Here is a 125999-nt window from a genome sequence, read left to right on the forward strand (position 1 = left end):
AGTAGGCAGGGTGAACGGGGTCAGAGTATGCGCTCTAACCGGTCACCTGCAATTTGTCTTAGTGTCTGTCCTCTTGATTGGGGCCAGAAAACACTATCAGCATCTCCAAGGTAACTGCCTGACATTCAGATGAAACAATTGCCCCTGTGGTGGAGGGCAGAGGGTAGGAGGGGGCAGGGGTGTTGCCACAGTCCTTGGTTTTGCCATAGTACAAAACATTGAGGCAACACAGCTCTGTGGTCAGGGTCTGGATTGCTTCCTCTTTTGTATTTTTGCAAAACATTCAACGGAGCCAGTTTCCCAGGGCTGAAGGTAAACACCCTTCGATTTTCACCATTTCTTCCTTCCTTCCTTTCTTTATTTCTTCTTTTTCTTTCTTTCTTTCTTTCTTTCTTTCTTTCTTTCTTTCTTTCTTTCTTTCTTTCTCTTCCTTCCTTCCTTCCTTCCTTCCTTCCTTCCTTCCTTCCTTCCTTCCTTCCTTCCTTTCTTTCTTTCTTTCTTTCTTTCGTTCTTTCTTTCTTTCTTTCTTTTTCTTTCTCTTTCTTTCTTTCTTTCTTTCTTTCTTTCTTTCTTTCTTTTCTTCTTCCTTCCTTCCTTCCTTCCTTCCTTCCTTCCTTCCTTCCTTCCTTCCTTCCTTCCTTCCTTCCTTCTTTCCTTCCTTCCATTCTTTTTGGAACAATAGGGGCCAGGAAGACCATAGGACACTAAAAACTTGAAAGGGACCAAAACATTAATTTGCTTCTTGCTACTGTTTTTTAAATAGCAGTTTAAAATAAGAAAGCGTATCAGGGCCAGTGATTTGGAACAGGGCCAGGAGGTGTAAATTCGACCTGACACTATTACCAGAGCGATTGGGGTGTAGACAATTCTCGGATGCTCCTTTCCTCACAGGTAAATGGGAATTTTAAATCTACTTCACAGAGTTGTTTTGAGGATTACGTTACATAGAACAAGCCTTACATTTCTGGTAAATTATAATTGATATGCAAATATCAAATGGCTCCCTACACTCCTTTCTCCAAATATTTAGTCATTGTCATCTCTGAGGGTTGTCCCAATTTCTCTCTTTCCTGATTCCATGAAAACACATGTTTTCTAAGCACTGACTTTGTGGCAAGCCTTTATTTCCTCCTGAGGATTACAGAGATGAATAAGACACTGTCCTTGTTGCCAAGAATGTAACTTTTATTAAGACTTTATTATAGGGTTCTCACTGGATAATCAGCTTCTCTAGATCCTCCTCCTCTGCCCCACCTGTCATTTCTCAGTGTCTCTCTCCTTCTCCCTCTCCCTCTCCTCCTCTCTCTTTCAAAAAACATTCTCACGCAATTCAAATACGAACCCTAAGCAAACAGTAAGAATATATCTGGACCATTTTTGAGAGAGAAGAATTCCGCCAGCTGCAAGAAATACTGTATAAATCCTAAAAAGACACACGAGCAACAAAAACAAAAGAGTTTGAGATTATCAATGAGAACAAAATCAAATCTAAAGGCAAATAATAAAAGGACTGCGATAAATCTGTGTGGAAATTGCAGATACTAAAAATCAAAAGGAAACTGTTAGAGATTTCGTTCTTCTGTCACCATCTGAATGTTATTGTGACATTACAACTCCATTATTGTTACAAGGGAAGTAAAGTGAGCCAGTTTCAATAAATCCCTACCTATCCGGGCTTGCCATTTTTCTGATTTATTTGTCTTTTCTTAGTATACCACTTAAACTTATCCAAATATTTATATATATATATATATATATATATATATATATATATATATATATATATATATATATATATATATATTTATCCCTACCTTCCCATTACCTACAGGCCAAGTAACCCCCAATGTCATTCTGATCTTACAATCTTGTCACAACTCATATCGCCAACACAATGTACTTGTCATAAAACCAAACAGTTTGAAAGTTGTTCCAAGACTGTGCCCATGAATTACTCTTATGAAACATGACAAATACCCAAGAAGTGGGTAGGCAAGGTACCAGAGAGATAGGTATATTTCAAAGAAAATGTAGGTATGAATATTGGCACACAGAGCTGATTGGAACCAAATAGATAAAAAGTTGTTGACTATTTTTGTACAGCCAGAGACATGCCATCTTGGTATCAAAGAAATTATGACAATTTGAGGCTTCAAAGGACCTCTCCACTTACCTAATTCAGTGAACTGAAGGTAAACTGAACCTTGTGGGCAGCGGCAGAGAAGTGGGTCTTGAAGAAGTCAGAAGGAGTTTCCCCTCCTTCTCTAGAAGACAGTAGCCAAGGCGGGAAGGAGAAGGATGAGAAATAAAAGAGTGGGAGGAACAGAAAGAGGAAGAGAAGGAGGAGAGCTATGAATTACAAGAAAGAGGATCCCAGGCTCCCAGAACAGCTGTAAGGTGGGATGGCTATCTGGTAAACCTAGGTAGATGTGACTAGACACAGTCTTGAAGAAATGTATTCTAATGATGGCACGAAAGCAGCAGAGACACACTGACCAAGTAGCCCAGAATAATAGATGGCTCAGAAGGTCACCTTTGTTAGGACTACATGTTATTAGTTATCTATTTTTGTATAAAAATTCCCCCAAAACCTGGTATCTTAAAGCACCATTTATGATCACCCAGTGTCAGTGCGTCAGGAATCTGGGCCATGCTAAATGGGCTCACTGTTTGTGGGTGTTGCACAGGCTGCGATCCAAGGGTTAGCTGGGGCTGCAGACATGTCAAGGCTCAGCTGGAGGAAGATCCGCTTCCAGACCCACTCACATGGCTGATGGCTATAATGCTGAGGGCCTCTGTTCCTCACAGGCATTTGACACAACCATCAGATCCTTGCCACGTGGGCTTCTCCGACATGGAAGCCTGCCTCATCAAACTGAGCAAAATAAGAAGGTAATGGAGGGCCCGGCAAGACAGAAGCCACAGCCTTTTGTAGCCTGATCATGGTAGGTTACAACCCACCGCTTTTGTCTTAGTCTGTATATTAAGAAGAAGCCAGTTTCAGCCTACCCTCAAAGGGAGGGGATTATGTAAGAATCCTTGAGGGCCAGCTTTGAAAGCTGCCTACCACGGACTCGACAGGCTCTCCTAAGAGCTTCTGCTGTCTGGGGTGGGTTCTAGAGATGATCCCGCCTGCAGCATCACCTTAAGGGGAAAGGGAGCCCCAAGAAAAAATGGGACTAACTTTTCTGCCAACCTCACCAACAGAGGCCTCTGAAGTTGGTTTATAGAAAAAGAAATAAATAAGAAACACATCTTGCCCATCTGAGCTGAGGACTCACTTATTTCTCACTTTTTTCTCTCATTTCATTCTCCAAACCCTCCTTTGAAATATATTAATATACCATTAATTTGGTATTGCGAAAACTGCAGCTCTAACAGGTTAGGTCAGAAATCTGTCCACATACTGCTAGAATGGAGGACAGCGTTTGAATCTCAGTTTGTGTGACTTCAAAACCCACCTCTTAAAAAATAACTAGGACTTCCAGCCAAGATGGAGCCATAGACAACAGACATGTTGCATCTCCCCCCACAACTAAGACAGAACACAACTACCTCAAAACTAGAGACAACCAGAAGTTCCAGAAAATCGAGCTGCATGGAAGTCCAACAAAAATGATATAAAGAAGAAATACTCATCCAGATGAGTAGGCGGGGCAGAGCCGGGGCAGAGAGGATGCAGTGTGGTGGCAGCAGCAGTGGCAGTGGCAGGCCGGCGGAAAGTGCAGTCACATGTTTTAAAAAGTCAGGAGGGACACCAGGGGAGCGTTCCCAGCTCCTCACCAGACCACACAGCTCACGGTCCCAGCGCTGGGGAAAATCAAGCCTCATTGCTTCTGACTGTGCAGACCAGTGGGGGTTGGGGTGGAGGCAGAAACTGCCGGTCTCTCAGCAGAGTCCGCTTGTTTAAAGGGCCCCCACGGTCCTAGAACATCCGCAGACCCACCCACTCTGGGAACAACAGCCAGGGCAGCGGCTAGAGAGGCGCCAGTCCCATACGGAAGTGGAAGAAGTGCCTGGAAAAGGGGCGAGTGCTGAGCAAGTGGCATTGTTTCCTCTCAGGCCCCTCCCACACATATGGCACCACAATGTGGTGAAACAGGTCACCTGTACTGATGAATCCCTAAGGCTCCACCCCTTACAACGTAACAGGTGTGACAGCTTTACCTAAGACACAGAGGTAAACAGACACAGGAGGACTTCCAGCCAAGATGGAGGCCTAGACTGACATGCTCCATCTCCCTCCACAACTAAGAAGGAACACAACTACCGCAAAACCATAAATAACCAGAAGTTCCAGAAAATAAATGGAAGTCCAATGTATGAAGTTATAGAGAAGCGGTGCTCATCTGGACAGGCTACTCAGCAACCTTGTGAAGCAGAAACTCTATGCAACGGAGATGCAGTGACAACTAATTACTGTGGATTTCACTCGCCTGGTGAAGATGTGCTGCCAAGCAGAGAACCTTGAAACGTGCTTCCAAGAAGAGGAGTCCAAACTGATCGGAAAGTGCCAGTCTCCCTTGGGAGGCTAAATGATTCCAGAAAATGCCTATGGAGATCTTCCTGAGGTCTACATTTTATTTTACATGCATAAAGAATCCCATGTCTAATATTCAAAATAACACAAGAATCAACAGTTATTCTTCGGTTATGCACGACGTTACTCAAGAACACTAGCCTGTCTGTACCAAGTCTCCCCTTTCATACTAAGCAGAGGAGTCTACCTATGGTAATCCCTATAACCCTACTGTATTCTTCCTTCTCCCCATAAGCTCTCTACTTCTTAGAAGCAGCAACAGAAATATGAAACCAAGGAGCCTTTGAAAAGCCTCGAGCTGATGTTATGGGCTGCCACATCCACTAGACACCGGCAGCTGTGTGTACAGAGTAAAAAAGACCCCAAATACAACTGGAGTTCCCACGTATGCCACCTCTATAAATGGTTATTGAAGAACTGAATGAAATGTGCTTTACAATAAAGTTACCTTCATAATCTTTTTGCCTTCCATGTTTACCCTATACGCATGATGCTGACATTAGAACCAAAGGGTCCTAACATATTTAATTAAGCTTTCAGTGATAATTTATAATAGCCTTTTCCCTGGATCCTGGCAGAAATGACACAAAAAACTTACGAGCTCTTTACTTTTCCAGATTTTCTTTTCTGTGATAAAAAATAAACTAGTGTTTTAGTGAGAAAAAAAACCCCACCTCTTTCTGTGACTATGCACCTCAGTGCTGCTTGTACAGATATTTCTTTGATCACTTACAACAGCAGAGACCTCTAGGGACCCACCCAGATCGAGTTCCTTGAGCTCCACTAAAATATAAATATAAAATGTCAACTGCCACCCATAGAGAGTTTCCTGTAAAGCCCAACCTTGGGTGGGTCACCATGGTTCCAGAGCAGACATTTCACGAGATCAAGCTCCTGGTATTCAATGGCATTCTGAATTGCATGGCATCAGTGCATTGTCACTGATTTGGACAAAGCACTCCTCTGCACTGTTTGTACTGGAAATGGCCGGGAGATGATCAGGGGGCAATGGGGCTTCTCGAACTTTCTCTCACACTCTCTCAGTGAGGGGTGCTGCGTGAGCTCAGAAAAGCATCTCTCTGGTGACCTTGGCATCGCCAGCTGGCCTGACTCACGGGGCCCCACATTCCCCACTGCTGGTCCAGGAGACGATCGTGAGTCCTCGCCACACTCCTCAGGGTGACTGTCACTGATGCGAGCCCCACAGGAAGTGTGACCTCATTCTGCCGCCCAGCCTCTGGTTTCGCAGGCTGTTTTTGAAAGAAAACAAGAGCGTTTTGAAAGCTGACTTTCCCAAGAACTTCGTGCTCTGCTATTCTAGGAAACAACCAGAAGAACAAGCGGCAGCTGAGGACAAAGCTTCTCTGCAAACGCCCGCACACGGCGGTGTGTGCGGGCATCTCTCAGAAGGCTGGAAATATGGGATTTCCCTTCATTCGGAGACGTCTGCACCTGTTGACATTCTGACATTATTTTCAGCTGAAGAACTGCTAAGTCCTGGATTTCTGCACTGACTGTCAGACTCAAGAAGCTTCGCCTTTCAGTAACTATTTTATTATCTATCAGTTGGAAGGAAGACTGGGAACTCCCTTTGGAAAGAACATGTATGGGCAAATTATTTTTCAAAACAGATTTGTTGCTTAGAGAAGATCTGTTTCTTAAAAAGTTTTAGAGCTGTAACTGAAGCCTTTTTTAGTGTAACTAATACTCATTTAGCTGCTACTGTGTTGCCTGTAGCTTGCTACATGTACTTGTAAGACACAGCCATAAGACCTTGCTTTCTGCCTCAGGACTTGTTAGCTTCATACTAAACTTAATGCTTGGGGAAAACTAACACAGGGTAATTTGGACTGGACATATTCATATTATAATGATCAAAAATCAAAAGGACAAATGACACTATTACATTGCAGTGAAAAAAAATTATTTTGTATTCCAAACAAAGGAAATCTATGAATATGTGCTTTGATTTAGGGATCATCCAGAAATTCCAGAAAGTTCTCCTCACTTATCTAGAGGTATATGTAAGTCAGGATCAGTGTTTGCAAACAGGTTGTGTATATAATTTATTGGAACAATCAATCTAGAGCTATGGAATTATCCTGGTTTAATTTCATGTATCACAGCTTCCAAAAACAATGCATTACTAGTTATCACATTTAAGAAATGGGGATAGAGGTGGTGAAGCAGAAAGGCCTCTAGTCCTGCCTTATAAAGCTGTTAAGATAGTGGTCGCTACAAAGTTTAATAGCTAACAGAAGGTAGACCTCTGCGATGAGCGGTAAATGATCATCGTTTACATAATTTACGCACTCGGATGTGTGTTTAATTTGTCACTGAGAGTGTAACTAATATGTTCGTGAGAAGTCAGTTTTGCAATCTGCCCAGTGGTGTACCATTTTTCGTGCCATGGTGCTTAGGCAGCTCAGGAATGGCCAGGCTGATAGCAAGTATTGTACAGAAGGCCACTGGCCCGCTCTCTGACTACCTGTCAAGGGTTCAGGGTGTTGGACGAGAGACAGGCACCCATCCCAAGCATGATTTGAAACTTGATAATGAGGTGGATGTGCTTTGAATGATGAAAATACAAATGAGTTTATTTAGAGGGCTCTAGATCAGATGTTTTTTCAGATTTCTCAATCAACTAACTCATTTTTATTATTTTATTTTGATGGCAAGTCAACCTTTGCAAGCCTAGCTTTCCCAGCGAAAGTGTTGGTCTTCTTTACAGTAAACATTTGTTTGGCTGCCCTGAGCAAGACAACGGAGGAGGTCATAGGAAACCGCAGAGGCAGGCCCAGCCTCAGTGCCCCTTTAATCTGGTCTCCCTCCTTCCATCCCATATCTCTGTATTATTTCAGTACCCAGATCTGACTCGTACAATCAGTAGATGCCATCTGTTTTGGCATCACTTTTCTATTTTTAATATGTAATCCACCTTTTTTTTTTTTTTTTAACATCTTTTGCAGAAAATCTGTGAAGTTTGAACAAGCAGCCTTCCCAAAATGTACCGAATATCTCAACTGATGTCAACACCAGTGGCAAGTAAATGTGGGCAAATTGCTCGGCGCAATTATCTTCTGAATGATTAGACTTCTTTTAGCAATTTCCTCGCTTTGATTTTGCTGATACTCATACCATTAACCATCTGTCAGTAGCTTGTGCTTCTTAAATGCCAATGTTCACTTTGGCAATGATTTTGACTTCATTTCTTTCCTTGAGGGAAATGTGATATTTTTCCTTTTAGTAGAAAAAAAAGAAATCACCATTTTTTTTAGATGCCCGTGCATAAATGTGAAAGGAGATTGTTTATCAGCTACTATTAAGATGCAAAACTGTTTGTCTATAAAAAAAATAATAATAACTACTTCCAGCAAATAAGGGCATAACTTGTTAAAACGGTAGTGGTTTCAAGTTTCTTCCTTCCTCTTCTCATTTTCTCCCCCAATCCTGCTTCTAACCGCCCTCCACCCCTACTATTTTCTCCGTTTAAATCAGCCAGCCCAAGCTGAACGTCTAAATTCCTTTCTTTGCTTCGATATTAATTGTCAGTAATGGAGTCCGGTGTCACTGAACCTGTCTAATAGAAGTATCCACACCATTTCTCTATAATGTAAAATTCTGCTTCAGAGTTCAGAATATTAATCACAACTGTCCGCAACTGAAATCTATTGCCACACTTTGGGTTAAATTGCAATGAATGGATGGATGCACCCCCCCTTAATTAAGAATACTCACAGGCTTCATACATTAGAAAATCACTTATGTAAAACAAACCTTTATTTTTTTCCTCCACTAATGCCTTTTACTCGTTACTTTACAATAGAAGTGTCTTAAAATGCGCTAATGAGAGAGACTGAGTAGATGATTGAATTTCTCAAAATACTGAGTAAGCTAAAATAACCAGGGCAATTGACTTTGGTTTTCTATAGGTGTTTTTTCCCTCCTTGTCATGAGTCAGTTTGATGCTAATGACTTTTTATTGCCTCATCCTGCACTAAGGGACCTCGAAAGGAGTGTTGAGCAGGGAAAGAAACGGAAGACAGAAGCCCCTAGAATATTCCTGACTTCCCGTGGCGGCCTGGTGACAAGTTGTGTTAGTACTGACTCGCTGGGCGGTTGCACCAGCTGGAGTCTCTGCTGGGGCTGAGCAGGAGCTCTCCACACCTTCCTTACAGCCCCCTGTTTGCATCATGCGTGGGGGGGGGAGGGGTGATACATGTCTAGTTCTCTCTCATCTGCTTATGCAGGTTCTTCCGAGTCCGAAAGAAAACATGCTGGAGAGCTGTCTCCCACGCGCGTTTTCCCAAGGTACTCACTCCATGGGGCTTTTCACAAGCAAGATCAATCAAAGTCTCTTCCTATATGCATTATTTTGTTGTATTCCTGGTTTAAAAACGTTAATTTTCAGTATCATCCAGTGGGGTATGGGTATATAATTTCAGTCTCATGCACATACAAAACGAAGACTTGCCTAACCTAATAATGGATTTTGGGGGGGGGGGTGTAAATTTATAGGCAAATGTGAATTGTTGGTTGGTTTAGTGAGTGGAGAAACTACTGAATACTGATGTCTGGTTTCTTTTTCGCAAATTTGCATTCTCTAAAATATGCTTTTTCTCTCTCATTCTACAAGAGCAACAAGATTCTCTACCAGTGCATAAGCTGGCCAAATTTCATGTTCCACCAAAACATGTGGAGTCTACCATTTCATTCAATTTCTGCGATGAAGCCTCTTTTCCTCCCCCGCCACCCCCACTCCCATTTCTGTCTGTCTTTTATTCCCTGGGCAGGCACCAGCTGGATCATGCATTGGTGTCAGACCATGCCCTCCTACTTCTATCAGTGAATCAGCCAAGGACAGACAAGCAGGCCATGCGGAAAGAGCACATGCTTTAGAGTCAGAGAGACCAGGGTTGAAATCCTAGCTCTGCCACTTACTAGCTATGTAAAACCTCAAAGTCATTTGCTCTTCTGCATATCACTTTTTTTTTTCCTGCTGCACAATGAAACTAGCAATACTTAGCTTTTAGGGAGGGTTAGCTAAGCTAGATAAAGAATGAAATAGGGCCAGACCCGTAGTAATTTTTCAATACTAAATGATATCCATTTAAAATAGTATTCCTAAATTTAATGCATGTGTTAATTATGAAGAGGCTTTTAAATTTAAAAACGGATCAGGAATTCAGTGGAGCATGAGGCTGCCTTCCAATCATACAAATGTGTGATTGTTTTTCAAACCTAAGACACGTGTAGATTTACGTAGCTAAACAGGAGGCTTGCCTGGTACTGAACCAGGAAAGGTAACTGCACAAACACTTGTGTGGCTGACCTAGAGGGGAACTGGCAGAGGCTAAGGCTAAAAAGATCTCGTTGGCTGCATGCTCACCCTATAATTCATGTGTCGGGGGCTGTGGAGTTACAATTCATCTATTACTATGAACTCCCAACTCCCCAGAGAGGCTGTTTTGCAATTTTCCATAAAAAATGGATCAATGTCAAGGGTGTAGGTGCAGCGCATGGTGAAGAAACTGTGTTTAAAACAGAAAGAAGCACTAAATGTTCTGAAGTTCATGCTCTCCCAGGTGAGGAGATGAAGCCCAGAGGATTACGAGTGACATTCTTAGGGGCACAGAAGTAACGGGGAGCCATGAATGCAAAGAGGGGTATTCCTTCACGGTGACTAGAAATGTGGAGTTTGTGTGACTGAGTGCTCTGAACAGAGAATTGAAGGACCTTATCCTTAATCCCAGCACCTTTTCACCTAGCCCTCCAATCCCCTCCCCTCTGGCAGCCATCAGTCTGAACTCTGTACCTACAAGTCTGTTTCTCTTTTGTTTGGCCATTTACTTTGTTCTCTAAATTCCACACGTAAACAAAACCATGGTGCTTGTCTTCCTCTGACTGATTTGTTCCACTTAGCACAGTACCTTCTAGGTTCATCCGTGCTATTGCAAACGGTAAGGTTTCCTTCTTTCCACGACCAAGTAATATTCCATTATATATATCTTCCTTCCTTCTCCAGTTTTGCCTGTGATTTTCTGGATGGTGACAGTTCCTTTGACTGCTGCTCCATAGATCCCCTGACGGGCTCCTACCTCCCCTGTCGCCGAAGCCCCAGACTCCTCACCAATGGCTACTACATCTGGACGGAAGACAGTTTCCTCTGTGACAGAGATGGCAACATAACTCTGAGCCCATCCCAGACCAGTGTGATGTACAAGGAGAACTCAGTTAGGTACCTAGAAAATATCACGTAGAAAAATCAAAAGTCCAATCCACCCACCAATGCCGTCATTCATTCATTCATTAGTTCATTCAACATTCTTCTATAAGAAGCCCATTGCTCCTCCAGACGGTGGAAACATGAAGGCTAATAAGGGGCAGGGAGAGCCCATGTGGAAACAGACAGAAGTGATGGAGTGACGCAGGCACTAGGGGACAAGTCTGAAGAGGGGGACGTGAGAGGCAAAGGAAGAAGGCCGAGTTTACCTGGGAGAACAGGTCAAAGCAAGCTTCCTAGAGATGATGATGATTGACGTGGGTCTTGAGAGAAGTAGGACATTAGTTACAATAGAAGTGGGAGAGGGGACTTCGAAGAGAGTTCTCAGTGACCCTGATACAATTTGGGGAATGGCAAGTAGTTAGGTAGAAATATAACGTAGGATGAAAAAGGACAGTCACCAAAAGACAGGGCACAGAAACAGGGGCTAGGTGGAGAGGGTTACATTCCAGGCTCAGGAGTCTGGGGTTTATTTGTAGATAAAGAGGAACCATTGACCAAGGGACAGATTTCTCCTTAGCAAGATAACACTGGTTACAATGTGAAGGGTGCATTTTGGGGACTGTGGGTGTGTGAGTAGTCAAAATCTTTCAGAAATTCAAGCAGTCACGTCGCTCCCGCCCCATCCCCTTGATATACATCAGTGATCTCCCTTTGCTCAAACCTTAATTGCCAACTTCCTCATGTAACATTCAAGGTTCTTCCTTGTCAGCCTTCTTTGACATTTCTGGCCTCATTTCCTGGCATGGTCCGATGTGGGACCTCCTTGTACCTGCATAGCTCAGATCATCCTATGCAGCCCAGAGCTCTGCCTCCCTTGACTCATGACTAGCAATACCCTTCCTGTGCTCTTACATCTGGTGTTCTTAACTAGCAGCCCCCAGGTAATTCTGGGAGAGCTCACATCACCTCCACGGTGCAATAATAGAGCAGAGACCCTGGAGCCCGGCTGCCTGGGTTTGCATCTCCGCTGTGACCTCACACAAATTACTCAACCTCTTTGTGCCTCAGTTTCTTGATTTGAAAAATGGAGTGACAATGGTACCAACCTCACAGGGCCATTCTGAGGATAATGTGAGTTACTCCATGTAAATCACTAAGAAAGACACCCGGCACAGAATAAGCACTATGAAAGCATTAGCTCTATCTGCATCGTTTTTGCCTTTCTCCCAGACTGAACTGTTTGTACCCAAGGTTTTGTCTTTTATCTTGGCGTCCTTGACCTTGATCCAAGGAACTGGCATGCACAGAAACTTAAGACACTTCTGTGGAATTAATAGAGGGAACAAATAACATGAGCTTTGTGAACCTGAACTGTAGGGATGTGTTCTGTTCACCCAGTCACGTTCACCAGATTTTCTGGTTTGAACCTGAGGTCAGGGCGATTCATTACCCACCATGCCACTTTGTTTCTCTCCAGAATATTTAGAAAGAAGAAGAGAATTCGCCGTTCTTTCTCTTCTCTCTTCAACCTCAGAGCCTCTACATCCTGGCTGCATGGAAATATCTTTGGGGATGTCGACTCTTCCCCAGGTGAGGACATCTGGTTGGAGGGAGTCAGCCAGCTGGACACACGTCATTGCAACGAGAAAGGTGAGTTTGCATCTGCTTTTCCACAGTGACGTATTTCCAAGGGGCAGTAGCATCATTTGGCTGTGGACCAGCGTAAAATCCAGAGATGACAGTCATTTTGAGGGAGAAGATGGACCACATTTTAAACATTTATCTAAAGTTCTCTCCACAGCAGTTGTATGATCTGACCACATATGTGTCCATGTCCTGCAACATAGCCTAAAATTTAAATGTGTGTATTATTAAGTTTATAAAACCTGGAAAATATTTGCACATCTGCAAGGTAGCTTTTCTGTACAAGATATGGGTAGGGAAAGGATATTGGAGTCAGAATTTAAGTTCTAGTCTGGGCACACTGTGGTAGTTATTTAACTTGGCTAAATCTCAACTTCTTCATTTTTCAAACAAGATATATATGCATAGTGTATATATGATATATTTATAAGTTATATCGGTGTATATGATGCTACTATATGAAATATTCCTGTTAAAATATATGCTGTGTGTATATATTAGTTATCTCATATATGTGTGTTATGTAATACATATTATATGACATTATTATATATAAATGTTTTTATATATATACAATATGTTGGTATATAAACATAGCAATGAAAACTAAAGCATATTTTAATATTATATGGGACAGTAAACATCAGGGATAGTTCACGGCTTGATCCTCAGTAAGTTGTAATTATAATTTCTTTTTACTAGGCAGGAAATAGTGAATACTTACTGTGCACCTACCATCTGTCAGGCACTGCACTAGGTCTTGGGGTACAGGGTGAAGAGAAACAACAGAACCCTTTTTTCTAGGTTACTGGGTCAGGGGCTGGGGTTCAGGCCTTTGTTAAATAATTGTGCAGACAAACACAGAACAATAACGGTGGTCAGTGCCGTGAGGAAACGGTATATATGTGGCTTAGCCTGGGTCGGACTCTCCTGCCCCTTGAAGCTGCGTCTTCCTTTCGTGGGTGGTGCTGCTGCAGAGGTGGCTGCCTGCGCTGACCTATCTCATGCCTGTGAAAGCTCGCACTCTTGGTTCTAGGCTGGCTTCCTGCCGCACAAAGGGCGAGCTTCTTCTCCGTTCTACAGCAGTATTTTCTGGAGCGTGGGGTGGGGTGGCTGGTAATGACCCCAGCAGTAGGAGCACAATCTCACAGGGAGAGAGCAGGGTGACTCCACCTCCAATCCTCCCACGAAGCTGCCAAACCTAAAGAGAAGAGCTCAGCTTGGCGCCTCTGTAGCTATAAGACTCTTGCACTCTGTCTTTTGTTTTAACAAAGTTAGCAAAGGACAAGCTCAGAGCGTTCTGCTGAAACAGTACTTAGTGCAAATTAAATAAGGTCTCATTTTCATTGTGCCTATTTTTGCATTTATTTTCTCTTGAGGCATGTAAACGATTGATATAAAGTTTTCTTTAAAGTAAAAGACTAACATGGGACAATGAGCGGAAAACAGTCAACAGCCAAGGGTAAGCAGGCACCGGGATACGGCAAAAATCAGGAAAATGAGCTTGGATGACTGAAGTTTGGGGTTTTCTGTTCTAAAGGCAGTGTTTCACCAAGATGGAAATCCACGTCTCATTTCCCCATAGTTATGTCTTCAAAATAAATATGTCCAAACAATTTTAAAGCAATTGGACCACAGCAGAGCTGCACATGTGTGAGGTATCTTGTTAAAATTCTCACAGTTTCCAAATATCTTCTAAATAGAACAAATCAACGTCCCCCCCCCCAAAATCAGTCATTAGTCAACCCCGCTTGCACAAGGGGCTTTGAAACCTCTCGTCTTGCCTGTCAGCTGTAATCAAATCTTCCCCAGGCTTCTTCTTTTCTGGATTTATCCAAGGCCCCATGACTTTGATCAACAATTTATTTTCCTCTGGAAATGTTGCCTCGTTAGAAGACTCCAGAACTCAAAATTGTTTCTGCTGTTTTCTCTCTGGGCAATGGATGCAATCAAAACTTACTTCCCCTGATTTTCTCTTCGTTTTTCAGCCTCAAAAGAATGTTTTGGTTGCTGCCTGTTTTGTTTATCCTTAGTTCACCCCTTTCGCAGCTGTGTGGAGACGCCGTCCCTCATTAGCAGCAATTCATTCTTTAGCTGGCCCCCAAGACCCCAGTACTGCCGTTGGGGGTGCACTCCCACAGCCCGCCAGGCACGCAGAAAATGGACAGAGGACTCACGCGGGGAAGACCGGGTGGGACTTTCCGCTTTATTTCTCACAGGCCTGAAAAAGAAAGGCAAGATGGCCCGAGGTTATGTCCCCATCAGCCTGAAAAAGAAAGGCAAGGTGGCCCACGGCGTGTCCCCCCAGCCTGGGGTCTGCGATCTTCTCTAGAGCTAAGGAATGCCTCTCCCGTGAATATCTCTGATGGAAACCTCTGTCTGTGGCTTGGCGTTTCCTTCCATAGCCAACAGCGATGCCCGCTTTCCATGCCAGGATATGAAAATGTGCTTGCAAAACATAGATTCATCTTTCTCCAACAGAAGTAAACTACGATTGCTCAAGCAGGAGAAACAGGATGAGATTCATAACTTCAAATCTAAGACCAAAGAGCTAATTGCTGAAATGTTTTGTGCGTTATGATCCTTTTATTTATTATCAAGGCTGGAGAAAAAAAATATTAAACGTCAGTTAGGAAAAGCGTAAATTGGGGGCAAAACATGTCTTTTCAGAGATGAAAAATCCTTCATCCTTTTTTTTCGTCATCGGCAGCCGTCCGTCTCGAGAGACGATGGTGTAGCTTCTTAAGAGTCTATCTGCACCGCCGAGAATGGCTGTGCAGTCCGACTCGGGAGTGACACGGTATCTGTCTCCTCCCGTGTTGAATCGACATCTTGCGATGATGCTGGAGTGTCCTCTCCAGTGAAGCTGAAGCTACAGAGCCTGGGCAGGGTGATATGGAGGGTCTGCTGTTGCCCATGCAGCAGACCCTCCTTTTTTTTAATGTGAAGATTTTTTTGTAATTTCCCTCTCTAATGCCATCTCTTCTTTCAGAAAATCCTGTGTAGTAGTTCCAGTATTCCACCTAGGATAGTTTTTTATTTTTTTATCCACTCTCAGTGACAAAGCTATGCGTTCAGCAGGGCAGCCTCGGGCAGCAGCGCAGGGCTATTTGAATTGTCATCACAGCCTCATGCAGACCTCTCCAGATTGTATTATAATTAAGGGCCTTCCATGGGTATATAACCAGCTGGGGAAGGTCCCAGTTCTTTCTCACTTCCAAGGTAACCTCACCAGATAGCCTCTCCTTTTTTTTTAAAACACCTTAATGGGGTACGAGTGATACATGAAGAACTGTACATATTTAATATGCATAGTCGCAATTGGATGAGTTCAGACAGATACAAACACCCATAGTACCATCACCATGATCAGGTAATAGACATCCAGCACCTCCCAAGTTTCTTGTGCCCCTGGTTTGCTTGCTTTGGTTTCTTGGGGTTTTTTGTAGTGAAAACATTTAAACCTAATAAGATCTACCTTGCTGACAGATTTTGAAGTGTATAGAACACCGTATCATTAACTATAGGCATCACGTGTTCTGCAGGTTTCTGGAACTCACTCACCTAACATAACTGAAACTCTGTACCCCTTCCATCAGCCCCCACCTGTGGCAACGCCATCCTCTTCTCTGCCTCTATGAGTATCATGGTTTCAGACACCTCAAGTAGTATCCGTCCTTCTATGACTGGCTTATGTCACTTAGCATGATGTCCTTCAGGTCCATCCATAGTGTCACAAAGGACGGAATGGTCTTGACTTATTCACCCACTGATGAACCCCGGGGTGTCTCCGTATCTTGGCTATTGTAAATAGTGCTGCAGTGGCCAAGACCCAGGCCCGCCTCTGCTGTGCTGTGTGGTCATTCCTGCGTGGCCTGCATGGTTCCCTTTCTGCTGCTTTTTTCTCTATGGCAACCAGCAGGGATGCTTCTCCAGGCAGGTGGCCCCAAGCCGGGAGGGAACCTGCAGGATTGGCAGGAATTCCTGTGTCCCAAAGTACCAGCTCACGGGCTCGGTATCCAGGCTGAGTAGGGGGGCTGTGCCGCATGTCGAGTCAGCCCACCAGCCTGGGCAGGAGGCCATTCTATGAGCTCCGGTCAGCTTTATCCTCCCCGGAGGTGAGAACTGGCCCACTCTCTCCGTGGTGACTGTAGCCCTGGGTGCAGGCCCAGGCTGGATGGGGGGGTGTAGAAACCTCGACTGGCTCACCCTCCCCCCACCAGAAGCCTGCAGTTATTAACATATTCTATTGAGTGCTAACTCTAAGCTAGGAGTTATTTGCTGGCATGTGGGACAGATGAAGTGACTTTTTCTGCATGGAGCTTTTTGTCTAGTGAGAAAGGCAGACTTTAAATAAAAATCACACAAATTACGTATTATATAGTATGTGCTGACATAGTCATTACAAGACCACAAATTACAATCTACCCTCCAAAGGCCGAGAGTGGGGGGCTCTGAAGAGACTAAGGGGCATCAGGAAGACACAGAAAATGCGGGAGGGGACGGTGGTGGTCCCCTTAGGCTGCCGGAAGAGCCACACCAGGGAAGGCCCCTGGCACGGTGAGGTCTGCTCTCTCCGCAGCAGGGTTTTCCAGCCTCAGCCTTCCTGGCATTTGGGGCGCGACAATCCCCAGTTGTGAGACCGTCCTGTGCATTGCAGGCTGTGCGGCAAGCTCCCGGGGCTGTACTTACTACGTGCCAGTACCACCCGCCCCCACCCCAAGCTGTCACAACCAAACGCGTGCGTCTCCAGACATTGCTGCGTGTCCCCCGAGGGGAGAAGTGACCCTGCTAGGAAGCCCTGTTATGGGAGGACCCCAAGTCCCTCTTGGAGTTTCTAGTCACACCCAGCCCCTGGAAAGGCGCCGGGGCCTCTCAGGGGGCTCACTGCGGAGAGAGCGTTTCAACACACGCAGCTCCTCCTGTTCCACTCATGCTCCACGTGGCCCACAGGACACATCCCAGCTCCCCTGAGGCCCTTTAGGACTTGACCCCAGCTTAGCAGTCGGGCCAGAGTCATCTCCCAGGACTGATGATGCTCACATGGAAGAACTCGCACTTCTGGGCAGCCACCATGTTCTCTGACAGAGCTATATCTTTCCTCCCTCGCCTCCTCCTCTTCTTCTCCACCCCTTCTCCCTGCTTCTCCCTTTTCCCTGGCCCCTTCCTGCTGTCCCTCTGGAGGAACTCCTACTCATCTTTCAAGGCCACCTCTGTGAAGCCTCCCTGGATTCCCCAGACAGACAGACTCAGACCCTCTTGCCCGGAGGCGCACTGCATACCTTCTGCTCTTCACTCGCGCGGTTACCTCGCTGCGTCCTAACTGAGGGCTCGTGTGCCTGTCCCTCTCTGTGCTGAGCAGGGCACAGCAGTGTCTCCTTGACACCTCACTCCCGGCCCCTTACAAGGCAGCGTGTGCTGTTACACAGTAATTCTGCATCGAATGAAGGAACAGATGTGCCCGCCCGCCCCATGCTCCAGCTTCCAGTCCCCTCTGGCTTGGGGTCTCCTCTGTCACTCGTGGGCAGCCTCAGTCTTTTCATTGTTATTTCCTGAATCCCTTGGCCATGTCCCATGACAACCATCAAAGTAGAGAAAGCCTTTCTGACTTTTCATGGTTTTCTTTCAGAAGCACCTGGGTTTTAATCACATATCAAAACCACATGATTTACATAGAAATGCACAGACGTTTGCAGAGGGTGCCATGCTCACTCGACAGTCCGTCCCTTCACTGCCTGAGGCAGACATTCCAGACTCCTCAGCCAGAAGTGCGTGCCTTCTGTGACCTGCCCGCAGCCCAGCTGTCCCGCTTCATGGTCCACCAGGCTCCCCTTTGTCCCTCCGTCTCTTGGTTGAAACGTCACCAGCACTGGCTTCCTGCACCAAACCCTCATATCTCTGGCCTTTGCAGGTCTCTGAACCAAAGGTCCTTTTCCTCTCCAACCTTCAAGGACAGTGACAGATGGGAATGCCACTTCATCTAGAGATCCATGTCCCGTCCTGCCCCAATGGCACTGCTATTGCTACAATCACTAGCTGCAGTGTATGCATGCACATGCATGCACACACATGTACACTGACCCCTTCTGCTTTTCCAGGAGGGGATTGTGACTGTTCTCTGACCGATGACTGGGAGTCAGAGAAGCCTCTGGAAGCCTCCTCTCCAGGCCACGTCACGCCTGAGACTCCCAGCAAAAACTCCCACTACTCGTCCCTGCAGTCCCCGCTGGTGGCTTTGGAACATCTCAGAGGGAACGCAGTGGATCATTCAAGTGAGTTTTTAGTGAAATCTTTGCCACACCTACACAATTCTTCCTTCCAGCACCCGAGAAGGACGCAGAGATGACTAATGTACATTTGGGAACAGGCATCAACCTGTGTCAGGAAGGTCGGGCTCGGGTGACGCGTTCACAGTGGGGGTCACTGCCTCTGGGATGTCACCTTAGAGGCCTCAGAAGGACCAGGTTTGCAGTGTGTTATTTGTTTTTGAAAAACTCAGAAGACATTTGGCAAAACGTTAAGCTTTGCTAAATCTGGGCGGTGTGTACACAGGGGTCTGTTATTTATCTTCATACTTAGCTGAGAAGTTGACATTGTCCACACGACGAAAAGAAAAGAAGAAAAAGATCCCTTAATGCTGTGTCCCTGGCAAGGAAAAGTCAAAACACTTAAAGTTATTGAGATTTCCTGTCAGGTGTCCATCTGAACTGGATCCAGCAAGCAGGTCCCTTAACCTCCGGATGGATCACAGAGGATTTGTCGTGTTTCCACACAGTGGTACATTGAGTCTCTGCCGTCACTTGCCCAGGTTCTGACCCAGCTCCCCCTCTGTCAGCTGTGCCTCAGAAACAGTTCACCGAACCCTCTAAAACTTAACCTTTTCCTCCGTAAAAGGACATGATCAGAGTTCCTGCCTTATAGTGACGAAAATAACTCAGGTAAAGCACTTAGCACCATGTGTCATGTATAGTAAATACTCAAAAAATGTAAAGTTATGATTATATAAGATTGAGGTTAAACGGAAAAATACCTTCACTTTATTTGCACTTACGAAATCATGAATAGTCACTTCACTCATCACTTCTTCTCACAAAGACAAATATGCCCTGCTTTGTATTATTCTCAGGGCAGCTATCAAAAATCAATGTTAAAAAGGAGTTTCTAGTTTCCTTTCCAGGTGCTGGGATGACAGGGAGCAGCTTTTACCATTTGAGACTGTTTCCAGGTGATCAACACCTACTAAGGGCCTATAGCCACCTCCTCCAGGGAGCCCACCCTTTGCTTCTGGGGAGGGCATGTTAAGTGACCCCTCTTTGTGCTCCTCTGCTCCCAGGCCCCCCCACTCCACTGCTGTTGCACATTTACTTCTGTGCCTCGCCCACTGGGCTCTGAGCTCCTGGAGGAGGGGCACTGTGTCCTAATCATCTTGGGTTCCACACTGCCCACCTGGAGCATGACCGTCCTGGGCCCATCAAGTGTGCCATCTCTGTTTTAACGATAAAAAGACTCACGTTCGGACAGGTCAAGTGGGCCTGTGCACACGTACTTTGCTGTGTCTGAATGTGTCTCCCATGTGCTGCAGCTGAGGCCCCAACCCCTTCTTTAAGGTTTAACTCAAACGAGACCACCTCTGTGGGGCCTTCCCTGGCCCTGCTGGCTGGCGGAGGCAGATCTCGGCTTCCCTGGGACTCCTTGGCACTTTGCATCTCTGTCGGAACTAGTTCCTCTTCCTCACCTGCCTAGGGAGCCTTGGGTAGTCAGATCTCCTTCTGACTCCGTTTTACCTCCTTCACGTGTGGGTTTTGAGTGTGCATTCTGTTCCAGGTGACACCCCACCAGCTAAGGGTATAGGCACACATGACATTGCGTTTATCAGTCATGGAGTTTTGAGTTCCACTTGGTGGAAACCCAACTCAAAATGCATTATCAGTAACAGAATTTATCGACTCATATTAATGACAATTCCAGGCATAATTTCAGGTTTCTGTCAGTCTCTGCTCTTGCTGTCTCTTCTCTTCGGTGTCAGCTTTACTCTTTAAAAGGCTGTTGGTCTGTGGTGGCACTCAGTGGCTCTGTGCCTACAACTTCCCAGGCTCCAGTCCCACAGAAAAAGATGATGATAGCCTTCTGGAGTTATGTCACGAGGCCCAGCTCCATTGGTTCTGGAGGGATCACATTTACGTGACAAAACCAATCACTCTCCATAAGCATGTGATGCTCCAAATGCCTTGGAGGGGACTACATGCTGGTAGAGGACTCAGTCTCTCGCCTGAGCCACGAACAGGTGAGGAGAGGTGATTCCCAAAGGAATTGTGGGTGTTGCCACCAGAGAACAGCAAATAGGAGACAACTATTCTTAGTGAGCTTGCAGTCCGGTAGGGAAATACAGAGAAATAAAACAATGACTTCAACTCACTGTGAAAAGAGCACAGGTGGGGACATGCATGAGCTATGTATCTCAGCTAAGGGCCAAGGGGGAGTTGAAGAAATCAAGGAAGGCTTCCTGAAGGAGGTCACACTTCAGCTAAGCCAAAACAGGTACTAAGTAAATGGCTACTGATGGAATGAGTCAATGAACATCTTGTGCAAAACACATAACCCATATCTTTGTAGAATTTGAACTTAAACTCAATCATCTGTTAATATTCAAGTCTAGTGATCTTTGCAGCTTTTCAAGCTAGATGTGTTTCCGTGAGAAAACGTTTTTCAAATTCCGTATGACATTGGAGGAGGCTAAGAATAGAAAAGCACTTCAGAAAGACAATTGAGTGTTCAGTTGAACCCACAATAACCTATGAAACGCACAGTGTCCATGACATAGTGTGCATTTGCCATAAAATCACTCATGGCTGCTCTAATTTGCACTGTCAGTCTTCAGTGTTCCATCCACATGATGGACTGAGTGTGTCCTATGTGCTGACTCAGTCTGCCTTCATAGCATCAATAACAAAAATAAATACATTCATAGCACAAAGTCATTCCAAGTTTTAAACAACCATGGAAAAAATGGGGCTTTTGAAGCATTTGGCGAAAATAAGTTGGGGTCAGTTTATACTTTCCTTTAAGTCTTTATGTGGTTATCCTCACCCCAGCTCTCATTTCTTTTTGGCGATTAGACTAATATTCAGGGTTCCAGTTGGTTTCAGTCCTGCTTGTCACTGCTGGAGAATTTGAAGTCATTTCCACTGTGGCTCAACAGTGATCCTTTACTGAGAGCCAGGGGTTTGCAAGGCCAAACAGCTCCTGATAGACGTTCCTCTTGGGCCCTTTAGAGACTCCCAGCATGCAGAGTTGCAATTCTCGTTCCCTACCCCGTTTCGGGCAAAACGTGATGTTCTGGCTGGATGGGCTTTTTAAATCTTCACCCTGGCACCACATAGCTGTGTGACCTTGGACAAACGTCATCATTCCTCTCAGTCTTGATCTTCTCACTTTCAGAACTTGTGCTAACGGTGCCTACCTCCTAGGTGTGTTGTGCTGATTAAATGAGCCGATGTTTGAAAGCTCATGAATTATAAGGCACTTGACACACTCAGCAGCAGCAGCAGCGTCGTCACCATCATCGTTAGGTTTCTGATAGGAGCATACATTCTTCAAACTCTGTCCCCAACGTTAAAGCAGAAGGCCAGCTCCAAATTGTTGATTTGGCATATTCATTGACTTTTCTAAATGACAGAAAAAAAATCTATTTGCAGAACTTTTCTAACACCTGATCATTTTATCTTGTTACTTCTGACAAGTTGTTTGGGATGACATACATCTGAAAACTTTCTTTATGGTACGTAGATGAGGGGTTTTAGTATGATTTTGCAGTTCTAACTTTATTTAATCATTATTTAATTCATTGATTTCTACTTTTCATATCAGAAACCAGTTTGGTGGGAGAGATCGCTTTTCAAACAATTCTGCTCATTGCATGCTTGATCATTTCTGCATGGACAAGGTAATTCAGATTTTATTTTCCCGAAGTAGTGTTTCATAATTAATGAAGCTGTAATTGATTGCTGATTTCCTTGCCTTATTCCACAAAACATTTTTAGGTAGCTCCGTGGTTACAATGTGCTCATTTGTGTCCACAGTAAGTGCTCCTTTGTCTGTCACCTCCCTCCTCTCAGCACTTCACAAAGCACACCCAAGCCAGAGCATCGTGCTAGAAATTGGAGTTTTCTCTGTATCATTTTTTGTTTAAATCCTCAGTGACTGTCTGTTACAGATATAGACTAAGTACCTCTGCCTGGAGTTCAAGGGCACTTAAAGATCCCTCTAGGGCACTTGGAGTCCTGCTAGAACTCCGCGTATCCATTATGTTTTTATATCCTCAAATAAAGCATCTGCTCCAGGGATGCCTGCTCAGCAGCTCGGAGCACATAATGCTCTTCCCCGACTGCAGGCATGTTTGTTCTACCCTCTGTCAAGCACATCCCTCCGATCCTTTTCTCACCCCAGTCCCCAGGCCAGCGATCACGTCCCTACTGTGCTAAGTGCACTGGTGCCTCAGTGCCTTTGCACCTGCTGTTTGCTCTGCTGCCTAGTACAGTCTTCTCCAGAAAGCCTTGTAATGTATGCCCTTCTTTCTTCTGGGGACTCTGTTCCAAGGTCACATCATCAGAGAGCCCTCCCTTGGTAACCCTGTATAACAGCATACCCCTTCACTTACTTTTCTTCAGAACACTTATTATATGTTCACTGGTATAAATGTTAATGATCTATTTCTCCCTATAAGAATGCGAATTTCCCGAGAGGGGAGACACTAAATGTCTCCTTCGCTGCTGTGTCCCCAGTGCCAGGGCTTCTCAGTGAAACAGGGAGGGTTGGTACAGTCCTGGGGTTTTCGCAGGTGCTACTTGCTCTCAAATCCTGCCTCTTGAGGGTCAAATACCTCACCTCTTTTAGGGAGTTGTGTTCTCAAATACCAACTCCCGGATCCCATCCCCTGAGATATGAACGTAGATCTAATGAGAATCATCGGTATTTTAAAATGAGCTTCCCAAATAATTACGAGGTTCGAGAAATATTTTTAGATCATGATGGGGCCAAAGAACAAAAATGGGGTGATCATGTGGCTAACGTTCTGCGTTCTGTTTTACGTTGCAGGATCACGTGTGCTTTAGCATGACAGGGCCACAGTGAAATAAAGTGGGGAGGAAATGCGTTCAGCTTTATTTAACTTGGCATTTGCTACACTTTGTTGATGATGGAACCCTTTCCTTTATCTCATGGGACTGTTAATGTAATGCTCCTCTTAGGTTAATTTCTGTAGATATTCCCCGTGTAAGAGGGGAGCTTAACTCCCCCTCCCTTGAGTATGAGCTGCATTTAGAAACTCACTTCCAAAGGGTAGAATATGGAAAGGGGTCGGGGGAAGCAGCTTCACAGCTGAGAAATTTAACAAACACAGACTCAGATGATCAAGGTGAAAACCAACAGGGGTAAGTGTTGCTGACCGCATGTGCTCTTGATACGACGAGACAGGAACGTCACTTCACTTCTGTGGTCCAAAGCCTGGTCTAAGCTTGAGAGAAACCCCAACGGAGGGTGTTCTATGTGTGATCTGGCCAGTAACCCTCAGAACTGGCAAGGCCATCAAAGCCAAGGAGTGTCTGAGAAACTGTCACCGCCCAGAGGACCTAAGGAGACAGCATTGGGTGGCCTTCATGGTATTATATAAGTGAAATGTGGCAGGCACAGGAGTCTGCATGATTGCATCTACATATAAACTTTAAGAGAAAGCAAAATCGGTCCGTTATTGTAGATGTAAGAATGGCGATTAATTTGGGTGGACAGAGTGGGATGGGACAGCAAAGGAAACCTTACAGGCTGCTGGAAATATTCTGTATCTTGATTTGCGTAGCAGTTACAAGGGCTTAAGTGAAATAACAAAAACAAAAATAAAAACAAAAACCAAGCCAACATGTGTACTTTATATACTTTAGTGGACCTTCCTTAAATCTCAGTTTCAACACATAATTTAAAATTAAATAGAATAACTTAAAATGAAAATGCTCAATTTAAAAATGCATGTAAAGAGGTATCTAAATGGATACTCATCAGACTGGCATAATGACTGTTTCAAGGTGGTAGGGTTTTTGATATGTTCCTTTCCCCTCTGCATTTATTTGTAATCTATTTTAATAATTCATAGTTTGAACACAAAAACAATAAAAGCATTGCTCTTTAAAAATAAGTTCACCCTGTGATACAGTTGCTTGGCTGATGGGCAAAACCTCAAATGCTTAACACACTTTTGGGCTGGTAGGCACCCAGATTTTCCCCTTTGTTTTTTTCTAGAAGTTTTATACTTTTATAGTTTATAGTTCAGTCTGTGACTCATTTTGAGTCAAATTATGTGTTAAGGAGTAATGTACATGTATGTGCTGGTTTGTTCTTCGCATGTGAACATACAAGTTTTTCAATACCATTTGTCGATAAGACTTTCCTTTCTCCACTGAATTGCTTTTGCTGTGGAGTGAGAGCCACCTGCGAACCAAAAGGTCTCCGGTTCCAACCCCAGTCAGGGCACATGCCTGGGCTGGGGGCATGTTCTCACATGCCGATCAATGCATCTCTTGCACATGGATATTTCTTTCCCTCTCTTTCTCCCTCCCTTCCCCCTCTATAAAAATAAATAAATAAAATCTTGTAAAAAATTTTTTAAAAAAACATTTCACTGTCTCGATATGGATCTTTTTCTGGGCTGTCTCTCCTCTTCCACTGATCTATATTTTTATCCTTTCATCAAGACCACACTATCCTTATTACTGTAGTTTTATACAATAGTATTGATAAACCTTAACATCGTACGTCTACAGTCAATGTAAAAGAATGTCTCCTGTGCGGGCAATGCAGCCTCAGCCTCCTGACCCTGAGCTGTCTTGCTGTTTCAGATGGTTTCTGGGAGGAATGTTAGCCAGCGCCCTCACCTGCTCCTTGATGGTAACTATTGCTTGTAAGTAACCATTTCTCAGATGGACGCTCCGATTCCTGTGTGCCATTCCAGTTTTGGTCATTTTAATATATTTACTCTTTCTCATTCAAGATGTCATCAAGTTACTGCTGCTCAGCCTTGCCAGCTTCTTCAAAGCCACCCCCAGTGCCAGGTGAGTGTCACCTGTGTTATCATTGTATGGACAAAGATGGCCGTAAGCTGAAGTCTGAGGACACTTTGTGCTGAGTCATGATAGCAATGACTCCATACAAGAACAGCCCTGATCCGTTTGTCCTGAAGAAGACTTTCTGTTACCACTGAAATCTAATGGTGTTATCATCCTGTGTCCAAGTTCTGACATCAAATTAGATAGAATTTATTTTTAAGGCCTTAAGAATCATGTGAATTTCAAAAAGTTTCAATAGTTTTAAAGGGCTTTTAAAAATTCGTAGCCATGCATTTTAACCATTCCTCATAGCAAGAGGACCTTTTCCTACAGTTTCCCAAATAACTGGCGAACTGCCCAGGACATGATCTCGGTTCCGAACCGTGATGTTCCATTATCTGTCAGGCACTGAGCCACCACCTGTGGGCTGACTGCCACGGCTCAGCGTATTTCAGAGGGCGACTGGGGCATGGGGGAGAGGCTCACCGAATTTCAGGCAGCGGACAGAGCACCCCCACTGCCAGATGGACTGTGTTATCCACCTCGGCTTTAACAAGGCAGCCAGAGGCCGGCTCCCACAGCTTGGAAACCGAGGTCTGCTGTTCACACTAGGCTACAGGCCTTTGCCCTTGCCCTGTACTGCCCTATTTATGAATGCTTTGTTAATCCCGAAACCACAGTGACGCGGAGGGAAGAGTCAGTTTGTTTAGGGCTCCCGCTGACGTTGATTTACTGACACCTCTGAGGGATGCTCCTCTGCGTTTCCTAGCATTGCAGGGTTCTGGGCGCAGGCATTACTCTGGCTAAGTTTTGTTGAATCTGATAGTTAGGCAATTGGGTCCTGAGGCCACCTGAGAGAGAAATCCTTCTTCTTTGGTCCTTGTAAACGAATGATGTGTGTTGAAAGCTCCTCTAAGACAGGCAGCCCCTCCGTCCGGCTGCAGCCCGCTCTCTTCCACACTGGCTGTTACCTATACAGGTCTGTGCATGTGCTCGGCTTTACGGGCGGAGATGTTGCCCTGGTCGGACGGGCCTTACTGATGGTGTCTGAACAAGAGAGTCTCACCCAAAGAGTCATTTTGTAACCCAGCTTTCGGCTATGGAAACGTTATTGTTTGTCAGATGGTGTGAATAGTATACATCCATTCTCTGTGGGTTTTAAGATGAACACGTGCAATTAATCTGAAAAACAGGTATCATGTCGTTCGGAAGCTCTGTAATGGAGCAGAGCTTCCCAAAGCGTGGCGTGGCAGCAACCTCTCTAGAATCAACCGAGGAGCTTGTTTCAAGGGCAGATCTGAGTAACCTGATCCCAGACCCTCTGAGTCCAAACTTCTGAGGGGGTCTCCGTTTTCAATAGCCTGTCCGGGTACTTCTCTGTACATTAACTATGAAAATCTTGGCAAGATGGTTTGTAAAGCCCTAACGTGGCCTCACTTAACCTACAAAATCTTTACTGAGGACCTATGTGTTCTCTGCGGTACTGGGTGCCCAGTTCTGCTCAGCAGACATTTATGGTCTCTACCAAGGGTGAGACTCTGTCGCTAAGGGACAAGGTTGCATGCCAAGGCCTTAAGAATTCAGAGTCTAATTACAGAGACATGGAAAGGGCACAGTGAAGCTGCCTTTCAATATGGAATAAGGGAAGAGCAAGTATAGGGTTAGCACAGAGGCTGTGGGGATACCAGGAGGGAGACTTTTTTCAGACCAGGAGTGGGGCGAGTATGGGCAGGCAAGGCTTCTTGAAGGAGCCACTACCCAACCTGCTGCTTTACGGACACCTCTGGCTATTCTGAGCTCCTTAGTGGTCCCCCCCTAGAAGCAATCGTATCTGGACTGGGATGCCATTTCCTCCAGAACCACTCCCACCTACAGCCTCCTTTCTGGAATAAGAGCGTTCCTTTGATCATTTGGGTCCCTGTATTAACTTGTTCTCTTGTTCCTTCTCCCTTTTTACCTATTCCCTGCCCATCGTGTGTACACACACTCTTGCATTTAAGACCTATGGGACCAAGGACTTCTGGCTTCATTTTTGTATCTATCTCGATGCCTTGACAGTAGTATATATGCCATAAATATTCATTAAATTGAATGTATTCCCTGCATCATTTCTTATTATAGCCTAGGGCTCTGTGCCTATATCATATAGATTTTGCAATGCTCTCCCTCACTTATAAACATATCCAGAGACTAATGAGCCAAAGACATGGTTTGACCATCAAGAATCAGGAATGACTCATAAGTCTGTTTCAATAATCAAAGAGGAGGATCTGATGTGGTGGCGAGCAGGCTCTGAATCCGGTCCCACGAACTCTGATGGAGGAGCCCTGCCACACTGCCCTGCGCTCCGTGTACGTCAGATTAGGTGCCGACCCTTTAGCACTTCCCGCTTCTCAAGTCACAGCCCTTTTCCCATAATGCAATCCTCATTCAACCGCCTTCTTCGTTCAAGTCCGGGAGTTTGGGACTGTCTACGTTGCTCACCATTGGCCAGAGTGTCCCTTTCCAAAGAAGGTCATCACAGCTCTCCCACTTGCCAATGACGTGTTAGCATCAGCAGTCCTGCGTTTTGTAAACTTATGGGTTTAGGGTAACAAAATGGGTAACATCTGTTCTCTCTACACTTACATGCAGGAAGGTGTGTTTACAGAGTTGGGGAATGAATGAATGAATGAATGAATGAATGCTAGGGAGTAGAAATATGGGGAAAACCCGCTTGTTACCCTATAGACATTCCCGTTGTCTAGGAGGTGGAGGAGAAAACAGTAAGAAAGGGTACTGAATTGAGTACCGAGCTGGGACCAGGGACACAAACCTCTGTAGCTTGTCTTTGGAGAGAGAGAGAACCGAGAACCGCTAAGGCAAGAAAGAAAAGAAACATTGCTCGAAGCTGAAGCTCTACTTTCCTAGTTACGATCGTTCGAGCTAGTTCGTCGGCATGGGCACCTGTGCGTGTATGCGCAGTGCTTGGCCCAGACACCACGCTTCCTGTGCGTGGAGATGAATCATGCATGTCCTTTCTCCTTTCTCTGACCTAGGTTGGCCAAAACTTGACAGCCATTCAGGAGTGCCTCTGATGAATGTCTCCAGTCTGAATATTCAGAAGTTGTCTGATTTGCACTCTGCTTGGCATCACCTGCTTTATTGGAAGGGAGTGAGCGACTTGCCATTTTAATTTGATTATGTGATTTTTTTTTTTAAATCCCAGTTTTCCCCTCATAATATGTTCATGAAGATAATATGAATCTATCTTTCCCTTGCAAACACCAGCAGTGGAGAGGGAAATGGGATACGGGACATACCATCTGGGAAAACATTGTCCTATTATTCCCTGAGGCCGTGGCGCTGAAACATTAATTTTCGTTAGCGATGTCTAGGGGAAGCCGGTGACCATGCGGATTCCTGGGCCTGCCCACGTGGACTATCCTTCGCTCAGTTACGTTAGTTGAATAAGAAAAGCAAGTTTGTATAACCAGTACCAACTTGAAAGTAAACAAATGCCGTTTACACTTAAAACACAGCATAAAAAAGTGATGAGTTTTCCCGAAGGAGTGGCCTGGTATTCGTGGTGGCGGTGAAGGACAGTTGACAGAACGTGGGCAGGGTGGACTCATGTTTTGGAAGGTGCATCCTTCTCTTGGACCATTTTCCTTACCAGGCTTTCAGCCTTTGCGAGGCTCCCGGGTACCTGTCACTAAAGCTGCAGTCAAGATTTTACACACAAAAATCCCTTGGGGGAAAATACAGGCAAAACACCAGCGTGCTTTGAAAGACATAAACCCACGGTGCTGTGGGTTTGTAGCTGACGCTCCCCTTCCATCCCCCTTGCTTGGGACATGTCCCCAATGCGTGTAGCAATTCAAACTCGTTCTATTTGATATTCTCTGAGTGGGAAGCTGTGTGGAGAAATTTGTCTTTGCTTAAAACGGTCATGTCAAAATATCACTTTTTATGTCGTTTCTGTGTAGTGCATTTTTGGTTGAGAGAAGTATTATGCTACTAATAAATGGATTTATCAACAAGTTATATATACCTGTTGTCACGTGAGCGATCATGGAGGAAGGTTGTTCATTGAGCACCGGGTTAGTTTCTTATATCTGCTCCACCGGATGACCACAAACCAGGGACTTAAGCCACACAAATGATTGTTGTTACATTTCTGGAGGTCAGAAGCTAAGACCAAGGCATTCGCAGCCCTGTTTTCTCTCTGGGGGCTTCGGGAAAACAGACTCTTCCTGCCACACTCTCCTGCCATCCTGACTTTGGTCCTGCTATTCCCCTGACTGGATTGTCCTCCCCTGCCTGTCCCTCTTGGAAACCTGTCATCCTGCTAGAACCCCCTCAACTACCACCGCCACTTGTGAGGCTTTCCTTGAATCCCCAGGTTGATTTAGAGATTTCCTCTCCGCTGCTGTGCCCTTGACCCAGCTCCTTTAGGACGTGTCTAAGCGACTGTAATTCTTGTTCATTTCTCCAGACGGTAATCTCCTCATGGCCCCCAACTGTACCCAGGGCTAACTACTGAAGAGGTCTTTTTAAAAAAAAATTTTTTTTAAGTTATTTATATTTAGAGATGGGGGGAGAGGGGAGAAAGAGACAGAGAAAAACATCAATGTGTGCGAGAGATACATTGATCGGCTGCCTCTTGCCTGCCCCCAACCAGGGACCTGGCCCGCAACCCAGGCATGTGCCCTGCCCGGGAATCAAACCGGGAAACTTTTGGTTTGCAGGGCGGCACTCAATCCACTGAGCCCCACCAGCCAGTGCAAAGAGGTCTTCAAAAATAGTTGTTGAGTGCGTCGAAAGACAATGTGGTCACTGCTGCCGCAGGCGCGTCCAGGTCTCCACGGCCTCTGCTCTTCCGTTCCTACCGGGCACCTAGGATCGCTGACCACGTGTTTCCCAGAGTGGCCATGCGGTCAGGCTGGAGCTGTTGCTCTGGAGGGTGAAGTTCAGGGAAAAACGACCGGGCGGCTGCTGGCGAGCCGGCAAGGGCTGTGCTGTGGCCCCAGCAGAGCTCGGACAGGCTGCACGTCCGCGTCTCAGCTCTCCTGATGTCCCCAAGAGGCTCGGGTTTGGTCACCTGCTGATTTTGCCGGCTCACGTCGCTTTGTTACGTTTTAGGGCGGAACATCCATCAGCCGAGTTTGACTGCTGGGTCTCCACAGAACATTCCTAACCTTTAAACGCCTAGGGTTGTTCTTGTTCCTCGCTCAGGCTGCCTGGACTCCCAGTCCAGGAAACTCGCGGCACCTTGTCTCCCTGGGAAACAGCCGACTTTGGAAGAACACACGCAGCTGCCCCCTCCCTGCTGGTGGAGAGACCATCCACCGTGGGGCAGCCCATGGCCTTGGCCTCCCAACAGCCACCAAAATCAGTCCGGGTCAGCTGCCGTGTGATGTATGGTCACATGGGCACCCTGGTTCCCTTCTCTCCTCTGCTGGCCACCTTCTAGGAGGCCTGCGCTGTGTTTGTCGCCCGGTCAGGGCGGGCCCCTGTCCCCTCCAACAGCATAGCTGCCTTAGCGTACAAGAGGCGGGGTTGGCTGGGGAGGAGAGCTGGAGATGGACAGTTTCTACTCTGGGGTTTAAAGTTGACACATGGGCAGAGCCATGGTGATGTTTAAGCTTCATTTAAAGCCTTGGGAAGAGGTGAAAAGAGCATGGGCTTTGGAGGGAACCCAGAGCTGAAACGGAATCCTGCTCACCAATTATTTGGTGAGCTTCCTCCATATCTTTGAGTCTCGGGTGCTTTATGTATAAAATACGGATCATGATTCCTACTTTTTAGGGTGGCTCTGGCGATTACTGGTAACCCGTTCCGTGAGGGGAATGGCTTCACTCCCGTCCCCGCAAGGTCTGCATTAGTCATCCGTTTCTGAGTAACGGTGTCAGCCCACACGTAGCAGCTGCAAGCAGCACCCACGTGTGATGCCCCGGCTTCTGGGGGTCAGAGACTGACCCGGCTTCCTGGGGCTCCTGCAAGGCTGCCATCGGGTGCCAGCCGGGACTGGGGAAGATTCTGCTTCCAAGCTCAGGTGGCTGTGAGCACAGTTCTGTTCCTGTGACCCAGTGGCGAAGGCCGTCCCGGCTGAGCCTTTAGGGGAGAGCCCAAGCCGGACACGTCTTGTCTGCAGCCTGGCCAAGCACCCAGTGAGGTTGTTTCCAGATGCCTGACCCACAGGAACTGTGGGCTAAGAAAGGTGTGTTCTAAGCTGCTAGGCTTGTGTTCATGTGTTTACGCAGCAACAGAGAGAGCGAGATCCAGGAATTCTCCACCAAGTCAGTATATGAAGATGTAATGCAGGTAAAAGCCACGTGTCGCTCTGCAAAATGACTTCAGGACCGGCCCCCTGGCAGCTTTCCGGAGCGAGATCACGGCCCCCGGGCCCCACCGCCAAGAGCAGCTACTCCAACCTTAAACTCCTGCAGCTTCAGCTGTGGCAGCGGGGCAGAGACTCTGACTGGGTGTCAGGGAGACTTACCATCAAGGGATGCCAGCCGGACTCCTCCGGGGAGCCCACAGTCAGTGCGGCCCCAGCAGCCGGCAGTGTGGTCACAGAGAGTGAGGCCTGTCGCGTACAGCACATGTTCCACTCCCTGGGAACGCCTGGCCTTGCCAACGTTTATAAGAGTTGTCGGAACGGCACCTTAGGTGTGTATTTGATCCCTTAGCCTCGTTTACTCATTCATCTTCAGTCCCTGCCATGTGCCAAAAGCCAGTCTAGCTCCTGGGGACATATCAACGAAGAAGACAGATAGGGTTTCTGCCCTCAACAGCTTGGATGTTTATGTAGCTTCCTTTCATTCTAAGAAAGAGGCAAAATAGCCATTTAAATTTTTCTAATAGTTAATACAACACAGTACAGAAAACAGTGTAAAACAAATATGTCACTGAATCAATTAGTATAAGGCAAATGCCTCTGTAAGAACCAAACGTGAAAAAAGAGAGAGGATAATGTTAGTGCCTACACCGGGAACCCTCCCCTCCCCTTGGGGTACCACCTGGTTGGCATGGTAATCGCTTCAGTATCCGTTTCTGGAGTTTTAGCCCCAGTGTTCATTCCTCAACATCATTGTATAACTCTGCCTGTTTTTGAAATATGTCTTTTGGGTCTTTTGTAAGGTAAAGCTTTGCCCGCCAACTATCTCCCTGCCATGGAAGTTCGCCTCTTGTGGAAATTGGATCCTCTGTCCCGCAGCGTTCCCACAACAGGAATGGTGCTGAGCGCATTGCTGTGGCCGAGGTCAGCGCTGTGCTCAGGCTTCTGTAGTTCCCGCCGAAGGGCAGCTGATTACAGGGGCTTCATAAGTTGCCCATTTAAATTTTGGGGGGTGAGGTGGTACAGCTGCTTCACAAGTTTGTCATATTTCTCATCAAGAGGCACATGCTACTTTCTGCTGTCAGCAGCCATTTCTGCTCGATGCTTAGGAAATTGATGATACCCCCATTGATCATTTCTTCCTTGATCCGCTGGGCTGTGTCTTTACACAAAATATCTGCCATCTAATTATCCAGGAGTCCAGCGTGAGTTTTTCCCTTTATTTATAATTTTCAAAACAAAGAGTTTGGTCTTTAGCATCTTTCAAAAATGTTGACCAGCATACCATTTTTTAAAAAATTTTTGCATTTTTAAAGGCTTTATTTTTCAGAGCAGTTTTAGGCTTAAAATAAATTGAGAGTAAGGTACAAAGATTTCCCATATGCTCCTGTCTCCACACATGCATAGCTGTCCCCTTTATCAATGTCAAGAACCCAAATGGTACATTTGCTTTTTTTTAAACCAAAAATGAATCTAAATTTGTTACAGTAGGTAGTTACTAAAAAAGGAGGGGAGCAAATGGAATCACACATTAAGCCCCATTGCCCCACTAGGGGGATTAATATCCCCCTGTCCCCCTGAGTAGAGAGGAAGAAGCAGCTTTCCAATCTCCCTGGGAACAACCGGCCTGTTAGTCAGGATTACGGCGAAGGCTGGGGATGGGAGTGGATAAAATAGGAAGTGGAAAATCTCTGCCGGGCGCGTGTGCAGTGGAAGCGAAGATGGTGCAGTGGGAGGTAAGCATACGCCGAATAGAAGCCCAATGATTGAGCAGAACTTGGAGGCATGTGCAATAGGAGCCGGAATGGTGACATAAGGGGGAGGAGTCTAGCCTGGGAAAATCTGGGCAAAAGACCAGATAGGATAAGGTCCCAAAATGCTGGAAGATCCAGGAAAGGGGTTGGAGATGGGGAGGCACTAGCACAAGCCCACAAGGAAGAATTGGTTAGTTTGAAAGAAAGCTCACCCCTTCCCAAACCCGAAGAGATGTAACCCAAGCTTAACGGGACTCATTCACTTGAGTGCTGTCCCTGTGTGGCAGCCATGGTGGCTGGCCAGCTGTGCAGACCACAGCGTGGGCCCCAGCTCAGCACGGGTCAGGGCCCAGATGCCACTGGGCCTTGGCGCAGATGTACAGGTGGGGAAACAGGACGCAGAGGAGCTCTGCCTTCCTGGGTCTCGGCCCTCCTGGGCCTGACAGGTGTGGTTCTGAGGCCCCAGCGGCTGGACTTCTTCCGCAGGCAGGTGGAGCTGAGCTATTTAGTTGTGGGTGAGACATCAAGCACCCGGGGTCAGTCCTTTGTTTCCGATTCAATACATGTTGCCATCATTGCCCACATCCTCCTATGCGTGAGTTCCCGAAATGCTTTTCTCTGGGACTCCGTGGAAGAATCCTCTTTCCACCAGCAACAAACTGACACCTGACACATCGTATTCACCCAGAGTCCACAATTTACCTTAGCGTTCCTTCTTGGTGTTGCCCATTCTACGGGCTTGGACAAACTGATTCTAGTATTCAGTTAAGAGGCCTATTTTAATAATAAATAAAAGTGAGAACTTAAAAAGGTCTGTGTTAAAGGGGACCCGCACAGCCCAAACTCACCCTGTTCCGGGTCAACTGTATGTTGTATCCGTGGCTGGGAAGCCACGCATGTGGAGGGCCAGCGAAAGTGGCGGGCCTATCTTCTACTCCTCGGGCGATCAGCACCCCAAACATTGTTCAAGGGTCCACTGTGTAGCTGTATATATCCTGTCAGTTCTGTTTCTCTGGAGAACCCTAATACGGCAGGTACTATCATCAGTACCTTATAGATAACCTTTGAGAGGTCTGATGACTCCCAAGACGCAGAGTGGAAGCGGGAGGTGCACGCCCAAGCCCTGTGACCCGCAGCCCTGGTCGCCCACTATTGCTGCTGCTGAGAGGGTAACGGGAGGTTACGAGGGGGTGGTGGCTGGAATATCAGTGATTGTCCGAGTCACTCTCTACGGAAATACTAACTCAGGACAATGTTTTCCGGGGGCAAGAGATTAAATGAAAAGAGCCTTTTTTTTTCTTTCAGGGTCAGCTATGCCCTTTAAGCTTTTTCTTTATATTTCAAGTTTCTCAAATCTAGATCCAGAGATTTATGTGAATGAGATGCATTATAAGAGAGAAATCACCAAACACCATCTGGTCCACTTCGGGACCCCTGCTTATGGAGGCTTCTATGGCAGTAACTGGCTCATAGAAAGAGCTGCCATTATGATGAAGCACCTACTATGTGCTAGATGCTTCGCCTGCTGTATCTATAATTCACACCACAGCCCTGTTAGTGATTACTTCCTGTCCTAGCTGCCGCAGCAGGCAAAACCAGGTAACACACGATGTGGGACAGGCAGTCCCCCTTCAGCTTAAAGCAATGCCATTCGCCTATAGGGTCCCCAAGCCCATCTGCTTAACGGCCTCCAATGGGGAGAGAGTTAGCCCTGCCCTTAGCGGCCAGGAGTGAGGTTTAGTCACGTGACCCCACCTACACATGGGGGGCTGGGAAGTGCAGGGAAGCCAGCCGATCTGTGGTGAGCTCTAGCAGGTTCTGCCACACCCTCATTTTAAAGGTGAAGAAGGCACATCTCAGAGAGAATGCATGGCTGGCACCCCCCCGCCAGGTCACTGAGGCTCCTGTGCCATTTCCCTCGCCCTCACCCGCCCTGCAATGCTTCCCCAAGTAAAATCCACTGTAGTTACTTCAAAACAACTCAGACACAGAAGAATCTGCCTGTGCTGCAGGGATGCCTAACGGGCCCTCCCTCCCCACCAAGAGGAATCCCACTATGGCTCATACAATACAGCAGAGCAGACACCTGCTAACTTGGCATACTTTGCATCAATGCCATAAATCTCTACCAGGCCTTGATGAAAGTCTGATCATGTATTTTTAAAAAACCTACCCCACTGTGATGGCTGTATCCCCTCCATCTGTCTCACGCTGGGTAGAACCAGCTACAGCTGCACGCTACACCTGCTAGGGAGCCAGACGGGTACCTTGGGGGTGGGGGCGGCTTAGCAGGTGGTTGCTAAAATCTGGCAACACACTTGAAAAATTTTCTGATCTTTGTGGAGCCTTAACAAAAATAGAAACAAAAAAAGTGACATGCAGAGGTGCGGTGGCTATTTTTCAATGCAAAATGCCATTCTGTATTTGCGCTGTGGAAAGAGAGGCTGACCACCCTCCAGCCCAACCCAAACTGAAACAGCGGACTTTTGTGTGGGAGAGACTCCAGTTCAGGCTGCAAGTGATCTGCTGTGGGGGAGAGAGCTGAAGCTCAGTGCCAACAGCTCCATTTATCCCCCCTCCCATCTTTTTAGGAAAAGGAAAAATCTAGGACCACATTCCAGAGCCCTCTACCTTCCTCACCTTCCTGATTCCTCCCCAGCTGGCCACATTCTTTGAACTCCAGCACAACAATAGTGTGATATTCCTGCTCTGGAGTCAGATGAGACCTGGTGCTGGGCTCTGACCTCGCTCCTTAACGACTGTGTCACTTCAGACAAGGTCTTTCACTTCTGTGAGCTTTCATTTCCCCATCCGTAAGAGGGGATACAGATGCCACATAAATCACAGCCTTGTTGTGAGTATCAAATGAGTCCCTGCAGCAAAATACTTAAAGCTTAACACAGTGCTAGATACAGGGTAAGCTCTTCTAAAGCAGGAGCTGCCATTATTACAGGAAGAAGAAGGAGGAGGAGGAGGAGGAGGGGAGGAGGAGGAGGAGGAGAAGTAACAGTAGTAGTAGTCAAATAGTTTTTCTGACTTCTGGGACCATGTGAAGTTTTCAGTTTCAAGATGAAAAGGTAGAAGGAAGGAAGAGACAGCAGTGGGCTGAAGCCCAAACTGTGCCAATCTAGCTGAACAAACAATTCTCCCATTATTTCACATGAGGCGGGGCGGTATAAAGACAACACAGGGTTTGAAGTCAGACAGACGTAGGTCTGACTCGGCTGCTCTGCCATGCAGAGCTTTGTGAGCCTGCCACTCAGCTCCTTTGAAGCTCGGAAGTTCCTCTCTGAGGTGGAGCATCACTTTATTGTCATGGACAAGACCAAACAAGAGAGAGCAAGAGAGAGTGAGATGACAGAGTGGCATGAGAAATGATTCACTTTAAAAATAAATAACTTGATTTTCTGGATTTTGAATGTGATTCACTATTTTTTGTTTTTTTTTTTCTTAAATAAAAGTAAGAAAATGCACATAAGCAAAAAAAATGTTACCCATAATCCCTCAACTCGGAGACAGCCTTGCCAACACCTTGGTGTTTATCCAAGAAAACTGTGCTGGTTGCAAGGTTGATGGGATAGGAAAACAGGCCACCCAGTGAGAAGGACTTTGGGCATGGAAGCGGCCACCATCTGGGGTCAATCGAGTGGCCATTGCCCTGTTGGAAGCAGAGGGCCCCAGCAGATGACAGGCCCAGCCCCCTGCTATGATTTGTTGTAAGGGCAGCGCTATCAGCTGTCACCCCGGAGGAGAGTCATCTCCCTGCCCACTCCCAATGTGGGGTCAATGAGCACACAGTTCATTTCAAAGACCCTTTATCAAAAGGGAGGCAGAACATGAACTCAAATCTAGGGTGTCCCTCCCTCGCTCCCTCCCTGCCTGCCTTCCTTTGTTCAGCTCTTGCCCCCTGTGCCAGTTCTGAGCTCCATGCAGCTCAGGGCTCACAAACTAATAAACAAGGTTGACAAAGGGGCAGTGACATCAATGTGATGAGGAATAAGACAGAGGTATTATTTTCATTTTATAGTTGAGGGTCCCAGATGGTAATGTGGCTGACTGAGGTCTCCTGTTAATCCCTGCAGGAGTCAAAACTAGGGACCCATGTCCTGCTCCAAGTCAAGGACCTTCCTCACTAGTACCTCCCTCCCTTCCTCCCACCATGCTGTTGTGATGATTGATTATAAATTATAAGCACATGCATTCAGTGTTCTTGTATCACTGGACCTGGAAGTAGGGTAGGCGTCTTCCTTGCTTCCCGTGGCTACTTCTGGATCATTGCCCCTCCTTCTTCCCCCAAGCTAGTTTTGGGGCTCATGCCATCAGATGGACACTTGGGTTGTTTCCACTCTTTGGCTATGGTGAATAGGGCTGCTATGAAATTCACATACAAGTCTTTGTAGGGATACATGTCTTCATTTCTACTGGGTGGTGACCTAGGAATGGAATTAATTGCTGGGTCATATGGCAAATTGATATTTAACATTTTAATACACTATTTCTTTTCGTCTAAAGTAGCTTCACCATTTTATATTCCCACCACCAACACTTGGCAATGTCTGTCTTTTTTTATTAGAGCCGTGACCTCAGGGAATGAAGCGGTACCCACTGCTGTCTGGATCTGCACTTCCCTGGCAGCTAATGGTGTTGAGCGCCTTTAATGGGCTTCTTGCCTGGCCCTCACTTTCTGTCTGGTCCCGGTGCCTGTGACCCTGTCAGCCACACGCGTGCACAGTCAAACCCTGGACCTTGTCATTCCCTCCATTATAATCCCCATTATGCACACTTTGCTCTTAACCAGCACCATCTTTCCAGGTCATGGAGAGATCAAGAGTTTCAGAATGTTCTTCGCATCAGATTGGATTGGTCTCGACACCTCGTCACTGTCTCTCCGGCCTCCATCACGTCTTTGTCTCTGTTCTTCACCATGGACTCCATGGCCTGTCTTCTAAGTCACTGCCCTGTACCTCCCTCTGTTCACTGTGTTTCCCTGGTAAAACCACAGCTCTGCTTACACCCAATGCTACATCTATCAGGCAACCTTACCCACACATTGAACATGGCTTGAGAAAAAAAACACACACACATACACAATCAGGCCTTTCTTTAAATTCATGACCACAAACCTCAGGGTGGCTGTGGGGAGGAGGGTGCCCTGTCTTCGCCTTAGCCCAGCCTGTGTGCTCACTCTCCCATCCCCCCAGGCAACTGTTTCAGACCTCGTCCTTACTCCTCAAACCCTCAGGGTATCCCTCCCGAGTCTCATTCTTAGCTGATGTCCTTGCTTCCCACTTGGCTGAGAAACAGTGATAAAGACACAGCTAGCCCTGGCAGCCCACCTACACACCCACGGGCATCTGTTCCTCCTCTCATGCCTCCCTGCTCTATGGTTGGAGAGGCCTTGCTGCTATCCACAGCCAGCTCACTCCTCATGACTGCAACCCGCCCCCCCTTATCTATTCCTGGACATCACCCCCGGAATCGTCCCCTCTCCCACAGCAGCGTGCCCACACGCTCTGATAACACCTGTCTTCATTAAGCCCTCTTTTGACTCCACACCCCTTATAGCCACTCTCTGCCCCAAGCAGCAGCAAAACATCTTGAGAGATTCGCCTTCGGTACCTCTCTTGTCCTCCAGGCTTGTCCTTTCAGTCTTTGTTAAACCCCCTCCAATCAGATGTCACCCTTCCTTCCAACACAGCAGCCCCTGTCAGTGTAGCTAAATCCGGTGGTTCATTCTGAGGTCTCAGATGGCTTGACCTACAGCAGCGTTACTTGGCTTTTCCTGTTACGTGACTGATTCTGTCTCCTTTGCTGATTCTCCCACATTTCACCACCTCTTACATTTTGGAGTGTCCTCAGGCTTCATCCGTGGGCCTCCTCTCTCTTGAAACTCAGTGGTCTCACCCACGGGCACAAGTTTAGACACCTCTGCAAAGCGCTCCTGCTACACTCCTAGCCGGAACCTCTGCTCCATTCATAGGCCCAGGTGCTCTCTCAGAGTTTCCAGGTGTCTAGAATATCTCTCAAATTTCACATGTCCAAGACAGAGCTTCTAATTCCAAATATGCCCCTCACTGTAGGTTGCTTTTCATCACATTGAATACTGCTTGCCAGTCCCTTCTTGCCTGCAAAGTGTCTTTTGAGAAATCAGCTGATAGTCCTATAGGCACCCCCTTGTAGGTAACTCTCCACTTCTCTCTTGCTGCTTTTAGGATTCTCTCTTTATCTTGAACCTTTGGCATTTTAATTATGATGTGTCTTGGTGTGGTCCCCTCTGGGTCCAGCTCGCTTGGACTCTCTGTGCTTCCTTCACTTGTATGTCTATTTCCTTGGCAAAATTTGGGAAGTTTTCCTCTATTATTTTTCCACATAAGTTTCCAATTTCTTGCTCTTCCTCTTCTCCTTCTGGCACCCCCATGATTTGAATGTTGGCACGTTTAAAGTTGTCCCAGAGGTTCCCAAGTCTCTCCTCATTTTTTTCCATTCTTGTTTCCTCATTCTGCACTGGTTGACAGTTTTTTTCTTCCTTGTGTTCCAAATCATTGATTTGAATCCCAGTTTCCTTCCCTTCACCATTGGTTTTGTGTGGATTTTCCTTTGTTTCACTTACCATAGCCTTCACTTCTTCTCTTACACATTTGCCATACTTAAGCATATCTGTCAAGCCTGTGGGCATCTTTATCACCAGTGTTTGGAATTCTGCATCTGTTAGGTTGGCTATCTCCTTGTCACTTAGTTCTCCCACTGGAACCTTGATCCGTTTCCCCTTTTGGGCCATACTTCTCTGTCTCCTCATCTTGACAGGCTCCTGTGTTTGTTTGCCTCTGTGTCTCATTTAGAGCTCTCGCTCCTGTTACATTGTAAGGGGTGGAGCCTTAGGGATTCGTCAGTAACGGGCGACCCGTTTCACCATGTTGTGGCGCTGTGTGTGGGGGAGGGCTCTGAGAGGGAACAATGCTGCTTGCTCAGCACTCGCCCCTTTTCCAGACATTTCTCCCACTTCCATACAGGACTGGCACCTCTCTAGCTGTTGCCCTGGCCATCGTTCCCAGAGTGGGTGGGTCTGCAGACATTCTAGGACTGTGAGGGCCCTTTAAACAAGCGGACTCTGATGAGAGACCGGCAATTTCTGCCTCTGCCCCAACCCCCACTGGTCTGCACAGTCAGAAGCAATGAGGCTTGATTTTCCTGGTGCTGGGACCGTGAGCTGTGCAGTCTGGTGAGGAGCTGGGAACGCTCCCCAGGTGTCCCTCCTGACTTTTTAAAATATATGACTGTGCTTTCTGCTGGCCTGCCATTGCTGCCACTGCTGCCACCACCACATCACGACCTCTCCACGCCGGCTCTGCCCCTCCTACCTGTGTGGATGAGTATTTCTTCTTTATATCTTTGTTTGCTGAACTTCCAGGCAGTTTGATTTTCTGGAACTTCTGGTCGTCTCTAGTTTTGAGGTAGTTGTATTGTTACAGAGGGAACCAGGTTACAGTTTCCATTAGTCCCATCTGGGGTCGCCAAAACTGTTACAGAGAAAAAGGAGGTTCTTTCATGTGGCGCCTTGGTGTAAAACCCAACAACTAGTGTTGAGGAAAACAGGTCTTTATTTATAGTATTCCAACCTGGGGAGGGCAGTGAGCACTTCAGCTCAGAGCCCTGTTCTCCCACGGGATCAAGCATTTCACTTGTTCCCCAAAAGGCTGGAAGCCAAAACCATGCCCAGAAGTTCCCCATGCCTTATCTGTTAGCTGTCTCCTTCAGGATCTGGGGTACGATGTCATCAGCCTCCATATAACAGTCCAGGAAAACATGTGCTTTGCCCTTTCAAAGCCACATAGTATTCTCCCTTTCCAAGCTGCATGGAGTTCTCTCCTTCCTGCAAACTGTGTGGGTCTCCTCTCCTCCTCTCTAAAATGGTTGCCGCCTATTTTTAAATCCCTGACTGCGTCCTGTGACGCAGTGGGTGTGGTACCCAGTTCTGACCATTCACAGAACCTTGCACAGGCTCTGTATGCTCTTTCTGCACTATTCCATGGTCAAATTCCCTCCTATCTCCTTGGGGCCTTGGAAGAACCAAAGTCTTTTGCATAACCAAGACACTAGCCACTAGCCATAGTCATGCAAAGGCATCTTAAAAGCTGTTCCCTTTTCCCCATCCCCCAACCCGCAGGCTCTGGGGATTTTTGGAGACTCCCACTCTGTAACAGTAGTCCCTCTTAGCTGTGGAGGGAGATGCAGTGTGTCTGTCTACACCTCCATCTTGGCCGGAAGTCTCTAGCTGACTTGTTCTGTTCCTTTCACCCAGGCCCGGTGCTCCCTAGTCTGAGAGCCTTTGCTTTCTTTCTCCCTGGAAAAAATCTTCCCTTAGCTCTCCTCTGACTGGCTGCTTCTCGTGCTCAGGTCTCATCTTAAACAGGACCTACTCTGACTACGCAAGGGAGCCCTCCTCCTAAACTAATCTATCAACGCATTTTCTTTCACAGCACAGATCATCAGCAATCACCTTGTGTAGTATTTGTTTACTTGTTTACTGTCTGTCTCCCCTGTGAGTTTATAAGTTCCGGATGATCAAAACCTTATCAGTCTTGGTCACTAGTCTATCCCCAACCCTGGGGGCTCAATACATGTTTGTGGGGGAACTATGAATAAATGGGTTAATGAGACCCTCTAATACCCACCAGATTAGGGATCTTTACACCAACTACGTCATGTGCTCGGAACAATTATTTGGACACACACACACACGATCAGGTAGCTGAAAGGAGACAGACAGTTTGAAGATTAGATTAAAAACTGAGTCTGGAATACATGTCAGTCTTCTTTGTTCATGTAACCACAGCCTAGAAAATACTACTTTTCTCTAAGCTGAAACAGGAAGTCATGGTTTCTAGACGATTTTGTGGGGAAGGCCTCTCTCTGCCTTTGGACAAATGGTGCCCAGCCGAGCTGTGTGACAAGGAAGGTGAAGTCACTCCCAGCAGCTGCCACCAAACTCGAAAAGGGTGGATTGATATGACAAAGTCTTTCACAAAGAACATAAATCAAAGGAGATGATTGACAGCGAAGTAAACAGTTTAGAACTAGAGTAATTAGGAATATATTAGCAATTAAAATAAACTTATTATCATTAGCAGAATTGGCAGTTACTTGCAATTTCCCAGGGGCCTCATTTCAAGTTTATCCTCGTAGATTATATTAAGGCAGGATTAATGTTTTTGGAGACACAGTTTTAATTTGTCTCAATTATTCTTCAGAGTGCTTGGTGTATGGAAGGCACTTGATAAATGTTTGCTGACAGAAGGATGGATGGAAGGAAGGAAAGAAGGAAGGAAGGAAGGGAGGGAGAGAGGAGGAAAACAAAGGAGGAACTGGAATTCTAGAGGTGCTGGTAAACATGGGAGCTTGTTTACCTGCCATTAAGTTGCAATAAGAAAACTCTTTTGAAGAAAAGTTAATAGAAGTACAATAGAATTATAACTACAGTATTAGTTACTCATCATAAAATGCTAAATTATATATAGTAATGAAGATAATAAGAACCAAATAGCTTTCTAGGTCAATGTCCCTGGAATTTGTCCAGCACGAAAGAAGTAGAAAGACTGTTTTGTTGTTACTGGAATTTCAAAACACTCTCTTGAAGATTTACTTCTCCCACTTATATGCACAAAAACGTGGTTAGCAGTTTCCTCAGGAAGCGCTACGCATCTTGTATATTTCCAGGAGCCAAAGGAATGAGTCTATTTTGAATAGCAATTTGCATAAACAGATACACACCATGATTCTTTAAACAGTCTCATTCAGTTTGAGTGAAGTGAACTTAACTTTGTTTGGAGCTGCCACATTGTGTGATTGATTTCCCAATTTCCCTTCCTGTCAGTGGCCTGTAGCAATCATAGTTCATCTGTACACCTGTCCTTCACGCCCCAAGGGTGCGCTCTTTCTGAGAAACACAGTGACTGTGATGTTGGTTTGAGGAAGGACACAGCATGATAGCCCAGCCTGGCCCATGACAAATTATTAAGTAAGATTTCTGGTGACCCTGATTTATTACCCAAGGCTCTTCTCTGTTTCACCAGAGTGGTGACAATCTGTCAAAGACCCTCCTCCCGGGAGGAGCTCTTATCCTAGATTTTGGTGAAAAGATCCCCAAACCAAGGAAGTGTCTCCTGACCAGAAGGAGGGAGCACTTTTTAGGTTAGCCTGCTAGATCTCCTTAAACAATGAATACCTTTGTGATGATGCTACTGAAGTCATGAGCCCCTTCATCTAGGACAGCCACGCTCTTGGGGAGACTGGCTCACCAACTCGCTCATTCAGTCACTCAACAAACAGTTACTGGACACACGATGAGTTGGGCTGAGAGCTACGATTCGGGAATGAAAAACAAACTCCCTCCATGTTCTCAAGTAGCTCTCAGTCCCGAAAATGATGCAGCATAGAATGCAGTTTGGGGCCCCAAAGCCTGAATCCACGATCCTAGTCACATAATCTCAATGGGCCCCTGTTTCCTTACCTGTAATATGCAGAGGATAACATTGTTTACCTCCAAGGGTTGCTGTGAGAATTAACTGACACCTCAAAGCACCTGGACAGCGCTGAGCACACAGGTAGAATCACAGTTCCATTGTTCAGCTTGTGTGTGAGCCAATCAAAGACCCCAGCTTCACAGACATTAAGTTTCTCAGGAGAAATTCAGGGCCCCTTTGACCACCAGAGAGTTTAAGAGAGAGGTTGAGGTTCAAGAGTGTTTTTCTGAAGGTGAGGGTAGAAGCTCAGAGTCAACATATCAGACGTCTGGGTGGCAATTGCTCTCGAGAACTTTCTAGAGTCCTGGGCTGTCTCCCTCTTTTGACCTAGACACTGAGATCCTTTATACTGGACTTGGCTTCATGCCTCCGTCATTATAGAAATTATCTTTCTATCTGGAATGCCCCCTAGTACCAGCTTCCTGCCAGAAACTAGATCCTTTGTAGCCCTGATGAACCCTTTGCTGTCAGAATGCCCAAGTTCACGCACAGGCATATTTGATAAACCGCCCTACTCTCATGGCACGTTGCCTCCTCCAGGAGTGATCAGACACCAGCACACACACCTGTCAGTGGCACACCGTACACGACTGTGCGAATTGTTACCTTGGTGTGGCGACGGATGAGTTTCAGCTGTGGAAGGTGGAGGCACCAGTGTGATGCCACATAATAATAAACCTGTGGGTTTGACCCAGACCTCCAAAGCAGAGCTCATATTCTTTTTTCTTTTTTAAAAGGTTTTATTTATTTACTTATGGAGAGAGGGGAAGGGAGGGGGAAAGAGAGGGAGAGAAACATCAATGTGTGGTTGCCTCTCACATGTCCTCAACCGGGACCTGGCACGCAACCCTGGCATGTGCCCTGGCTGGGGATCGAACCAGTGACCCCTCGGTTTGCAGGCTGGCACTTAACCCACTGAGCCACACCAGCCAGGGCCAGTGGTCATATTCTTCACCCCGCACTATCCCACTTCCAAAAAACAGTGAAATGGTGAGAACCAGACTTCTGGGTAGAAGTAGTGGATATTACCTAAATGTATAGTTTGAGTGCGTTTGGGCATCTCCTTAGAGCTCCAAATATTTCTCCCACGGTGGGAATGCAGTGCCTGAAATCGCACCATTCCAGTTCCCTTCCTCTCTCTTGGCACCTGGGGTCTCCATGACGCGGATCTAATTTCTCAGGCAGCTGTCTCCCTGCCACACTGAGTGGTCCCTACCTCGCTCGACCCGGTTTGGCTCTCCCCCCCGCCCCCCGCCTCAGCCCACGCTCTCGCCTCCATCCTGCACACCCTAGTCACTGCCCACAGGACACAATGAGCAGGAGGCTGCTCAGAGAAGACATTTCTCTGCACTCAGCCTTGCTCTGTGAATCTCCGAAAATGCAAACATGATACACATATCAAGATAAGACTACGTATGACTGGGATGGGAGGAGGTGTTGTTTTAGTTTTTGTTGTTGTTGCTTAATCTTTTACATATTGCCTTTGTTTTTTTTTTTTTGCAAATGGGGTAGAGGATAATAATTTTCTAATAATAAAACTTAAAAATAAAACAACGCTTGGGAGTTATAAGCCATTAAAGCGTTAGCGCCGGAGCACCTGAGAAGGAGTGAGCTTACAGATGTCCTTCGGAGCCCAGAATTGGGGGGCAGTGTAGGGGCACTTTTGCAGAGGCCTGGGTTACTGTGAGCGGAGCAGTGAGGCCTTGGAGCTAGACTCCCTACACCCTCCGTTAAGGCTGCTGCTTAGGGAAACTTGAAGGAGGGGATGGAGGATGGCGGGTGGTGTTTTCAGAAAACGTTTTAGCAGGAAACTGACTGGTGCTGGGCGGTGACTTTAAAGAGATGACGACTAACCTTTACCCTGAGCCGCTGTTTTTAAAGGTGTTTCTCATTCACTCGGATTTTCTCATTAAGGGTTCACAGTGATCCTGCAGGTTATTACTACTACTCATCCTACAGAGGGAGAGACAGGCTCAGGAAGCGTAAGGTCACACCGCTAGTAAACGGAGTGGGGGACAAACCCAGATCACCTGATTCTGGAAGGCGTTCAATAAAATTAAAAAAAAAAAAAAAAGGGCAGAGGGCTGGCCCAGAGACACGCCCAGGAGGCGCAGGAAGCGGATCCCATTAGGAAATAAGAGCCCGTGCGGTTCTCAGTTGAGTCTGGCCAGTTAGTATGGAGAAGGGATGCAGTCTGCCGAAGGCCAGGGTCGGGTGGGGACATCCTCGTCTCCCCCACGCGAGCCCCCCCTCTCCCCCCGCGGGGTCTCATGCGACTCAGAAAACGCAGCGCCACCTGGTCCCGCGCGGCCTCCGTAGAGTCCCCGTTGCCATGGTTCCCAAGCGCCGGTGTAGACGCGCAGAGACGTGGCTCGGAAGCTTTAAAGGGAGTCCTGGGGGCTCTGGGGCAGGTTCCCGGGACCCCCGAACCGCAGAGACGCCATGGGCCGGAGTAAGCGCCCCCTCCCACCTTCCGCTCTCGCTCCTTCCCCTCCAGGCATCGTCCGGGGTCCACTCGGACCCTCGGCGCCAGCCCGGGACCCGACCCCCGCGCGGCGCAGCCCGGCTGGCCCAGGTCCTTCTCAGCCCTGCCTGGCAGCCTGGCCTCCGAGAGGCTCGGGGTCCTCCCCAGTGAAATGGGGTGCGCGGAGAGGGGGTGTCAGGGGGCAGTGGAAGCGTAGGGGTCAGACACACTGGGTGCGGGCCCGCGCGGGCCCTTGCTTGCTGCGTGGTCGCGGGCTAGTCGCTGTCACGGAGCCGCAGCTTCAGACCCACCCGGGAGGCAGTGTGCCCCGTGGTCCAGGGAGCCGCGTGCGGCCGCCCCGCTTCGCCTGCTCCCTAGGGGCCAATGACTCCACCCCTTTGGGCCTAAGCCTCCTCATCCCCGAAACAATAATAAGGCAATAACACCGTGGTTTAACGCACGTAGTGCTGTGAAGGTGCTCCTTTAAAGAAACCAAGAGAACCGTGCAAAGTGATGGGATTAGCAGGGATTCATGGTAGGTTGACCCATTGTGTTAGGTGGAACCATTCTGATACCAGCCCTGTGTTTGTCCACCCCCCCCCCAGCCCCCCGCAGGGGGATTTGCTATGGTCCTGCCTAATTGATCACTTATTGTGAAAAGTGTTATAACTAATACTTTAGAGTCCAGAGACTGTGCTAGATGACAGGATTCCTGCTCTGGAAGAGCTGACATCCTGGCAGCAGAGGAGGCGGGTGATTCGTAAATGTGACCTCCCGTTCGTAAACCAGTTACTGATATTTCCTCTCAACTGCTCTCATAAAACAATAGGAAAAAATTAGACAAACAATCATAAAACATTAAATGAAAATGTTGTTTCTATCCTGTGACCCACTCGTTTTATTCCCGGCTATTACCGATGAAAAATGAAAACCTTTGTCCGCACAAAGACTTGTGCATATCTCTTCATGGCAACTGTTTTCCTCGTAGCTAAAAAACAAACAAGGAAACAACCCAAATATTCTCCCACGTTTATTAATGGATTCACAGACTGTGGGCTCTCACGGTATGCGGCACATGGGTGTGGCTCCATTTATTACCTGGCCCCCATGTGCCCCCACTCTAATAAGAATACCTGGACGATGCTTCGTGTTTGCAGGCGTTCATGTCAGCTCAAACCCCCTTTCCCAGTATATTATTATTCAAGTAATAGCCATCAGCTTTCTGTTTTATTTTTTAAAGGATTGGAGGTATCATTGCTGTGTATTCTTGTTAGGCTGTTGCAGAGACCTTCCCTTTGGGGACCCGGCCTCTCTGTTAGTCAACAGGTTGTCAGATGAAATACAGGACAAGCAGTGTGTGTACGTGTATGTATGTGTATGTAATTTTCCCCCCTAAATCTGGCAACCCTAGTTTCAGGTCCAAAAATGGGCAACGGCCTGGAAACTGGGCAAGAATTTGTGAATTTTTATTGAGGTCGTGTCCGTATCCGTCAAGCCACCAACCCTTGTATTTCGATTGCCCAGACTGAGTAGTATTGTGGTTGGCTGCCCATCTATTTAGTCCTGGGGGATGTCATGTTTTGTTAGCCATCTCTCTGTGGGTAAAACCCCTGCTGGCTGTCCCTTCGGCCTTGCCCCTCATTGTAACATCTGTCCAGCGGTTGTGATCTGTGTCCTCATGGCCACACAGGCGGCAGGGGATCTGACTTTAAAGTCCCATCTTAGCATCTGCTCTTGGTTCCACTTCCGGTGTTCACCCTTTCAGGGTGGGATCCCAGGAAGCAGACTTTTAGATGGAGATTAGCGTGCAGGAGTGTTCGGGAGTGGCCCGGGAAGGAAGCGAGGCTGAGTGGAGAGGGAAGTTGGGCTGGAATGCATCTTCACAAAGGCTTCAGCTAACCAACCTGGACACTTGGAAGGAACCCTAAACTTGGAATAAGGGAACATCCCAAATTGGGGTGAGAGGACTGGGCCTTTGTATCCCCATGGCAACCAGTCATTGGAGGTGGGCTTTGCTGGGAAGGGGCATGACCTTGGTTGAGGAGCCTTCATCTGAAGGGACTTCTGAAGAAGGTGGGCAGTGGAGGGCTGTCTGCTGGCAGAACGCCCAGCAGGAGGAGTTACTCTTTCAGAACTGCAGGGGGTGGGGGTGGGGGTGCACAGCATAGCAGCCAGGACAGTCTCAGCTGCCCTGTCCCCACTTGTTTGTCTGGCAAACCTCTCCCAAATTCAAGATCAGCTCAGGCCTCGCCTGGATGCCTCTTTTGACCTCCCTCTTGTCACTCAATAGCACTGATCCCTCCCTCCTGTGTACTCATTGTACTGTGTACTTTTGTCATTGTCCAGATGCACTCGATTAATGGCTTTTAACAGCACACTCTGGGTGAGTAACCTCTAATGGTCTCCCCGGACCAGGGCACAGTAAGCTCATTAGGATAACACAGTAAGAAAAGGCAGGTCAGATGAGTAATTCTGTTTTTAAAAGTTTCTCTTAAAAAAAGCAACAGAAAAACAAAAGTTATTAGATACTTCAAGGGGCAACCACCTATTCATAACCCTTTAATTTCTATTAAATCTCTATTGCATATACAGGGTGGAGCAAAAGCAGGTGTACAGTTGTGAGGACACAAAACACAGTTTATTCTTGTATTATTGTTTATTAGTTTGGTGTCATTTTCCATATGAACAACTATAAACCTACTTTTGTCCACCCCTGTATGTATCTGCTAGGTCTTCCAAGATGTTTTAAAATTCTGCAAGATCTGCCACGAACATATGTTATTGATTTTATTCTAATCCAGTGAGAAGCAGAGGGCCGTTTACAAAACATGAGCTAAAGCCTGAGGGAATGAACCCTACACTGTTGGCTTGGGGAGTTTCTAAAATGTTGCTCAATACACCAAAAAGCTCTGTAGAAATAAGCACAGCCTGACAACCTCCAATATCCCAGAAACCTCTGCTCTTTGCTCCCCCACCCCGCAAGTCCTTGTAGTGACACTCCCTCAGGTTATCAAGAATCCAATCATAGCAAGGAGTTGAAAGGAAGCCTAGTCTAGCTGGCCAATGTTGGTCAGACCTTCAGATTCCTCAGCAGAATTCTTTTAATGAGATTAGTAGGAATCAGGGGGTGAAACCGTCAGTACATTCCATCAGCCACTCATTCCTCCAGCCATGCAAACATCGGTTTGGACCTTCTATGGCTGAGACATTTCTCAGAGGCCATCTGAGTCCCTTATTTTGCTATTTTAATTTTTCCAAAATAAGGCAGTGAAAGCAATATGTTGCATGCAGTACCTTGGCATGTCCTCTGGCTGGGCACATCCTTCTGGCCCCCTTGATTCCAGGTCTGATGATAAGAAGGTCTCAGAAAATTCACCCTCCCTCATCCATAGATATGTGTGGCTTGCTTGGACAGTGGAAACGCAATCTCTCGACCTCTACATTTCCCTTGTCTTTCTTCCAAAGCACTGGTATTACAAGCCACCCCAAGCTGTTATCACTAGAAGCAGCAGAGGGTTCAGCTAACCACACAAATGATTGGATTCATACATGGTTCACCTTTGTAAATAAAGGCAAACTCCAAGGATGTGGCATGGCTGTGGAGCAGCCGGAGGTGCTGTGGAGGGCTTTGGCTCAGCCAGAGGAGCCTGCACGTTTAGGACCTAAGACATCTCGAGAGGCTCTTAAAAAAAATATGTTTAAAGTATATGTTATTGATTATGTTGTTACAGTTGTTGCAATTTTCCCCCTTTGTCCCCCTCTGTCCAGTATCCCCCTTCCCTCTACTACTCCCACCCACTTAGTTCATGTCCATGGGTCATGCATGTAAGTTCTTTGGCTTCTCCAATTCCTTTATTATTCTTAACACCCCCCCTGTCTATTTTGTATCTTCCAATTATGCTTCTTAGTCCCTGCACCATTTCCCTATTTCTCCCCCTCCCCACTCCCAGCTGATAACCCTCCAAATGATCCCCATACCTATGATTCTGTTCCTATTCTGGTTTGCTTAGTTGGATTTCGTTTTTATTTTTTAGATTCAGTTGTTGATAGTTGTCAGTTTATTGTCATTTTAGTGTTCATAGTTTTGATCTTCTTTTTCTTAAGTAAGTCCCTTTGACATTTCATATAATAATGGCTTGGTGATGATGAACTCCTTTAGTTTTATCTTGTCTGGGAAGCACTTTATCTGTCCTTCCATCTACATGGTAGCTTTGCTGGATAGAGTAATCTTGGTTGTAGGTCCTTGTTTTTCATCACTTTGAAAAGCTCCTTCTCTTGCTGCTTTTAAATTCTCTTTATCTTGAACTTTTGGCATTTTAAGTATGATGTGTCTCGGTGTGGTCCTCTTTGGGTCAAGCTTGTTTGGGATTCTGTGCTTCCTGGACTTGTATGTCTATTTCTTTTGCCAAATTAGGGAAGTTTTCCTTCATCATTTTTTACATAAGTTTTCAATTTCTTGATCTTCCTCTTCTGCTTCTGACATCCCTATGAGTCAGATGTTGGCACATTTGGAGATGTCCCAGAGTCTCCTTATACTATCCTCATTTTTTTGAATTCTTGTTTCTTTTTTCCTTATGTTCCAAATCACTGGTTTGAATTCTGACTTCCTTCCCTTCACTGTTGGTTCCCTGTAGATTTTTTTTTACTTCACTTAGTGTAACCTTCATTTCTTCATTTTATTTTTGCCATACTCAATGAATTATCTGAGCATCCTGATCACCAGTGTTTTGAACTTTGTATCTGATAGGCTGGCTGTTGCCATTTCATTAGTTCTTTTTCTGGGGTTTTGTTCTGTTCTTTCATTTGGGCCGTATTTCTTTGTCTCCTCAATTTGGCAGCCTCCCTGTGTTTGTTTCTGAGTATTAGGTAGAGCTGTTTTGATTCCTGTAGAAGGCACCCATCTGGATGAATGTGGCTTCTTTAAATCCTTGGTTGTTGGACTTCCATACGGTTCAGTCTTCTGACAGTTCTGGGTGTTATTTGTTTGGAGATTTAGTTGTAATTCCTTTTTGTGATTGTGCAAGGAGGCGAAGCATGTCTACCTACGCTTCCATCTTGACCGGAAGTTTGAGAGGTTCTTTTTAGTGTATGTTAGGGACAGAGAGTGTAGCATAGTAGTTCAGAGTACCAGGTGGGCGCCAGACTCTTGCATTTAAGATGTGGCTCTAGCACTTCTGACCAAGACCTTAGGCGAGTTTACAAACTGTGCCTTCACTTTTCATCTGACAAATATAAGTAGATATTGTATCTACTCATGTTAGTACACACAAAGCATTTAGGATGGTGTCCAGCAGCTAGTAAATGGGCAATCAGTGAACCTTTATTATCTCTGGGGTGGACATGCAATATTTTCCCATTTCTCAAGTGTAACAGTTCAAACGGATGAATAGTTTTTATAGCACTGGAACTACAGGGTTTGTTCATTGTCACTGCCTCCTGGACTTCAGTGTCTCTTATGCAGATGACTTTATGTCTTGCCCTTGGCTCGAACCATGGACCCCAGGGCATTGTCTCCAGGCCCATGGTGCCAGCATCAGGCCAGCCTGGTGCTGCATACCCATCGCTGGGGAGGAGACTATTCCATTCCTCACCAAAAAATACCCAGTGCCGGTTGCTTTATAAGACTGCAATGCAAAGTCTGGGGGTTCCCTCTCTTTTCTCTTCAACTCTAGTTGAATGAATGCTTACCAGCCGAAGGAATGAACGGATGAGCCTTTCCTTGTTGCGTGGTGGGAGATGCTTCTCTATTCCCGGCCCCTGCCAGCCCCACTGTCCCGTGCCTCTTGGTAGCAAGTCTCTCTGTCCTGGTTTACTCCATGGGTCTCACCCAGCCTGATACGGCATGACGACGAGATTCCATGTCAACCCCCTTGTAGTCGTAACGCATCAACCCCGTCTCCATGCACACTGCAACGCATGGGCAGACCCCGCACAGGAGACAACACCAGGGCCTCGCGACCCTTCCCTCTGACCCATCCTGGTGCCACGGAACCTCCAGTAGGACCAGCATTTCTCTGAGCTCTTTCCTTTTGATAGTCACTCGGGCCTGGAGCATTGCGCAGGGAAAGACCCGCGTGTTGATAAGGTACTGACACGGTGATGAACACGAGGACAGATGTGTGACATGTCACAAATGTTCTTCCAGTCACAGAAGATCTCATCAGGCGGAACGCCGGGCACAATGACTGTGTGATCTTCTCCCTGGAGGAGCTCTCCTTGCATCAGCAGGAAATAGAGAGGCTGGAACACCTCGACAGATGGTGCCGGGATTTAAAAATCCTCTACCTTCAGAACAATCTCATCGGGAAGATCGGTAAGCTTTCAGACCTTGGCTCTCATGGTTTCCGGAACCCCTGGAGGGGGAGAGCTTCGGAAAGGCAGTGGTGTTCTCAGAGAAAGGCGGGAGCTAAGAGAGCCTGACACGGAGGGGAGAGACACAGCCGTCCCTCAGTGTCTGCATTTGGAAAGTTCCAGAACCTGTCGGTGGGTGGTCCATCTCCCTGCCCCTAGGGATCTCCGTCGTGGAGGTGGGGGAACGTTAAAGGCCGGGGCGCAGTAGTTGACCTGCTCATATGTAGCTGGGTTTCTGAAAAGTTTGCAGGGGAGGAGGGGGCACAACCCAGGCCTCTGTCCTGGTCTTACATCACTCTGTGGGATGGGAAGGGTTTTGTAGGAGGCCAGTAAGTCCTCCCCAGGCGACCGCAGCCTGCAATAGCTCGTCCTGCCCAGCGGGTTGTGAGTGTTTATTCGCAAGAAGCCCTTGTGGTCAGAGTTGGGCGCTGAGGGGCTCCGATGATTGCGCCTTTGTTTGCTGCCCCAGTTTGGAAAGGAAAGAAAGGGAAATGCGGGGGTCAGGTGGATGAAGGGCCTGCTATCGGCGTTATCAGGGACCAGACTCTTTAGAACGTATGGTGGAGACCGGCAGACCGGCAGCCACCCAGTGGGCTTCCGCCGAATCACATGCAGGGGGAGACGATCACAGGCTCTCCTACCCGCGTGGGCCCCTCGGTTTGTGGCAGCAGCCGGAGGAGACGCTATACCTGCTGCTGCAGGGAGATCCCAGAAGCCAGGAGAGAGGGCGGGCCAGGGCGCGTGCATTCCCGTCTCTCAAGTTATCCACGGGGTCAGTCAGTCCTCCCCCCAGTCCCCAACCCCAGCCAATAAAGAGCTAACCGGCACAGAGGAGAGAGGCCTGTGGAGTCATTCCAACAGGGGTCCGGCCACATGGGAACAGGAGGAGCGCCCCCCAACACTCAGAAGGACACCAGTGTCATTTAGGGGTCAGAGCCGGCGCAGGCCCTGACGTCAGGCAGACCTGGGTTTGAGCCCCGCCTCTGCCCCTTAGAAACTGTCTGAAATGAGGCAAGATGGGGAAGTTGTCTGAGTCTTAGTCCTGCCATCTGTAAAATGAGATAATGAGACCTAACCGACAGAAGTGGTCTAAGGACTCCATGAAATGGTGGAGAAGCATCATGCTCGCTCGGTAGACGACACCTGCTGCCATTGTTAATACTGCTATTGCCCCGCGGGGCCCCAGGCTGGCCCAAGGACGGTCAGCGCAGAAGGGAGACCTCAGTGGGCAGAGTCGGAGGAGAAGGGCTGGGGTCGGGGTTGAGGGGGCCGAGTGAGAGTGACCCCATGGGTTCTGGCACTGGAACCCAGAGGTCAGCTTCTGAGGTTGTGGCTTAACTTTTCACTGTGATGTGCAGGGGTCCTCAACGGGGGCATTTGGCCATGTGTGGGGACATTTTGGTCATCAGAGTGGGCCTGTGTGTTGACTGGGGTGGGGGGTGCTGCCACGTCAGGTGGTGTGTGGAGGCCAGGAACTCTGCTCTTGCTCGCCACCCCAGGGCAGCACACACAGGAAGGAGCCATCGGCCTCAAACGTCAGTGTGGCTGAGGTGGAGCCCCCCGGCTGACGGGATCGCCTTTAGTCTGGTGGATGATTCCAAGTGCTGGAAGGTTCCAAAAAACCCGGCATTTGCCTCCTTTTGTGGTGGTGGTGGTGGGGGGGAGAGTTATAAGAGTTCTTTATATTTCTTCAGAAAGTTATTTTCGGCATCTTCGACTTCTCCAGAAATTTGAAACTCCAGCACATTGTTCAATTAAAGGACTGCTACAGACAACCACCAGCTTTCAGGCTCGGGGGTACCGGGGGGCTGTCCTCCTCGCGCGGTTGTAAAAGAGTTCCCGGAATTTTAATCCGCACAGCTGGGGCCACACAATTACTAATTAGTAGCATAGTATTTCAGTCCTTTCCGGAGCTCTGAGGCTTACATTTTTGCTTCCAGAGTATTCTTAAATTAAACACCCTTTTAAATTGTAATAATGGGATTTCTCAGTGCTGCTCCGCCCCTGGACACTTAGGGACTCGTTTAGCTAGTAACGCTGTTTCTCCTGGATTCAGACTAGCTCTCGTGCCCTGGAGGGGGATGTCTGTAAAAAGACAGTTAGTTGTCTTTCCTGAAGCTCTGAACCTCACTGGGAGGGGCCTGGGGGGGAGGGCTTAGCGTTGGTTCAGGAGTGACCTGAGGACCCTTCCGGGTCCCGCTCCGGGGGAGCGCGGGCCCCACCCCGGACCTACTGGCTCAGCATCTGTCAGCCTGGGCTCCGCGTCTGCATCTGCGATGACTTTCCAGTGAGCTGCAGGCCCGGGCAAAGCCCAGAGCCGCAGAGCTGCCTCACCTAGGGAGGGATCGGGCTGGTTGTGGCCCTCGGTAATAACTGCTTCCAGGATGGCTTGGGGCAGAACTCTCAGACTCCCTTCCTGCCCCGCCCAAGAGGCTCTAAGCATCTTTCCTTATGAAGCGTTTTCTTTCCTGACCCCTTTGGCCCATTGTCCTTCAGTTAAGTGAGGACATCCTCCCCGAACCAATCTCACCTTTGGTTTTCTACCGCATGACTCTTTACAGGGTTATACAGATAACCAGAGTGGGCAAGGAAGAGGTATTCTATTGCGGGCTGACGTTTTAGCAATGTTCACTGCGGGTATTTTTGTCCAGGATGTGGACTAGACATTCTTGTGTGTCAGAATCCTTGGCACTCGGAGCCCTGCAAGTCTGTTGACTATCAAACGCTCATTGTTGCCTGGAGAACCTTTACGACACATCAGTATTACTTAGGATAATCTAAGTGCTGAGAGACACTTTCGTAATTTTTTCTAAAATTACCATTTTGAAAAAATGAGTAAACTGAGACATAAAGAGGAAAACTGTTATTCTTGGGTCTATGGCAACATATATAATATTTTGTAAATTTTAAATGGAGTGGGATGATCAGGGTGATCATTATAAGTAGTCATGTTGGCTCTTTAAAATATCCCTGAAAAATGGGCAGAGGAGCCATTCTTCGAGTGGGGCTGGCCAAACGCACATCGCTTAGCAGGGTTTTTACCTTCATGTCACCTTGGAAAGGACTGTTCTTCCCGGGGGTCGTGTAGGAGTTACTGCCAAGCTCCGGAGTCACACTTTCTAGCTCTGCCACTGAACCTTGAACAAATGGATTCATTCTTCACACACAAGTGTTCACATTTGTAAGGGGGAGAGAAGAATACAGTTTTTACCTTATAGGGTTATTATGAGGATTAAGGGCATAATATGTGCAAAATGCTTAGGAAGTTACATGGAACATAACTAGCACTCAGCCATGTTAGCTGTTTTTAAAAGGCCCCATCCTGCATTGATTTCTTGACTTACATCTGGTGGTTGTTTTGCCTCTATAGGTTTTCCTATTTCTTAAAAATGATAATCCTGTATCAGCATGACTTGGGCTCCAAGTCCAGGAAAACTCAGTCCAGTGTGGTTTTCCAGTAAGAAAATCTGGTATCTTACCTGAGGATTAGTCCAGAGACAGGGCAGGCCCCACCTCTCAGTGGTCTGATTCCCTCTCTCTGCTCTACCAGCCACAGTGGGCTTTGCCCTAGAGCTGGCCCCTCCTGATTGCAAGATGCCTGTGAGTATCAACAGGGATCACACTTCCTTCTTTTTATGACATTCAACCAAAAAAAGAGAAAGGAAGCTCCCATGCATGAAATGGAGATGTTCCCCATTCATCCGGTTGGGAGCACTTGGCGTGCATGCCCTCTCCTGCGTCCCGCGGTTGCCAGGAGGTTGCCATGGGTGTATTGCCTCAAGCCAGAGACCCTGAGCCATCCCCAGCAAGGGATGTGGGATTGCCATGTGCTGGCCCAGTTTAGCTGAGCTTAAGCCCTGGAGGTGGGGCTGCGTAGCCACGTGAACAGAACTGGCTGCCCTTAGCAAGGGCAGAGGAGACATGGGTGTTGCAGAGCCAACCAGCAACACCTGGAGTCCAGGCATAGATTGGAAAACCCAGTGTGGTTTCGATAACCATAATCATTCTTAGATTCTCTTTATTGTCTTCACAATGGATTATGTAAAAATGTCTTTTATCTTGAAGGTTAATTACATTATTTCTGTGTTTCAGAAAATGTTAGCAAACTCAAGAAACTTGAATATTTGAATTTAGCTTTAAACAACATTGAAAAAATTGAAAATCTGGAAGGTAAGAATTTTCTTCTTCTTTTGCGAGTGAAAATTGAGATTCAAATTTTGACATAAAGAGCATTGCTTAAACAATGTATTCTCCCATGTTGTGGGTTTTCTTGTCGACTTTCTTGATGGTGTCCTTGGGAGCACGATTATGGCTTTATTGAGGTATAACTGACATACAAAAGCCTGCACATACTTAATGCCTACGACCCGATGAGTTTGGACACAGGCACACGCACGTGAAACCGTCACCGCCGTCAGAGGTTACAGACACGCCCGTCGCCTCTGTTTTGTCTGCTCTCCCCTCAAAATTCTTTTAAATATGTTTCAGCCGCACTGGGCCAACCCCCGACCACTTCTAACTCGCCTTCTCTGTTCTCCATCCTGGAAGGTTTCCTGCGTTGCTCTGCAGGCTTCTCTTCCGTGCCGGCGTTTTTCCTCTGTGCCCGGTAACACCTGGTGCCTGCTCATCGTGGCGCAGGACTCTGGTGCTTGGGTGGCGGGTGTGGGCTGGGGCTTCCCCAGCCCCCCTGCCCCCCCCCCGGGGGGGCTGGGCGCATGCGGTGGGCGGCGTGCGGAGCCGGCAGAGTGTGGGGGCCCGAGCGCAGCGGGCGAGCCGCTCTGCCCACCCCGCTCCCCACCGCCAAGACCTGAAATGGGAAGGATTTTCTTTAGGTTACGGTAGATTGTAGCCGATTCGCCTCCTAGTGGACACATCGATATTTCAGCGATTGTCAAAGTTAAGCATCCACAAAGCCGTAAGTCCTCATCATGCATTTTGAATCTTCACCGGCAAAGCCCAGTGAGTGTATCATCCCCGTCAAAGCCCCCAAGCCCACGTCAGTGCGGGAGTTGGGATGATTTTTCCGTGTTAGAAACGGAGTCCTTGCTCCCTCCCAGCTACGTCCCTACAGCCCATTACCCTGGCCTCACACGCACGCATGGCGTGACAACACGTACTCAGTATCCGTGTTTCGTGACAGTAAAATACCAGCCTAAGATGTCAGAGGAACCATGGAAACTCCCACTCTCAGCTGGCATGCCCACCACGGCCCGTTATTTTTAAGAAAGGGTCTGAGAGGACAGGGAAAAGTCTGTGTTTGCCGTGTGTTTTGGTCATCGACCACGAGAGGGCAGCATCGCCACTATTGTCTTTGGGCTTTGGGAGCCCAGGCCCAGCTCGGGTCGGTTTCCTGGGTGGTGCTTCCTTGTGGGGCTCCACCTGCTCTGATGAGGCTTCACTGGTTGGAGTGTACGACGGTGGGATGGGTGTCTTAGCTGCCGGCAAGAGCAGGGAGTGGGTACACACTCAGCCCACCTACTTGAGTAAATCGCAACAGACTTTTCAACGTCAGTTGTATTTTTGTTTAGCTGGATGGCAAAAAATAGCTAGTTCCCTTTTTTCTTGTTCCCTGTTGTGCAATCCGGGGGGGGGGGGGGATCAAGTACCTTCTTTTTCCTGCCCTCCTGCTCGCCCACCCTAACCTAGGAGAGCTGGGCTCCTCCTAGTGTGAGCCCCCCCTGCCCCCCGCCCCTTGGGAAGGCAGTGCTGCTGATTTCAATGACCTTCAGACCCCATGGGTCACTGAGCCGGACTTGCACAGGCGGGGAGTGGGGTCCATTTGGAGCGGGGAGTGCCTAGCTCCGAAGAGGAGGCTTTCTCAAGCCTGGCCAGTTCAGCAAGAGTTGTTCTTTACGGTGGCAAATGCGGTTTAATTTCTAATGTGCAGGCTGAGTCGCAGAAATCTTAAGAATTCATCACTCTGAAAAACAGGAACATTTGGAGGGTCCTGCATCTACAGCATTACAGCAAAATCCAAAAATATATGCATTTTTGAACTTGTTGGAGTCTTTCAAATGTCAGGCTTTTCTTATATGAAAGAAGAACATAGTTGAAATGGCTCCCAGAATCTGTCAAAGCAAAACTAGGAAATACCCGGTAACCTGAATCTTAAGTTAGATCACCCCAAATATATCTTTCACGTTTTATAAAATCCATCTCACATTTTTTCCAACATAAAACTCTGTTTCCAGACATAGAAACATAAACTTAATTATATTTATATACACACGTAGTTTCATATTCATTCTTTATATAGTGGTTGAGTCCACGTTTTTATAATTTAGCCACTGAATTACCAAGTATATTGATGCGTTTTTAATACTTTTTATTGTTCGGTGCTTGAAGTGTTTTTAATTATGTTTGCTATTGTGAACAGAACTGTTCCCAACAGCTTTGTACAAATGATCTGTTCTCAGTTAATACATCCAAACGAACTTCTGGATCCATGGGAAAGACATTTAAAAGCCCATTTTATGTAGTCAGATGGAATGCTGAAAAGTGTAATTGTTGTCTTGTAGACTTAACAGTATTTTTAAAAAATTTGTCTCCCTTGTTGCCAGTTTAACATGTTGCGTTCGGATGGCGAGAATTCTCGTCATTTGATCGCATAATTTTAAACAATTAAATAAGGTTATTTAGACATTCAGCAGTAATTTTTCATTTGCTTTTTTAAATTAATTAAGGATAATAGTAGCTTAATTGTTAATTTTGTGAAGTCATTTCATTAATATTAGCCATAGAACCATATTTAAATCTTAAAAACCTGCTGGAACAGAGGATTCAAAAGAATTTAAATACCCCGGTCCACAGCGTGTTAATAGAAATAACAGTTTTATTGTCCTTTTTCGTAGAAATGATTGTTTCTGAACATGTGAAGTGAGGCATTTCCTTCACCCGTGTAGTAGAATCTAGAATATATGTGTTTATTTGTCCTTGCACATTTTGGATATTCATCTCTTTAATGATTCATATGTCTACTACAGTAATGCAGCACATGGTTTAGAAAGCCAAAGTGCGCTCTGTGCTTTTAGTTTGCCCTCGTACCCCCAAGTCCTGCTCCCAGAGGCGGCCCCTTCAGCTCCCCCCCGTTGGGCGACATGTTTGCACAGTGTGCTTGTGAGGGCTTTGTCTGCTCTGCCCCCAGAGCCGCATTGTGGGCACCGTCCGCTGTCCTCCAGTGTGTGAGGTGCAGACTTTGATTCCCCCACCCAACCCCCAAGGCTCTCTGTCCCCTTCTACCGCCCTGCTTGTGTTTCTGTATCACACAACGGGGTCTCCTAACAAGATAGGAGATGCGGACCCATGAACGGTGACTGGTGTTCCGCATGAGCAGTGTGTTGGGCGGAGGGCTGAGCCACAGCTGGCCACGGGGGGCCTGTCTTCCCCCTGCACCTCCCTCCATGCAGCCTGGCTCTCCCGGGCCTTGCTGTGAATCGCAGACAAGCCTGTGCCGGGCCCACCTGTCCGATGGGTGTGACTACAACGGCCGGTACCTACAGAGCCCACATTGTATCCCTTGTGGGTGCACCTGCAGGGGTGCCTTTCTCAAGCCTTTAGCTGGAGAATTTTAAAGTGATGATCGTGGTGACAATGATATGTTGGTAATAAGCAGCTCCCATGGGCAAAGAGACCTCCCAGGGTACCGGTTCGAAGAGTCTTTTCTGCTGGGCAGACTGGATTCCATGCCCGGTTCCCCCTCTTGGAGCTGTGTGGGCTTTGTTACGTTCTTAGCTCTTTGCCTTGCAGTTCCAGTTGTCTGTTGCGGTGAAAAAAGCTGACCCCAAGCTTTCAGCCTTAAAGGAACTGCCCTTCACCTCCACCACCTCCGCTGGGGTTTTGGGGGTCAGGCATTCAGGAGGTGTTTGGTTGGGAGACTCCTCTCTGGTCTTACTATCAGCTGGGGGGCAGCTGTTGTTAGAGGGTCTATTCCAAGATGGCTTATTAACCACTCTGAGCCGGGACACCCCTTCTGGGTAGGCCCCCAGTGACTGTGCTCTTACCCTGCTCAGCCTCTGGCGCCCTGCATGAGGCTGTCCCCCCATGCAGGTGCCTTCTTCACCTCGTTTACACTCCTACTTCCCGCGCCAGGCAGCTTCCTGTGTGGATGGCCCCGCGTGGCTCAAGCTCGGACACCTCGCTTTTGGTGATCGCCCCGCGTGGATTCCCTCCTTCCCTGCTCGGTCTTGAGCAGTGGCGAGCGGGAGAAATTATGGAGAGTTCAGTCCTGGACATGTTGAATGCGATGTGTCTCACAGGCGCTTGAAAATAGTACAATACTCAGTCGGAAGGTCAGATGTTGGGGTTATCGCTTGGGAGGGCGCTGAGTATTTTACACAAGTCCTGTTATCTTCACGACCCCCCTGCACCGGGCACCAATGCTGCTCTAACTCTGCAGAAGAGAAAGTCGAGGCCTGTAACTTTTCCAAGTTCGCACAGCAGGGACGTGACAGAGACAGGACTTGGCAAGCTGTGCAGCCGGTCAGTGGACTTCAAATACGGCAGCGGCTACTTCCGTGATGTGCTGTCGCGCGCATGTCATCACCCATGCGATTCTTCCCTGGCTTGCCTTTCTCCCCGCAGGATGTGAGGGGCTGACGAAACTTGACCTGACTGTGAATTTCGTGGGCCAGCTGAGCAGCGTCAGGAGCCTGCAGCATAATATCCACCTGAAGGAGCTCTTCCTGGTGGGCAACCCCTGTGCAGACTTTGACGGCTACAGGCCGTTCGTGGTGGCCACCCTGCAACAATTGAAGGTATGTTTGTGTCGACGATGCCGGGATCTCAGAAAAAAGGAAAACCGGCACCGACAGGAATTCCTGCTGTAGTCACAGCGTGTTGCTCCAGAGAATGAAATATTGCAGAAACTAAAGAGACCAATTCTTTGACTTATCGACCTTGATAAAATTGTCTTCATTGCTTTCATAAATCTCTGAAAAAGTAAATTGTGTGCTTTTCTCCCGCATGCAGAACACACAGAGCTTAATTTAGCTACTCTTTGATAAGTTCAAATAGTTGTTAGGAAGAGCATTCATCTTCGCTACTAGCTTGGGGGCTTTAAGGGGGCTCCAGTGACGGAAACTCCTGCGTTCTTATAACTTGTATCGTTCTTATTTGATTATCGCTTTCTGTTAAGTGGTTCCCGATGTTGGCGGTTCTCAATCAGCTGTAGGAATTGGAAGGCTTGGATGGTGTTAGCTGCGCCCCCAGAGCTTCTGATGCGTTGGTCTATTCCACACCTGAGAGCGCGTTTCTAGCGGCGCTCAGGTGACGCTGACCTGGCTGACCCAGCGACCTTGTTGGAGAGCCGGTACTCTCTGTGTTCCTCCCCTACGCTCCATCTCCCCTGATCTGCTGTTCTGGAACTAGGAAAAAGCATACGATTTCTAGAGAAATCATACACCCGAGCGTGTGGAAGAAGTAATGCTGCTTTTCGGGCAAGGCAGGAGTCCCCGCCCCGGCGTGGCCCCGCGTGGCTGCACAGGGAGGGCTCTGGCCCACCGGCTCTCTGGGGGGGGCATGTCCTTCCGTTCTCCGAGGACGGTTGGTGTTAGATGGCTGTGTTCTGTGTGCCCGAGGCTTCTGGGTTAATGGGACACATTTCTTCTCACGTGACATTTCTTTGATTAAGAGCACGAGGGACTCAGGTCATGGAATCCAGAATGTAGGTTTAGAATAAATGAGAAATGGGGCGAAACAGAATCCGGTTGATCGTCATTGTACGATGACTTCCTGAAAGACGAACTGACGAGGACCGGAATGTCACGGGCACGGGTCCGGTGGCGCCGCTCTGTGAGCCATTTCCGGGGAAGGTGCGGGCCGCCCGGCCAAGCCCGCGTCGCTGCTGCGCGCTCCGGCTGGAGGTCTGTGCGCGCCATCAGCCGGGCGGCTGGAGCGCAGGCCAGGCTGTCCCGGGCGCTTTGGGCACAACCTCCCTGCCCCCCCCCGGGACCCCAGCAGGGAGATGGCCAGGGCATTCGGAGAGGAGGAGGGCAGAGCTTGGCGCGCTGGCAGCCCGTGTTTAAGCCACACACCTGGCAGGTGGCTCAGGTGGGATTCGAACCTAAAAGGGCACTGTTCACACTACATCCATTCTCACTGCTTTCCTTTGGGTTGATGCACAGGCTTCAGAGCACGTCATTCCTCTCACAAAGCCTGCTCTGACTCACCTGCTACGCCAGGCAATGGCCTCTCGTGGGAAAACAACACTCATAAATGTATTTACTAGTGTTTAAAAGTAGGCCGATCGACTTTAGAATCTTAATCGCCATTTATTTCATTGAAAGCTGTGATGTACTTGAAAGGAATCGTCTAAGCAGATGTATTATTTTCCTAGGGCTTCTGTAACAAAGTACCAGAGACTGGGTGGCTCACACACCAGAAATCTATTGTCTCCTAGTTCTGGGGGCTACAAGTTCAAGTTCAGCATGCCAGCAGGGTTGGTCCCCCCTGAGGGCTGTGAGGGACCATCAGCCCCACGCCTCTCTCCTAACTGCTGGGCGGTTGCAGGCAACCTTTGGCACTCCTTGGCTGGCAGAAGGAGCGCCTCCATCTCCACGTGGCGGTCTCCTTGGGTCTCTGTGTTTTCCCACGCATCCTTGTTATAAGGACACTAGTCATATTGGTTTAGCGGCCCACCCCGCTCCAGGATAACCTCATCTTAACTAACGCATCTGCATTGACTTTATTTCCAGACAAGGCCACATTCTGAAGTATTGGGGTTAGGACTTCAACTCTCTTCGGGGGAGACACAATTTAACTCATAACAACAAAGTGGTTATTTAGACGGACACACGGAAGAGGTGTGAGGAGATTCAGCCTTTTCTAAGTCTCCTCTTCCGAGTGGCTGAGCCAGTCCAGGCAGCAAGTAGACACAGTAACGTAGTCGGAGAAGTCTGGTAGCAGGCAGAGCCGGGCCTGGCTCGTGTCTCCACTGACTATGAGTGGCATACCTCATTTTTCTAACCTGCAATGGAATGATCATTCCTACTTTAAGAGTTCTGGGAGGTTGTTTTTTTCTTAATTAATTAATTTTTATAACAATAAAAAATAATAAATCCTCCCTCTCAGACTTAAGACCCTTTATAATCTTATAAAGGACAGTGGGCAAAGGTCTCGAGCTCCTCTAGCTGCTTCAAGCTGGACATGATCGTCATCCTACCCACCCTTGGGTCCAGAAATCCCTAATAAGAGTGGGGGTGCAGAGGGGAGGGTGGCCTTCCCACATGGGGAAGGATTGTGCAGACTCCAGGTCAGTTGGCTGTCCCCGGACAATGGCGTGCTCAGTTTAACAGGCTGGCATCCTTGTTGTATTCCAGCCACTTGGTTCAGCCACACCGTTGAGTCTCAGCAGGCAGCGCTGCAGACAGGATTAAGTGAGGCCTAGACGTACAGACAGTCACTCAGGTAATGAGATCCTAGGCTTATGCCCTCTGGTTCTATTTTGCTTGTTCGTTTGTATTGTTCATTAGTCTCCTGTATTAGGTGATATCTTATGGTATTTTTCTTTTGTTGCCTGGCTTGTTTCGCTAAGCATAATTCTCTCTAGTTCCATCCATATTGTTGCAAATGGCAGGAGTTCCTTCTTTCTTTCTGCTACATAGTACTTCATTGTGTAAAAGTACCACAGTTTTTTGATCCACTCATCTACAGATGGGCACTTAGGCTGTTTCTAGCACTTAGCTATTGTAAACAGGGCTGCTATGAACATAGGGGTGCATAGGTTCTTTTGAATTGGTGTTTCAGGATTCTTAGGGTATAATCCCAGCAATGGAATCACTGGGTCAAAAGGCAGCTCCATTTTTAGTTTTTTGAGGAAATTCCATACTGTTTTCCACAGTGGCTGCACCAGTCTGCACTCCCACTGACAGTGCAGTAGGGTTCCCGTTTCTCCACATCCTCGCCAGCACTTGTTTGTTGATTTGTTGATGATGGCCATTCTGACTGGTGTGAGGTGGTATCTCATTGTGGTTTTAATTTGCATCTCTCTGATGGCTAGTGATGTTGAGCATTCTTTCATATGCCTTTGGGCCCTCTGTATGTCCTCTTTGAGAAGTGTCTGTTCAGGTCCTTTCCCCATTTTTTAATTGGGTCATTTGTCTTCTTGATGTTGAGTCGTATAAGTTCTTTATATGTTTTGGAGATCAGTCCCTTGTCTGAGTTGTCATTGGCAAATATATTTTCCCATACAGTTGGGTCCCTTTTCATCTTGCTGACATTTTCTTTTGCTGAGCAGAAACTATTTAGTTGGATGTAGTCCCATTTGTTTATTTTTTCTTCTATTTCCCTTGCCTTAGGAGATGTATCAGTGAAAATATTGTTACGTGGGATATCTGAAATTTTCCTGCCTGTGTTTTCCTCTAGGACTTTTATGGCATCACTACTTACATTTAAGTCTTTGATCCATCTTGAGTTTATTCTCGTGTGTGGTGTAAGTTGGTGGTCTAGTTTCATTTTTTTGCACGTCCCTGTTCAGTTCTCCCAACACCATTTGTTGAAGAGGCTCTTCTCACTCCATTTTATGTTCCTTCCGCCTTTGTCAGATATTAGTTGACCATATAGACCTGGGTTTATTTCTGGGAGGCTTTTGATTAATCTTAATTTCTTTTTCTCTTTGCCACAGCACGTGTTCAGTGATTATCAGTAAGCACGGACACTCTACCTCTGTGTTTTGAGAATCCTAAATGAAGACCAAGAAATGCGTATTAAAATGTACAGCTTAAAACTTAATCTCTCGGTTCATTAGGCTGTCTAGACTCAGGCGTGATTTTGGCTTGAAGGAAACTTGGGCCAGTTTCAAAGACTGCCTAACAGAAGTCGTCCAATAAATTGAGATCCAGTAAGAAGACCCCTAGGACAGGTGCTGACAGACATGTGGCACAGTTCCAAATTTGTTACTAGTTTCTAATATGAGCTGTTCTGTTTCCTGTCTGTAGAGTGATGGGGGTTCATTTATCACAATCTTTTAGAAATAAGAGGTCTAAATTAAATCAATATTTACTTAACCCAAAGTATAAGGAAAAACACACACACACACACACACACACACATATTTTAAGAAGTAAATCCTTAAATCCTTGTGTTCCAAATACAGGTGAGAAAATAGCACCTTGCTTCCCAATATTTGTCAAAATTCCAATGGAAGAAATTATATATATTCAGAATTTTCCAAACTGTTTAGATCTTAACTCGTGGTTAAATTAGGTTAGTTAAAGAAAACTGGGGGGCGGGGGGTGAGCGGCTGAGCGCTTGGGCCATAATTACCCCTTTAGGAGTAGGTTTAGACATCTGGACTTGGCCATTACGGCCTCGTCTCTCCCCGAAGGATGCTGGGAGAGGCGGCTCTATGAAGCCCACTACCCTGTGGACAATGCACGGGATCTCTCCACATCGCCACGATGAAGCTCTACTTCAGAAATGTATTTTAGAAGTGAATACTAAGGGAAAGCTGGAAACGAGTATGTTTTCTCCTGAAAGACAACAAAAGTCACGTGTAACTGATCACGTCCCATTTTGCTTTGGCCACCAGGAAGCTCAGAGCCAAATCTGCAGCCCACCTACAGCATCTCTATTAGCCCTGTGACCAGAAGCATAGTTTAAATTATTTGTCCCCCATCTCAACATTATAAATTTGACTTACAATGTAACTGATCCTGATAATGTTTTAAGTTTATATATTTTTCAATCTGTGTGTGCTTTTTCCTTTTGTATTAATTTTGTATTGCTGGGGTAAAGAAGTATAACAAACGTCGTGGCTTCAAACAACTCAGATTTATACTCTCACAGTTCTAGGTGGCAGAAGCCTAAAACAGAGGCGCTGGCAGGGTTGCGTTCTTCTGCAGGCTGCGGGGGAAATTGTTTCACTGCATATGTCAGCTTCTGCAGGGGGCCTGCATTTTTGAGATCGCAGACCCTTCCTTCTTCTTCAAGGCCAGCAGGGTAGCACCTTCAGATCTCTCCCTAACTCTGACCTTGGCACTTCAGCCTTCTTCCTTCACCCAGAGGACCCTGGGGATCACACGGGGCCCACCCAGATAATCTGGATAATCTCCCCATCTCAGAACTCTTAATTTAATCACATCTGCAAAGGCCCTTTTGACATGTAAAGTAATAGTTATGAGATAGAACCTGTCTGTTTTGGGGGAGGATAGGGCACTTTTCAGCCTGCCACACCGTTCTGAGTGCCTCCCCTCTTTCTGTACCATGAGACTGATTAAATAAATAGGTATCTTTAAATTGGTAGCTTTGAAACCGCAGATTTTAGGTTGACGTTTTATTTGAATATTTCAACTTGGAAAATCACTATAAAAATACCAGTGTAAACAGTGACCATATTAATTAATAGTACACCCTGTGTCTCTCGGAAGAGGTAGAATATGAGCTCACATGCATTAGAGCTCAGTTTTGTGTAACAGACAATACAAGGCCCTTTCTTGTCGAGAGCATTTGGGAAGGCTCATTGTCATATGTTAGAGCTATGGTTTGACTTGGGGGCATTGAAATCCCTGATATAGTGAATAGCTGCATAATTAATACACTGGTATTCTGAGAGCTTCTCATTGATAATCGGTTTCAACACAGAAGACCTACTTATTGCTACCAGTAGAGAGTTTATAAATCGTGTTGATTGTATAGAATAACCACCGACTTAGATCAGAGTTTCTAGTGCTTCCCCATATCACCATGGGACACTATTTGTTATTTCTAAGTTTAAAATATCGCGCTCAAAGTCAACTGGGGATGGAGTCAAGCTGCAGCTCTTGAGTAATAACCCCGTACTGGTTTGTTTTCTGCCCCAGTGGTTGGACGGGAAAGAAATAGAGCGTTCTGAACGGATTCAGGCGTTACAGAACTTCCCGGTCATTGAACAACAAATCAGAGAGCAGGAGAGAGATTATTGCCTCAGACGAGCCAAAGACAAGGAAGAGGCTCAGAGGAAACTTCGAGAAGGACCTGAACTCGAAGAGGAGGCACAGCGCCCGGGCCCTGGCGGACGCCGGCACGCAGACATCAGCGCCCCCCTGTATGTAAATGATGAGTGTTCACTTATTTTAAAAGCAGCCAACCACATTCTCTCCCGAGGTGTTCACAGTGTACTTACATTGCAGATGATTACTGTGAAGAACATGATGGGAAGTCGGGGTGAAGGCTAGAAGCATCCCATTGTTAATGACAATCCCATGAGACTTCCTTCCCTTCGAAAATAGAGCCTTTCCAAACTAACAATTTAAATTTGCATCTAAACTTCTCCTCAGACAGAATCTGTCTAAAAGATGCACAATGGAGATAAATTAACAGGTGTGTTAGGCTTTGTTTTCTAGAGTAAGGATGTTTCAGATAAGTTAACTGCGAATCATATTATAGATTGCATACCTATGATTGCATCATAAAATGTTCTGTTTTGTGAATTACATAATGAATACATTTCTAATGAGATTAATAAGCCTTCAATCAGTCTTTTTTACAAACATGAATTATTTGTTCTTGTTCAAGTGATTTGCAACTATCGTCAGTTGATTTGATCCCATACAGTAAAAGCTTTAAATATTTTGATAACAGACTCTCTTAAACTTGAGAGAATAATGATTATAAAATTTTCAGACATACAGAAATGTTTTAAAAAAATAGGCAGCTATAGTTCCACTATCCAGACTTAATAAATGTCAATGGTTGGCCTGTTTGATTTGGGTCTCTTTTAAAATAAATAATATCACTGACGGAGCAGAAGCCCATGGAGTGTTCCTCCCGTCCACTGTTATGTCTGCCCCCTGCAGTTAGTACACACTTCATGTATGTTGTTCCCACCCCTGTTCTTAATGTATTTACTGTGTAATTATGCCTCCTTACGCAAGAGTAGTTTGGTGTGTGTTTTCTTAGCATGAGTCATTGGCTTTCCATTCAACATTGTGTTTTTGGGGTTTATGCATGTGAAGACGCGGAAGACTAGTTCATTCGTTCCAACTGTGGAATGACATCCCACTGGGTGAATAAGTCACGGTGCACCCCAAAGGGGTATGGAGGGCACCTAACAGCTGGTGGCACACCAGCCCGACACTCGGAGGTTGCACCGGGTCCGACAATGTGCGCGGTCCAACCCGTGGTCGCCTGCTGAAGACCAGCCCGGGCACGGCCGTCCTTCTTCGGTGGCCCTTAGGTCGTCCTCCCTCTGTCATTTCTCCAGGCAGTGCTGCAAACTTCTCCTTGCACAGGCGTGAAGGTTCCTCTAGGGACTTCGGTGGTGACATTGCCACATCGTCAAGGATGAGCATGGTCCATGGTCCATGAGACGGCTCCATGGGACCTCCTTCACAGGGTCTTAATTCCCATACCTTTATGCTCAATCTTGGTGTTTGGGGAGGAGATATTCTAATTCTGAATTCTTCTTACATTTTTCCTCTTCTCTAGAAGTTTAGGATCTGCTATTCAAATTCCCCCAAATCCCAGTGTAATTTTGATTGAAATGACATTTAATTTATACTTTAATTAGGGGAAAGTCAACATCTTTGTGGCATTGGTTCTTTTAGTGCTGAACTTTTTAGAATAGCTCTCTGTCTATTTAGACCTTTTGGGTCCTTCAGTGAAGTTTTATGATTTTCTCTATGAAGGTCTCACACCATATTTTATTAGATTTATTTCTAAGTATCTTGTATAATGGAATTTATAAAGTAAAATTGTAATTGGTTCTTGCTGGTGTATAAAGAGACAAGTGATTTTTGTATGCTGATATTGTGTTAATCCTGCTGAACTTTTTAAAAAGGTGCAGTGGTTTGTAGATCATATGGTCTTGTCTCGGTAGAGAAACTTTTTTTTTTTTTTTTTTAAAGCAACTTAAATTTTTTTCTAATCTTTCTCTCTCTCTGCTCTCTATATATTTTAAAGATTTTAATTTATTTTTAGAGAGAACAGAAGGGAGGGAGAAAGAGAGGGAGAGAAAAACATCAATGTGCAAGAGAAATGTTGATCATTTGCCTCTCACAAGTCCCCAACCAGGGATCTGGCCTGCAATTTAGGTGTGCGCCCTGACTGGGAATTGAACCAGTGACCTTTCAGTTCTCAGGCTGGTGATCAATCCACTGAGCTGCCCCAGCCAGGGCTGCTCTATATTTTCTTTATGGCGCTCATTAAGCTTTCAGAATGGGGTGGAATAGTAGCAGTAAGAGGGGTGTCAGTACCTGTTTTTTGATCTTAAGAATGCTTCCAAAGTTTATCATTAAATATGATGTTTGCTGTGGGGTTTTGGCAGAGTTAGGTAAGTTTCCTTTTATTCCAAACTGATGAAGAGCTTGTATTATTGCAGAGTCTGGGTTTTATTAAGTGCCTTTTTCTGCATCTATTGAGATAACCATGTCTTTCTGTTAATGTTTTGAATCATATTAATAGGTTTTCCAATATTAAACCATCCTTGAATTTCTAAAATAAACTCACCGTGTCCCTGATATATTTCTAATGCACTGCAGCATTCATTTTGCTAATGTTTCCAATACTATGTTCACGAGTGTGATTATGCTATACTATCCCTTTTTCATTGGATTTTCCCTGCTGTTCTGCATCGAAGTTGTCATAGGCACATACATTGTGTTGGGTAGGACTGCTTTCTCTTCTTGGTTTATAAAAGTTTACAGAAGCGTAAAGTGATTCCCTCTGTACATGTTAGTAGCAGCATCCGGTTGGGTTGCTTCCAGGCGCCTGCTTGCTTCCCGCACGGGACTGGCACAAGGGCTTACTCTTTGCCATACATGGTGCTAAAGGGTTCCTGTGGGTTTTTTCAGTGGCCGTCATCGGGCAACAGAGCATATATTCTAGGGCAAGGAGAGGGGAGAGGGGCTGCTCCCATGTTCCCTCTTGTGATGCTGCCATTTTCCCTCGGCTGGAACACAAACTCCTAAAAGTAGTGTCTCCATCTGTCTCAAATGGGGTGGCATCTCTGGTTCCTGACACACAGAAGATGCGCCATAAATATTTCGTGAGTCCGTGTTGAATAGACATTGAATATCTCATGAAATACCCATCTGATGCCACGTAGAGACGTCGTTTAATTTGCTGACAATCCACACACATGAAGAAAAAGGAAAACACAGCGCTCTTGCCCTATAAAGCTACAAACCCGAGTTAGCCATGAAAAATAGAGGAGTAGGCAGAGGGGATGCCACGGAGGATCTCACATGCCCCACTCGGGAATTTTGCAGCTGGAGAACCTGAAAATAATATGACCTAATTTTTTCTGTTAGAAAGATGCTCCGGGAGCAGCGTGGAGGGCAGGATGGAGGGGTGCAACATCAGAGAGGGGGTGATCGCTAAGGCTCAGGAGCCCCTTGGTTTGTCTGACTGTCAGAGCCTCTGGCAAAAGTATTGTAAAGCACAGATTCCTGGGCCTCACCCCCACTCTACTGAATCGGGCTCTTTTGTGGGAGCCCAGGAATTGGTACTTGTTATAAAGCTCCCCATGACTCCCATCAGCCTGGGATGTGAGCCCCGTGCCAGATGCGGGGGGCCACCCGGGGTAAGCCCCAGTGTAGACACATTCGGTTGGGGCAAGAGGGTAATGCAGGGGAAGTGTATGAGATGTTTAAGGGGCGGCACGAAGGACAGAGCTCACACGCCCGTCTCACGCGCGCGATGCCTTTTGGTTCGTTCCCAGCCCGCCGGCAGCAGAGAGCGGAGCCCAGGCCCCTGAGGCACAGCAAGGGGGGCGTGACAAAGAGAAGTCCGAGGACAGCGAAGATGACCTGCAATTCTGGACTAAACCCTCGTTGTTTACCCCTGAGTCTCGATTGGAAACCCTTAGACACATGGAAAAACAACGAAAAGACCAAGAAAAGTTAAGGTATTGTGTTTTTTTCCCGTCATTGAGGGTAAGCGAACACTTTTATGGACCGTATTTTTATGGCTGCACATTATGTTACTCATGATCTGTGTTTGGCCTTTGTCAGCCATCCTATGTAAGCTTTGCTTTGTATTTATTTTTTATTTTGGGGGGAGGGGTGGGGGGAGGGGAAGGGGGAAGGGGTGGAGGCTCTCGGTCACCCAGAAGGGTTCATGGGATTTGCCTCCTCTAAGCTTTGGGTTTTTTTAAAGTTCAGCTTTTTGTTGAACTGTATCCACTAACATTGATTAATATCAAATGACCATTAGAATATCACAAATGAGTGGCATTTCAGGTAAGGTTTTGTCGATATGTCTTTAGTTTTGTGACCGCTCCAAACGTGTCAAGTAATAGCAGGGCCTGGGTTACAGATGCTAGTTACGGTGGCACCAGGAAAAAGACCGCTTTGTGGGGTGAAGGAGTTCCTTTCAATTTGCGAAATCAGTAATTCGAAGTTAGTTTCATTAGGCGCTGTGGTTTTTCTCCTTGTACAGCACTCTTGGACATTGAGCAGTAGGCTTTCACAGTCAGATTATTGAGATATCATTTGTTAGCGGCCACGATGCTTAAGCTATTATTTTCTGAGCCGCGCTACTAAAGACGGGCTCCGCATCATTCCATTTCATGTTGCTGCTGAAGTCTGCAGTGTGAAATGTGTCACTTAGGGGAGCACTTAAAGTTCATGAGCCCGGGAATGCGGTCAGTTAGCTCGGAAACACAGCGAGAAACCAAAGAGGTGGCAAAGCGGTTAGAAATCTCCGCTGCTTCCATAAACGTCTTCTTCATTAATTAGAGACAGGGAAGTGCAAAGAGGAGAATCGAACTCGGTCTAAAATACTTGTTTATAAAATCTGGTGATTTGCACACTGAGAGGACACTCAGTGCTTTGCGAAGAACACTCGATCATGTCAGAGGATGAGGGTTCCCGTCGCGACCTGGCCCCTTCCTCCGTGGGACATTGGCACGTGCCTCGCCGCGCCTCTCCTGTTCCCTCATCCGTTAACCAGGGACTCGCGCACCTGCCTGACCTAACCCTCTATTGTTAAGAGCATCAGAGGGGCCAATAAACCTAAAAGTGCTTTGTGGGCTCAAGAACCATTTGAAGTGGAAACTCTACGTGGTTATTTAATAAGTCCTGTATTTCTGACGTATATGCATCAACATGTATAAGACGACAGATATGAATTACGTTTCAGCGCGCCTGAAAGCAGAACTTTTTCTTTCCCTGACCGCCTGCAGAAAACGTGGCTGACGTGAACGAAAGCCCAGTCGCTCTGTGCAGGGCGCGCTATTCCACCCGAAGCAGCGGGTTCCCAAGATGTTGGCCCTTCGGGGTGCCTCTTCATTGCCCTGGCCCGCGGAGAATAATGTAGTTCATGGGAACATCACCGTATTGGACCTGCGGGCCCAGTTTAAGAGGCAGAAAAGTTTGAATAAATCTATATTTTAAAATAAACTTAACTGACATAAAATCAATACCCAAAGAACAACAGAGAATATAGTCAATAATATTATAATAGCCATGTATAGTGCCAGGTGGGTACTACAAATATTGGGGGGGAACACTTTGTAAAACATATGACTGCCTAACTCCTATCCCGTGTACCCGAATCTAATATAAAATAACTTTGGAATATAAACTATAGTTGAAAACTAAAATTTAGAAAAAGAATAACAGAAATCCAAGGCAAAGATTGGCTTACACTTTCATCATCTAAACAAATTTATCCATCTGATCTTCTAAATACATGCCTATTTTAGTTTTTATATATTTTTAGTAATGTTTTAAATGCATAGAATGTACGTTGTACATTTTTTCATGTTATCGTGAATCTTTTCCTCTTTGCTCCATTTCTTCCCCTCCTGTCCTTACTCCTTCAACACAATGAGTGCTACAGGCTTGGGTCAGTCCCACCAGAACTTTCTCTGGCCTCTATTGTATGAATTATTTCTGCAAGTGTAAGATTTCAGGCTCTTTCTTAAAAAATACAAATGGATTTCTATTTTATACATCTGTTCTCCCTGACTATATCATTAGGTCTTTCCTATTGCCTTTTAGATCAGTAGGTTAACAGCAAGCATATTTTTAGTCGCTGCAAAACACCTCATAGCAGGACTGTCCCACAACTGACCGAGTCTGTCCTCTCCTGGTGGGCATCTGGGACAGTGCCTGGGTTTTGCCACTACAGATAGTGCTGGGATTAGACATCCTTTTACATTGGCCCTTATAGACTGGTCTTTTTATTTCTATGAAATGGGTTCTACTTGGGATTTTAAAAATTGTAATTTTAGCTAAAGTAGAAGCTGTATACACAATTGGAGAATTGACAGTGATCCGGGTAAATCGCGCATAAAATAGACTTATTTAAATATTAATAGATATTTCATGAAAAGAGCCCCCCATTAAATTGTCTTGGTCACATTTCTGCTTTACAGACACAGATACAACCATACAGACTCCTGGCTTCACTGTCAACTTCCAGCATAGAATGGACTTCATGAGAGTAAATTGTTGACATTTTCACAAATATCTGATTCAGGTTTTATAAACTGTTTCTCAAAAAAGATCATTTACTCGTTTGTTGATGTTGTTCTTTAGTTTCCTATATTAGGTGATATCATATGGTATTTTTCTTTCTTTGCCTGGCTTATTTCACTCAGCCTAAATGGGACAACTGTAATTGAAAAACCAAAAAATAAAATTAAAAAATATATATATCATTTACTTTTCTATTATTTTTGTTTGTTTTTCCCTCTGCCTTCTGTTCTTTGTTCCCACCGACCCCCAATCTTCAGTGAGAAAAAGAAGAAAGTGAAAGCGCCCAGGACTTTGATCACGGAAGACGGGAGAGCCCTGAACGTGAATGAACCCAAGTAGGTGTGGCTGCAGAGACTCGAAGCAGCTGAGTCTGTGATCTTGGTCATTACGACTACAGGTTTGCTCTGCAGAGGACATTCCTGACCTCCTGACCTCTCCTCACAAGCTCCAGGACTAATACAAATGATGTTTGTGCACATTTGAAAGCAAAACATTCGTTATGTTTTCACATGCATAATGTCATACTTCATTTTCTTGGCACCCAGAAAACGATCTTGACATACAGACATCCTCATTATTCATGCATGCCCTGAAACTTTGAACCATCTACAACTCCATGCCTGAACATCGCCAGTGCACTATTGTTGTGTGTATTAATTTTTAAAACCCTGCCATGAACAAACTGGCTGAGAATATTGACACATCTCCTTTCCTTCTACTTTATACCCTGAAACACATCCTCAGAGCATTCGAGAGCTAAGGAAAAAATAGATATAAATATCTCCATGAAGTTAATGAGAGAGGAACAAGTATTCAAATTGGAAATTCTCAAGTATCATAATATATGATCTACCCTATCTGGCTGTCTTAAAATTCAAAACAAGAAACCTGGCTATTAAGGCCTTCTGTTACCAAAATACAGACCAAAAGCCTGTGGTCCAAATCTTGTTCACTTCATGTCATTGCTCCAAACCTATTTGCTTTCATCATTGGTTTGCTGGCCATTACCATGATAAAGGTGCCACCCTGAGCAATTGCCAGGCATTACTCCTTTCTTCTTTATAGCAGTCGTGTGCGACAGGTTGTGTTTCTTCCCATGGATCCCAAACCTGAGCCTGAGAGAGGTGAAAACTTGCCCAAGGTCACATAGCTCACAGGTGGTCTGTCTGACTTGCTCATGCTAACCCAATTCTAGTGATGTCCGTGATTAAGGTTATAGCCCCGCCCCCCAACACACACACACACACACACACACACACACACACACACACACACTTCCTTCATCCAGCAGGCATGAATGTGGCACAAGGCATGACACCGGGCACTGGCGATGCAGCAGTGAACATGACAGGTTTCTTCCTTCATGGAGATTAAAGGTCAACTCTAATGGGGCGTAGGAGACCCCCGGAGCTCTCTGTGCCCCTCCCGAGACCACCATTTGTCCCACCACACTGACCACTTTACCTGCCCCTACAACTAATACTATTTAGGGGGATTCTATGAAGCCCCGATTACCTATCACTTCTACCACCTCCTTCTGTCATGCTGTGGTTATCCTTCCCAACCCTCCTGGGTCATCTGTCATCGTCCCAAATCTTATTCCCACATGACTCTTACACCTTCTAATCCAACTCATTCTCTTTTCCCTCCCAGACCCCCATCCACTGTGCCCTCCGGAACTGATGCTTTGTCAACAAAACTTGGACAATTACAATAGCTTATTAAGTCAGTTCTGTGGTTCCTCTCTGGGCCACCTATAATCTCTTCTACTCAGTTGAATAAAGGAGGAAGGGAGGGAAGGACACACATCAACTCTATTTAGGAAAATTCCTGGAAAGTGCCACATAACACTTCCATCCACATAACTAAATCACATGACCTCATCTAGCTGCAAGGGAGGCTGAAAAATGTAATCTTCATTCTGCAGAGCCATGTTCCTCGTTAATATCAGAGGTCCTAGTCCTAGTGAGAAAAGGGGGCAGATAGTGGGGAATGACAGCAATCTCCGGAATAGAAAACATCTCTGAAATTACCATTCAAGTGATGTATGAAGGGAGAGTTTATGTTCACTGGCTGGAGAATTGGGGAGTAGCAATCAAGGCAAGGGGCCAGCACATAGAACATCTCCTGAGATGAGATAGAAAAACGCATTTTGAGCACCGGACATCCTGCACAGCCAGACCATTAGAATCCAGGAGAGGGACTGCCACAGCAGACAGGCTGCCGAAAGCCAGATCTGTGGCTAGCACGACCTTTCCCTAAATGACTTACCTTATATTCTTGAATGTTGTTGGGTTATGCATTTTACAGAATAATGTGATAAGTGAAGTGCTCAAAATAAAATTGACCATAAGTATTTCTGAAATCATAATTCTGAACCGTATGGGGGTTACGTTTCAGAATCAGCCTCAGTTAGTTGAAAGACCTAGGCCTTTAAAATCCCGCCTCTCCAGACTCCTGTGGCCTTTTCCCAGCCACAGCAGCTCCTCGGAGCCTCTGTTTCTTCACTTATAAAATGCAGATGAGAAACAGTGGGCAGTGTTTCAGCATTTCCCAAGGTGATGGGAAGGTCAGCAAGGAAAGGAGCAGAGAAAAGACGGCAAGGAGAAAGGAGGTGGGACCATTTAAAACTTAAGGAATAGAATGTTGGACAAAGGGAGAGAAATACAGCATTTAATTCTCCATACGTATTTGCAGGGTTTTACTTTGCTCCCAGCGACTCCAATAAAATGGAAAAGAAAACGTTAACCACCAGATGTCTCTGTCTCTGCACCAATGCTAGTTTTTTTTTTTTTTTTTTTTTTTGTATGGAATTTACCTTAGGATTCTCACAGTTAAGCAACGTAAACAAATAATTTAGGGACAGGTTATAGATTTCTGTTGAACTTTTTAAATTAACATAGACATTTCATTATTATTCAGCTACCAAAATGTTTGTTTTTGGAAATTATTCTATAATTATTATTACATTTACTTTTGATGACGGGATGAAGCTGTCTATAAAATATTGTTAAAGACAAAACCTTTTTCTTTGTGTGTTTGTTTTGTTTTGTTGTCCCCAAATGGATTATTCCTTAGACTTGACTTCTCTTTGAAAGATGACGAAAAACGTAACCAGATCATCCTGGACCTGGCTGTGTATAGGTAAAGACATTTTATTATGCATTTATGTAATGGCGCGGCTGTCTGTTTTTATTCTCAGTTGCAATCCCTTGAGTTGTGAAACGTTTTGAAATGAGATGTTGGTTTGATATAAAACACTGCCTGCACCTCTCCCGGCACTTCTTCCTACTCCTCTCCCTCTCCCCAGTGCTTTTTCATTTCTGCCTGAAAAGCTGTACATTTCCTTGTATTTTTAAAAGTTGTGGTCAAGGCAAGAACTTTGTTTTGCTCGTTCATTCCTCCCTCCTTGTATCTTCAGCACCTCAAACAGTGCCTGGCCCCTGGAAGGCACTCAGTAAGTACAGGGAGGGATGGACGGACGGATGGACGGGTGGATCCTGATGTTAGGAGTCAAGGAACATTTATGTGGATGAGTAATAACAAGGGCTGTTTCACTTGCTCTATTTTATTTACTCCTTCATAACCCAGTGAAGCAGGAGGGATTACTGCCCTGGAATTACCCGGGCGGGGGGGGGGGGTGTAAACTTCCAGAAGAGGAGTCTTGTCAAAGTAAACACAGTAATTAGAGAAGCGAGCACAGGAATCCCCAGGCCTAGTTCCAACTTTGTTTTTCTTTAACCGTGGTAAAACACATACATTAAAATTGACCATTTCAAGTGTATAACTCAGTGACATATAATACATTTACAATGTTGTGCTGCCACTACTACTATCTACTTCCGGGAAGTTTCCATCACCCCGAAAGGAAGCCCCATGCCCATTAAGCAGTCACTCCCCATCCCCCCTTTCCATGACAACCCCTAATCTGCTTTCTGTCTCTACAGCTTTGCCTATTCCAGATATTTCATATGCTCTGAACCACATGTGACCTTTCTGTCTGACTTCTTTCACTTAGTGTTATGTCTTTTGAATTCATTTAGGTTGTAGTGTCTGTCAGAATTCCCTCCCTTTTCATGGCTGAATAATATTCCACTGCGTGGATATACCACTTTCAGCCACTCACTCACCGATTGATGGGCATTTGGGTGATTTCCACCCCTGGCTGTTGTGAATAGAGGCTAGCTCTTAGCATGGTCCCTTCCTTCGCACCCCAGCTGCCTCTCCCACATGTCTGTCAAGTCTTCTGTCCATCCCCCAACCCTGTGCTGCCCACACCAGCTCTTCTCCACTGGATCCCTGTCCTCTGTTCCTCCAGCTCCCCAAGCTGCTCTCTTGGTTGTTTTTCCAGTTAAACAATCTCTGTTACATCTTTTTTGGACCTTTCCATTTTTAGGGCTTATTCCTGGAGTTTACTGAATGTGTGGTCTTTTCTCCTTTTAGCTCTGTTGACTGCTTCACCTTTGGTCTTTGAAGGAAAACTCTCCTCATCCCCGTGCATGTACGTTTTTAAGAAGCAGTGATATTTCTCTTTTCTAGGTAGTCCAGTCCTTCCATTCCCATGATTCTGTCTAAGCTAATTACACTAAAATTCTTTGTTTTCTTCATTGGCACGTGGCTGTACATGTGAAGCTCATTCATTCGTTCATGTATGCTTCCTGCCTTTATTCAACAAGTACCTATAGAATACCTACTGTGTTCCAGACCTGATCTAAATATGGTCACTGCTCTCCTGTAACTTGAGGTCCAGCAGGGCAGACAGACAGCAGGCAGGCAAACAATAAGTCATCACAAAGAAAGAAGAACGCCCGCAGAAGAGGGATGGCGATCAGGGACAGAGAAGGATGGTGTGCGTAATGTGGCAGCTGGGGTATAGTCAGGGAAAGTCAGTGAGATGAGCCCTGAAAATATAAGGATGAGAAGCAGCGAGGTCTGCACAGAACTGGCAGGGGGTCGGTTTCAGGCAGAGCAAAGCAGCACATGCAAAGATCTTGTTGCAGGTAGGGACCGGTGAACACCGTGGGGGGCCCTAAGCAGGAAAAAGAACCTGTCATCCATTTATGTGACAGATATCACACATGAAGTTTCAGGAGACCTTGACTCTTTATTATCATAAATTTAAAAAAGATTTTATTTATGTATTTTTAGAGGGGAAGGGAGGGAGAAAGAGAGGGAGAGAAACGTCGATGTGACAGAGAAACATTGATTGGTTGCCTCTCACACCGACCCTGACTGGGACTCGAACCTACAACCCGGGCACGTGCCCTGAACGAGAATTGAACTGGCAACCCTTCACTTTGTGGGACAACCCCCAACAGACTGAGCCGCACCAGGCAGGGCTGTTATCATACTTTTATTAAATAAAACAGAATGGTGCTTTATAAACACTGACTATGTAGCAGGCACCATGTGTGTGTCTTCATAGCATCCTTAGGGAATAGGCACTATTCATATGCTCATTTCACAAATGAAGAAACTGAGGCTTGGAGAGGTGAAGGAGCCTGGTGCCAGGCAATGAAGCAGGACGGTGTGGAGTCCTCCCTCACAGGACCGTGTGACGGAAGCCTGAGCCTTTAACCCCAGAGTCACCTGCCCGCTGCGATGTTTCTGATTTTTGAATCATTACTGCATTTCCTAATGCTCACAATCACTGTTTTAAAATGTATCGACATAGTTATTTGGCTGAAGGAGGGAAGAAGGTCAAAGAGAGTCATTGCCACTTGATCCTGGGGACACTGCCATAGTCACAGACGGATGCTGAGCACACTCAGCAGGATGTGCCTTCGCAGACAGAAGCAGGCAGAGCCAGCGGGGGGACTGGCACCAGGGCAGCAGCGGAACAGCTTCAGGGGATGGGGCGCCCCTAGGGAAGCAGGGCTGGGGGTGCCGGCCCCGAGCAGTGCGCAGCCAGCGGTCCTGGCTATTGAAGCCAGTCTTAGGGGCTTAAAATAAAACAGTCACGAGAGCACATGGCAGGCTGTTTTTCTGCAAATCTGTGATGTTTCAGGCCTCCGGTATTTTTGGGTTAGGGGCAGTCAATGCCAAGGGTACTTGTGGGTCCAAAACTGAAACCGCTCATAATATTGACTTTCCTTTGGTCTGAGGACAGAACTCAAGGCTAATTTTTTAAGACCTGTTTAGTGTGGAAATTTTAAACTCTGTGCATTGAAAATGGTTGGTCCTGTTAGTGTGGGCTTGTGTTTGTGAACTAATAGGCAAACTTAATGTGTTTGAAAAATCACGGGATTTAGCATGTTTAATGTTGCGTTTTCAAGGTACATGGATACCTCTTTAATCAACGTTGATGTGCAGCCGACTCACGTGCGCGTAATGGTCAAAGGAAAGGTAAGTGCGAGCCTGTGGACCATAGGGTTTCAGAAGCCACGCCTTGGACCGAGCGAGGTGGCCTGCACAGTTTCCAAGGTGATATTAAAATAGAAAAGGAGAAACGCACTCAGAGAGCTGTTTTTTAGGCGCGCAATTAAGGCGCCATGGGAGCAGGATTCAGCAGGAATGGCTGCCGACCGTTGGGCAGCTCGATACAATGAGTATTTTTAACCCGTGTCTATTGCGTTGGTACTTTTTCCAAAGCTATTATACATGTCGTAGCCTATGCCTGAAATCACATTGAAATAATATGCCAATTTAATTTAATTTATTGTATTTTTTCCCATGACCATGCAGTCCCCTTATACGCCCTCCCCACCCCCATAATCCCCACACTGTTGTCCACGTTCCATGCGTCCTTTTTCCTTTCTGCTCCATCCCTGCACCCCCTGCCCTCTTTTCTATTTAAATTGTCAATGCTCTCACTCATAGTCTCTGTCATTCCATCGTTTTTGAAATAGTAGTTTTTGCTAATTCTAAGCATTTGTGTGCGGCAGCTGGAAGACTTTAAAATGGAAATATGTTGATGTTTTATGACAGGAATATTTATCTACAAATTCTTTATCAGCCACGTTAGCAGGAATGGATCAATGAGTGTTTCACTGTTTGTGACTGATGACTGTTCTTTAGACTGTCCGTTAAAGTAGGTAAAATAGTTCATGCATATCAAGCGTGACCCATACATTATTTTCTTCTAGTAAGTCTAAGCGCATTTTAGAAAAGCGAATGATGAGTTTTAAGCTTGCAATGAAAATACCTCTTGAAGTCACTGCTCTCTCACGTAAGATGCGCTTACTCTCCGTGACGCCCCTATTCATTTTCAGCCCTTTCAGCTGGTCCTTCCGGCAGAAGTCAGACCTGACAGCAGCTTTGCCAAAAGATCGCAGACCACGGGGCACCTGGTAGTCTGCATGCCCAAGGTGGGTAATGTCCTTGGGTCAGTTTCAAGGCTGAATATGTTGGTTCCTGCAGGTACTTGACCTGTCAGGGCTAATGGACTACTAATCACAGATTTTCTTGTTGTTGTTGAGAAAGTCCAGAAATCTACTCACACCAGCTCAGGCAGGAGAACAAAGACCTATGAGGACAGAGAGCCAAGACTAGGCCATGGCCGGGGCCTGAGGTGACTCATTCCGCCAGGAGTTCTTGTCTCTGCAGCCTGCCCTTCCTCTGCAGACCAGAGTGTGGGCAGGAGTTGGTTTGTGTAAACCACGTGGTTCTTAGAGCATGTCTACCACATGGTGATCAGTACTTTCCTTCCCCCTGACTCTGAGAGGACATGCGGTCGGCCTTGGCTGTCTAAGGATGTGTTTGGATTCCAAATATTGAGCTTACCAGTTGTGTGGCCTTGGACAAATTATGAATCTTTCTAGGCTTCTCTGTCCTAATTAACACTTGAGAGAGATAATACACATAAAATTGATAGTACAGTGAGAGCACTCAATAAATATTGCTAGTATTGTCTTCATATTATTCTTATGATATGGACACGATATTATTTTAGCTAAAACTCTTTATTGTCTATTTTTGGGGAGAGGGGTGGTATAGATATACTTTTGATATGAACCAGATAGACAAAGAGATCTCTCCAATCACCATGGAAAGAAAGTTCCTCTGGATTGATTAAGCCAGTTTAGTTGACAAGCCCAAGTCTTTAGCTAAACCCGGGACAACTGAACCAGTCTCTGGCCAAAGAGATGGTAGCACTTTGTTTAGTTCCTGTTATTTTATATTTGGTTACTATTCTCTCATGCCATGAGCTAGGGGTGGGGTCAGCTTTGTCCAGGTCACTCAGGTTTCAGGTTTCAAAGGGGAAGAATAGAAAAGGCAGTTAAACTGGAGTTCTGCTTCTGAAGAAGAAAAGGCGACTGGGTCAGGCATCTCAACCACGAAGAGTATAAACTTGATTCATCAATAAGGTTTCGATAATGATTTGATAATCCTTCATTTTCCTATAGCCGGTTTTGCAACAGATTGATTACGTGTAATCAATTTTTACTCTGAGGTAATAAAATAGCAAATATAATTTGTTGTCAAGCAAAAAAAGTAAACACAAACTGTAAGAATTTCATTGTCCTTGGTGACTGCAACAAATTAAGAAACGTATGCTAATTAGAATGCCCTATAGGGAAATCAAAGAGATAACTTAATTGCCTCAGTACTTTGATGTAGGCATTTGTATAACCTATGATCAGCAGGTTTTTTAAGAAGAAATTTTGTTCTAACTGAAAAGCCAAAGACGAAATGGTAGCTGCAGCTTCCTAAAAGGAAATCAAGACATGATTTGCGTACCTGTTACAGGGGCCGGGCAACCGATCAGAAAGCCTTTGCTTCACTACTCATGGGTCTTGGAAACAAATACAGCATTCTGTTTCCATTATCCTTTTTGTTTTTATACCTGCCAACTTTTCATGTGAAATATACCAGAAAAGTATGAAAATTATATATCCAATTGTGTATCCTTTTCCATTTATTACTCTTATTTTATGTCCCTTAGAAGTCTTCCCTTTTTTTTTTTTTTGTAGTTTTTATTTTTCTATAGCTGCCACATACTTTCTCAAGTTTACTTACAGTTACCATACGTATAGTTTTAGTTCCCATTTTTAGTGGGAATATTCTCCCATCACATTTTCTTGGAGTTTATGTGTGGCCTTCCGTATGTTTTCTGAAGTGTGAGGTCAGACCGAGTTCTGTGTCCATGAACAATCTTACCATCAGCAGCCTGGGAATGGGCGCCTGACCTCCTCGCAGGCCAAGTTAACAAGGCTTCACTGAGGTTTGGCACCCACTGCAAAGCTCGCCTCAAGTCATTAAGTTAAACTCCCATCTAGATTCTCAATTGACAAGTTGCAGGAACACTCCAAGAATATACTTCATGATTTCCTTTGGGTGTTCTTTCAGAATAATTAACTGAGATTACGGAAGTTGCCATGTGAACAGAACAGCAAACTGTATTTACAGCTTTCCGTTGGTGAACATATTGCTGGATTCTGCTGTACTGAGCACAGAGGTGAAGGTCCTGTTAAGGTCAATGTTATCGACCATGATTCTAAAACACACAGTCTCAAACGCTCTTCTCCTTTTTAGTTGGACATCCGTTTCTCAGTACTTTCTGCTCAGCTATACTTGTCATGTGCCCGTCATAAACTCACTTTTAGTCTCTGATTGTTAATTCCGAGTGGGTCTGTAGTGAGGGCTGCTAGGCTGTTCTGTTCTATTAATACTTTTACTCTTTTTTAGTACATTATTTCTCCTTCATAAAACTTGCAGAAGCATCAAAAGTTCATTTCCACATGCTTCAACCATCATATCTTCCCTTGCCTGGCATTCCTTCCTGACACTGTGAATAAACTGCCTGCGATCTATAAACTCTCCGGATGTGTGTTGGGTCCTATTTCCACTTGTCTTGGAAAGACCATTGTCCCCTTCTGACAGTTCCCTGTTCTCTCTGCTGCTTCACAGAATTTCCCCTGTCTGCATTTTACATTAGAAAGAATGCTGAATCATCCGCCTTCCTAAAAACAGAACAAAATAAAAACACCCTCTTCTATTACTGCTCTGATCTGCTTTATGGCAAAACTTGTAAAACAGACATTTATATCTGCTTGCCAGTTGGTTCTCCTGTCGAGGCCTCTGAAGGTCGGCGTGCCTAGTCATTGAGCTCTGGGACTGCCTTCTCTTCTCTATTTATAGCCATTCCCTGCGTAATCTCATCTAGTCTAATGACTTGAAAGGGCATCTCTAGATCTCCATCATCTGCTAATTGCCAAGTAGGTCATTAGGAATAGCAAACACAGTGAGGAAAATTTAGGGAGATAGAGTATGTGTTCTTAAAACATCTTAGTAATATTAATACCTATTAAGACTGGAATTTCTGTCTACTGCTTCAGAAGCAATGGCTAAGAGGATAAACCATGTTTCTAATGCCTGCACAGAGGTGAGAAGAAGAGTCAGGGTTCAGAGGCAGCCGTGGATGGGGGTATATAACCCTCCCCCACTTTGCCACATGACCAAAGGATCATGACCTAAGAGGGAGGTGAATGAGAAGCCAGACGATTCTCAGGTCTTGCAGCCTGTCTGAGCGGCTCCAAACTGGGCCTTGAGTTGAACGAAGGGTGTCTTAGATGAATACCATCCCCACACGCCTCACAAGGCCCAGTGAGAATCTTCTGGAAGAAGTAAACATCTTCGTAGATTCAAATAACAGATAGTTTGGTTTGTTTAGCTAGGCACTCAGAGAGACGTGGGTGGGACCCGGTAGAAACCCAGTCAGTGTTTGGGAGTCCGGTTATACCAGGTTGTTCTCTTCCTCCTGAGAGTCCCACGGTTACTGCAGATACTAAACTGTGAGACACAGACGGTAAAACCCTTGTAATCTGAGGTCTCCCAGAAGCGGAGCCGAATGGGGCCCTGAGCGCAGCAGAGGGCCGGGAAGGAGGGGAGGGAAGGCGGCCGACAGACAGGGTTCTGCTGAGCCGGCTCCCCCAGAGGGAGAGCTCCAGGGCACAGTGCAAAACACACACCTTGGGGTACCTCTGCCTAAGGGCTGACGGGGCCGGGATGGCGGCACGCCAGCCCTGAGACTCTGCAGGTGATGGCGGCTCCCTGCTGTGGGGGTACAGGGTGCGGGTGAGGGTGGGGTCTGAACTGTTGCCGGCAAAGACCAAGCAAGATACCCACGTGAATGGAGGATATTTTCAACTGAGACTGTCTCTAGCGAGGCTGTAAGAGAACACTTTCTTTTCTTTTTAAACGTCATCATCATCCTTGATGTTTGTCCCAACTTAAGGAAATATTTCCAGTTTTAGGCTGCGTTGTCTAGATGATCCTTAATGGAGAACTGTCAAGTAAGATTGCACTTTACAAGTGTAAAAGCATTTTGAAGGAACCATTGTTAAGTTACATTTGTTCTACTTTTATTTCAAAGTCTTGTAACTGTCAATATTGATTTCACACGTAAATATCAGTAATTGCACCTTTTAAAAATGTCCTCAGACAACGTGGGTAGTTTTGGAATCAAAGCTAGTATTTTTATGCTTCTTATTTTTTTGATCAGTTTTCACAATTTAAATTTTCTTTGCTTCCACGTATGCATCTATTTGAGATAGAATATACTTCAAAACTGTTTGACTTATATAGGTATTTTTATCTGTTCAAAGATTTTATATATAAACATAGTCTAATAAAAATATTGTATTGATTCTAAAGTTTTGTGTTAATTATATTCCTTTACGGGAATCTGAACTTTGTATGCTCAAATGTTCAATACCAGAGTTATGGATAATTCACTCATCAATATAAACACCAGACATATGTCAGAAGGTGTACAATTTACAAGTGACCCAATTCCTCTGACCTTGCTCTTGGGATTGTCGGAAAGTAGCCATCTGTTGCAGCTGCAGGGCCGGGCCTCACTGCTGGGGGCTGTGCACCCGGTCGCTGGCTCCTCTCCCTTGTCCTCCAGGTCAGAGCCAGGCAGGCTGGTAGCCAGCAGACTTAGCAGGGAGGACCGTTACGAAGAACACCATGTGGAGACCTTTTTAGAAATTACTTCTGAGTGAAGATCCTAAATGCGCACTCGTAAGCAAAATGATGATGCGGCCGTACATAAATTATGTGGACGTTATTAATACCCGATGAGGGAAGTAGGTGTTAGAACTCAGAAACACAAAGATTTCTGCAAAGTTATGGAAAACTTCAGACAATTAATGAATTACTAGTTAATCAATGAAGATATTCATTCAATTCATCAAAGATTTATTAAGAACTTGGCTTGAATAAAGCGCTGTGGGAATTACTGGGGAAGAGAAAAATAAGTGCTATGGTTCCCTTTGGTCCTTCCTTCTGTCTTTTCCGTGTTGCCTCCACTGACCCTCAGCCGGGTCTGCCCTTACCCAGTGCGGTAAGTCCCAGTTGCAGACAGGCTCGGACTCTTGTTGAGTAGCTGTTCTTCCCCTCTGCTTAAACTTGAAATTATGTTACTGGCTCAGAGACCAGTGTCATAGTTGTAACCGCTGGGATCTTCTATGGCAGCGGTTCTCAACCTTCCTCATGCCGCGACCCTTTAGTACAGCTCCTCGTGTTGTGGGGACCCCCAACCATAAAATTATTTTCATTGCTACTTCATAACTGTCATTTTGCTACTGTTATGAATGGTAATGTAAATCTCTGATAGGCAGGGTGTATTTTCATTGTTACAAATTGAACATCATTAAAGCATACTGATGAATCACAAAAACAATATGTAATTATATATGTGTTTTCCAACGGTCTTAGGCGACCCCTGTGAAAGGGTCGTTCGACCCCCAAAGGGGTCACGACCCACAGGTTAAAAACTGCTCTTCTATGAAGCCCTTAGAAGCTCCCCAACTCCATGTCCCCCTAATTAGATCCAGCACCAACGGGGCGCTGCCTGCATGAAGCTGCGGCCTGTGGAACGCCCGCCTCTTCCCCATTTGTAGCCATAGTAGGCAGGAATAGGCACCCCGAGGAGGTCTTCATAGTTCTCATCTGTCGGCATTCATTCATTCATTCAGATACAGTGCTACCTCGGGGCTCATCATTCATTCGTTCCGGCAAGTGGCGAGCAAGCAACAATTAATGAAGCATTTTTTCTCATCAAAAATGTGACAAGTACCAAGTCTGACGAGTTCTGAAGCTTATGAGCACCGAGGTATGACTGTAATTCTATGCGTTTTAACAAGTACCTACTGTACGCTAGGCATCTGTGCAAAGTTCTTGGAAATGTAAAGAAAAAGGGAGACTGTCACGGAATTAGACACTCCAGGGATGTCTCTTTGCAGAGGTAGGACAGAGCCTGTGATGCCTTCCTGAGGTGCTGCCTTAAAGGGAGTATCTAATGAGGGCTCCTCAGCTCCCCGTCCTCGTTATGTCCCACCCCCGTTAGCCCTCTGCTGCGAGACACTGTTGGCTTTCTAAAGCATTTCAACACTCTTATGGCAATAGTTGTAATTGTGTTGAATAAGATTTCAAAAGATTCAAACGTTATTTTCTTTGGAAGAGTAGTGAAGGCGATAGAAAACGAAAATTGTGTGATTCACAAAACTTAGATTAAAACATGAAAATAGAAAACTAGAGAGTGGGGAGAACAACCGTGTGAATACTTTGTTTCACAACCCCAAATATATACTTCAAATTTTATTTTCATTGATATTTAATATAAGATTTCCAGGGAAAATGACTAGAATTAGATAAAAATGTGTATATTACCAAGAAGTACAGAGAATAAATGCAAACAAAAGTGAATACAGTTACACAGAATAGAAAAATATAAAGAGCAGAAAATCTCTAAGAAAGAGATCTAAAATCAATTATGCTATCCCGCTTACAAGAACACACCTGAGTGTAAAAGTCACATAAATATATAAAGGAAAAAATAGGTAAAGCTATATTAAGTGATTTCAAGCAAAATTAGAGTAGTTATGGCAAAATTACTATCAGACATGATAAAATTTAAAGCAAAAACCATATTAACTGGAATGAGGATTATTCTATAGTAACCAAAAATAACATAAAATAAAGACCCAATTACCTTTTATCCCCTAGATTGTGCATTATTTCAGTGTCTAAAGTATAAGGTCTTATGAACATAAGGAAAAATCAATACAATCAGTTCTAGAAGACTTATGACCAATTTCCATCTTTGATAGATATGATCAACAAAAAGTAAGACAGTTTATTATTTGCCTAATATAATTGAGACAGTTTAAAATTTTGTCATAGACAAAACCCTATAAAAATCTTATTTTCATTTCCAAAAGAAAAAAATTATAGAAATTGTATTTAATTATAAGTTAATGAAAATATAGTCGAGTAAAAAATGTAAACCAACAAATAACATTGGGAAATTCAAAATACTGTCCTAACATCCTATTAAAACCCAGCAAAAATTTAAAAATATATATTATTGAGAGAACAGAAAATGTAAATTTAGCAAGCTGCACAGGCTTTAGGATCGAGGACGCTTTAAATGCCCACTGGGAAGCCAGTTGAGTGCGTAATAGGCACGACTCCCTTAAAACGGCCAGAGGAACTTGCCTCTTCCCCTCACGGACCGCATGTCGACTCCATCACCTGACTGTATCCCATGTCAGTCACTTACGGCCGCCTCCCCACCTCGGACCCGGCAGACCCCGCGTCCGCTCCCGCCAGGACCTCACACAGCCCTGTCACGGAGCGCCCTGCTTTATCCTCAGCGCCTTGTGGCTTTGTCTCTACAGAAGCCACAGTGGCCTTTTGGAAACATAAATCAGCTCATTAGTCTTCTGCTTAAAACCTGCCGATGGCTGTCTTTAGCACTTGGGACGATATTCAGATGTCCTGGGTTTGGCCCCGCAGGCTCTGCAGGGGCGAGCTCTGGTCTGTGCTTCGGGCATCTTCTTCCACCGTCTTCCTCTCGTTGTACATATTCCAGACCCGGCTGTCTTCTCTCTTCACAGTAGCCCCATTTCCCCCACAAGACTTTGTCCTTGCTATTTTTTTTTCTCTGCTAAGGGTACTCTGCCCCCTTTTCTTTCCTTTTGTGTCTCCTTTGTGGGGTGCAGGTCTTCACTCCACGTGACCTTCCATGGGCCCTTTTCCTGTTATCACAGCTAACGTGGCCAGGCACATGCCCCCAGCCATCTTTCCCAGCCACGTGACCCGGCCCATCGTTGCTGCCTTCTTTGTCACAAGAAGTAATGTCCTTGGTTGTCCACTTTGGTATGGGGTGCCTTTCCCTGGCTAAGGGTAAGGTTCATGACAGTAGACGCCTTGATTCATTCAACATCTGGAGTAGCACCGTCTTCTAGTAAGTACCAAATAAATATTAGCTGGAGAGCAAACCCCAAAGCTGCTTATTTATACCTTATCGTGACTTACGTTTTTGGACTCTTCTCCCAGCTAGTCACTTGGGTATTACTTTTTATTGGATAACAAGACAAAGTTTTTAGCTTTGATTAATTCTGCTGTGAATTGTTTTATTCCTGCTTGGGTTGTTGCTTTTTATTTCCTGTTCATGAAATCTTTAGCTTCAGACATATTCTCCTATATTTTATTCCAGAAGCTCTATCATGTTACCTTTTACCTTTTGGTCTGTGTTCCATTAAAAAAAATTTTTAATATAAGATATAAAGTGAACAACAATAAAAGAAAGATAGGAAGCAATTGTCAAGGTTGATTCTTTTCCCATATGAATATGCAGTTCTGGCACCAAAAAATTTGCTTTCCCCATCAAATTGCTTTCTCACCTTTGTCAAAAATCAATTGCCATTATAACGGTCTCTTTACAGCCTTTGTATTTTGTTCCATCGATCTATCTGTTTATCATTATGCCTATGCCACATTGTGTTGATTACTCCGACTTTATAATGAAGCTTGAAGAGTATAACTTCTACAGCTTCATTCTTCTACGTGGTCATTTTGGCTGTTCTGGGTCCTTTGCATTTTTAATATAAATTTAAGAATCAGCTTGTCAGTTTCCACACAAAGTCCTTGTTGGTGTGGAGCTAGATGACACGGGCAACTGGGTGACTAGGTCTGCAGGCTTCCACCTTCCCGTGCTAGGGAGATCGGAGCAAAATCAGGCAAGAAGTGGGTGTGATGGCCAACAGGCTCGCTACCTGTGCTGTGACTTAGAATGCCACGCATACCCTCTTAAGTACCACACAGGCCTGGACTGAAGGGTATCAGAGCCAGTCACTAATATTAAATTCTTTTTAAGGACAATATCCATTTAACTTTCTTGTTCGCCTTCATGTTCTTCCCTGGGGGAATTGTGGATAACGGATTGTACTTCACGCAAATGACCCCCTTTAAGAGGATGGATAAGTACTAGGTGTTCTTGAAGGCAGAGTCCAAAGCCTATCTCACGGGAGACAGCGGGAAGCTAGAAAAAGGGGTACATATTTGTCATCTCAGCTGAATCCCAAAAGAACAGCATTATCTAGTCAAGCTGTGAGTGTTCTCACAAGCAATTGCATGGCCTTTACACACATTTAGGCAGTTTTTCAACAGGATTATATATATTTTTTCAGAGTGGAGTTGGGGTGGGATAAAAACTTGACTATAATAGTCTAAAAAGAAAGGAAAGTATATTTTGCTCTAGTGAGGAAAGAGACTTTTTTCAAAAAGTCATTACTGCAATGGATGCGGTATTTTTGTTAACATCACACACGTCAGCTGATGAAAAAAAAAAGTGCATTTAGAACATAGCTCTTTCCACTGAGATGAATAGCTATATCACTGAGGGGGAGAAAACACTGCAAAGGGTCCCATCCCTCCTGTGCAAAGTCCAAGTCCCTTAAAATGAAGCCTCCCAAGATCTGACCTCTGCCTAGTTCTTCAGGCTTATTTCCAGCTATTATTGGCCTAATACTTTGTGCTACTGTATGTGGTTATCTGCCTTCCCATCCTTGTTCAAGCTTTTTTCTCTCCCTGGATGTTCTCCATCCCCCATACAACTTCTATCTTCTGACAAATTTCCACCTGTTCTTTAAAACTCATATCAAACCTTGCGCCCTGCAGTGAGCTTCTCTGATCCCTGCTCCGCGTAGCACCCTTGGGCTTCCCTAATAGTCTATGCATTTATCTATCGATTGCACTTTGTCAGTGTATTTTAATTGCTCATGAGACTCTATCCCAGGCGAGATAGTCAGGGATGATTTTTTAAATCTATCATTCCATATCTACCACTTATTCCTATGCTTGGCACAGAATAGGTGCTCAGTAAATATTTCTCTGAGTAGAATTAATTAATGCAAGTAATAGTTGCAACTATAACACAAAGAGAAAGAAATTTACATCTGATTTTCATGAATATTGTTGTTTAAGAAGCCAGGATACATTTGCAGGAGAAAGTTTTAAGAGGTTGATTGTTTTATATTTTCTTTGTCAGCCAATACTTTCAATCATCCTCCATTTTCTTTGTCCAGTCCCTCTTTTAATGTATGCTAGTGAGTCTTCATCTGAAATGGAGTGATGCTTGCCCATTCTTATTTAACATCATAAATAACCCCTTAAGTTGAAATCACGGCTTTGTGGGTCAAAAAATAGTCATCAGATATTGATCATTTCTATGGTACAGCCTAAATGCAAGGACTGAAAGTTACGTCTCTCTCCCTTGCACTGTCTTCTTACGCAGCTCACATAGCCTGGGTTTCCTGTGTTAGTAACTTTTACAGTTGGAAAAGCAACCACACGCATTTTGTTAAAGTAATTAGAGATTGTCTCTGTGCAGTGTGCGGCCTCGGGAGGTCATGGGTCTCCGTCCCAGGGTACTGTGAAGGCCAAGGCCGGAAAGGCACCTGTCTAGAAAGCCCTGGAAGGGACATGCGCCTTCCGCGGGAGGATGGACCCGATCACCACCTCCACGTCCACTCCAGTCCACCTTATGACTCCGGAGGAGTTGAAGGAACATTTGGCATCATTAAAACATTACTGTGTACCTTTGTGTCTCGCCCACAGTCGGATTTTCAAGTAGTTGCTTGCATTTCTCTCTGTGGGTTCAGGAGACCATTCATCCCACGGTATCTAATTTACTAAACGTATTTTGGCCCTTACAGCTATTCCATTAGTCACTCCTACACATGCTCAGCACCAATGAATAAGATGCTTGATGATAAGGAGCATGCCCTCCTAGAAAAGGAGCTGCCCTATGACTGCAGGTGCAGGAGGAAGGCCAAGGTCAGGATTCCGGGGCCATGGAGCTCTGAACCTCGGGTCCTCTGCTTGGGAAAATGAGACCTCTTATCAGAAGAGTTTTACCTGCTGTTTTTATGAACGTTGGTGCTAACATTTTCCGTATTGCTGCTTTCTTAATCCCTTCTAACTTTTAAGCTTAAAAGGACCTTTGAAACTAACTGAGCTAGCTGAAACTATGTTTTAAAAATAAGAGACATATTTAGATTCTGGTGCACAGCAAATTCTCTGTGAGGAGGAGTTCCAAATTTGTGATTCTACTTGCGTTCCCATAAACACAGAGAGTCTTCGTCTGAACTTACAATGTGACAAGTAACAGTGTTAGAAATGGGTGCTCTAAGACTCTAATTGTGCATTGGCGCCTGCTCTTGTTAGTGCGTTTGCGGCACGAAACGACACAAAACGTGTGCTTGGGACTCCAAGAGCTTTTTTCCTGGAAGATATTTTAATGAATTTTCACTAATATTGGCCTCATTAATGTAATTAAAATATTAAAACAGAAAAAGAAACGTGCTAAGGCGCCTCCCTGGGAAGCAGATCCCGAGGTGCAGACAGGCATGTGAGGCGTCTGTTAGGTGGCGGCCTCGGGATCAGGGCCCGTGGGAGAGCGGGAGCGAGCCAGAAGCAGACCGTCACAGGTCACCCTCCAGACCTCAGCCCTCGCCTCCGGGAGCTCTGGGCAGGCACGGCCCTTTGGGGTTGTCCCCAGCCGGGCTAAGGGAGCAGAGAGGCTGGAGCATGTGGGCTCAGGGCTCTCACACTTACACAGACTCCCAGGTCCCAGGCCTGGGGAGGGAGGAGCAGTGAGTCCCAGACCTGAAGAGGCCACGTGGGGAAGGACCCTGCTATCTTAGAGGCAGCTGGTACAGATGAACGTGCTTCTCGCTTCTTCCCCGAGGGGCTGGGGCTCAGCCTGGGCATGTTCCCAACGCCCTGGTGCGGCAGGTACAAGTTGAAATTACTTAAAATTGCAACGTCAGTGTCTCAGCTGCAGTGACCCCAGTTCACACGCTCGGTCCTCAGTCGCCCTGCTGGACACGGTACAGGCATTGCCATCAGTGCAGAGAGTTCTGTGGGGCAGCGCTGCCCACGTGCCAGGCAGCCCGTCTCCCCGGCCCTGCTGCCTCCCAGAGGCTGCAGGGGGAAGGGGCCGCATCTCACCTCCCCAGCGACCTCTCTCTGCTGCCCTCCACCGGGAGGCATCCCTGTTTTATCCCCTTCACCCCAACTGTCTTCTCCTTCCTATTTGACATTAATGTGGCTGAATGAACCAGAACTGGGATCACTAGCAACGGAAATGTATTTCCGTCACCTTAAGGATAGGCCGGGGTGGGGTGGGGAAGAGATATGTATTCCTCTCCCCGGTTCAGTTAGAGAAAAGGAAGACAACCAGTCTCAGCTCGTAAACATTCATCCCTTGCCACAGGAACGTCCCAAATTTAACCGTGTTGGCCAGGAAGAGGTTCATGGAAAGCAATCCAATCGTGGCATGAGCTATATTTTAGAACAGAACAGGTGAAACATTTTAGAATTAGTCTCCCCCAAATAAACTGCACCTGGTGATAGCGCAGACCTGTGCGGTGGAGTGAGGCGCTCCGGGAGTCCCGCCTTCAGTGACGCAGCAGACGCGGCGCTGGTGGCCTTGGCTGCTGATTCTGCCACCGCAGGCATCCGCAAGTTTTTGGTATGCAGGCTGTGCCTCTTGGAAAACATTCCCGGATGACCTCTTCCAGACTTCAAGTTTAACGTCTCTAGCGCCTGCAGTATTCATAGTTGTTTTTCCTTCTGGAGTCTCAGCAGAAGTCTGTCCATTGCGCAAAGCGCTGGCAGTGTTTAAAGGTACGTTCCCAGTCTGCTGCGCAACACACAGACGGAGGAGGAGGTCGGTGTCCGGGCAGATCTCTTTCCTGCGTTGCATCCAGGCCCTCCTGTGAGGTCCCTGGGAAGGGAGAGGCAAACTCACCCCTGTTCTTCTGTGTAAGCGAGCGGAAGTAAAGCACACAGACACACGCAGACTGAATTTTTATAAAATATGGTAGAAAAACATACAACTGCACCAGCTAAAAACCAACAAACTGGTTCTTGTACCATTTCACGGGAAGATTGTCATCACGGGGTGGTTGCCATAAAAGCCCTTTCCATACGTGTGCTAAACATGGGCCAGGCTTTCAGGGCTTCTGCCCCAGGGAGCCAAGAATTGCTAGTCAAGTGGGAAATACTCATTCGAATGAGGCCAGCGCTCCAGTGCCAAGGCCTGGGAAAGACTGGATGGGAGAATCTGCTGTAGAATTGAGACTAAATGGGGGCTCCTAAAGTCCTTCCCAAACACAGACGGGGGCCTGCCTGGGCCCACAGATGGGAGCGGGGCTGGTGGCTGGGCCTTCGGAGTCCAAGCCTCGTCTTCCTCCTTCAGCAGCTGCATGGATATGACCACCGCTGGGCAAGTCTCAGGCAGAACAGAGAAGGGTGGCAGGTGTCCCTCCACTGTCAGAGGAGTGACCCTGCCCACCGCCAGTGAGATGTGGCCAGTGAATGAAACCTTTTCCCTGCCAAAGAGATGGTGCTGATATAGCTGGAGAGAGGAGGGGACACCCACTTCGGACCTCTCTCTCCCTTGAAAAGGAAGGGCAGAGGCCTCCACCTTGGTCGGGGGACCAAGGCAACACAAGGCGAGGAGTTTCCCATTTTTTTCTCTGCCTATAAGAAACCCCGTCTCATCCGAGCACTGGGAAGTGGGGGATTCGTACGTAACATATGTAACATGCCCGGCTAGTGCAGGCAGCACGTGCACAGCCTGTTCTCGGGGTCTGACCAGGACTCTCATGTTCTCTTCTCTCCCCGCACCCTCCCCTCTCTGAGCTTCCTGAGGGCAGGTGCTGCGTCTGAAGACTCTCTCCTGGATGTCTGTTGAATTGAGTCAATCAGATTTATGTATTAATACCCCACACGCTTAGCACTGAGGTTACTTAGCTTACAAGAAGTAGTGAAATGACAGAATTTTTAGGACCCAGCAGGGACCTTCAAGACCACATCTAATTCCTTCATTTTATAGAGGAAGGGGCCAGAGTCTGGTGAGCCGGGAAGACAGGGACTTGAGCTGCCTGCTCAGGGGGCGCCCGGCTGCGGCACGTTCACAGGGAGCAGCTCGAAGGCGGGGTGCCAGGCACGTCTGTAGGGCCAGCTCTCCAGAAGTGCCTGGCATGTTGCTGGCTCTCAGAAAGTTCATTACTAAGGGAACGAATGCACCACATTCTCCTGCTTGCCCTTTGGCAGGTGAAGTATGGCTGGTGGCTTTGCAAGACTATTGTGAACAGATCTAATTTATGATATAACCTTTCATGCCACACAGAGGCTTCAAGTCAGACTCTGTCACGGACTGTGTAGTGAAAAGTAAAATACTTTAGCATCTTAAATATATATACACATAGGTAATGTTTTAAAAGACATAGCAGGGAGTAATGTACACTGAGCATGTGCTGTATTTTCGTCATAGGCAGGAGAAGTCGTCGCAGGTGGCCCGCGACTATCCAAGTCTGTGAACAGTACCTCGGACAGCGGCAGACAGCCCACAGACAAAAGGTACCACCCCCTGGGCTTTGTTATAGTGTCCTGTTCAAAGTCATTTTGGCCAGGTGCACCTCCCAAGAAGATACAGTTATTTAACGTTTTAAAGTGATTCATACCATGAATGTTAACTCCCCAAACCTAGACTCCTGATCTGCAAGGCCCTTGACCCCTACAAACAAACCTGTGCGCAGAGAGGTCCCAGTTCCCTGTGATGTCAATAAGGGCGGTGATGTCAGCGCCAGGGACTGCCACCACTCCCGGGGCCCGTGCTCTGCGCCAGGCACTCTGGGTGTGCACTGCCCAGTGTGTGCCATGTGCGCACCGTGTGCAGCCTCCACTTACAGGTGGGAAAGTGAGGGAGAGAGACGTTTAGAATGTTCAAGGCCATGGCACGTTGGGACAACTGCTGAGCCCTGCTCATGACACCGCTGCACTGTGTGCCTTTTATGTCCCACAAGTCACTCGGTAGCTTCCAAATCTCTCACGGCTGCAAGGGTCCAGGATGCCCCCCATCATGGCTCCTCCCGCCGGTCTCCTAATCAGAGGTCATCCTCCAGCCTCTGCTTAAGCTTCTTTCCCACCAGCACCTCCACCCTCTCGAGAGAAGATTCACCCCATTCCACGTACTTCCTGGTGGGAGGAAGGCTCCCTGATTCCTAACTGAAGGTTCCAGCTCTGCCCCCTGGGGACCCTCGGCACAAAGCCCACCCCCAACAGCAGTGATATTCCGTAAAGTATTTTGAACAAAGCTCTCGTTATTTCTCAATTTTTCCGTACAATGAACATCCCAGTTTCTTCAACTTTCCTTCTACTTGTCATGACTTCCAGACGCTTACTGTCCAGATGGCAAAATCTATTTCGAACCAACGCAAACTATCTTAGTGACACAAATGTACACGCTAGAATTACCATTATAAAAATACCTGAACGGGAGCTATAGTTATGTCTTGCATAATACAAGCAGTTAGGCGTTTGTTGGAATTTTGCAGAGATTTTCAAATGCAGGGTTTGTTTGAACAGGTATGGAATTGAATTCCTGTTGAAAAGTGGGGAGCTGTTTTTAACCTTGGAAGTCCACTAGTATTTCCCAGCTTAGTGATTTCCATTTCAGATACATGTGTAATTTACAGAGATTCAAGGGTGTTGTGACTACCATGAATAGTCCCGGTCATAATTAACCCCCGGCAGCATCAGCGCATGTAAAGATCTGAATCTAATCTGGGAGGGATTGCACATGGGAGGCCCAGTCTTGCAAGCAGTCTGGAGCCGGTGTTCAGACCCCAGGATGACTGTCATCGCTGGGGTTACAGCCGGTGACTAGTGATGTCTTTGCACCGTCCTTCCCAGGGGCACCTCCTGTGTTATTTTAGAAGAGCATTTCTGTTTCATCTTTATTAATAAGAAATGATCGCCTCCCGATCATACGTAAAACGAGGTGGGGCAAAGGTTGGTTTACAGTTGTACATCCGGGAAATAATACAATAATAAAGAACGAATAATACAAGAAAAAGCTCTGCTTCGTGCACTCATACCTGTAAACCTGCTTTGCCCCCCCTGGATTTCTGTGTGAAGGTTGTTTGTGGTGCTCCTGAATCATGGCCGACCTCACGATCCACATCACCTCGGCCTCGCACGGGACCGAGGGCAGGAGGTTTGAGGGAACACAGGGCTGCTGACGCCCCAGGACGACAGAGCCTCTCCCAGCCAGAATGGCCCTTTCCGCGTGCTGTGGAGGCAGAGCCGGTGGAAATGGAACAGCAGATGGAGCTGGGTTTGGTTCATTCAGACTGGATGGGATTGCGCTTTGGGGGGATGGCAAGGGATTCAGCGAACCCTCGTGGTCCTGTGATTCTGTACAACGAAGGAAGGCACCCCGCTTCCTCCCACACGGGCATGTTGCATGTCGCGTGCCTACCCTGTGCTGTGTGATGCTATGTGGTGTCTTATCGTTGGCATTCAAAATAACTACAGGCTAATCCCGGTGTTCCTGATGTACTGAGGGGCAAAGAGGCTGAATAATTCGCCCAAGGTCACAAAGGTGCTAAGTGAGCGGAGAAACCAGGATTATAGCTCTTCGTCCATTCTTCAGCTTGCCTCCTTCCCCCCTTCATCCCATTTCTTTGTTGTTTTAATATACTTCTCAGGAGCAGCCTTCGGTTGAGTGGGAAGCACAGAGCGTTTTGATATGCCCAGTGCCCCCCTGCCACGCATAGGTGGCCCCATCACCAACATGTCTCCCGTCTCAGGAGTGCATGTGTTACCATGGGTGGACCTACACTGACATAGGATTGGCACCCAGAGTCCGTGCGTAGTTTACATTAGGCTCAGACTCTGTGTTGTTCATTCTGCGGGTCTGGACAAACGTGGAACGATTTGTGCCGCCGTCATACTGCCATACAGGGCAGCCTCACTGCTATGAGCATCCTCTGCCTTCTCTCCCTCCCGCTCCCAGCAACTACTGAAGGTTTTGCTGTCTGCACAGCTCCGCCTTCCCCAGAATGTTATGTCGTTGGGTATCACACAGGGTGTAGCCTTTTCAGGTGGGTTTATTTCACTTAGCGACACGCATTTAACGTTCCTCCACGTCTTTCCATGATTGGAGGGTGCATTTTTTAGCGGTGAATAATATTCCGCTATCTGGATACACCATAGTTTGTTTATTCATTTACTTACTGCAGGATATATTGGTTGTTTTCGATTTTTGGCAATTAAAAATAAAGCCACTAGGAACCTTGCATGCGGGTTTTTGTGTGGACGTGTTTTCTCCTCCTTTGGGTCAATACCAGGGAGTGTGATTGCTGGGTCGTGTGGCGAGCGCACGTTTGGTTCTGTAAGGAACAGCCAGACTGTCTCCCAGAGCGGCCGCAGCATCACCGCAGTGAGGGAGGGTCTTGCCACACCAGGTCCTCGCCGGCACTGGGTGCACTCAGTGTTCTGGGTGTTGGCCATTCTAATCGGTGTGTCGTGAGGACTCCTTGTTTTAATTTGCATTTCCCTGATGGCGTGTAGTGTGGAGCATCTCTTCATATGTTTACTGCCAACTGCACATCTGCCCTGGGGAGGTTTCTGGGAAGGCCTTTGGCCTGACTTTCAATCATGTTGCTTTCTTACTGCTGAGTTTTATGAGTTCTTTGTATATTTCAATTTACAGATGCCTTTTGCAAATATTTACCCCCCATCTGTGGCTTGTCTTAGCTTTCTCCCGAAATTACCTTTCACAGAGCAGAAGTTTTTCATTTTGGTGAAGTCCAGCGTGTCAATGATTTCCTTCATGGATCAGGTCTTAGGTGTTGTATCTAAAATGTCATCACCTTACCAAGGTTTTCTAGGTTTTCCGGTTTTATCCTATGTTGTCTTCTAGGGGTTTTATAGTTTTGCATTTTCTGTTTAGGTCAATAATCAATTTTGTGTTAATTTCTGTGAAGGTTGTTAAGATCCGTGTCTAGATTCTTTTTTTTTTTTCTTTTCACATGGATGTCCAGTAGTTCCATGACAACTTGTTGAAGAGTATCTTTGCTCCATTTTATTACCTTTGCTCCTTGGTCAAAGATCAGTTGACTGTATTTATGGAGGTTTATAAATGGGCTCTCTATTCTGTTCCATTTACCTATATTTTTATTTGTTTACCAATGCTGCTCACTGTCTTGATTACTGTAGCTTTATAATGAGTCTTTAAAATGAGGAGTATTGCCCTGGCTGGTGTGGCTCAGTGGATTGAGTGCTGGCCTGTGAACCAAAGGGTCACAGGTTTTATTCCCAGTCAATACACGTGCCTGAGTTGGAGCCAGGTCCCCATTTGGGGGCGTGTGAGAGGCAACCACACATTGATGTTTCTCTCCCTATTTCTCCCTCCCTTCCCCTCGCTCTAAAAATAAAATAAATAAAATATTTTTTAAAAATTGAAGAGTATCCCTCCTCTGACTTTGTTCTTCTCCAGAGGCCTGGGAGGTCCTCACCCAGGAAACATGTGCTTTGGGCAGACCCTAAGGGTGCTGCCAGCTTGGGGCCACTTTACTCTAAATTCAGGGCTGAGGGTCTTTAACCACCAGCTGCTATAAACTCACGGAAGCGTTAGCTGTGGTGACACTCAGCTATCTCTGTCCTGCTGGGGCCGCTCTCCTCCCAGCCCCTGGGGAGGTGGGCCACATGGGCTTATGTCTGAGTCACTCTTACATGAGAGAGAAGCCCTTTGCGGCTCACCCCAGCTGGGGAGAGGGCATCTGTCAGACTGCCCACCGGAGTGCTTGGGACCTTGACCCCTGACCCTAGACTCCATATGGTCAACATGACCAGGGCACAGCTTCAGGGGCTCAGGAAGTGCCCTCTGCACAGGGGGCATCAGGACCAATGTCCCTCTTTGGGTTCCTCCATTCGCTAAATTCTGACCCCTGGTAGTTCCTTATTATCTTGTCAGATTCTGAATGATCTCAAGAAAATGTTCAGCTGGAAATGGGAGTCTTTGGGCCAAATGTGCCAGCCCACCATATTACTGGAAGAAAGTTCTTATGTTCTGTGATACACGGCCTCAATCTTTGATGTGTTTTACGCCTATGAATACTTTTTTCCCCTCTCTTTTTTGGTAATAAACGTGTTCATTTTGTCTTTGTTATTCTTACTAGACTCTAGCAGTGCTGGTCCTGGCAGCCAGGTGGCGGGTCAACCTCCGTGGGCCTCTGTCCTCAGCCCTCTGACTCTGAGGCAGGAAGCGGCGGGGAGAAAAGCCCACTCCTCTTCATCTGGGGGATGCTTGCTATTTGTTACCTAGAGCTTTATGAGTAATTCAAGTCCTGCTTGCCAGTTACCCCTCCAGCCTCTGAAGAGGGTGAGCTGCAGGTAACTGTCCTGGCCAAGCTCATTCTTCACTGCTGTGATCCAGAAGTTGTGGCCCAGGAGGCAGGCTGGCAGTGAGCTAGGCTGTTCTTCCTCAAAGTCAAGGGCAACATCATTACAACAGATGAATCTGGATATTTACTTATTTAACCCACTGATATCATAGCCTTGTAAATAAGAATATAGTAACTCAAAAGCAGAACTCTATTTAATAATGACTATAATGTAGGTCTTTGAAAACTATAACTTCCTGCATAGTTTATAGGGTACAGTGTGGGTCTTCAGAATAAGCTATTTTATACTCTGTGTGTACTTTGTATTTTTATATAGCAGGTCTGTGTGTATTAGTCAAAATACTGAGAGGAGTCAAAAACTCAAATGCCTTCTTGGGCTGAGCAGATTGCAGAATTGAGGGGAAGGGTTTAAGAACAATTGAAAATTCACACTTTCCGAAGACAAAGCAACCTACCCCCCCACCCCAACTCTCTCAATAAATTGTGTTCCCAGCTGGAAATTGGTCTAAAGGCTCCTGGATTAGACAGACTCTGTTTTTCTTTAGATCATAGATCATTTCTTATTTAATTTCAGTTTCTCATATATGATTTTTTTTCTTTAAAAAAATTTATTGTTCAATTACAGTTTATAGTCAAGATTATTTTGTATTAGTTTCAGGTATCTAGCATAGTGGTTAGACAGTCATGATTTTTAAATTTTATTCAACAAGTATTTATTCAGTAAAACTATATACCAGAGCTACAAGTTGAAAAAGACGAAATTTCTGCTTCGACAATGTCAGTCTAGTAGAAGAACAGACCAATAATGGGACAATGACATGACAGTGTGATAAATTACTAGAAAACTTATCTGTGTGCTCCGATCATTGGATTTCCAGTGTCTAGAAAACAGTAGGCACTTAATATATATCTGTTGAATAAACTGGCTGAATGAGTGGTGCAGTGATTCCAAAATAATGCAACTGATCAGCAAAATCACTGGGGGACCTTTATAGAAATACCAATTACCGGGCCCGACTCCGGGCCTTTGGAATCGAAATTGCCAGAAAAGCAGCCCAGTGACCTGCGTCATCTAGAGTTTCTGTGATGATGATGATGGGACTCACTGGCCAGTGGCCTCCTTTCCTGTCTCAGTGTAGCTGAGAGGACCGGGTGCGGGCACTAGGAGCAGTTTCTCGGGGGCTGGGCTGTCTGACGCAGCAGGGTCCATGAGCCTTACCAGCCACATTCAGGGGCAAGACCCACCTGGAGCGATTCCGTCATGATCCTGGCTGTGGGCCTGACTTAGGGAAGCAGCCCTCTGACCCGCTGACCCGTCCACCAGCTGCCTGGCATCAGCAAGCCTGGGGCCGCTTTTTAACATTATTACTCCAAGGTAACACCCTTGCTTCTACAGGGCTCTAAGCTACTTAAAGCCAGGCTCAATCTCTTATTTTTTTGCCTCTGTGCTCCAGGGATAGAGCACTTGCCAATGTTCGCTGAATAAATGAATGAGTGAATTGTATCTGTTTGAAGTTTAATTTTAAGTGATCTATCAATGTCCTTTGGCCTTTTTTGTCGTTATAGCAGCAAGCGAACTGAGAAACTAGAAGTGGACCCTAGCAAGCACTCTTTCCTCGATGTGGCTAATATAGTTCAAAGGGGAAAATACGCACCCAGAAGAGTCCGACCAGAATCTGAGCTTACACCCGGCGAGGAAGACCCAGACTTTGAAGATAACCCTGAAGTACCTCCGTTGATTTGACGACACATCAGGCTTCATTGACTGTGACCCACGGACCCATCTGGCTCAGTGTGGGGAACATAACACATATCATTTATGGGGTAAACATAGAGTTATTCATCAATATCACTGCCCCAATGTCTTAGCTCCTACCCTCTACAGTAATATTCTTAAACTAGTTTAAAATTTAAAGGTGTTCCTTAAATATGCTATAAGTCATTAGTTGTCTAGATAAAGTGTTGGCTAGTGAAAATGCTCAGTAAATCTTAGAACTAGCATAATGCAAATATCCCTTAAATAAGCAAAATACATGCTGTTATGGACTGAATGTTTGTGCACCTCCCAACTCGTATGTGGAAGCCCTAACCCCAAATGTGATGGTATTTGGAGGTGGGGACTCTGGGAGGTAATCAGGTTAGAGGAGGTCACAAGCATGGGCCCCCATGATGGGATTAGTGTTCTTAGGAGAAGAGGAAAAGAGACCACAGCTCACTTGGCCCCCGCCCCCCTACACCCATGCGAGGACCTGAGAAGGCAGCCATCTGCGTGCCAGGAAGAAGGACATCACTGGGAACTCAGTCAGCCAGCATCTCGATTTCAGAGTTCCCAGCTGCCAGAACTGTGAGAAACAAATGGCTGTTTAAGTCACCTGGTCTGTAGTGTTTTGTTATGGCAGCTTACGCAGACTAAGACACCATCCACTCCTCAGAAGATGCATGGAGTCCTGGGTGTCACCTTATCTACCCTTGGGTGATGGATATTCCTGCTCTAGAGGAGTTACACCTAAAGGCTATAGCATCTGCCTGAACCTTAATCCAGGAACAGGGAAGGTTCACTCAAGATCAAGAAAGGGCAAAGGTTGTCCTGGCCAGTGTCGCTCAGTTGCTTGGAACACCGTCCCATAAACAAAAGCTGTGGGTTTGATTCCTAGTCAGGGCATACACCTAGGTTGCGGGTTCGACCCCTGGTCTGGGTGCATGCTGTCCCCAGTCCAGATGTGCACGGGAGACAACTAATCGACGCTTCTCTCTCACATCAGTGGTTCTCTCTCTCTCTCTAAAAGCAATTTAAAGAGGTCCTCAGGTGAGGAGAAAAAAAGAAGAAAGAAAAACAGAAATGCAGAATTTCAAGACCCACCCCTTTAAAAAACAGAACGAAAGGGCAAAGACAACGTGGAGACCAAATACGCTGTGTCCGGGCCACGGCAGCGAGGCGAGCATTCGACCTTAAACGGAGGGCGGGAGGAGTGTCTGTCCTCCTAGGAGTCCCTGTTCCCAACGCCCAAGACTCCCCTGTTCCGGCATTTTTTTTTTCTCCTGCTTTTCAAGTTTTTCTTGAGCAGCCGGAGGGCCCATCATGTCTTCGTGTCCCCAGCACAACCATTCATGTCTCTGCACGGTGCTCCCAGCTGCCATAACGAGCCTTGCAGCGGGGCCCCCGCCTCCGGGTGGTCTGGGGATGTCACCAGGAACCCACTGACAGCGAGCGCTCATAGTGACCTTCAGGGGCGGAGCGTGCGCTCAAACTCCAGGGCCTGAGAGCATGCTCCCTCCTTCCCCGCCCACTGGGGGCCTGCCTTCCACTTGACCACCGTGGAGGGTGGGGTGTCTGTCACGGGGGACAGTCTGTCTCAGCTTGCCTGACACTTGGGTGGACAGCATTGCCTCGTCTCCAGCTGACACACAGCAGACCAGGGTGTCTGTCACTGGTAGCAGACCTCAGCTGAGACTTGCTGCCTCTGAGACCTCTGGTCCCCAAGCTGTGCTCCTTTTGTGCAGTCTGGTATTTTCCTGGTGTTAGAGATAAGCTCCGGCTTGCTCAGCTGATGGCTCTGTCACTCAGCAAACAGGTGCTGAGCACCTACTAGGTGCAAGGAGCCACACTGGGTGCCAGGACAGATTCTCTCCCAAGAGTCACTTTCTGGGTTCCCATCCTCTTTCTGCTGAGGGACTGCTCCCTGCAGCCAGCACAGTGTGAGGGCAGGGTGACCCCCGCCCACTTGCCATCCTCCTCCACGTGCACGCTTGCCCTCTCCCTGTTCACCCACCCGGCCAGCCCATGGAGTCCGCTCTAGGTCTAACCCCAACGACCCCCCCCCAGTGTGAGCGCCCCTTTGCCCGTCACCGAGAGGACAAGATCTGGGCCCCAAACCTTCTGTGGGTCTCCCACTGCTTCCCCCTGGGCATCCAGCATGTCCCCTGCACCAAAGGTGTCACCATTGCTGACAGCATATGTGACCCTCTGTCGGGCGTCACCGAACTGAGGCTGGAGATGCGCTGGGTCCCGGGGCCCAGGGGAGCCGTGTCGGGGCAGTATAGAACCGCGTGGCATTGCGGGGCCCAGGCAGAGTGCAGACCCTGCCGGTGGGCGGAAAGGAGACTGGATCCCTACCTTGCACAAAGGTTAGTTGTAGGTCGGAATGGGAAGGGTACTACAGAGACCGTGTAGATCACTGCCGCCCAGCTGGGGCCTTCCTGAGTGGGGAGCGGATCATGGGGACCCCGCCGCCCACTGAGGCGCATTGACCTGCGGGCCACAGGCGCAGCCCCAGCTCACTGCCAGGCCCCCCGTGAGTCTCCCTGCGGGGCCCTGGCTGCTGAGGACGCAGCGGCAGCCCGCGTCACAGGTGTCCCTCCCTCCGGACGCTCCTCGTCGGAAGGAACATGTGCTGCCTGCCGGGATGTGCGCCCTTCCCCGTGGAGGGACATCCTTCGTATCATACTCCTTGGTCTGAACTGAGGCAGTAAAAACAGAGGTGCTGCTGATGGTACCCCCACGGAGCGTAACGCCTGACATTCTCGTAAGGTTCCTGATCCCCGTCTTCGTGGAAACGTCCCCAGTCTGGGTTTGTATTTCTGCAAGCCCTCCTTCCTGCAGTAGCCTCAGAATTCCACCGCTTCCTTTTCTTGCCAGCGCCCCTGGGGTCTGAGCTGTCGATTGCTCATCAGCGGCTCCCCCAAACCTGTCTGTGTCCCGCAGTTTGAACGACTCTGCCACGCTGACCACTGAGTTTCCATCTTTCATGTCACGTCCCTACTCAAACCCTCCAGGGGCTGAGCGCACTGGACGCGAAGGCTTGTTCCCTTGCAGACCAGCGTCGCTGACCCTGAGCCGGGCCCAGATGCCCAGGTCAGCCTGCACAGGGCAACACCCCTTTGCCCAGACCTAACAGGCTCCTCAGTGCCAGTCCAGCCATGTCCTTGTACAGCAAGGCAGCGCGACTTTTATGGCCGAAGAACTCTGGTTCACAGAACCCGCTTCAAGAATGCTTTTCTAGTCTGGAAAGTCCTCACACTTGACTATCATTTGGGAACCATTTATAAAGCACCTACTATGGGGCCAGCACAACACTGGGTGCATCATATACAGCCGTCTCCAATCAGAACGGCCTGCAGTGTTGGGAGCGTTAGACCTACTGTGTAGACGAGGAACATGGGGTTCTCTGGGATTGGATGACTTCTTAGTAAGAGCAGTCTGGCTCGAAACTAACCTCTCTTATTTCACGCCCATGCACTTCCCACTACACCTGTTTCTTTATGTGACACCATACTGATTTATAAGAAACATAAACAAAGTTCCATATATGTGTATCCACAAGATTAGACCCTTAACCCCACTGATAGATAAAGGATCCCAAACTCTCCTCTTGTGGGGAAACATGGGCACTGAGTACTTTCTCATATCTTTTTATTGCAATGTCTCTTTAAATCAACCCCTTACTCTTTTTTTCCCTATTAATTAGCCAGGCTGCTAAGCTGGCACAATGCATGGTGTAAGTGTCCCCATGTTAATAGTGCCTCCTCAGCACGGAGGCAGTGTGTGAAATTACCTGCGGATGTGTTACCTGGATGCGGTTAGCACCCCCTGCCCCCCCTCTCCCTGCTGCTGACGTCAGACCGAATGGGAACTCAGCAGAAAGAGCGGCAGGCCTGCAGCAGCCACCAGCAGAAGCCTGGGGTCAGAGGAGGTGAAGCCCTTCTTTCCCACCCGTGCCCTCCCCATCACTCTGCTCCCCTCGGCCGCGGATACCCTGTGCCTGCAGCCCACCAGCACTCAGGGCCCAAGGCTTCCAGAGCCAGCTGTTCCCGACTGGTATTGCCCTGTAGGGGGTTCACCCCTTAAACAGGGCACATTACATCTCCAGGCAATTGGATAGATCAGTTAGGGAGTCGTGCTAATGGGACAGGGTCCCTAGCACCAAGGAAGCCTACCCCTGCCTTCAGTGCTGGGTCTAACCTCCCAGGAGCCCCCGCGCTGGATGGGGGAGGAGCTGGGGTGCGTCAGGATAAAGGGGAGCTCTCTTGGAGCCTCCTGGGGGCTTTCCTCCCAGTAGGTCTCTAGGCAACCCAACCTGTGGTCAGCACTTCCTGGATTGTGAATTTTCTCCCCAGTGTTAACACCAGGGGTTCCCAAAGCACCAGTGCGGGTCTTTAAAAAGTTTAACAAGTTCAATCATATTTGAGATTAAAGTTGCTCGTTTGTCTGTTCATAAAACAGAGTAAATTCAGGTCAGGTCTGCCTGTTCCATGACCAGAAATAGCCTCCTCTACGCGAGAAGGTGTAGGCGGTAGCTAAGGGAGGGACCGGGGTGCAAATAGAAAGCCTTAGAAGATAAGGGTTCCCACGAAAAGGGGACACAGCCTTGTTTGGCACTTATTTGTGGTGTGATCTTGGGAATGCTATTCACCTCATGTGAACCTCGGTTTCCTCACCTGTAAAATAAGATTTATGGTAACACCGATCTCATAGAGTTGGTTAAATGCATGTGACCCTCCTGGTACATAGTAACCACATCCATAGCTGTTAATTATCAAGATGATGATGATAGTGCTGATGACGGTGATGACGGTGATGATGATGGTGGTGATGATTTTGCTGACAGAGAAGAGTAACGTGTACAAATTATTTAGTAATGAGAAGTGTGGTATTGGAACTGAATAGAGTCTAGAAACAGGACCATCCCGTATGGACACTTGATCTAATATAACAAAGGAGAAACTAGAGGGCAGCAGAGAAAGAACGGCTTTTTCAATACATAGTGCTAGATCAAATGGGTATCTATGTAGAAAAAAATGAAACTTGACCCCAACCTCACATAAAACCGAATGTATAACAGGTTATTTTTAAATCTAAACGTGAAAAGTAATACAGAAGAGCTTCTAGGATGGTGCCACCTTGCTGGGACCTTCCTAGGTGGTTACTGCAATCTGTCTGAGCCTGCTGTTCATCGGGACACATTGGAATAGTGAGCCAGATAACTATGTCTTAAAAGCATGAATAAGGGCAGCTGCTTCCTCTTTTATTGCCCTCAATCCATGCGGTGAAATCTTCTCTTCCTGTTCCCATGCAGTGAGCCCGCCCGAGCAAGGCTTGGGATGCGTCTTGGCAGGAAAACCGTTCTCTCTGTCCTACCTGCAGTCATGTCTGCATGGCAGGCCCGTGACCTGGGTCCATGCATCCTGGTAGGTGAATGGTTTCCGAATCTATTCTTCAGGACCAGTCATGCCTCTCAAGGCATCGTCAACATCCCAGTGCCAGAGTCCAGGTTCGGGGGACAGTCCTTTTCCAGATGACCCTACTTTGAAGCTCAAGGTGTTTTCAGAGAGACGAAGTCAGTTCTTATTTCCCGCATGGCTTGTGATCTCTGTGAGTGTCTCCACTGGTCTGAGTCCCAGCAGCACAGGGGTGCGGGTAGGATTCAGGTGGTCCAACCACCTGGGACAACTTCGAAGAGGGAAAGGTGACGGATGGCTCCCACGGGCCAGCGGTGCACTCGGCGTGAAACTAGGAGCATCTCCAATCCCTGGAGCGATTCCACGAGGCTCTTATTTTGCAGGGAAGCAGGTTTTGCAGGGAAGTTCGGTTACTTACCCAGGACGACGCCACAGCTAAGCAGCAGCAGAGGCAGGACTTAAACCCAGCCTGGCGCCCCCTCGGTACATGGGCTGTGGAGCGAGGGCAGGTAGAGGGGGGCTCCGCCATCACAGCACGAATGGAAACTGCCAGCCCCCACCTGCACCGAGAGGGAGAAATCGGGCTGCTGGGCCTGTCCTCCCCTCTCCTCCGACCCGCTGCAAGACTGCCGGGAGCTGCAGGGAGAAGACCCGCAGGGGCTGTGCTCCCTGGAAGGGCCAGAAGAGTGGCCATCGTTCTCGTTAGACCTGACGAAGGCCGTCCCATGAGCTCTGGGTGCGACGTAAGCAAGTCAGAGTCCTCATCAATTCTTAGGTTTAAGAAAGAATGATCCTTAAAGATACAGTTTTAAAATGTGTTCTTTTGTCAACATGACATAACTGACCATGAACCGGAGAATTGCGCTTACCAGCCCAGCCTTTTCGTGACCTAGTTGGGCAAGTGAGGCCGACCTATGATTGTAAAAATGATGATAATAACAAACACTTATTAAGCATTTACTGTGTGTGCTTCATTTTATTCCAGCAAACGTTGATTAACGCATGCTGTGTTCCAGGCTGAGGGCAGAGCAATAACCAAGGCAAATGTGCCTGACCTGTGGACTTGACAGTCTACGAAAAGGAGGCTGACTATAAACAGACAAACGAGTAAATAAGCCAGCCGACCGCGTGGTGTAGGAGGTCTGGAGAAAAGTGAGGCCGAGAGAGGAACGGAGGCTGTCCCAGGGCAGGAGGGTTAAATGACGTCATCAGGGAGGCTGGCATCGAAGCCAAGGACCCAGTGAGCCACCAGACCTGAATGGGCTTCTTAGGGGAGAGTGTTCCAAGCGGACTGAGGAATCCATGCAAAGGCCCTGTGGTAGGAATGAGCCTAGTTCCTTGAAAGAGTGACTAGGAGGCCGCATGGCTGGAGAGGGAGGCGCGAGTCACATGAGGCAGACTGGGTCAGGGGGCTAACGGGGCCAGGTCATAAGGCACCTCGCAGAGCCCTGTCACCTCTCTCTTCCAAGTCAAACAGCAGTGGGAGGCCGCTGAAGGGTAGGGCAATCTGCAAGGCTGTTCCCGAAGGCCTGTTTTGGCTGCTCCTCCGGGGCAAGGGGGAAAGCCAGGGGCCCGTTAGAAGTGGTGGTAACACCCCAGAGAGAGACGATGCTGGCTTGGGTGGGGGGTGGGGGCGCAGGTTGGGAGAAGTGACGATTCCGCATCGATTTGGAGGAGAGATGTGTCAGGGTTTGCAGAAGGAGTGAGCGTGGTTTTGGAGAGAGGGGAGTCAAGAGCGGCACTGAAGTGTCTGGGGCAACTTTAACAGGGCTCTGCAAGAGTGGGAGGGAGTTTCACCCGGGGCAGCGGAAGGGAGGCTTGGCCTGGGGCAAGCTGAACTGCCAACACCTGCAGGAAAGCCGGTGTGGGGTGTCCTGTGGACAGATGCACCCTAGAAATCAGGGGAGAAGATTGATTGGGTGGGAACATGTTTCCGTGGCCCATAGAGGGGAGTCCTACCAACCTCACTGTACAGTGAAGGACATTCCGTGGCAGAGGTTACGTATGACATTCAAGGCCAGCTAAGGAGTCAGAAGTGGAACCCAATTTGGAAACCGCCCTTTAGAACTAAATTCCTGTTCTATTGAAGACGGTTTCAGATGTAAAAAGAAAATCCTCATGTGAATCTCTCAATCACACACACACACACACACACACATGCACACATACACACAAAATCTTTGTCTCTCGGCTCAAACTTGCCTCTGTCTAAGCTCAGATCCAGAGCCAGCTGGCCTCCTACTCACTTGAAAAAAAAGGTAAAATCCCACTTTAGAGAGCCTTTCTTTGGCTTAGAAAGCAGTCACGCTTCACGGTTCACCCAACGGAGGATTGTTTTTGGCAGGGACACCAAGGAGATGATGTCATTCTCTGAGGACAGGGAAAACCCGCGTGCCTTTGGTTTCCCCTTCGAAATCCATCCCAGCAGGGCTTCTGACACCTGGTGCTGGCAGCTCTGTACACTGGGACAGCGTTTTTGGAAAGACCATCTTCAAGATGCAGCAAGAATACTAAATATGTTCATGCCCTATGACCTAGTTCTGATCCTCTCATCTTAGGAAATAATCAGACTCCCATAAAATTGTCTTATGCTCAGCGATGTTCATCATAGCCTTATTGATGATACTGGAATTTTTTAAGGCACCTAATATCCAATGGAGAAATGGTTATGTAAATTATGGGTGTCAGACATTATTTTAAGAAAGAATTAGAAAAGTCACAGAAAATAGTTCTATTAAAATGTTCCGCTTCAATGGCAGGAGACAACATCATAGTTTGGTACCGTCTTAATCTATGTTGCGGTGATTTTTAACATCAATCGGTAACTAATGGAATACAGAGACAATGTTGTACACATAAAAGGATGCTGTTAGTGATGAATGGGGCCTCGCTTTCTTTCCCTCGGTTGAAAAACTAAGGCTGCAGCTCAAAACAGAAGACCTTAGGAGCCTCACGTTCTAACAGGCCACTGCCTCACGGCTCCCAGAGAGGTGCCATGTCAACACGGCAGCCCTACCATCACCCCATCACCCTCCGACCAGCGCACATGGAATCTTGAGAGACAGGAGAAGACAGCAGCTCAGGAAATCCAGGAAGGAAACAGAGAAGTTCTATTCCTCCTTTGTTATGCGACCCCCACCCATGGGCTGGGGCGTGTGTGGAAGGTCCCATCCTCATAGCCAAGGGAAAAAGGGGCCAAGAGAATTGCTTGTAAAAGCAGGTGAAAGCCAGAAAGAAGGAGAAACCGGTCCCTTCCTTGGCCCTCTGCTTGGCCGCCACACTTGCTGAAGAAAGGAGCAAGAGACGGGCCTTGGGGAAAAGAGAGCCAGGTCCCTAGCATGACATTGACAAAGAGAAGATGAAAATATTCCTCGTCCTCGACCGCAGACATGATGTGGAGGTTGACGTGGGAAGAGCGCACGGGAGCGGTTATCGCTCAGGACTTACTTTGTGCCACCTCTGATAACAAGACCACAGTGAGGGAAGTGCTTATAAAAACACCGGACTCTTGTTTGTTATCAGTTCTCTCTGGGAGGACACCCATGTCCCCCATCCCTTCTGTCACTGCAAGTTTGTCCTGCCTCTGCACCTTCACATGCTCCTTGCAACAGCCCACTCCCTGGCTGATATTTGTCCACCCTGCAACCATCAGTTGAAGTGTAACTACTATTCCCATGAACTGCCCAGTAAAATTTAGGATCGCTCTCCCACATGCCTGCACGGGTTTGAAAATACTCCCCTTATGGCAGTTATTTCAATGCCTCCTAGTAATCTCTGTGCCACCACCCAGTAATTCTGCACCAGCCTCGAGCATCTCCGAGGCCGGACCAGCGCTGACTCATCTCAGCACCTTGCAGAGAACCCAGGCTGCTGGAGCAGCCACGGCCTCCGATACGGCTGCTCCCTACGGTACAGAGAAGCAGAGAGCGTGGCCAGCTGCAGCCTGGCCCAGAAACGACACATCAGTTCTGTGGCCCCGGCCAAAGGAAGTCCCGTGGCTGCACTGAACGCCCAGGGGCAGGCAAGTGCCGTACTGACGTGCCAAGAGAGGACCTGGGAATTTGGGTACATGAACCCAGTGACTGCCACGGTGAGTAGGTCTGGCAACAACACAGGGAATCACATCGCGTGTTGAAAGGATTAAATAGGGCATGCATAAAGTGCTTAGAAACCTGTGAAATGCTGCACGATTATTATTTCTGGGTTGTCATTGAAGTACAATGCTACAGGTGTTCAGACAGGGGAAATGTTCAATTTGACATGAGAAATTGGGGAAGGCTTCATGGAGATAAGGGCAATTGTAAGATAATTAGAATTTAGACACATGCAAGCGGTAGAGCAGGCCGTCCGGGTAGGGGGACAACAAAGGGCTGGAGAGAGCGCAGTGAGGGGCCCGTTTGAGGAGCAGCGTATCTAGGACAGCTTGACAAGAAGGCTCTGCTGTAATAGCCTTCCGACAGGGAGGAGCTTCCAATGGCTGGGAAATAAAGTGCCACTTGCAGAAGTGAAGGTGCCCATATGCAGGAACCCAGACACCGTGGAGACACAGAAGGCAGCCCAACCCCACCAAGACCAAGTCCTGGGAGCCATCCGATGAGCTCAGCACCCTCTCGAGGGCTCATGACACAGCCTGGCATGTGACATACCTCTACCACTCATCCCTGCCCAGACAGAACCACGGAGACGAGATAATCCTCATCTTTTTAAAGAAAGTCACCACTTAAATAGCAGCAATGCCTGGCCTCCTGCTGTCAGGAAAGCTGTCACCATGGAAAGGAACAAGAGAAAGTCCCCCCAAATTAGTGTTGAATCTCTTCCAAGAACTGTCAATATTTTTGGAAGCCCCCAGGGAACAAATGCTTTCTTGAGCCTGGCAAGACCCACAGTGTTGAAAAGAGAGTGACTCCAGGCTGATGGATGGTGGCCATTCCGTGCCACGTTCAGCGGGTGACATCTAAGACAGGCAGTCGGCAGCTTGGAATGAGCACCAAATGTCCTGCACATGCAAATTTCTCTCAGGAAACTCAGAGCAGGATGCACATGGCACGCCTGGGTTTGTAGCTGCAGCCCGAGACTTACTAGTTTTATGCAAACCTGCTAAGTAAAGCAGAATCTCACAATGTTGCCTACCCGGAATCACTTATCTATGCATGTCTCATGGGTGAACCGATCTTGTTGGTCACAGTATCCATCGGAGTCACAGTGTTCTCAAGTTAGGATAATGAAGGGGTTTTCTTATGAAGAGGATTCTATCCAGAGGCATGGGAATGCTATGGAGGAGTCACAAGGACTGGCAATAGTGGGGTTCTCACCCTTGCACTTGGTCACTAGCTGCTCCACAATGGGCTTGATCTTGGGTGGGGGAGCTCAGTCTGACTGTGAAGGAACCAATGACTGGAAGGTACATGCTGCCCACACTCCCTGTACCTGGCAGCAAGCTCTTCCTGGGAAGAGCATCTGAGCAGCACCTGCACATGTCTACAGCAGCCCCCCCTTGCCCTACATTTGGGGAGTCAACCCTGCGGGATCCTGGTGGCCTTCCCATTGGTGGTCATCCTTCCTCGATTTCTTCTGCCAACACAAGCTGAGCATTACCCTCCACCCCTGCCCATCTGTTATGCCCCAAAGGATGCCACACGGTGTTAACCATCTCCCCCGTCCCATCCTGTGTGTCAGGCCCCCTTGCCTGATGACTGTAGTAGCAGCTGCCACTCGGCTTTTGATTACTAAGCCCTCCCCCTGGCTTATATTGTTTGAGCCCCATCCTCCCCATTGCCATCTGCAAGTCCCGTTCTTGAGTAGCCTGTCCTATGCCAGCCCCGACGCCCAGAGGAGACTCGCCACTTTCTGGGGTGTGGGCACCCTCCCCACAGAGAAGGCTCCTGGGAGCGGCAAATGATTTGTGTTGTTCGGAGTCTTCCCACGGGCCACCTCGTGGGTCTTCCTTCCCCAGAGTAGAACTGGGGAACCAACTCCAGACGCCCACTTCCTGGACATCCCATTCCCCCCACGGCACCTTCCAGGCAGTCCTAGCATTTCAAACTTGCCCGGCTTAAGGCACGACCTTTTTTGTGTGTTTCCAGGGGCATGAATTCACACTGTCTGTGTGGGTCCTGGCAGGACGTTAAATTCTGTAGCTCAGGAGAGTGCAGCCGAGTCAGGAAACTCCATCCAGGTGTACGTTCTGCCTCCCCTGTTCAAGTACCCATAGAATCCACTCCCACAGCTACCCTCTGGCTTCAGGCGGAAAATGATGGCGTGGTTTACGTGATGTCTTCTCAGCATGAGGGAACTGGATATACCTCACTCAGGGCCCCCAGTCTTACTTTATTATTCTTATTGTATTAGTGCTGCAGATGAAATCAATGCTCCTATGGATGGGGCAGAATTTTCTGTATCTTTGACATTTCTCCATCTTGAGAGGGAAAGAAGGTTCAAGGGCTGTCTCCCTGCAGACATGATCACAGGGGAGAGACTCTGTGAAGCACCCAGGGGGCGGGGATTGAACCAGGAGAACCTGCGGAGAGACCAGCTTCGTGGAGAAGATGGCCAATTGTGTCAAATGGGCCACATAGGTGAGACCCAAAAAGGCTCTGGCAAGGATATGAACAAGAGCTGGCAAAATAGCCAGGACAGCGAGGGCAGCTTGGGACGTTCCTATTTGTTACAAACCTCTGCTTTTCTCCTTGCCGTCCCGTTGGAACGGATAGTGACACTCTGGGTCACTTTCAATACTAGATTGTTGATACTTACATGCAGGTCTTACTATCTCTCTTTTCCTAAATTGTAAGCTTTATGAAAATAGAATCTTTTATTTACTTCCACAATACTGTAAGGGCCTTGCTCAGAGTCTTATACATATTAAGTGCCCAATAAGCATTTGTTAAATGAATGAATGAAATAGAGTGAGAGGTCAGCAATGCTCCCTGACATGGTAGGCTTTTTATTTAATATACATTATCTATATAGTAAGTCAACACAGAAATGAGGAGTGGGTCAAGAGAAAATTTTAAATATTAAATATTAAAAACTATCTATGTAGAAGAATCTCTTAAGGTGTTTTGTAGGAGCCCTGGCTGCTGTGGCTCAGTGGATTGAGCGTTGGCCTGCGAACCAAGTGTCGCTGGTTCGATTCCCAGTCAGGGCACATGCCTGGGTTGCATGTCAGGTCCCCAGTTGGGGGTGCGAGTGAGAGGCAACCACACAGTGATGTTTCTCTCCCTCTCTTTCTCCTTTCCACTCTCTCTAAAAATAAATAAATAAATTATTTTTTTTTTAAAAAGATCATCTGTATCTTAAAAAAGAAGTGTGTGTGTGTGGGGGGGGGTGTTTTGGAAAAGTAAGCCTAGAAAGTGGAGACTTCTCTCCATTTGGTATTTCTCATTTATTCATTTAGTGCCCCCAGATTTCTACTTAAATGTTGTTAGTGTGTCTACTAAAATTATCCACTGATTGCCATAATAAGGTAGCACCCCAGAGCTCATGCTGCCAAGCCAGCTAGCTGGCTTCTTTCACACTTATCCGCTCATCGCAGAGGTGAGACCAAGTGCCCAGGTCCGCGAATGCCTCAGACGAAAATTATCCTGCATCCTCAGGCAGCATCCACCCCCGAGTTCCCGTGGAGGACACGTGGCTTAGGAGGCACATCTGGTGCCCATGTTTTGTGTCTTCATCTTCCCAAGACCTGATGAGATATGAACAATAGTCCCTGCTCTACAAATGAGACTTTGGATCACAGAGATGAAATCCTGGGCGCGAGGTCACATAGTCAGGAACTCTTAGAGCGAGAGCCTGATCCTAGGTCTGCCAGTGTCACAGGCTCCTCCTCTGCTACGAGTCTGGGCTCTCAGACCTGCGTGGAGGCTGTGAGGACAGAGGCCTCTTAGAGAGAAGAGTTCTTATTGAGTTCACCCTGGGGGAGGGGCAGAGTTGGGATACAGCCCAATCTGTTTCTAGAGCTTACGCCTGTAACCACTGGGCAACACTGCCCCCCAGGAGCCGGCAGCCGGGCTGGCCTGGGAAGGTAAGTGGGAATAAGAAGTGAAGGCTGCGATAGCGCCTCTGGGCAGAGGCAACGGCTCTGGGAAGGCTCAGCGTTGGCTCTGGGGACCCGCCACAAGTTCAGATGCCTGGGGCAGGGAGTTCCTCTGGAAGCATGAGCAGGAAATGATGCTGCAGAGGAAATGAGGTCTCTGTTGGCTACCGGGAGGAGTTGAGTTTTAAGAGCAGAGAAGGGCAGTTAATGAGTTTTCTCAACGGTGGGGAGGCTGGAAGGGCGGGGAGGACTGGCGGGTGATTTGTTGACCCAAATCCGTTTTCGTCCTATGAGAGCCCGGGCTGCATTCAAGGAGGTTTGGGGCAAACTTCTGGAAGCAGAATGTGGTTCTGCGGTCAGTAGCCGCTACGTCCGAGGCCGAGGCCTCCCCTCATTCCGAAAACGACCCTTCTAACCTCTTCCTTGCCCACGGCTCCTTCGCCTCACCAGTCTGGCCTTCCGTGTCCCCTAAGCAGCCGGTCTCCGTAGGGACGTTGTGGCAAACGCTCGACATGATAGATCAAGCCTTAGTTGTGCTTTAAGAGGCAAAAATGTCAATAGTTTTGGAAACTGATCTCTTTCTGTTCCCAAGGAGGATCTCACGCTCCCGATCGCGACCCCCTGAGGGAGCACTTCCTTTGGGAGGTCTGGCGAGTGAGGCTCTGGGAGGCGAAGAGGCCACGTGCGCAAAACTGCGAACGCTCAGCTGCTGATGATGAAAAGCATGGTAACTTTAAAGAGAGAGAGCATCGGCTCCACCAGGGCAGGGGGAACGAGAAGGCACCGGGACGGACTCGTCGGCAGGATTCGGAATTCTGTATCGTTCAGGCCTGGTTTCTCTTTGCTGTGCTGCTGCTGGTCTCTGGCTCAGGGTTTCAGAGCTGCTGCCTTAACAGTTTTCTAGCCCAGATGCATATCCTTAGCACCCTGCGCTCACACACCGCCTCCCAGCCGACAGCGCCTCCCCGCGCCCCCCACAGCAAGGATTTCCACCTGGGTGTCCTGCAATCAAACCTAAGCCCAAACTCTACACCACCTCCTGGCTTTGCAGGCTCCCCGGCTACCCAGCCTCCCAAGCCACGAACACGGAGCCAGCCCAGTGCCGTCCGCACCGTCCACGTCCAGAAACGGCCACTGGTTCACCCAGCTGTCTGCTCGAGGGCTTCCTGTCATGCGCTGGCATATAAATATAAATTTTATTAATATTGAAAAATATTCGTTAGAAAAATAAAGAAAACCTTTAGAGGAAAAAAACAAGGGTTATGAAGACGCGGATGATAATTCAAGCCTGAAATTTGAATTTGATTAAGTTGTTGTTCGCCCACCATGACTTCGCTGATGGATTAAGGGATTGGTAGAGTGCTGGGTGGCTGCAGGAAGTGAGGGGGTGTTCAGGGGACAGGTCACCCTTGCAAAGGGCACATTTCAACAGAGTTAGCCTGTGGAGTTTTACAAAAAAGATGCTGAAGAGGGGCCCAGGCAGAGGAAGCCACAGATCACTCCTTCCACAATTATTTTTGTAGAAAGCCAAGACATTTTCCCTGCACTCTACATACACAGAATCTTGTGTGATCACTCTTTTAGGGCAAGGTGACAACCGTGACAATTTCTCGAGCTCCACTCTTTCTCTCTCACCTTCCCTAACATGTTTGTTGAAATGAATAGCTCCCTGACCTAGATGTTGGAATCATTGAGGGGGTGAGCAATGACTTACTTTTGTATCCCTGGTGCTTCAATAGTGCCAGGTAAATAGAATTTCTGAGTCAATAAATGTCTGCTGAATGATTGAATGAATGGATCAGTAGACAATGACATCTATTATCCTCAAGAAAATTACAATACATTGTACAGGGGAGGGAGCATCCTTGGAGAGATGGATAGAAGGGCCAGGAAATCCAGGGCACAGCTCTCAGACTGCAAACTGTACTTGTCATGGGAACAATGCTGAGGTGGGTGAGTAGCCAGCCAGGGCCTCACATACGGTATGAAAAAGCAGATCTGCCTGTCACCTTTTTCTATGGTCTGTTCTGCATTCTGGACAATGCCGGCAGTATCCTGAAAACAATTGCTCCCACGAAATTACAATCCCAGCACGTTTGCAGGGAAAGCCCTGGATTCTTTGGAGATATTGCAAATCATCTCAGAAAGCGTTTTCCCAAAGTGAATGCCATTAGGATGGAAGGGAATGGAAAGACCTTTTCATCCATCTTCCAGATTAGAGATGAGTAAACTGAGGCCCAGGAAAAGGAGGTAGTTTTGTCAAGGGCCGTGTAATACAGTTTCATAAATGCTGTCTTGACCTAGTTTTGAGATTAGTTAGTTCCCTGCCTGAGCAGCTGATTAAAGCCACACCCCAATCATCTTTCTGGCTGGCATCTCCCACTCTGGGCTGTCACACCCACCCTAATTGCCCCAGGGCCAGGGACCAGACACCCAGGGGCAGTCCTGATGTCACACAATGCACCGAGATTATTCCAGCCAGCCAATCCTGAGCCTGCTCACCCTGCCTCACCGGTTGCTTCCCAAGGAAGCCACCATGAAGGTGCCTGTCTGCAGTCTGTCTCTCTGCCTCGTGACCCCAGTGGGTCCCCTGGTGGCCCAGCCTGGCATGCTGTGGTCCGCCCAGGGAGCTGGGAGGCTAACAAAACAGTAAAACTCCTTCTGGGTTGTCTTTCTTGATCCACACTTGGGCCTCACCATACCCCACCCAAGGTGATATGGTTAACTCAGCCCCACAGCGAATCGAGGCCAGGATGCAAGTGCAGACGAAGAAGAACTGAACCAGAAGACACGTTGTCCGGTTCAAACACCTTCCACCCACTTACTGTGCAGATGATGTAATTTCTCTCTTAAACATACGCTTCAACGGCTGTGTCATTGAGCTTGCTCCTCTTTTTCCGGATGCCACGGGCTCTCCTAGGTGAGAAGCTAGCCGTGTTTCCCAACACAGATCCCACGACAGCGAAGATTCAGGCCCATCCTTCAGGAGAGCCTTCAGCCCCCGCAGCCAGAGCTGTGGAATTTGGCAACACCTGGGCTCAGAAAGCCCTGCTTTGTGGTCAGTTTAAATAACTCCTGCAGCTGTGGCTTTCTGGCAGCTCCTTGGTGGGGCTGACAACGCCTCCGTGCTTGTCTCCCTAGGGAGGTTTCTACGCTTGCAGACTGAGACACGCCACGGCACGTGCTTTCCTCTCTCTGGTAAATGCCCAAAGCGCGGGGCCAGGGAGGGGGTCTATCCAAGTGGGTTTTAAGGGAAAAACAAAGAAGTCTTCATGTTAGTGACAGATATGGGGATAATGGACTTATTAAATATAATTCTGTTCTTAAAATGGGCATGCCCTTTATGTATTTTGATAGTCCATTTCTCTCTGCCGAATCACACCCATAGAAACCTCGCTGTTGCTAACAGCTTGTTTATTTCTCATCTGTCGTGGAATAAGGTTGTGTTCAAGGTGAACACCTGCGTAGGGTCTGAGAACCGGCCTGGGAGGGAAGTGAGTTAATCTAATCCGGTTGCTCCCACCTGAGGTCTGAAGCAGCAGTTGCGCCCCTTATTCTTGGTTCCACTTCCCCTGCTTTCAGTTACCCATGATCCACCACGGTCCAAAACTACGAAATGGAAAATTCCAGAAAGGAACAGCCCGTCCATTTCAAGCTTTCCGCCGTTCTGAGTAGCCTGAGGGAATCCCGTGAGTTCTACTCTCTCCAGCCCTGGATGCGCGTCTTCCCTCCATTGTCTTCGCGCTGTAGATGCTCTGCCCGTTCATCGCCATCCTCGTTATCAGAGGCGGCGTCTGCTTCTCACAGAGGTGGTGTTCAGGTCACCGTGATTTCACTTCATAATGGCCCCGGAGTGCCAGAGCGGTCCTGCTCGCGAGTCCGAGGCGCCGCAGGGGAGCTGCCAAGGGCTTCCTTTCAGTGAAAAGGCGAGGACAATACAATTAGATGTTTTGAGAGAGGCCACATTCACAACACTTTTTATCACAGTACGTTGTTAGGATTGTTCTAGTTTATTGTTAGTTGTGGTTGTTAATATCTTACTTGCCTAATTTATAAGTTAAACTTTAGTATATGCATGTATAGGAAAAAGCATAGTACATACACATAGCGGTGGATACTATCTGGGGCTTCAGGCATCCATTGGGGGTCTTAACATGTCCGCCCTACCGATAAGGGGGCCGCCATACTAAGACTATGGTTCTTAACTTTTGCAAGAATAAGAAGTCACTTTGGGGGTCAAAACTTTTCAGATGCCTGCATAACAGTATTGTATTTTTAGTAGCCACTGACTGAGAAACGGTGCTCCTGCCATCAGGAACCCTTTTTTAAAAAAATGTTTTATGCATCATTGGGGTGCATTGAGCAATATGTATTCGTGAAGGTGTGGAGGGGGTTGGAGACCCCGGATTCAAAGGCTCAGCCATGGCTTTATGCACCCTTCCTTTCGGTCGCTGCCCCCCTCCCCTGGCTTGCACTGCCCGCATGGGCGTGGTAACACTTGATGGCCGAGCGCGTCCCCTGTCCGGCGTCTCGCGGCTGCACAGAGAAGCCCGCCGTGTCCCCAGGACGCTCTTTCTCCGAGTGGGTGCTTCTTCCTAATGTGGATCTGAAATCCCTCCCTGTGCTTTTCACCCTGTGAGCCCTCGGAAGACAAATTACAATTCTCTTCCACAGGGCAGCTCCTCTGAAGGGGGCGCTTGGGCCCCCCCCTCAATCGGGCCAGGCTCAAGTGGGCCCAGAGGAGGCCGCTGTGAGGGAGATGAGCAAGGGTCAAAGCCTTCGGAGGTGGAAAATAAGAGGTTTTTGCTGAGGATCCATCTTTGGAAGTGCCGGGCTATTGCTCTCAGGGGCATAGGAGAATACAAGTCAGGAGCTCAAGGGGACTATGAAGAAGCAGATACGGAAACCCCAAAGCTGACCGGGGCCCAGCAGTCCCAGGCTGTTACGATCGTGAAGACAGATTTATTAACTCAGTGGCAAAAGGTGGACAAGGTTAAGGTCAAGTACATTCTTGAACTAATATCTCAATGTAGCAGAAAACTACTACACCTAAAAGAAATGATCACTGAAGACTTCCTCGTGCAATCTCAAGATGTTCTCATTCATGTCCCCTATGATTCCATATTTATGAAACCACACACAGGTACCTGTGCACGCACACACCCCATATACACACGCGCGGCCTATTTCCCTTCTCGCTGTTTTCTTCAGTAATAAAACCCTGGCTTTTTAGCGGGCACATGACTCCCTTAGTCACGAGTGGAGGGTCAAAGAGAATACAGCGCCCTAGAAATGTCCATCTCCTTCCCCTCAATTCTCCTCGACTTCCAAGACTTCCCCCATCTCTACATAAATGTATGGAGCTCTCTAAAAGTAATCAAGACCCCTCGTCTTCCTCCCTCTAACTATGTTCTCCGTGGTGAAAGCACGGCCCCAAGCGTTTAGCTCATGACTCCGTGTATTGGCTGGGCAATGCAGAATGGCATGGAGTCATCAGCTTTCTCCCTTTGTCCCCAGTAGCCAGGGTCGTACACAGGCTACATACTGCACAAGGGGCTCGCCACCCACCTGCCTCATGCCCAGCCGGGCAGTAGAGCACAGGGGTGAAAAACAAGGGCATGGGGCTCAGTCAGACCCACCTGGCCTTCACACCTGGAGCACGGACCTCTGTCTCTAACTGTGAGTCATTCTGTCTTTCTGCACCCCAGTATCTGCGCTCAAAAAATAGACTGTAGTGAAAGGCTGGATTTTGGTGAAGATTCATGGAAAGACTCGTGGTTTCGACTCATCCAAACACCTTGCCTTTGTCCATTTATTGCACAAATACTCTCTGGGCATCTCGTATATGCCAGGCCCTGAGTGAGACGGTGAGGATACGGTCCGAGCGAAACAGACTTCACCCGGACTTAATGGATTTACCTCCTCGTGGTGGAAGTGGACAGGAAAGCCACTCATAATTAGGTGAGTGATACAGCTTCCGGTTGTGATTAGTGCCTGGTGGGACTAAGGGGGTAGCGGTGACAGATGGGGGCCGTTCTAGCTGAGATGGCCGAATCCACAAGGTGGGTGTATGAGGGAGGGCATGAGTGTGGGAAGAGTAAGGTGCATGCCAGTAGCAGACACGCCTGTGGAAACTGGCTGAGTCCGTGAGGAAACGGGGTCTCACATAAGACGCAGCTGATTCCGCGGGCTCCGGGTTGGCCACATCCCGAGCTGGGAGCACCAAGGCAGCAACAACATTGTGAGTATCTCACCCGAAGAGGCTGCCTGGAGAGAAGGAAGATCAGCTCTTTCAGGGTTTTATTTTGATGGGAATGGAAGCCATTTCCCAGAAGACCCCCCCCCCATCCTCCCCCGCCGAGGCTTCCACCTTATGTCTCAAGTTCCTAGAATTAGGCCAAATATTGTGTTTCTGAGTCCGTCGTTGGCGGAGGGGAGGTAATCACACAATTGTCTCGGACTTCTCCATACAGGCACCACGGATACTTCTAACACAATACGTCCACTGTATAACGTTCGTGTGCCAGGCACTGCGCTCAGGGCCTTACACACAGGTAGTCCTCACATTCAAATGCCTGTTAGGACTTTAAGGCCTGTGCTTGAGTTTAAATTGATCCGTCGTTTTTTCATGCGCACACATGTGCTGTATTCCAGTGGACAGGAACACAGCCAGACTGGCTCAGTCCTTTCTCTAGCCTGCAAGACCTCGCACCCTGGGGTGTTCCCTGAGCCCTTTGCAGGCTCTGTTTCCTGACCCAAACACTGACGGAAGCTGTAGTACCTGCCTCGTAGCATTGTGCGGTGGGACTAGATGACCGGTATGTACACAGCACAGAGTAACTGCTCAGCATGTCAGCTGCACCCTCAGGACGAGGGCGAGTCAGGGAGCCGCTGCGGGCCTCAGGTCCCTGCCTGGGTGAGCGGTTGCGTCACCGTAGTTTGGGTCCTGGATGTTCACATTATTCATCAAACATGGATCGACCTTTTTTATATGAGACCGTGCCCTTCAGCCGAAGGCCACTAGGGACACACCAGTCGTTGAACATTGTAGTAAGGGTCGCCACACGCCATAGTGAACCCTGGGGTGGGGGTGGGTCTCAGTAAAATGGTGCTGGAAAAGTCTATTCTAGGGTTCGAGCCTTGTTTGGGGGTTTGGGGCCTGTCTAAAGGAGCAGGGATCAGCTCTAGGTGGGTGACGTCAGAAAACGGGGGCAATGATAAGATTGGGAATCTCAATAAACCTAACCTACCAAGGGGCAGAGTGGAGGGACGGTCAGACGGTGATTGGAAAATGAGTCGCAGTCACTCGTTTTAGCAAAGAGGGGGATGTTGAATATTTTGTGGGTGGAGAGTTTGTGTTTGGCCTCAGACAAAATGATGGTGTGGCCTTGTTTGGTCTTACTTTCCCGTAGTCTTGGAGTAGCCTCGTCTGGTGCCGGCATTCTGGGAGCTTTTTTATGTCCAAGAGGAGGATGACGGGGCCAGCTCTGGGTGCCCGCCCAGCCGGTCCCCGGATGGTAGGGGCTGCTGGCTTTTTTTTCTTAGTACCAGAGAAGACAGGTCAGACATTAACTTCCTGCCCTCGGGAAGCTCGCAGCCTGGAAGGAAACAAACACTTGCCATCCCATAATAAAATAATGCAAATGTCGTTATTATTATTACTGCAGTGATGGGGGTATATCTAGAGAGAGGAGGGCTCTTTGGGATGAGAGGGCGGCAAAAGGGAAAGATCCACAAAGAAGGATGTATTCGATCTGGGACAGAGAGGGAGGGAATCATTTAGGTGCACGGCAGCTGTGCGTTTCAAATCATACATTCAGTTCAAGCCCCATCAACTTTGCAACTGTAGATGTTTTTCCTCCTTTCTTTCCAGGAAGAAAAATAGCCTTTCTATTTTCATCATTGAAATCGCCATTTGTCATTCTCAAGGTGCCTCGGTGCCTTTGTCTCTTCCGTCAGCTGGCAGCAGCGTTGCTAAAAATAGCTGGCGGAGGGAACCGCTCCACACTGAGCATTAAAAATAGAAAGGGAAGCACTGGTGTGAATAATGCATAGGAGAGAATCCTGCTCACGTGGGCCTCCGGGTCCTCGGGGACTTGGCTCTGGGCTGAGCCCTGCAGGGCACGGCGCTGGGGGGTGCATAGGGGGTGGGGGTGGGGGGTGAAGGCCTTTGTTTTGCTGGTGCTTCAGCAAAAGGGCATCCCCACAAATTACAGCTTGCTTCTCCGCCTGCCGTGGGCGGGGAGGGATGGGAAGGAACGGAGGCTTGGACCCGCGTTCTGGAATGCAAATCAGGTGTCTGATGTGGAGGCAGGAACGCAAACGCCACCCAGGGCCAAGACAAAGGAAGGCATGCCCTATCTGCAGGTCTGCAGTCTCTATAAAAAATGCACACTGCTGGGCAATCAGAACAGGTCTGCTATGGTTGTAGGGCTCTGAAATCACCAGATTAAGATCTTTGTAAAATCCAAGAGCTGCTCAAAGCTGAGCCCCACATTACACCTGCCAGAGGGGGCCTCTCTCCACATCCGTGAACACTGTAGGTTCCTCATCAGTCTGGTTGAATAACTAAATCCTCTTAGGACACATGAAAATTTTCCCTTTGCACTGACTTGTCCCCCATGACCAGACCCTATTTTCATTCCTGGTCCCAGACAGTTGGAGGTGAGATAACTGTGGCTGGTGGGAAAATTAAAAGATGCTGAGGTCCAGAGAGGGGAAGGAAGTTGTCTCAGGTCACACAGCACCCCTGCCTCACTGGCCTTCTCTCTGCCCCTGACTTTGTCTTCTCCCATGGTTCTTGCTGAGTCGCTTCTTCAAATCCTTAGTGAAACAGGAACCTTGGCCCCAAGTGCAGACTCCATTTGCCCCTCCCAGCCTTGAGGTCCGTAGAATTTGTCCTGTCTGAACCAGGGTGTACCTCAGGCGTGGAATGCAGTTCCTTCCTGGCACTGGGGCATGGGGCCAGTGTGGCAGTGGACCCCTGGCTTTGCCCCTGCAGTACAGGGTCTCCTTTGCATCCATCTAGGAAGCAAAGCTTCGATTTGACCCAATCCAGCCTCCTAGCTCTCCTTAGAGAAAGGTAACTGCTACTAAAGGGAAGCTTCCCCTTTGCCCAGGGGCGGGGCCTCATTCCCAGCCCACCCCCTGCACCCTTGCCTAATGGCCTTGGAATCAGCTTGGGCTCCAATCTGGTTGCACCTTTTACCTTCTGCCCAACCCCCAGTGGTATAGCTAATGTGTCCGGGCTCCTGGATCGGGACCCATGAGGCTGACCGCCAAGGCTGTTACAACGCTAAGACCATACGCCGCTGGGACTGAGCAGGCAGGAGTCTTCCCCTTCCTGAGCACCCTGCCTCCCTCCCTGCAGGGCAAGTCACCCAGGTTCCGGACTGAGAGCTGGGTCTGATTCCAGGTGGGCCCCACATTCCCTAGGTGGCTTCAGGGAGCGGGGACTTTTGGAGAACATGTGCTTGCTTGTAAACGCAGGTGATCAAACCTCCCTTGTGGTTCGCAGAGCAGGTTAACGTAGGAGCCTCAGAGAGGAGGTGCTCACCGAAGGGTGGCTGTGATGGTGCTCATCCCCAGGCCTCCAGGATGGGGACACCGGTTTCCTCGCAGAGGCCATAGGACCAGCCTAGAACACGCTTAATTTGGTGGCCAGTCACCTTTATTTCCCTGCTTTGTACCGCCCCCACAGTTCACTTAGTCATTCTTTCGCTCATCCATGTTTTCTTTAATTCATTCATTCATCCTTTGCTCAAGTCCCCAAAACTTCTGCTCTGGGCTGGCTCCTGTGGGGCTGGTTTGCAGGGACTGCTGTCCCTGTCTCAGTATTGAAAGCTCGGCATCTGGGAATCCCCTCTGTCCCTGGAGTCCCTAGGCGGTTGGTGACCATCAGGTGAGAAGCTGCTCGCGTTGGCCGTGGAAGAGCAGGCTGGGGGGGAAACGGGGCTCCTTTCAGACACCCGAAGGGGTCTCAG

At 47.2% G+C, this 125999-nt stretch overlaps 2 protein-coding genes across 4 annotated transcripts; both read left to right on the forward strand.

Moving 5' to 3' along the window:
- Positions 1–5815: 5815 nt before the first annotated feature.
- On the forward strand, positions 5816–25524 carry TMEM71 (transmembrane protein 71). Of its 3 annotated transcripts, none has more exons than XM_090283347.1 (9): positions 5816–6144; positions 7510–7585; positions 8791–8851; positions 10566–10778; positions 12244–12416; positions 18509–18682; positions 22278–22353; positions 25295–25356; positions 25447–25524. In XM_090283347.1, exons 2-9 carry the CDS (start codon positions 7546–7548, stop codon positions 25509–25511), a joined length of 864 nt encoding a protein of 287 aa, XP_090139473.1. In that variant the 5' UTR covers positions 5816–6144; positions 7510–7545; the 3' UTR covers positions 25512–25524. The 3 variants fall into 3 exon arrangements, with proteins under 3 accessions (XP_090139473.1, XP_090139474.1, XP_090139475.1); XM_090283348.1 differs by having other exon boundaries at positions 5816–6083; XM_090283349.1 differs by lacking the exons at positions 25295–25356; positions 25447–25524 and adding an exon at positions 23505–23545.
- Positions 25525–46454: 20930 nt separating this feature from the next.
- DNAAF11 (dynein axonemal assembly factor 11) lies at positions 46455–103135 on the forward strand. Its single transcript, XM_090282727.1, has 12 exons — positions 46455–46549; positions 52707–52874; positions 57005–57082; positions 61493–61665; positions 67708–67931; positions 71547–71732; positions 74568–74645; positions 77389–77454; positions 80586–80655; positions 81522–81621; positions 95892–95973; positions 102372–103135. The coding sequence occupies exons 1-12, from the start codon at positions 46540–46542 to the stop codon at positions 102547–102549; spliced, it is 1413 nt and encodes a 470-aa protein (XP_090138853.1). The 5' UTR covers positions 46455–46539; the 3' UTR covers positions 102550–103135.
- Positions 103136–125999: the final 22864 nt, after the last annotated feature.

This window comes from Furipterus horrens, unplaced genomic scaffold, assembly GCF_987537825.1.
Source record: "Furipterus horrens unplaced genomic scaffold, mFurHor1.1.pri manual_scaffold_7, whole genome shotgun sequence".
Lineage (NCBI taxonomy): Eukaryota > Metazoa > Chordata > Mammalia > Chiroptera > Furipteridae > Furipterus > Furipterus horrens.

Bases quoted from the DNA above. Each gene is read 5' to 3' on its own strand.
- TMEM71 (XM_090283347.1), top strand. From the start codon at position 7,546: ATGTACCGAATATCTCAACTGATGTCAACACCAGTGGCAA. The intron at 8,852-10,565 runs GTACTCACTCCA...TTCCTTCTCCAG, and splicing joins CCCACGCGCGTTTTCCCAAG to TTTTGCCTGTGATTTTCTGG. The intron at 12,417-18,508 runs GTGAGTTTGCAT...CTGCTTTTCCAG, and splicing joins ACGTCATTGCAACGAGAAAG to GAGGGGATTGTGACTGTTCT.
- DNAAF11 (XM_090282727.1), top strand. The intron at 61,666-67,707 runs GTATGTTTGTGT...TTTCTGCCCCAG, and splicing joins CCACCCTGCAACAATTGAAG to TGGTTGGACGGGAAAGAAAT. The intron at 74,646-77,388 runs GTAGGTGTGGCT...ATTATTCCTTAG, and splicing joins CTGAACGTGAATGAACCCAA to ACTTGACTTCTCTTTGAAAG.